This window comes from Anolis sagrei, chromosome X (assembly GCF_037176765.1).
Source record: "Anolis sagrei isolate rAnoSag1 chromosome X, rAnoSag1.mat, whole genome shotgun sequence".
Classification (NCBI taxonomy): Eukaryota; Metazoa; Chordata; class Lepidosauria; order Squamata; family Dactyloidae; genus Anolis; species Anolis sagrei.
The window spans coordinates 20680145-20822578 of record NC_090034.1 but is presented as its reverse complement, the minus strand read 5'-3'; the positions used below and the strand labels follow the sequence as shown (position 1 = coordinate 20822578).

Sequence of the window (142434 nt, the reverse complement as noted above, 5' to 3'; positions counted from 1 at the left end):
AGCGTCTTCTGATTTCCTGGCCACAGTCTGCATCTGCAGTAATCTTTGCGCCTAGAAATACAAAGTCTGTCACGGCCTCCACATTTTCTCCCTCTATTTCCCAGTTGTCAATCATTCTTGTTGCCATAATCTTGTTTTTTTTTGTGTTTAGCTGCAACCCGGCTTTTGCGCTTTCTTCTTTCACCTTGATTAGAAGGTTCCTCAGCTCCTCCTCGCTTTCGGCCATCAGAGTGGTGTCATCTGCATATCTGAGGTTGTTAATGTTTCTTCCAGCAATTTTCACTCCAGCCTTGCATTCATCAAGACCCGCACATCGCATGATGTGTTCTGCATACAAGTTAAAAAGGTTGGGTGAGAGGATGCAGCCTTGCCGTACGCCTTTCCCAATCTTAAACCAGTCTGTTGTTCCGTGGTCAGTTCTGACTGTTGCTACTTGGTCCTTGTACAGGTTCCTCAGGAGAGAGACAAGGTGGCTTGGGATGCCCATCCCACCAAGAACTTGCCACAATTTATTATGATCCACACAGTCAAAGGCTTTATTTAGAATAGTCAATGAAGCAGAAATAGATGTTTTTTCTGAAACTCCCTGCCTTTCTCCATTATCCAGCGGATATTGGCAATCTGGTCTCTCGTTCCTCTGCCTTTTCTAAACCCAGCTTGAACATCTGGCAACTCTCGCTCCATGTCTTGCTGGAGTCTTCCTTGCAGGATCTTGAGCATTACCTTACTGGCATGAGAAATAAGGGCCACTGTACGGAGGTTTGAGCAGTCTTTCGCATTTCCCTTTTTTGGTATGGGGATATAAGTTGATTATTTCCAGTCTGATGGCCATTCTTGTGTCTTCCATATTTGCTGGCAAATGGCATGCATCACCTTGACAGCATCATCTTTTAAGATTTTAAACAGTTCAGCTGGGATCCCGTCGTCTCCTGGTGCCTTGTTGTTAGCAATGCTTCTTAAGGCCCATTCCACCTCACTCCTCAGGATGTCTGGTTCTAATTCATTCACCACACCATCAAAACTCTCCTCGATATTATTATCCTTCCTATACAGATCTTCTGTATAGTCTCACCACCTTCTCTTGATCTCTTCAGCTTCTGTTAGGTCCCTGCCATCTTTGTTTCTTATCATACCAATTTTTGCCTGAAATTTACCTCCAATGTTTCTAATTTTCTGGAAGAGGTCTCTTGTCCTTCCTATTCTGTTGTCTTCTTCCACTTCCATGCATTGCTTATTTAAAAATAGTTCCTTATCTCTTCTGGCTAACCTCTGGAATTGCGCATTTAACTGGGCATATCTCCCCTTATCCCTGTTTCCTTTTGCTTTCCTCCTTTCTTGGGCTACTTCCAGTGTCTCAGCAGACAACCATTTTGCCTTCTTGGTTTTCTTTTTCTTTGGGACGTACTTTGTTGCCGCCTCCTGAACAATGTCTCGGACTTCTGTCCATAGTTCTTCTGGGACTCTGTTTACTAAATCTAGTCCTTCAAATCTGTTCTTCACTTCCACTGTATATTCACTAGGAATGTTAGTGAGATCATATCTAACTGGTCTGTGTATTTTCCCTGATCTCTTTAGTTTTATTCTAAATTGAGCAATAAGAAGTTCGTGAGCTGAGCTACAATCAGCCCCAGGTCTTGTTTTCACCGACTGGATGGATGTCCGCCACCTTTGGCTGCAAAGAATGTAGTCAATCTGATTTCGGTGCTGACCATCTGGTGAGGTCCATGTGTAAAGCCGTCTTTTAGGTTGTTGGAAGAGAGTGTTTGTTATACACAGCGAGTTTTCCTGGCAAAATTATATCAGCCTGTGTCCCGCTTCATTTTGTTCTCCCAGACCATGCTTGCCTGTGATCCCAGTTGTCATTTGACTTCCCACCTTGGCATTCCAGTCTCCTGTAATGAAAATAATGTCTCTTTTTGGTGTATTATCCAGTAGGCCCTGCAGATCCTCATAAAACAGATCTACTTCTGCTTCATCAGCTGTGGTTGGGGCGTATATTTGGATCACTGTAATGTTGAAAGGCTTTCCTTGCACTCAAATTGAGATCATTCTGTCATTTTTTTTGGATTGTATCCAAGCACTGCTTTAGCGCATTTCTTATTAATTATGAAGGCTACTCCATTTCTTCGATGTTCCTCTTGTCCATATATATAAATTAGTAATCAATACATGCAGCAATAATCAAATGAATATTATTATAAAATAAATTACTAATCAATACATATAAATTAGTAAAATATGGATACAACAATCATCAAATCAATATTATTATAAAATAAATTACTAACAAATACATATAAATTAGTAATAAATACATACAATAATAATCAAATCAATATTATAAAATAAATTACAAATCAATACATATAAATTAGTAATAAATACATACAACAATAATCAAATCAATATTTCTAATAAATACATATAAATTAGTAATAGATACATTCAGCAATAATCAAATCAATAATATTATAAAATAAATTACTAATCAATACATATAAATTAGTAATAAATGCATACAACAATAATAGAATTATTATTATTATTATTTCTACACCGCTTTTAATCTTTATCCTGTGCCTTTCAATATATGCATTTTAATAGCTTAATTTATGGATTTTAATTAACCTGAGCCTAGAGAAAAGGCAATTAACACATAAAATTATTTTATATTACATAATGATAATAACACACGATAAATAATACATATGCCTATGTAAGCCATCCTGAGTTCCCCTTTTGGGGTAGAGAAGAGACGGGATATAAATACCATAAATAAATAAATAAAGTAATTATATAAATAGTACTATTATTCTATGTGTTTATATCGTGCTTTTCCTCTCTTAAGAGAAACTTAAAACATATAAACATTATAATAGAACTAAGTCAAGAGCAATTAAAATACATATCAATAAAACTAAGAATTTTTTTTAAAGAAATATTAAATTTGTTATATATTAGTTGTATCAATTATGGGTTGCTGTGAGTTTTCCAGGCTTTCTGACCATATTCCAGCAGCATTCCCTCCTGACATTTTGCCCACATCTATGGCAGGCATCCTCAGAAGTTGTGAGGTCTGTTGGAAACTTGGCAAGTGGGGTTTATATATCTGTGGAATGTCCAGGGTGGGGGAAAGAACTGTAATAAGAACAGCAACAAGAAAGCCCACTATATGGTTCAGATATGTGGGTGACACCTTCACCATTTGGAGCCATGGAGAAGAAGAACTCAGCAAGTTCCTGGATCACCTCAACAGCATCCACCCTAATATCCAATTCACCATGGAAAAAGAAAATGAAGGGAAAGTGCAATGTTTAGATGTCCTAGTCATCCGCAAACCTAATCAACAATTAGGCCACACAGTTTACAGAAAGCCTACACACACTGATAGATACTTATATAAAAACTCCAACCATCACCCAAGTCAAAAAAGAAGCACAGACCATGCAAAAAGAATCTGCGGACCCCACCTCCTCCAAGGGGAGCTGTATCACCTAAACTGGGCTCTATAGACCAATGGAGACTCCACCACAGACATCAGAAGAGCTGCAAGACCGAGAACAAACCACAAGAGTAAAGACAAAGATCCACCCAGAGGAAAAGTGATCTCGCCATACATCAAGGGAACCACTGACCGCATAGGGAAGCTGACGAGGAAACACAGCATACAAACAATATACAGACCCACAAGAACAAGAGGGATCCTCTCACCTCTGCAAGAGTCTATCGTATCCCATGCAGCTGTGGACAAGTCTACATAGGGATCATCAAAAGCAGCAGCATTGCCCAGACACAGATCAAGGAACATGAAAGGCCGTGCAGACTAAGTCAAACCATAGCAGAGCACCTGGTGAACTAACCTGGACACAGCATATTATTTGAGAAAACAGAAATGCTGGACCACTATAACAACTGCCATGTCAGACTATACAGAGAAGGCATTGAAATCCACAAGCATTGGACAAATCAACAGAAAAGTGCATAAAAATTAACAACATCTAGCTACCAGTATTAAAAAATTCTAAAATAAAGAACAACACTCAAAAAGCAGGGGAATTCCAGATAGGAAACAATCAGGGCCAGCTAACACTTCCCAATAGAAGACTCCCTGAGGCAGGAAGCAGCCAGGCTTTGAAGCTGCAAGGCCATTCAATGCTAATCTAAGATCATCCAGGGAGGCCCTGCTCTCGCTCCCGTCAACAGCACATATGCACCTGGCGGGGATGAGAGACAGGGCCTTCTCGGCTGTGGCCCCCCACCTATGGAACACACTCCCAAATGAGATAAGATCCGCTCCCTCCCTCCTGGCTTTTAGAAAAAAATTAAAATCATGGTTTTGGGACCAGGCCTTCGGGCTGAAATGGGCGGAATAGAAATAATGTAAATACATAAATAGATAAATGTATGCAGCATTTCAGGAAGACAATGACTGGAATGGCGATTTGACAAAGGAGACTGTTTTATTGTTTTAATGATTGTTTTATTGCTTATGGATGTATGGTTTTAATTTGATTTATGTTTAATTGTAGTGTATAATTGTAATTGTTTGTACTGGCATTGAATTTTGCCATTACTTATGTGTAAACCGTTTTGAATCCCCCTTGGGGTGAAAAAAGCGGTATAGAAATACTGTAAATAAACAAATAAATAAACAAGGTGGCCAATTGCAACATTCACACTTGCCTCAAGCAGTCAAGAGTTTTTCTCCCGCATTGGACATCATTCCACAGATATATAAACCTCTCTTACCAAGTTTCCAACAGACCCCTCAACTTCAAAGGATGCCTGCCATTGATGTGGGTGAAAGGTCAGCAGAGAATGCTTCTGGAACATGGCCAAACAACTTGGAAAACTCACAGCAACCCAGTGATTCCGGTCATGAAAATCTTCAACAAAACATTGTATCAGTTATTTCAGTGGATCTAATCCTATTATTTATTATGCATATTATATCCTATTATTTATGATATACTATTATATATTCTATCCTATTATTATTATTTATATTATATGCTACAATTTATTATATAATATATTATCCTATATTATATCCTATTATTTATTAACCCTTCCTAACACCACTAACCCTTCCTCAGGTTGTTCCATCAAAACCTCTCCATCGCCTGCCTGGCGCTCCTTCTCCTCTCCCTCCCACTGTTTAAAAAGTTTGAGGACCCCTGAGATGAGGACAAGGTGCTGGCACTGTTACCTTCCTCTTCTTCTTGCGCTGCTTCCTCTTCTTCGGCTTCTGTCGGGGGCCCTCTCTGGATCAGCTCCACGATGGTGGAGGGGAAGGGGCACAGGGCCATATCTTCGGTGAGAGGCAGCCGGATCCTGGATCTTCTTCCTGTCTTTGTTCCATATTTCTGTCCTATCTTTAAAGTTGCAAAGGCCCCTTTAAAAGCCCAAAGCTTCATGGCTGGTCCCTTTGTCGCCACCTAGTAAGAATATTTTAAAATGTCCCCTTTGGTTTGCAAACTACAGATCATGGGGCGGATAGGACTCACCCGATCTCATTGTAGAGCATGTTTCTTAATGATTGGATGAAGGTTTAGAGCAGGCATGGGCAAACTTTGGCCCTCCAGGAGTTTTGGACTTATTATTATTTATTTATTTATTTGATGCATTTATTAACCGCCATTCTCAGCCCTTTAGGGCGACTCATGGCGGTGTACACACATATAAAAGACAATTTACAAAGAGGCAGTTACAACAACATATAAACTACATCACAATTACAAAACTACACTAAAAATCCGCTTCGTCTCATAGTGGAATCATAACCAATCTCATATTCCTTGTTCCATTCCAGTCATCTTTACCACATTGTTATAGCACTTAATTAAATGCCTTCTCGAACAGCCATGTCTTGAGGCTTTTTCGGAAGGACATGAGGGAGGGCGCCTGTCTGATGTCTGCAGGGAGAGTGTTCCACAGCTGGGGGGCCACCACCGAGAAGGCCCTCTCCCTTGTCCCCACCAGACGTGCCTGTGAGGCAGGCGGGATCAAGAGAAGGGCCTCCCCAGACGATCTCAAGGTCCTCGTGGGCTCGTAGGCCAAGATGCGGTCCGAAAGGTATTTTGGGCCGGAACCGTTTAGGGCTTTGTAGGCCAAAACCAGCACCTTAAATTGGGTCCGGTAGCAAATCGGCAGCCAATGGAGCTGGGACAGCAAGGGCGTTGTATGCTCCCTGCCACCCGCTCCAGTTAGTAACATGGCTGCCGCGCGCTGAACCAGCTGAAGCTTCCGGGCCGTCTTCAAGGGCAGCCCCACGTAGAGAGCGTTGCAGTAGTCAAGGCGGGATGTGACCAGAGCGTGTACCACCGTGGCCAAGTCAGACTTCCCGAGATACGGGCGCAGCTGGCGCACGAGCCTGAGTTGTGCAAATGCTCCCCTGGTCACCGCTGACACCTGGGGATCCAGGCTCAACGATGAGTCCAGGGTCACACCCAAGCTGCGAACCTGCGCCTTCAAGGGGAGTGCGACCCCATCCAGCACAGGCTGTAACCCTATACCCCGTTCGGCCTTGCGACTGACCAGGAGTACCTCTGTCTTGTCTGGATTTAATTTCAGTTTGTTCGCCCTCATCCAGACCGTCACAGCGGCCAGGCACCGGTTCAGGACCTCGACAGCCTCCTTAGTAGCAGGTGGGAAGGAGTGACAGAGTTGGACATCATCTGCGTACAGATGACACCGCACCCCGAAACTCCGGATGATCTCACCCAGCGGCTTCATGTAGATATTAAACAGCATGGGGGACAGTATAGAACCCTGTGGAACCCCACAAGTCAAAGGTTGTGGTGTAGAACAGGAGTCCCCCAATAACACCTTCTGGGTGCGGCCCTCCAGGAATGACTGGAGCCACTGCAAAGCAATGCCCCCAAGGCCCATTTCCGCAAGGCGCCCCAGAAGGATACCGTGGTCGACGGTATCGAAGGCCGCTGAGAGGTCCAGGAGCACCAACAGGGACACACTCCCCCTGTCTAGCTCCCGGCGCAGATCATCCACTAAGGCGACCAAGACCGTCTCGGTACCATGTCCCGGTCTGAAACCAGACTGTGCCGAATCCAGATAATCCGTGTCTCTCAAGAATACCTGGAGTTGTGAGGCCACCACGCTTTCCATGACTTTGCCCAAGAAGGGGAGATTGGAAACAGGCCGAAAGTTGTCCAATTTAGTGGGGTCCAGTGATGGTGTCTTCAACAGCGGCTTTATAATAGCCTGTTTTAGGCTCGCTGGAATCTTGCCTTCCCGAAGGGAGGCATTCACCACCACTGTTACCCACTCAGCCAATCCCCCTCTGGCCTCCCTTAGAAGCCAGGATGGGCAGGGGTCTAGGATGGACGTGGTGGGCCTCATTCCTCCAAGTATCTTGTCCACATCCTCGGGTTTCACAAACTGAAAAGAATCCATCAAAATAGGACAAGCAGGTGCTCTTGTTACATCCTATTCAACTCTCACAATTCCTAACAGCCTACCAGTTGGTAGGAATGGTGGGAGTTGGGAGTCCAAAACACCCAGAGGGCTGAAATTTGCCCAAGTCATTAATAAACATGCCCTCCAATAATCTTGGATGTCCATATCCCATCGCTGAGAAAATGGCCAGCAACTGGGATCAACTATGAAAGCAGCATTTAAGAGCTTACAGTGGGATACCTTATTGCTGGAGGCAACATTAGACCCCAAGCCTTAGAGCTTGTGCTTTAGAGAAGCAGAGCACTTGATGAACCAACCTGGTCACAACATATTATTTGAGAATACAGAAATGCTGCAACGTTAGTCTCCGAGCCTTGGACCTTCTGCTTTAGAGACCCCTGGACGCAGATGGAACTTGGGACTTTTTTCGTGACTTCAACATTGGATTGTGGACACTGTTTCATCATGTGAAAGTTCAGCAACTGGCTAGACCCACAACTGTTTTGTGACTCCTCTGTTGATTGTTTCCGTTGAAGTTTGCTGTTACTGAGAACTAACTAGCTGACCTGGGACTGTAAGACTACGCCATTGGTGATTTCAGGGCGAGGTGCCTGATGCCCCTTCCTCCCCTCTGTTTTTATGCTTGTATATGTTTATATTTTAATTTATATGCTAATGCTTTTATGTTAAGCTGCTTTGAGTACCCTTCAGGAGAGATAAAGTGGGGTATAAATATAATAATAATAATAATAATAATAATAATAATAATGCATTTCCTCCTGGCTCTCGCCTTCGTCAGCTCTCTGCTGCCAAGTACCTCACTAGGGTGTTTCCAATAACACAGTCGCCAGTCCACCAGTTGGTTCACAATAACAACTTTCCAGGAGTAAGCAGAAGAACACTCAAAATCACAGACCTTAGTCAATTCAATCACCACATCTGCAGCTGACAGAATTGTCCAAACTCCACATGGTGGTTGTGAGAGTGGTCCACCATGTTAGACTACACAGAGAAGCCATTAAAATCCACAAACATGTGGACAATTTCAACAGAAAGGAAGAAACCATGAAAATGAACAAAATCTGGCTACCAGTATTAAAAAATTCTAAAATTGCAACAGCAAAAACAGCAGAGAGAAAAACAGGCAGGGACATCTAATCACCTTTCAATAAGAGTTTGCTCCAGGCACAGTCAGCCCATTGTATGCTAATCAAGGTGGTCAGTTGAAAGATTCACACCTAGCCCAACTTACAAAAGTCCTTTGTCTCACCCTGGTCATTCCACAGATATATAAACCCCTTTTTCCCCAGCTCCAGCAGACCTCACCTCTGAGGATGCTTGCCATAGATGCAGGCGAAACGTCAGGAGAAATGCCTCTAGAACATGGCCATATAGCCTGAAAAACCCCACAAGAACTGAGTGATTCCAGCCATGAAAGCCTTCGACAAGTCAAACAATGCTCCTTCCTTAAGAAGAAAAACTAACATCTGTCTGGAACTGATGGAATCAGCAAGTTTTAGTTGGAAAACAATCTTTCAGTCATTTACAATTTTTTTAGAACAACATCGGCAAGAAATTGTTATATAAGAGACCTTTTTACTTTCCAAAAGCATGACAGACAGGAAGAGTTTGGTTTTAATCTTTTTTTTAAAAGATATTTTTATTATATTATACACACAGATCAGTAAGCCAAATTCCAAGTGTTACACATATAAAACCTAAATAATTCAACAAATATTAAAGATATTATACTAATTTACACTGGTGTATATTACCTTATCTCCACCCTCCCTCCCTCCCACCCTCCCTCCCTCCCACCCTCCCACCCTCCCTCCCACCCTCCCACCCTCCCTCCCTCTTCAACCACAGTGTATTTCTAGCTAATCTTGCAGATCCAGCCACTGGTAGAGTCTTTGTGTTTTTTCTTTGATGTGATCGTTGGCTCCTCCATTTTTCACCCAGTTGAAGTAGACCTTCCATCTATTTGTAATGATCTTTTCTTTGTCCATTCTTGGTGTTTGCTTGGTCATAATTCCCGTAATGTCTAACAGCACTTGGTCGTACATATAATCATTCCAATTAGTTAACGTCCATTTCGATTTGTCTTTCCATCCTCTGGCAATCACTGCATGGGCTGCTCTTATTGTTACCTTAAATAACTCCTGGCAATTAATTATTTTACTCGGATGATCCAACACTCCCCAAAGTAGCAAATCATTATTAATTTGAATTCTTATCTGGAATATCTCCTGAATTTTTACTTGTATGATTTGCCAGAATTTTTTTATTTCAGAACACTCCCACCACGTGTGTGAATAAGTACCTTTTTCTTTATTACAATGCCAACACTTCGAATTCTTTCCTTTTAACATATAAGCCAATTGTTCAGGAGTTCTATACCATCTTAATATAATCTTTTTTTTCTAATTCATTATATTTTTCTATTTTTATTTTATTCATGTTCCTAATTATTTCCTCTATTTCTCTTGTCTGTAATGATTTAACTACATTCCATTTATTACTTATTGCTCTAATCATAAACTCTTTATCTTCTACCATTAAATTATATATATTTGCCACTGTTCCTTTACTTGTCTTTTCTCTTGCATTTAGCAATTTATCTACCTTTAGTTCTTCAGTGGGTTTTGCACCCTCTTTTTTTTACTTTTTCCCAAATCCCTCTTAATTTTAACCAATTTTCTTTCCCCCCATTTTCCAAAAACTCTGGCCAATTAATTATCTCTCCATCTTGTTTCCACATATCTTGTACCCTCCTTAATCCCTTTTCTTCTAAGTTATTTGCTAACATTTCGGGGAGTCCCATGCTCTTAATAGGGGTCTTTCCTGATATTTTATATGCCCATAGTTTTTGCCATTTTTGCCAACAGTCATATGCTACCTTTCTCGGCCCTGTTAGATTTTCCTTTATTTTGTTAATATCTCTGGTGTATAGCCCGTATTTTCCCCATCCTAGATTTATTTCATTCTCTACTTTTATCCATTTATCTTCTCCCTTTAAACTTATTTCTAGTAGTGCTCTTAATTGGAAAGCCTCATAATAACATTGTAGATTTGGAAACCCCCATCCAAGAATTCTCTTTGGGGTATATTGAATCTTTTTCATTATTCTGTTTCTCTTTTTCCCATATATCCATTCTCTCAAAGTGTTGTCCCATTCTTTTAATTGTTTATATTCTATTTTTATTGATAAAGTTTGGAAAAGATAAATTAGTTTGGGAATTATGCACATTTTCAGAGCTTGTATTTTCCGTGGGATACTTAATTGCTTATCCCTCCAGACTTTTATTTTTTCCTGAATTTTTTTCCATATTGCCCCATAGTTGGCCACTTTTAACTTGGTTATTTCTTTTGTAATAGTAATGCCTAAATATTTTATTCTATTTCTTATTATTTTTATTTCTCCCATTTTTGCCTGCAGAGCCTTCTGCTCCTTTTTCCCCATATTGTATATAAGCATTTCTGATTTGCTCATGTTGACTTTAAATCCTGAGTATCTTTCAAAATCTTTTAGAATTATTTGTATTTCCCTTATTGCTTCTACTGGGTTTTCCATTATTAATAAAATGTCATCCGCATAAAGATTTATCTTCAGTTCTTCGTTCTTAATCTGATAACCCTTTATCCTGCCATTGTTTCGTATTCTGTCTGCCAGAGGTTCCATTGCTAATGCAAATAACAGCAGAGATAGAGGGCAGCCTTGTTTTACTCCTCTTTCTATTTTCAAGAATTTTGTTAGTCCTTCATTTACTCTTATTCTTGCTCTCATATTACTATATAACTCTTTTATTATTTTAGTAAATGAAATGTCAAATCCGTAGTTACCCATTAGTTGCAACAGATAATCATGGTTTAGTGAATCAAAAGCTTTGTATATGTCTAACTTTAAGAGTGCAAATTTTCTTTTTTTTTGTTATGATTAAGAATGTTTAATACATTTCTTATAGGATGTGCGATGTTTCTACCTTTTATAAATCCATATTGATCGTCCTTTACTATTTTACTTATAATCCCTTCTATTCTGTTGACTAATATTTTCGTGAATATTTTGTAATCCTGATTTAGGAGGCTAATGGGTCTATATGAATTAGGGTCTTCTGGATCTTTCCTGCTCTTTCTCACTGTTATTATCTCTGATTCTCTCCATGTGTCTGGGGGCTTTCCTCCTATCATTATACTATTAAATAAATCCTTCAATTCTGGGATTATTATTTCTTTCGTTTCTTTGTAAAACTCTGCAGTGTACCCATCGCATCCCGGGGATTTTGCATTTTTCAGTGTATCAATCACCTGCTCTATTTCTTGATATGTTATTTCTGCTCCTAGTTTCCTATTGTCCTCTCTATCTAATATCTTTGGTATATTTTCATTAAACCTTTCTCCATGTATTTGTTTTTTATATAAGCCTTGGTAGAAATCTTCAAATACTTCTCTTATTTCCTTATTTGAATTTACCTTTTTATTATATTTATTCTTTAACTGGGTGACTCTTCCTTTCTCTTTCGCATTTTTCAAATAGTTAGCCAATTTTTTCATTGTATTTGTATTTTGTCTTTGAAAATTATTTTAAAGAAATATCTCCTTTCTCCACAAATCCAAATTATCCATTTCTTCTAATTGTTTCTTTAATTTTTCCAACTTTACTTTCACCTGCACTTGGTATTTACTTTGCAATAGCTTTTGTGTTTCCTCTATTTCTTTAACCATTATTTTTCTTTCTTTATCTTGCCGTTTCTTTACTGCCACTTCTTTTGCTATGCAATAACCCCTAATAACTGCTTTTGCTGCATCCCAGACTACTTCTATACTTGCTGAGCCTCTATTTTCCTTGAAATAGTTTTTTATCTCTTCTAATAGTTCTTTTTTAAGTTTTTCTGTCTTGATTATCAAATGTTTATATCTCCAAGTTTTTATTACCTCTGTTTCATCTGGCTCATCTAGCTTTAACTCCACTATAATAGGCACATGGTCTGAAATCCAGATTGGTTGTGTTTCTGTATTTAGAATTCTAGACCTGTTAGTGTTTTTTATTAATATGTAGTCTATCCATGTGAAACATTTATGACTATTTGAGAAGTATGTTGGCTTTTGATTTATAGAATTTCCTTCAAATACATCCTCCAACTTCCATTCTTTTAAAAGTTTTTTATTATTTCTAAGGTCCATGTTAAAGTCTCCTCCAACTATTAGCTCCCCTTGATAGATTTCTTGTATTTTCTTGAACCACTTTCTAAAGTATTTCTTTTGTCCTTTATTTGGGCCATATACATTACCTATTGTATATTTACTGCCATTTATTTTACATATCAACACTATATATCTCCCTTCTTTATCTATTGTTGTTTCTAATATTTCCACATTTAATGAGTTTTTCATTGCTATTGCTACTCCTCTGGCTTTATTTGTACCCCTCGCTTCTGCTATCACCCTCCAACCTGGTATATTTATTAATTGTTTGCTATCTTTTTTATGTTTGTGGGTTTCCTGTAAACAGAGGACGTTGCAATGCAATTTCCTTACTAACTGTGCTATTCTTGACCGCTTCAAATCCGAAGCCATTCCGTTTGTATTAAAAAAACACATTTTCAGATTATCACCCATTATCTTTGTCTATTTGTGGCTTTTCATCTGCTATTATCCCTTGCCTTATAACTGTGGTTGCCCCTTCCCCCTTCTCAAATGTTGACAGGAAGAGTTTGGTCATCCGCTGTTTTCTCCAAGGGAGGGAGAAAGCTGGTGTATTCAGCAGAATGGCAGGTTGGCAGGGAAAAGCAATCTGGCCTATGCACGGATCTCTTCTCAAGGAGCAGGAAGAGGGGATGGTAATGTATGCATGGATGAAATGCAACATCTCCTTTTTTGTATACCCAATGTAGCTTTATGTAGTCTGTCTGTCTACCTTCTTTCTCTGTAAAGTGCCTGTGATATACTCTGTCTCACTGTAAACAAAATAAAAGAGCCTTTTTAGTGTTTAACAAGTATTCATGACATACCAGCCACCAGGCAACAGACTGGAAAGCCTTAAATCAGTGGTTCCCAACCTTTTTTTGACCAGGGACCACTTTGACCAGGGACTGCTTGACCTGGTACCCCTTGACCAGGGACCACTTGGCCAGGAACTACTTGATCAAGGACCACTTTGACCAGGGACCACTTGACCAGGGACCACTCTCCAACATTAGTATCAAAAGGGTTACGAACCAGTTTTTGGTCAACTTTAGATTCAGTTTGTATTGTTAGTATTTTAAAAACTCTAGAATCAGGATAGTAAATAAACCGCAACACTCACAAAACATGAAACAATCAGGGCCGTCTAAACGCCCCAACAAAGGATTCCTCCAGACAGGAAGCAGCCAGTCTTTGAAACTGCAAGGCCATTAAATGCTCATTGAGCTGGCCAGTTACAACATTCACACCCGCCTCAAACAGACAAGAGTTCTTTCTCCCACCCTGGGCATTCCATAGATATATGAACCCCACTTGCCTAGTTTCCAACAGACCTCACACCTCTGAGGATGCCTGGTGAAACATCAGAAGACAATACTTCTGGAACATGGCCATACAGCCCAGAAAACTCACAGCAACCCAATAAATACACAGGTACAAAATTGTACTGGGTTTAAAAACATATTGCACCACACTGGAGGCAAAACTACTGTAGTTAAAAACCAATAGATATTGACAAGGCTAAAAAACCACCCTCATAATGAAAAGTAGTCAACTGTTTTTGAAAGCTAGTTTCCACATCCAGGTTTCTATTTCTTTGCTAAAGTTAGCTAGAGAGGGCGCTGTCTGATTTCTTTAGGGAGAGCATTCCAAAGTCAGGGTTCCACCACTGAGAAGGCATTTTCTCTCGTTCCCACCAGCCATGCTTGTGACGGTGGTGGGACCGTGAGAAGAGCCTCCCTGGAGGACCTTAAGGCCCGAGTTGGTTCATGGGGGAGACACAGTCACGCAGATAGGCTGAACACGAACAGTAAAGGGCTTTATAGGCTTCATGGGCTACTGAGGAGGAGGAGGAGGAAGGAGGGAAGGAGAGAGGGAGGGACAAACATTGAAACTCTTTGCAAACTCCAAAGATGCCTGTCACAGATGCAGTCTGCAGGTGAAACTTTCAAGAGAGAATGCTTCTGCAACATGGCCAGACAGCTCGGAAAACTCACAGCAACCCGCTGTATAAGAACTGTTTTCCTCCACAAACAAAGCCTACCCCAAGGAAGAAGAAGAGGGCCCCCAAAGGGCATCTAGTCCAACTTCTTTGATAAGAAGACTGTTCCTCCAACAACAGAATTCCTCTTGAGGGAAAGCAGGGGAATGGAAGAATGCTTGGAATATTGACTCAGGAAGGAGAAGAAGGGGTTAAGAATTAGGGGTCGAAGACAAGGAATTAAGGAGGATGATAGTCAATGGGGGGCAGAGGCGGAGTTCAGGGGCAAAAAGAAGTGAAAATTAAAAGGGTTAGGAAGAGATTATCTGGCCTTAGAGATTGAGATCATTGCAGTCCACAGCCTCCTCTAGAGATTTAGATATTTCCTGAAGTCCAGCCTCCTATAGAGCTGGTCAGTTGTGCTCCTTAGTTAAGAAGAAAAGCTAACAACTGTCCGGAACTGATGGAGTCAGAAAGTTTTAGCAGGAGAACAAGCTGTCAGTCATTTACAACTTTTTCATAACAACATCAACAAGAAATGGCTGTATAAGAGACCATTTTATTTTCCAAAAGCATGGCAGACAGAAAGAGTCTGGTCATCTGCTGCTTTCTCCAAGGGAGGGAGAAAGCTGGTGTATTCAACAGAATGGCAGATTCACAGGGGAAAGCAATCTGGCCTTCTCGAGGAGCAGGAAGAAGGGATGATAATGTATGCATGGATGAAATGTAATATCCTCTTTGTTTCTGTAGTCAGTGTAGCTATATGTAGTCTGTCTATCTTCTTTCTCTGTAAAGTGTCCATGATATACTCTGTCTCACTGAAAACAAAACAAAATAACAATTTTAGTGTTGAAAAAGTATTAATGACACCATCAGCCATAGAATCATAGAGTTGGAAGAGACCTCATGGGCCATCCAGTCCAACCCCCTGCCAAAAATCACATTCAAAGCACCCCCGACAGATGGCCATCCAGCCTCTGTTTAAAAGCTTCCAAAGAAGGAGCCTCTACCACACTCTGGGGCAGAGAGTTCCACTGCTGAACAGCTCTCACAGTCAGGAAGTTCTTCCTAAAGTTTAGATGGAATCTCCTTTCTTGTAGTTTGAAGCCATCAGGCAACAGACTGGAAAGCCTTAAATGCTGCTTTCATGACTGATTCCTATTGCTGGCCAACTTCTCCATGATTCTGCTTGAACGTCTCAGCTAAGTGTTTACTCTGCTCCAGAAAAGAAGGCACCATTAACTCTTCCTCAGGATGCTCCATCAAAACCTCTCCATCACCTGGCTCTCCTTCCCCTCTCCCTCCCGCTGTTTAAAAAGTTTGAGGACAAGGTGCTGGCAGTGTTACCTTCCTCTTCCTCCATTGCTGCTTCCTCTTCTTCAGCTTCTGTCGGAGCCCTCTCTGGATCAGCTCTGCGCTGGTCGAGGTGGAGGGGAAGGGGCACAGGGCCATATCTTCGGTGAGGGGCAGCCGGATCCTGGATCTTCTTCCTGCCTTTGTTACATATTTCTGTTATATGTTTAAACTTGCAAAGGCCCCTTTAAAAGCCCAAGGCTTCATGGCTGGTCCCATTGTCGCCACCTAATATGAATATTTAAAAATGTCCCCTTTGGTTTGCAAACTACAGTTTGTGGTGCGGATATGACCCACCCAATCTCACTGTAGAGCATGTTTCTTAATGATTGGATGAAGGTTTAGAGCAGGCATGGGCAAATTTCGACCCTCCAGGAGTTTGGACTTCAACTCTCACAATTCCTAACAGCCTACCAGTTGTTAGGAATGGTGGGAGCTGGGAGTCCAAAACACCCAGAGGGCCGATATTTGCCCAAGTCATTAATAAACATGCCCTCCAATAATCTTGGAAGTCCATATCCCATCGCTGAGAGGATGGCCAGTAAGTAGGATCAACTGTGAAAGCTGCATTTAAGAGTGTACAGTGGAATACCTTATTGCTGGCGGCAACGTTAGACCCCAAGCCTTGGACCTTGTGCTTTAGAGAAGCAGAGCACTTGATGAACCAACCTGGTCACAACATATTATTTGAGAATACAGAAATGCTGCAACGTTAGTCTCCGAGCCTTGGACCTTCTGCTTTAGAGACCCCTGGACGCAGATGGAACTTGGGACTTTTTTCATGACTTCAACATTGGATTGTGGACACTGTTTCATCATGTGAAAGTTCAGCAACTGGCTAGACCCACAACTGTTTTGTGACTCCTCTGTTGATTGTTTCCGTTGAAGTTTGTTCTTACTGAGAACTAATTAGCTGACCTGGGACAAAATGGTTATGAATCAGTTTTTGGTCAACTTTAGATTCAGTTTGTGGCGCTGATTAAAAAATTGCATTGGATAGACCACATCAGCTCTAGTTTCTGATAGAGATCATATGCCATGGTCAGCGACAGGGAAGGTGTAGCAGGCAGCACGAAAGAAGCAGAAATAAACTAAAATAAATCAATAAAAGAGGAAGGAGGCTTGCAGACCAGATTTTCGTCCTTGCGGCCACTGGTGATCCGCGACCCACAGGTTAAGAACCACTGCCTTAAATGCTGCTTTCACGGATAATCCCTATAGTTGGCCGATTTCGCCATAATTCTGCTTGAACGTCTCAGCTAAGCATTTACTTTTCTCTGCTTCAAAAAAGAAGACACCATTAACCCTTCCTCAGCTTGCTGTACCAAAACTTCTCCATCACCTGGCTCTCAACCTCTCCCCCCCACTGTTTAAAAAGTTTGAGGGACTCCTAGATGAGGGCAGGGTGCCGGCACCATTACCTTCCTCTTCCTTTTCTTTTTATGCTGTTTCCTCTTTTTTGGCTTTTGTCGGGGCCCTTTTGTCTGGATCAGGTCCACCATGGTCGAGGTGGAGGGGAAAGGACACGAGGCCGTCTCTTCAGTGGGGGGTAGCGGGGTCGCGGGCCTTTGGGGGAATATCCTTGGATCACACTGTTTGCTGTGGGTGGAGTAAGGCGAGGTGTGGGGGGCCTTGCAGTCGGGTCCGGGGGCCTCGTTCTCCTCCTCGTTTGCCGCCTTCTTCTTCTTCATCCAGTAGAAGACCAGCATCATGTGCCGCTTCTTCTTCCTCCGGCGGGTGGTCTTTTTGGATGACATTGTGGACCCTGAGTCGAAATCATGGGATCCCTTCCCCAAAGGACGGGGAAGAAAGGCCTCCAAAGGGACCAGGAGCTGTCCTCACAATGGCAGCCCTTGGATTTCATCACTCAGGATGTCACAATAGGTTTCCCATGGATTTATAGATGGATAGACATAGCCCTGATTACACTGTGTGACACCATTTTTGTTCCTGGGTTACAAGTGTCATTTCCTAATTGGTTCTATCATAAAAACATGGGGAAAATTTATTAAACTGGCAACACTTTGTTTTTGTGGGACAGACATCCTCCAGCGCATTTAGCTCTAGTTTTTCAATGAAATCATAATCGAATCTCAACTGATTCAACCTTGTTTGTGGCAGCCACAAAAAAGGAGTTTCTGGAGTAGAATAACTACTTTCAAAGTAAGTACCACACGATTAAACAAGAAATAACACTTTCAAACCAGAAACATAATTTTGTTGCATAGTGTAATTGGATGTGAGTTATGGCAGCAGCTTTTCATTCGACTAGAAATAGAAATGGAAGACTGGAGCCCACTGAATCATCTCAATGGCTGAAACAAAATGCAGGCATTAGGAAACATCATCATCATCAGCATGCATGTTTTCATGGCTCTTAAAATCCTATTTTTGGCACAAAGAGTGAATCAGGACCCTCTAGTCCTCATTTTATAGAATAGTATCCAAAATGTTTAGGTTGAGTTCCTGCAATTGTTCTTTGGGTGCATCTACACTGTTGACTTAATCCAGTTTGGTACGATTTTAGTTGGCATGGAGTCCTGGGATTTATAGTTTGCAACAGTTTTCTTTTGGGTAAAAGTCCTTGCAAAATGACACCACCCTGGATTTTGAAGCAGTTCAAAGTGGTGTCAAACTGCATCAAGTCTCCAGTGTAGACACACTCATAGACTGCGCATTGGTCTAATAATTATAGATATTATAATTTCTGGTTGGAAGCCATTCTATATCCTTCTTTCCGTGATACAAATTTCTCCTCTTCCATTATCATGATTTCCAACTTTGGGGGTGCATCTACACTGCAGAATGGATGCAGCTTGATACCACTTTAACTGCTGCACCCCAAGGCAAACTTCAAATCCCAATCCTGCAAAATCTACAACTCCTAGCAATTTCAATAGAAATTAAAGTAGTGTCCAGCTGCACTTGTCCTGCAAATGTTTGTCATTTTTGCACATTGTCTGAAGCTGCAAATATGTGCTTTTGATGCTTTCCAGGCCACAGTAATGAAAGGGCTGATGAATGAAAGGGCAAATCCAAATGAAAGAGAACCATTGTGTCTTTGGACTCTTCTTCTGAAATAAAGACAGGTCTCATCCATCTGGAGTCTCTCTCAGCAAAGAGCAATGGGCCTTTTGTCTTATTTTCAGTCCAAATGTCACCAGAAAATGCACCTATCTTTCTACCTGAGTCTGGGAAAATTGCTCTCTATTTTGCAATTGAAAGCAATAATAATAATAATAATAATAATAATAATAAGCATTTAAATCCCACGTTTTATCTCCTAAAGGAAACTTTCTTAAGACTACTTTCAAGTCCAAAGAAAGTCTCCATTAGGAGAGAAAATACACATTTTCACTTTTATTATGTGTATAGATATATAATCTCTCTCTCTCTCTCTCTCTCTCGTGTGTGTGTGTGTGTGTGTGTGTATATAAAGGTAAAGGTAGTCCCCTGACATTAAAAATATATATAAGGCCCCCGTATTCATGAAGGGATATATTTCCAAATAGATTGTGGTTATATATATATATATATAACCACAATCTATTTGGAAATATATCCCTTCATGAATACGGGGCCTTATATATATATTTATATATGTGTGTGTATACACACACATATAATATATACATTCAATATTTTATACATACATAAGATTGCACATATAAAATAGAGTATGTATATTATATATTTTATATTATGTTACTAGCTGTGCCCTGCCACGCGTGGCCTATAGTAAAACTTATCAAAGTTGAGGTAGATATCTGGACTATTATGAAAGAGAGGTACCTACCTATTCCTTCCCCCTTTTCCTCCCCCTTTCTCTCCTTTCTTCCTTCTCTACCTCTTTCTTTCTTTCCTTCTTTCACTACTTGGTTTCATCCTTCTCTCTTTCCTTCATTCCCTCCCCCTTTTTTCCTTTGCCTTTCTTCCCTCCCTGTTTGATTCCTTCTTTCACTTTTTATTTCCTTTTATTTCACCACCATCATAACAATAACAATAATGCAATGCATTGCCTCTGGGACCTGACACCTCTCTCATTCCCCCAGGGTCTAATAGGAATAATAGCATCATAATAATAATCGAAATAACAACCTTTACCTGCCACGTGTTGCTGTGGCCAACCTTCCCTCTTTCTCTCCTTCTTTCCCTCCCTCCCTCCTTCCTTCCTTCCTTCCTTCCTTCCTTCCTTCCTTCCTTCCTTCCTTCCTTCCTTCCTTCCTTCCCATCTTTCCTTCTCTTCCTTCTCTATCTCTTTCCTTCCATCCCCCTTTTTCTTTCTCTTCTGGTCTCTTTTCTTCCTTCTCTCTTTCCTTCTTTCCTTCCCTCCCTCTTTCTCTACATCTTCCCCCTTCCTTCACTCCCTCTTTCCTTCCTTTATTCCCTTTTTTCTTTCCTTCTCTCCTTCCTTCCTTTCCCCTTTTTCTTTCTCTTCTGGTCTCTTTTCTTCCTTCTCTCTTTCCTTCTCCCCCTCTTTCTCTACATCTTCGCCCTTCCTTCACTCCCTCTTTCCTTCCTTCATTCCCTTTTTTCTTTCCTTCTCTCCTTCCTTCCTTCCCCCTTTTTCTTTCCCTCCCTCTGTCTCTCATTTCTTCCTTCTCTACCTCTTTCCTTCCTTCCCCTTTTTTCTTTCTCTTTTGCTGTCTCTCTTTTCTTTCCTTCCATCTTTCCTTTTCTTTCCTTTTCTTCTTCCTTCTTTCTCTAACTTTCCTTCCTTCCCCCTTTATCTTTACCTCCCTTTCTCTTTCTTCCTACTTTCCTTCCTTCCTGTCTTTCCTGGATTTTGACAGGGCGGGAAGGGGCGGGGTGGGGTTTGGAGGTGGCGTGAAGTAAAAGGAGGTAAGATTGGGGCAGAGGAGTGATGGAGCGTGGGGTTGCGTGTGTGTGTGCGGCGGTGGGGGGAGTGATGGAGTGTGGGGTTGTGTATGTGTGCGGCGGCGGGGGGAGTGATGGAGCGTGGGGTTGCGTGCGTGTGTGCGGTGGCGGGGGAGTGGGGTTGCGTGTGTGTGTGCGGCGGCGGGGGGAGTGATGGAGCGTGGGGTTGCGTGTGTGTGTGCGGCGGCGGCGGGAGTGATGGAGTGTGGGGTTGCGTGTGTGTGTGTGGCGGCGGGGGGAATGGGGTTGCGTGTCTGTGTGCGGCGGCGGGGGGAGTGATGGAGCGTGGGGTTGCGTGTGTGTGTGCGGCGGCGGGGAGAGTGATGGAGTGTGGGAATGAGTGTGTGTGTGCGGCGGCGGGGGGAGTGATGGAGCGTGGGGTTGTGCGTGTGCGTGCGGCAGGGGGTGTGTGTGTGCGGGAAGCGGCGCGGCGGGGCTTGGAGTGGGCATGGCTTCCGCAGAGGGAACGTTGGCTGGAAGGCTGTGTGCGCGCGCCAGGGAATTTGCGGCTGGGCGCCAATGCGCATGCTCAGTTGTTTTGCCATTTTGTGAGTGTGTTGTTGTGTTGTTTTTCATTTTGTGTAGATATGTTTGTACCTTGTGGGTTGTGTTATGGGCATGGGAATTTTGGTTAAGTTTTGTTGGAGGTTTTTTGAGTTTTGTTGTTTTGCTGTTTTGTGAGTGTGTTGTTGAGTTGTTTTTCATTTTGAGTAGATATGTTTGTACCTTGTGGGTTGTGTTATGTGCATGGGAATTTTGGTTAAGTTTCGTTGAGGTTTTTTTAGAGTTTTGCTGTCCCGTTGGACTCGCCTAACAGATTTATATATATAGATATATTATATTATATTGGTATTCTATTTGAACTGCAGCTCCCATCCATCCAAGAATGATTGGCCTTGCAATCTCAAACTCATTTGGGTCAAAGCAAAGGGGGAACCAGGTTCATCCTATATCCTTTATGGCCCAGAAGGCTTTGAGGTGGCCACTTCATCCCGGTAAAGTATTCAAGAACAAAGAAAAGGTGCAAAAGGCAGGTAGGAAAAAGGCCAAGCTCACCGTCTGCTCCTCCTCTTTGCTCTTGAATACTTTACTTGGATGAAGCAGCCACCTCAAAGCCTTCTGGACCATAAAGGAGAGAGGATGAACCCGCAGAGGTTCCCTTTGGAGGTGAAAGCCATGGCTTTGCTGAAACATGGCAAAGAGAAGGTATTTCCCATTTCCATCCTTCGTATTATAACCGTTGTAGGAAGGCAATTATTGAATTGCTTTGGGTCTCAGTATAAATAAAACAATGATAATGATGATGGTGATGATTAAAATGATAATGATTCTCAGTATAAATAAAATAATAATAATAATTAATAATTATAATAAATAGCTTGGGAGCAGCTTTGGGTTCAATAATAATAATAATAATAATAATAATAATAATAGGTCAGTATAAATAAAATAACTAATAATAATAATAATAATAATAATAATAATAATAATTCTATTCCATTCTCTCCCCCACCCACCAAGATCTGTATGTTTTCAGTGTCTTGGTCGGACCAGAATGTCATCCTAATCTACAGAGCATTTGAAGAATTTCGGAAACTCCATGTAAGTTTCCTTTTGTCCCAAATGGATCCAAAATCAAGATAATACTTTCCCTTTCCCCATTGAGAAGAGTGATATGACTAATTCCTCTTTTGCTTTAGGAAACCCTGAAAAGAAAATTCCCCATCGAAAGAGGGTTATTGAGGAATTCGGACCGGACTATCCCCAAGTTTCCAGGTAAAAGGGCTTTTGCAGGGTTTTTATGTCATTTAACGGGTTTTATTTATATATATTTTAATGGTCCTGTATTTAACTCCATTTTAATATTTGCATGTTTTAGTTTTTAATATACACATTGTTAGGATTTTTAGTTAGAGTTTCCATATATATGTGTGTGTGTGTATTGTATACATGTATATGTATATATGCATATGTGTATATGTATATGTGTATATATAGATGTGTGTATGTATATATGTCATCAGTTGGGGCCCCCTCCCCACAGCACCAACTGCTGCTCTGAGCCAGAGTGAAGAAAGAGGGGGCCAGGGGACAGTTCCACCTTGCCTCCTGTGCTATGCTAATAATATAATATAATATAATATAATATAATATAATATAATATAATATAATATAATATAACATATTGTATATACATATAATATTTATAATATTATAATGTAATACAATATAATAATATATTATAATTATATATTTTATATTACGTGTAATATTACTAATAATATTACAATATAATGGTATAGTACAATATAGTAATATATAATACTGCTATTGTTCTATGCTAATAATATAATATAATGTATGTATATATATCTTGTAAGTCGCTCTGAGTCCCCTATGGGGTGAGAAGGGCGGCATATAAATATCGTAAATAAATAAATATGTGTGTGTGTATGTGTATATGTATATGTGTGTATATGAATATATGTATATATACATATATATATGTATATATATACATATGTATATGTATATATACACCTACAGATCCACAAGAATACTGATCATGGAAGACTATCCTACTCGTCCAACGAGGGATCGCCTAAGTGAAGTGGATATATGTATATGGATGTGTATGTGTATGTGTATATGTAATGTGTATATTTTTGTTTATATGTGTATTTTTATGTGTATATGTATATAATTTGTGTACGTGTGTATGTGTATATTTGTGTGTGTGTGTATATGTATATATTTGTGTGTGTGTGTATATGTATATGTGGATGTGCATTTGTGTATATATATGTATACTAGCTGTACCCTGCCACGCGTTGCTGTGGCCTATAGTAAATCTTTTCAAAGTAGAGGTAGATATCTGGAGTATTATGAAAGAGAGGTACCTACCTATTCCTTCCCCCTTTTTCTCCCCCTTTCTCTCCTTTCTTCCTTCTCTACCTCTTTCTTTCTTTCTTTCTTTCTTTCCTTCTTTCGCTCCTTGGTTTCATCCTTCTCTCTTTCCTTCATTCCCTCCCCCTTGGGAGGGAGTGCATGGATGGGGCATTGGTGGGTGTGGGTGGGGCTTTGGCGTAGGGGGGTGGGAGGAGGAGGAGGAGTGTAGGGGCGGGGCGTCGGTGGGTGGTGGTGGGGCTTCGGCGGAGGGGGGATGGAGGTGCGGAGGGTGCGTTGGCCATTTGGCCATGTGCGCGCGCCGGGAACTTTGCGCCATTGCGCATGCTCAGTTGTTTTGTCCTTTTGTGAGTGTGTTGTTGTGTTGTTTTTTATTTTGATTCGATTTGTTTGTACCTTGTGGGTTGAGGTATGTGCATGGGAATTTTGGTTAATTTTCGTTGGGGGTTTTTTGGGTTTTGCTGTCCCATTGGACGCCCCTTACAGATTTATATATATAGATGTGTGGATGTGTGTGTGTGTGTGTGTGTGTATGTATATATATATATATATATATATATATATATATATATATATATATATATTTGTGTGTGTGTGTGTGTGTGTGTGTCTACTTTGTAAGGGATGCATATTAGGAAGAGGATGGCTAGCCTTCCTAGAAGGCTCTTTTCCTCATCTTCTTCTCTCTCTCAAAGGCATCCATGGGATCGTATGGAAGAAGCAGAAAGGGAGCCAATGCCTAAAGAACCTGAAACAGATGGAGGTTTATTGCCAGGAGATTCTGAAAACCAAGCCTCAGATCTCTCAAGGGGAAGATGTGGTCCGATTCTTTGAAGCCCGGAGCCAAGACCTAGACCCCGACTTCCCCCAAAACAGGTGTGTGGGTTAAACATTCAAATAGGAGGGCCAGCCTTTTCCTTTTCCCAAAATGGGGTTGGACTAGATCCCCTTTGGGGGACCCTTCCAGTTGAGACTTCTTCTCTGGAGGTTTTTGGCTACATAGGAAATAACTTAATTGAACAAGTTTCCAGTTTTAAATATCTAGGGGTTACCTTTCAAGCCTCAGGTTCCTGGAGATGCCACCTAAAAATGGCAGTTCAAAATGCCCTATCCAGTAGTAAAGCAATAATTCGCTTTTTTTACACCAAAGGTGGCCAGTATATACCAGCAGCAACAAAGGTCTTCCAAGCAAAGGTAACAGCCCAATTATTATATGCAATTCCGGTATGGATCACAGGCTTCACATCTAAAGTAGAACAAGTTCAATCAGGGTTTCTTAGAAAACTGTTTGCTGTCCCCAGCTGTGTTCCATCTGCTGTTTTAAGACTGGAATCAGGAACAGCCTCACTTGAATCACTGGCTTGGAGAAGGGCCCTAGGATACTGGATGGAGAGGGTGCACAAAGGGCCTGAAGCGGGATATACATATCTGATTCAAAAAGACCTCTTTAAATCCCACCGAATCAAAGTGCTAAATCAGAAACTCGGGCAGATAGGCCTCTCAGAGAATATATTGAGCAGTTTTGAGCATAAAAAGTTAATGCAGATCTTAGCGGAACGGATCAGTGACATAGACAAACAGGACTCAATGTCTCTGGCGCGCTCCACATGCTCTCCATTGAGTTCAGGCCTAACATTTAATTCTTTGGGAGGTGCCAAATACTTAGAAAATTTAAACATCCCAAAATTTCGCCTTGCTTTCAGTTGGGCCAGATTCAATGCCCTCAAATCAGCCATACTAGAGGGTAGATACAAAGGGACTGATTACGAACACAGAGTTTGCCCATGCGGGGAGGGTAAAATTGAAACTGTAATACATGTACTTTTTATTTGCACAATTTACAAGGATGATAGACTAAGGTTAATATCCCCTCTACTCACCAAGTGGCCAGGAAGATCCCTAAGTTGGTACTGCACTTATTTACTGTCTGATCTTGATAAAAGGGTAACGGAACAGGTGGCCAAATTTCTGTTTGCAGCGGCAAAAAGCCGCAAGTGCTTCATGAATAACCTGTAAAGGCTGAGTGTAACAAAGAGTACTCGGGAGACTTATTATTAACTTGCAATCAGTTCCTGTTTTAGATTATATAGACAGCCATTCATCCGATAGCGAATGGTGATACTTGTTTTTATTAAATATAAGCCAAATGTGATGTTATTAATTGTTTATTGTTGTATTTCATCATTCTACTCTCACTTGACTTAGCCGATGGTTTGTTGACCGAAATAAAGGCTACTGACTGACTGATATTTTTAGGGTTTTTAGGTCCTGTATTTACGGCTAATGTTATGTCTTTATTCTTAACAACAACAGCACAGCATTATTATATTGTGTCCTGCAAAGCTTTCGCAGGTGATACTGGAGTCCCTTGCAGATATCTCTCCATCCTTTTGCAGCAGCATCACTTTTCCTTCCGAAACGGGAGGTGGACAAAGAGGACCGCTTGCTCTCAGCATCACTGAACCCATCGTCTGCCCCACCTTTGCTTGTGTCGCCCCCTTTGAAACTATAGATCTTAAGGACAGACCCTTCAGAGCCCTGCGAGAAGAAGGCCTGGAAGTTCTGCTGAAGGACAGAACAGGTACGGAATCTGGACAACAGGTGCAGGGATTCCTCTTTGCAGAATGAGATTGTTATTATTAATGCTATTATTATAATATTTCTGGTGCTTTTTATTTTAGGCTGGTGGCTGGTAGAAAACAACTGCAAGCAACTGGCCTGGTTCCCAGCCTCCTTCCTGGAGGAGACTGAAGACGGAACCATGATGGAGGAGGACAGCGAAGAAGGCGAGCCCTATTTGTATTTTGGAGACCTATTATTATTATTATTATTATTATTAGTATTATTATTACTCCTGCATGGACTGGGTAGCTCTTGGGGTCTTCTCCAACTCTGGGATTCTATTACTGGATGGCCTCTTTCAATTCTGGGATTCCATTATAATTATTACTCCTGCATGGACTAGATGGCCCCAGGGGTCTCCTCCAACTCTGGGATTCTATTATTATTATTATTATTATTATTATTATTATTATTATTATTATTCCAGGGTTACTGTATTATCTCACAGAATCCTATGAGGCCCAGGAGGAGGATGAGCTGTCTGTGAAGTCAGGGGTCTTGGTGGAAGCACTGAAGAAGCCGGACAGGGGCTGGTGGCTGGTTTGGTAAGGCAATCTGGCTGCTCACTGATCTGTCTGGACAGACTCCATTGGACCACCAATTTTGGCAGCCCCTTGCAAAGGAAGTAGACTAGATGACCTCAAGTGCAGTCCCTCTTTCGCTGGGTATGGAATGCCAGAGCATTGTGGGATACTCTGAGCAGGTCATCACACTATTGGGGAATTGCAAGACTAATGACCCTAGAAAGTCATGAGTTTTGAATAGAACCGCAAAGGTCACCCAATCCAACCCCTTTCTGCCATAAAGGCTGCTGCATCACACTGTTGGCTCATGTTCAGTTTGTGCTTGCCTTCCTTCCTTCTCTCTTTGTATATGTGTGTGTGCGCGCGCGCGCGTGTGTGTGTAGTTAAGCCATAGCCAATATTACTTCCCTCAATCTACATATTCCTCTTGATGAAGCCTAGAGTCACACTGGCATTTTTGCTGCATCACACTGTTGGCTTATATCCAGGTTATGGATATAAGCCAACAGTGTGTGCACGTGCACACCCACACACACACACTACACACACACACACATATAAAGAGTGATAACCCATATTACCTCCCTCAATCTACATACACCTCTTTCATCATCATCATCATCATCATCATCATCATCATCATCATCATCATCATCATTCCTGTATGGACTGGATGGTTCCAACTCTGAGATTGCACCATTATTATCATAATTATTATTACTGGCCCTTTGAGCTGCTGCATTGTGACCCTTGTACTGATCAATAAGGGGGATGAGTTTTGATATTGGGGCTCCTTTGGCCTTCCAGGTACAACGGAGAGCGTGGATACGTCCCGTCGGCCTTCCTCCAACCGTACAGAAACCCACACCGCAAATTCCTGGCAATGGGGGAAAGCCAACAAGGAGAAGCCATAGGAAAACCCCAGAATTTCTCTGGGATGGAAAGCAGTCGCTTGAGTCTTGGCAAGGAAGCTCCGGACTCTGTGGATCCTCCGCGTGGCTCCCCTTTAATGCCTCCTCGCCCCTCCATCCACGAAATGCTCCAGAGGTGTTCAGCTGTCACCAAGAGAGCCTTGCAATTGCCTCTGCCTTCTGCTTGGAACTGAATGGGCTTCCAGAGCAAAAGGGAAAGCAAACCAGGCATCTGGGATGGAGAACTTCTGCATATTTTCAAATATGTATTTTGTAGAGATATGTTTTAATATGTATATTTTATATAACATTTATGTGTTTTTAGCTATGTTGTAATGCTGAGATTAATACACACACACATATATATCTATGAGAAAAACTGATTCCCAGATTTTCTAAACTGGCCAAGGAAGAGGGATGTCGGTAACTGAATTAATAGTGTCATAGAGGGAAGAGAATGATCCTTAATGGGTGTTGGGACTTATTATTTAACCGATGCCAATGCATGCCTTTTTAGGATCAAGGAGGTTGGACTAGATGGTCTGTAGGGGTCCCTTCTGACTCTAGAAGTCTTTGACTCTAGTCCTGTTTCTCCATAAAATCTGCTAATGTCTATGTGGCTGGATAGCCATTGGTCAGGAAGGCTTGTATTGTGTCTTCCTTTATGGCAGAAGGGGGTTGGACTGGATGGCCTTTGAGGGTCCCTTCCCACTCTAGGATGATGATGATGATTATTATTATTATTATTATTAAAGAGGCTGGGCTGGACGGCCATCTGTCAGGAGGTCTTTGATTGTGTCTCCCTTCATGGCAAATGGCAATTGGACGCAATGGCCTTTAGAAGCCCCTTCTGACTTTAGCTCAAAGTGGGGCTTAACTCATCTTGTGAACTCAAATTAAATAATTCTAATTCAATCAGGAGGGGAAAAAGGGACGAGAGAACATGCACAAAAAAAAAGAGAACAGGGGATGAAGACATTCCCCCTTTATATGTATATATATAAAAATAAAATAAAAACCTTATTGTACAAATATTATCATATCCAACATTGGCAAGAATACAAAAACAGTCCTTTGGCTGCATTTGCCACTTGCATCCCTTTGGGGGGGGGGGGGGGGTCAGGCCTCCATCTGATCTTCTTCAGACGCATCTGGAAGCTTCATGTTTTGCCACAAGAAGTCAACAAACATGGAGGCCTGCAGGAGCCGGTTCAGCCTCTGGAAGTGGCGCTCTGTGGAGAAAGAAAACCTTGAATGAGGCTGAGAACACAGCATCATGTTTTTGAAGCAGAGGCTGGGTAGCCATCTGTCAGGGGGGCTTTGATGGTGCTTTTCTTACCTGGTCAAAGGAGGTTGGACTGGATGGCCTTTGGGGGGGTCTCTTCCAACTCTAGGATTCTATCCTTCTCTTGAGGTTTTTAAGCATAGCGGAATGGGATTATGGCAGAATGGCCATCCTTTGGGAGGGCTTTGATTGTGCCTTCCTGCAGGGTGGGCTTTGATTGTACCTTTCCGCAGGGCAGAAAGGGGTTGGACTGGATGACCATAGGGGGTCTTTTCCAACTATATCGTTCTCTGATTCAATGTGTGTGTGTGTGTTAATAGAAGGGAAACCCAATTGAGCCCATGAAAGAGCCACTTGCCTGTGTAGGGCAGCAGGGACTCTACTGCTCCCTTGACCCCTTCATACTGCAGGAGCGACTCAGGCGCCTCGTTCTTGAGGAGGATCTCCAGCACTGTCTGAGCTGCAATGCAGTTCCGGGAATTGGTGTTCCACTCCGCAGAGAACTTCAGTACAGCCTCTGGAAGAAGAAACAGAGAGAGTAGTGGGTGGTGAAGGGGTAATTTCCAAAAAAGAGCATTCAAAAAATGGTAAAGCAACAACAACCGCAGCAATTTAGCAGATCAGAAGCTTCCAGCGCCAGCAGCAGAGCCACTGAACTTCAGTCATTCAGTAGAGTCAAGCTTTAAAAGTTACAAAAGAATTTACTGAAAGAACTACATAATTAGCTAAGAAAGTTAACATAAGGCCTAGCTATCTAACTAACTAACCCGCAGCAGACATCTTGCCTTTCTCCATGCTCACAGCAGAAGAGCCAAAAGTAGGACTCAGGGGCTTGGTATGCGCTCAGAAAAAGAGAAGTAGCAGTCTAACAAGCAAAGTGATAGGAGGAGGGAACAGAGAAACAGATAAAGAGGCCAATGGGCTGAAAGCTTTCCCCTGGCAACCTAACTCATCTGCCCATCTCAGTCCTTGATTTATTTTATTTATCGTGTCAGAAGTGAATTGAGAATATAGTTATAATGTATTAAAAAACCACAAACAAACAAAGTCCTCATTGAGGACTGCAAGCTTTTACAGGATGTGGTTGAGCTCCAACATGAAGACCAGAAAGAGGAGATGTGGCACATCATGAGAATCCAGGCTATCAATCACAATCACACTGACATTGGAAGCAGCATCCTAAAAGTGGCTAGTTGTGTCCGCTTTGGTTCACACACCATTCAAGGAACCTTCTTAGCATGAGAGCAACCCACCTTTCTGGTCCTTCCGCAGTTTGGTGATGTTTTCCACCAGGCTCTGGCGCCCGTTGGGCTCCTTGAGAATGGCTGATGGAGACAGGAAAGTAAAACAAGCCAGTTAAGAGTATGCTAATAGGGACAGGATTCTATGGAGCCACTTTTGAGGAAGGTGGAAGCCAAAAGCACGGTAAGGAAGAAGAAATCCTCCCAAGGTGGGATGGCTGGCTGTCAGGGCTTAGATTGTGCTTTTCCTGCCTGGCAGAAGGAGACTGGATGGCCCCTGGAGTCTCTTTCAACTCTGTGATTCCATAATAATAATAATAATTGTTGTTGTTATTATTATTATTATTATTATTATTATTATTATTATTATCAGTAGTAGTAGTAGCAGCAGTAGTAGTAGTATTCCTGCATGGACTGGATGGCCTTTGGAGTCTCTTCTAACTCTGGGATTCCATCATCATAATCATCATCATCATTCCTGCATGGACTGGATGGCCCTCGGGGTGTCTTCCAACTCTAGGATTCTATTATTATTATTATTATTATTTACAGTGAGAAAGGCGGGGTAGAAATGAAGTAAATAAATACATTCCTGCATGGATTGGATCTGCCCTCGGGGAGTCCTCTCGGGGAGACAGGGCAGAATATAAATAAAGTGTTATTATTTATTATTATTGCCCTTGGGATCTCCTCCAACTCTGGCATTGCATTGTTATTATTCTTGTATAGACTGGATGGCCCTCTCTTCCAAATCTGGGATTCTATGACTCTGGGGTATTGGCTGGTGAGTTTTGCCACTGTATTTGCCAACAGTAACTATAACGATAATAACAACAATAATAATAATATAAATTCTTATTTTTATTCTCATATATTGAATGTTCTAAAATAGCGATCGTATGGTCCATGTGCAGGCATGGGCAAACTTGGGTCCTTCTACAGCTGTAAGGAATTTTGGGAGTTGCAGTCCAAAACACCTGGAGGACAGAAGTTGGCTCATGCCTGGCTCCTCAGATGACCTCTCCTTACCCTTGATGACGCTGAGGACTGTATGGGGCCGCCCCATAGAGAGGGCCAGGGCTAGGGCCTGCGGGTGCCTCTTCTCATGCAGCAGGTTGGACAACTCTTGCTCCCTAGCAGAACAAGGAAGGAAAAAGGGTCAGGTCACATGGCCTTCAGAAAGATCTACGGACACTGACATCCCCCACCCCACATCATGAGAAACACTGTCCAGCAGTAGAACTAACTGCCTTGGAGTTTCCTTCTTTGGAGGCTTTTAAACAGAGGCTGGATGACCATCTGTTAGGGGGTGTGTGTCTGATTTGTCTGTGTTTTTCCTGTATGAAGACAGAAGGGGGTTGGACTGGATGGCTCTTCGAGTGTCTTCCAATTCCAGCATTCCATGATCTAGTCCTTTTATGCAGAGGCTTGATGGCTGTCTGTCAGGAGGGCTTTCACTATGTTTTCCTGCCTGGCTGAAAGGGGTTGGACTGGATGCCCTTTGGGGGCCTCTCCCAGTGGAGTCTCCTACTATGGAGGTTCTTGAACTGAGGCTGGATGGCTATCTGTCAGGAGGGCTTTGAATGGGGGGGGGGGAACCTATTTTCATGTGACACACCAATGAGCTCTGACACATAGTTTGGAAAGCTCTTGATTATGGGAAACCACATTCGCATGAAGGGGATGCATGCATCTCATGCGCTGCCAAAGGAAAAAACTCACTTCAGGATCTCTTCCTCCCGCTTCGTTTGCTCCTCTTCAAGCTCTGCTTGGGTGATATCCTTTCAAAGACAAAGAGACAAAATAAAAAGAAACAGAAACAGGCCAAATGGGTCAGATGATGCTTTGGGGAAAATGCAGATGGAACACCTGAACCCCCTGGAATCACACTGAAGTTTTGGGGGTTTGACACAGCAGCCAAACTTAGACCTCATTTTCAGTTTATCCCATACAGTATTACAAGTATCCATAGCAGCCTCCTGTCTCTGCCTAATGCAACCACTGCTCCCTATTTACGGTGCACTTATCTCTTCATGCATTAATTAACTCAGGCGCGGAGCCATTATTCACTCCCACAGACGAAAGGGGAAATGTCAACTTCTCTCCAAAATCAGAATCTCCTCAAAACAGCATGGGAAGAAACTCTGCTTGAAATGGCTTTTAACTATTTTTTAAACAATGGATTTTAGTATAATTTTAAAGAGTATTTCAAATATTTTTTAAAAAATTCCTTCTTTTGTATGGTGTTAATTGGCCTTTCTTCATCCCCTTGGGAAGCCCTTGTGGGACATGGGAAGTGACACAAAAAGCATGAAATAATAATACACTCAATAATAATAATAATAATAATAATAATAATAATTATTATTATTATTATTATTATTGAGGTCATTATTATTTCATGGGATATACATTAATTATTATAATAATAATAATATTGCAATTTGTCCCCACAGTACAGTATAATCATAATAATCATAATAATTGTTATTATTATTACTGAGGTCATTATTATTTCATGGGATATACATTAATTATTATTATCATCATTATTATACTGTACGTGGGGACAAATTGCAATATTATTGTTTTTATTTCATGGGATATAAATATAAAAATATGATTATTAATACTACTTATTACTACTAGTACTATACTGTGGAGAGCAAACTGCATTATTATTGTTGTTATTATTATTATTATTTCATAAGATAATAATAATAATAATAATAATAAATAAGTATTTATATCCTGTTTCTTCTCCCCCAAAGAAGAGACAAACCAGCTAACACTAAAAGTCATACAAGATGTACATTAAAGCCCATAAAGCATAAACAAGTTAAAATACAATTAAACCCAGGACGACAACAACAACCCAATTCCCAAAATATATTCTGAAAATGTGTATCAAAAAGAAGCACCAGTACCCAATTAAACCTCTTGAGGTGTTCCATCTAAATCAGTGGTTCTCAACCTGTGGGTCCCCAGGTGTTTTGGACTACAACTCCCAGAAATCCCAGCCAATTTACCAGCTGTTAGGGTTTCTGGGAGGCGAAGGCCAAAACATCTGGGGACCCACAGGTTCAGAACCACTGATCTAAATGAAGCAGGCTGAATCTATGAAAGCTCATGTTACAAACACCTTTCTTTTGGTTTGCTGCAATTTCAATAGGTTTGTATAGTCTTCCAGAGATGTAGTCCAATGCTCAAAACATTAATACTTCTGAAAACTGTGGATTAACCAACTTATTTTAAAGGGCTTTGTAAATCTGATCAGGCACTTATCTCAAACAGAACATGTTAACAATGCCATAAAGTTAGTGGTGGAGAACCAACTCAGTAGATTCTTTTTCTTCCTCCCCTTCTTATTTCTTTATAACTTCTGGCAAATATTCCTACAATATTTTCACTTACTCAAAAAGAAGTCTTAAAACATGCACGCACACATACACAAATATATATACATACAAAAGGTGTCTTAAAAACACACACACACACACATATATATACACAAATACATATATGGAATATCTATCTATCTATCTATCTATCTATCTATCTATCTATCTATCGAATGCTACACGCTGCTACAGAGGCCAAATATCCCTACAATATTTTAACTTACACAAAGGGTGCTTTTTTTTGTCATGTCAGGAGCGACCTGAAAAACTGCAAGTTGCTTCTGGTGTGAGAGAATTGGCCGTCTGCAAGGATGTTGCCCAGGGGACGCCCGGATGATTTGATGTTTTATCATCCTTGTGGGAGGCTTCTCTCATGTCCCCGCATGAGGAGCTGAAGCTGATAGAGGGAGCTCATCTGCATCTCCCCGGATTCGAACCTGTGACCTTCAGTCCTGCTGGCACAGGGGTTTAACCCACTGTGTCACCGGGGGCTCCCAGTGCCTTAAAGGGTGCCTTAAAACATACATATAAATATATAGCATTATTGGCTAGTCTGCATTCTGCAATGGAGGCCAAATATTCCTACAATATTTTAACTTACCCAAAAGGTTCCTTAAAACATAAATATGAATATATAGCATTGGCTATGGTGCACTCTGCTATTTTAAACTACTTTGAAAATAATAATAATAGAGGATAAATGGATGGATCTAGTTCCCTAAAGAAACGGACAAGGAGCATCGACTGGCCTCATTCAGAAACGGCACCTATTTATTACAATTTCTTGATCGGAAAGAAGGAAAGAAGGAGGGCAGGGAGGGAGGGAGGCTGTTCTAGCGAGGTCTGACGATGAGGACGATGAGGAGGATGAGGAAGAGGAGGATGAAGAAGAGCAGGCAACAGCACATCCAGCCTATGAGGGCTGCCTGGGGGCTGTTGAGGGGCGGAGGCTGTACCTTCCAGAGCAAGACCTTTGAGTCGCTGGAACCGCTGGCCACCGTATTGTCCTTCTTGTTGGCGTCGAGGCCCCACACCTTGTCCTTGTGGCCCTCCAGTGTCTTCACGCACTCGTTGCTCTTAACCGTCCACAGCTTCAGCAGGCCGTCTGAGCCGCTGGGGAGGAAAAGTACAGAGAGACGGTCAGCATGGCTGGACTCGGGGGACTGATCGGCTTCATGTGTCCAAATGCAGTGGCTTGCTGTAGGCGAAGGATGCCAACTTATGCGGCTCTTTCCCCTAACCACCACAGAAAATATATCTCAAAGTATATATCCCAAGATAATATATAATCTCACAATTGCTAAGGCAATAGAAGTCTGGAGCAGACTCTGTCTCTGGAGGTCTTTAAGCAGAGGTTGTATGGGCATCGGTCAGGAGGGCTTGGGTGGTGTTGTTTTGCCTAGCAGAAAGGGGTTGCACTAGATTGCCTTTGAGGTTCTCCTCCACTTCTAGGATCCAGAGTCTGGTAAGTCTACTTCCTTGGAGGCTTTTAAGCACAGGCTGGATAGCCATCTGTCAGGAGGGTTTGGATGGTGTTCCTGTGTAGCATAGAGAGGTTTGACTGGATGGCCTCTTCCAACTCTAGGATTTATCTGTGGCTAAATAGCCAATTTCTCCCAACTGTAGTCTATTATATATCTATCAGATCACTCTCTCTCAATCTCATTGACCTACGTATCTATTTCTATAACTATCAAAGCTATGGTCATCTATCTGTGGCTGGATGACCATCTGTTGGGAGGGATTGTATGGTGTCTTCTTGTCTGGTAGAAGGGGGTTGGACTGGATGGCCTGTGTGACCGCATTTCTGTGTACAAACCCACACGATCTCTTCGATCCTCTGGAGAGGCCCTGCTCAAGCTCCCACCTCCTTTGCAGGCGTGATTGGTGGGGACGAGGGAGAGGGCCTTTCCCAATGGTGGCCCCCCGACTCTGGAACTCACTTCCCAGGGACATTAGACATGCCCCAACGTTGGCAGTCTTTAGGAGGAGCCTGAAAACGTGGTTGTTCCAGTGTGTCTTCCCAGAATAAGGAGAACTCTCAGCAATATGTCCTCACAATGCACTTTAATACTGACTTAGGATGGACCATGCTCCCTCATTTCTCTCTGAAAAATCCTATCCTGGTTATATTTTACCTGTTCACGTCAGCATATTTTCAATTTTAATCTATTACATTTGGCCCGGCCATTTTTAAAATTGTTTATGTCACTATTGATTGTTTTTTGTTTATGTGATTTATATGATTTGTATTTTATTGATTTTTTATTGATGTTGTGTTTATTGATGTTTTGTTTGATGTATTTTGGGCTTGGCCTCATGTAAGCCGCACCGAGTCCCTTGGGGAGATGGTAGCGGGGTACAAATAAAGTTTATTATTATTATTATTATTACTCTAGGATTCTATGATATACCCATGAGCTCTCTCTCTCTCTCTTTCTCTTTCTCTCAATCATATCTATCTGTGTATTGTCAAAGGCTTTCATGGCCGAAATCAATGGGTTGTTGTAAGTTTTTTGGGCTGTATGGCCTTGTTCTAGAAGCATTCTCTCCTGACGTTTCACCTGCATCTATGGCAAGCATCCTCAGAGGTTGTCAGGATGTAGGCAAAACATAGATGTAGATGAAACATCAGGAGAGAATGCTTCTAGAACATGGCCATACAGCTCGAAAAACCTACAGCAACCCGTATCTATCTATCTTTCCAGTGCAAAGATATAACATTCTGCCCATTTTTAGAAAGAGCTAAACAGTTTTTCTGCTTTGGAATCTTTTGCCAGAAAAAGAACGATCTGTCTGAGCAAAGAAATGCCATGTTTCCAAGGGAGAGTTAATACCTGCTCAGCACCTGTCCCCCTCGGCTGATGAAGATGATCTTCAAGACAGAGGCGTCATGGCCTTCAAATGTCTGGAAGAAAGAAGGAGAAGAAGAAGAAAAAAGCATCACAAAGGGTCATCTTCCTTACCTGCCCCATTGAGGAACAACAAAAACAAAGATAATGATAAAAATGGACTTCCCACCTCAAAAACATACAGTGAAAAATATTATTATAAACTCGTCAATCTATCCTATTAGGCAGTTTCTCCATTCTACCTTATTCTCTTAATTTTTTTAATTCAATGTTCAAAACCCAATGATGTTTGGACTTTTCCCTTTTCCCCCTTTGTGAATGATATAAATGTTTCCCACCCCTCTGAAAAAAATAGTGAGTGACTTCTCCTTAATGAAGCAAGAGAACTTTGTCCGTTTCTGATCCAGTTTGTAGAATTTTTGTGATCCAATTTTTCTTTTAGGAGTAGTTCTTGTCAGAAATATTAAAATATTTTTAATTACAAAAATGTGAGTCAAGTACTGAAGGGGTTAGATGGATGCAATGACTCAGCAAAAGCTGCAGTTCTATATAAGCAGGTGTGCCTGTAGCTTAGTAGGCCTGTGTTAGTTTGCCTCAGTGGGAGAAAGGTCTGTGAGAAGGCGTCACAGTGTGATGTAGGCCTTAGTCTGTGAGAGAAGCCTCTGTGTGAGGAGTGACTTGAGAAACCGCAAGTCGCTTCTGGTGTGAGAATTGGCCATCTGCAAGGACATTGCTCAGGGGATGCCAGGATGTTTTGATTTTTTACCATCCTTATAGGAGGCTTCTCTCATGTCCCCACATGACAGAGGGAGCTCATCCACACTCGCCCCAGATTTGAACCTCTGACCTGTCGGTCTTCAGTCCTGCCGGCACAAGGGTTTAACCCATTGCGCCACTGGGAACTCCTTCTGTGTGAGGTAACCCTCAGTATGAGAGAGCCTCATGTATAAAACTGTATGTAAAGCTAATGTGTGAAGCTCCTCAGGAAGTTTGGTGTGAGATTCTGTGAGAGCAAAGCTGTTAATCTGCATGAGAAAAAAGCCCTGTGTGGGAGCAAAGAAGGGAGCATAAAGGACTTTATTTGTGTTATGGAATCCTTTGTTCTTGCAAATAGTGCAACCATATTATTTTTTTACTACAAAGAAAAGCCTCCTATAGAAGAGGTAACATTGGTCTGTGTGTTTTTTGTTCTCTTTATCACTTTGGGCTACTGGTGCTGGGTCCCGCTGCTGCTGATAAGCTACTCTGCTGTACATTTATGACGAGGGTCTTTGTTAATAAGCCCACTTGCCCAAGAGTTCTATAATTAGAGAGTAGTCTTGCTGCAATAATTTCTGTACCTGGGTTGAAAGGGTTATTTCCTGCTTAATTGTGCAGTCCTTACTTTAAAAGTAGTTGTTTGACTCCAGAAACTTCACTTTTGTGGCTCAAACTAGTTTGATTTGGTTGAGACCTTATGGGATATTCATTGAAAAACTAGAGAAAAATCTGCTGCAGGATGTCCTGCAAAAACAAAGTTTGTGCAGTTTAATAAACCTTTTTCCATTTTTTATGATAGAACCAATTAGGAAATGACATTTATAACCCAGGACCAAAAATTGTGTTACATAGTGTAATAGGAGCAGAGGACATGGAGATGAACCCAAGGGCTTTACCTTCAAGCAGCCAAACTCCTGGAGATCCCAAAGTTTTATGGTGCCGTCGGCAGAAGAAGTGGCCAAGACCTGGTCCACTGGGGAGAACTGGACGCACCAGACACCGCGCTTGTGGCCAGAAAAGACCCCCAAAAGTGTGCAGTCTTGGCAGGTCCACAGCTTTGCTGTTCTGTCCTGGGATCCAGTGGCAATGAGCTTGTCGTTGGGAGAAACTGCCACACTGTTGATGTCCTACAAGGAGAGGAAAGAGCTGTCAAGCAACCAGGGACACACTTTGAAGCTGCTGTCCACTTCTGGTTTCACAAAACAGGTCTCTAGAGACTCATTGATCCACAGGAGACTTAAATATGGTGGATACACACATCCATATACATACAGGCAGTGTCCAAGTTATAATCCAGTCAGTATTAGAAGGTTGTTCTTAAGTTGAGTTTGTATGTAAGGCAGAACAGGCATGTTTTCTTAAGTGTAACTCCAGCCAATACACACACATACCTACCTACCTACCTACCTATCTATCTATCTATCTATAGCATAGGAAAGGGATAATGCCCCTTTAGTGTTTTTGTTTTGCTGTCTTTGCCTCTTTTCAGAAAAAATCCACCCTGTAACCATTGGATTTTGGAAAATTTGACTTGTTATGAAAACAAGGATCAGAGATATAGCTTCAGTGGAGACCCCTTTCCCCCATGATAACTCTTCCAGGAGTAAATTTCCCTTCCAAGGGGGAGATTTCTCTCACTTCCTGTTGTCTTACCCGTTCTTAACTAGGAGCCGTTTATAAGTCAAATGTCTGTAACCCAGGGATTGCCTGTATATACATATATATTGAAAATAATTGTTCTCTTGGGACCCAAAAGTGGTGGAAAATGATGGGCGGAGGTGTTATTTCCAAAATTGCATTCAAAGATAATAAAGCAGCAGCAACAACATTAGCAGCAGTTTAGCAGCTCAGAAGTTTCTAGTGCCAGCAGTAGAGCCACTGGGCTTCAGCAATTAGAAGAGCAAAGTCAAGCTTTAAAAGTTATTGATTCAAAGAACTACATATATAGATAGGAAAGTTATCACAGGGCCAGGCTATCTAACCAACTCACAGCAGACATCTTGCCTCTCTCCATGCTCACAGGAAAAGAACAAAACTGAGGACTCAGGGGTTTAGCATGTGCACAGAAAAGGAGGCAGATCCTTGACAAGTATCACTCTAACTCTAATAGGAAGAGAGAGGGAAATTTATTTATTTATTTGCAGCATTTGTGTACTGCCCTTCTTAACCCTGAAGGGGATTCAGGGCGGTTCACAGTGTTGGCAACAATTCATAAAAACAATTCATAAAAATTTATAAAAAACAGTATAAAACATCGAAATTGACCCTTCCCCGATAAAACATTAAATATTGTTAAACACAGCACATAAAATCACATATCACACAAAGACATAGCCGTTGTCTGTTAACAGTCCTGGGTCATTGCACTTTCAATTTTCACTTTAAATATTCTTATGATGGGCTGAATAGAAGACAGGCAGAGAGACCAATAGGGAAAGGGCCAACTAACTCACCTGTCTATCTAAGTCCTCAATAAGGACTACAACCTTGTGAAGGATGTGGCTGAGATCCAATAGAAAAAAACCCCTCCATACCTGCTAGAGAACACTGAGGATACTTTATAACCATGTACCTATTACACTAAGTAACATTCTCTTTAAAAAAATCTGTTAATGGTTTGAAAGTGTTATTTCCTTTTTAATTGCACGGTGCTTACTTTGAAAGTAGTTGTTATACTCCAGAAATTTCATTTTTGTGACTGCCACAAACTGTGTTGAATTAGTTGAGACTCTATGAAACATTCATTGAAAAACTAGAGCAAAATGTTTTTCAGGGTGTCCCTCTCACAGAAACAAACGTTTTTGCAGCTTAATAAACTTTCCCCATGTTTTTTTTATGATAGAACCAATTAGGAGATGACATTTATAACCCAGGAACAAAAACCATGTTATGTATCGTTATTATTATTTTACTCCACATTTTCTCTCTACAAACGAGACTCAAAACAGTTTACAAAAGAATCAACTATCTATCTATTTATCTTTGTTATCTATTTATCTTTGTATCTATCTATCCATCCAGAGCTCTATGGGGTTGGCTGGAGGCCTTCCATTCACAAGGTCCTGCTTTCTAAATGCCAATTTACCTTGTCGTGTGCCTTCTCTGTCACATGGGCCTGAAGGATCACGAGGTCATCGTCCTCCTTGGCAGGAAGGGGGTCGGGGAGAGGCCACACTTTGATGGTATGGTCCTGGCTGGCGGTGACCACAAAGTTCTCTTTCACTCTGGAAGAAGAAGAGATTATCAAGATGGATAAAAGAGAGGTCAGGAACAATGGAGCCACTTGGGCAAATCATTAAACCCCCTTCGAACCCAGTATTATCATTATTAACAGGGAACTTTGCTGCAGAGTGCAGACCAGGTATGAGCAAACTTCACCCCCCCCCCCCCCACCAGGTGTTTTGGACTTCAACTTCCACAGTTCCCTGGCATGTGCTCCAAAACACAGGTATGAAGAGGGGGACCAAGAGGCCAGTGGGGGAAGAAGGGATTTCCCTTTCGACTCACTCATCTGCTTAGCTAAATCCTCCATGAGGACTATAAGCTTGTGCAGGATGGGTGCAGTAAAGGATACCCAAAGGTGGTTTTGCCAGTCCCTTCCTTGTTGTCAATGCCTTTCCTGGCATTTGTTCGTCATTTCCTATCCCAGTGTGTTTGCGTTGCAAGGAAAGATTTACGATACCTGGAACAAGCAAGAGCACCCACTCCGTGTGCGTGGCCCAGGCCCTGGGCGATGCAGTGGACCGTGCCATCTTTTGCCATCAGCCAAATGCGGACACTTTTATCCTGGAAACAGAAGACAGGTTGGGATTTACAAGATCACAGAACTGGAAGGGTCCCCAAGAAGCCATCTAGTCCAGCCCCTAGGAGCTGGGAGTTGTCAGGTCTCTGTCTGAAGGTCCAGAAGAGCAGATTTTGGGGGCCCAAGAATAAAGCTGTTATAGCAACATGGGGATCCAGAACAGAGGCCAACTACATCATGAAAGAGATAAGGTTTGGGACCATTTTTCTGAGAAAACATTGCCTCATAAATCACCCCATTAGAAATAGTGTCTAGGGATCCTAAAGACAGTATGCAGTCAGCTGGTTGGACTTTGCTGAGGTTCCTTTTGCTTCAAGGTTTTAATCTCTCCTTTTTCTGCTTTCCTCCTCAGTCATATACAGTAGAGTCCAACTTGTGTATACATCCCCCTCTCTCTATATATATACTAGCTTGGGTACCCGCCATTGCCTGCGTTATTTGAAAAAGTCAGTTTTTAATTGTGCAAAATGCATAAGGTTGTGGGTGAACTACAACTCACATTTTGCCAGGTTAGCCCCCAAAAACTCCATCAGTACTTAAAGTTTGTTATGTTGGGCAAGTTTGCTGTGGGTGCATCATGCGTGCAGTTCAGTGTGCTCTCTGGCTGCAGGGTAAACCTTCACTTGGGTGGGGGGCAGTACTGTGTTTGTGGAGGACATTGACCGGGCTCTTGTACACATTAATGGCGCTCATTATAACCCGCAATGTCATTGGAGTGAGGGCCACTGGTTTCCCAAGTAGTGGTAGCTATAGCTGTTTGTGGAGGCAGGAGCTTGTTTGTGTAAGTGGACAACCTAGCCACACACACACACATATTTTCACTTTTAGATAGATAGATATATGTGTGTGTGTATGTCTGGAATTACATTTCAAAAATGTACCTGTTCTAACTTACATACACATTCAACTGAAGAACAAACCTACAGATCCTATCTTGTTTGCACGCACTCACACATACACATACACACACATATACCTATGAGATCTCAACTGGGAAATAAATACCTTTCCACAGCTAGCAAACATCTTCCCCTTCCGGAAGACATCCAAACCCAGGACAGTATCTGCAAGAAAGATGCCAAAGCAGGTAAAAGCATTATAAAGTCTTTTATTCAAAGGTCTTCTGGGTAGTAACCATCACCTAGAGGACCTTTTTCATAGGTTCCAAGACTTTGGAATGAACTGCCGGTAGAGATCCCATTGCAACTAAATCAGCTGTTGGAATTTAAGTGACAACTGAAGACCTAAACAGACACCTTTTAGCTATGAATTACAAAATCATGTCTTATGTTTACGAAATGATTTTTGATAAGGCCAATTGGCTGATCAATAAAATCATTTCATAAGCACAAGACATGATTTCAAATTCATTGTCTGTTTTGATAACAGACAATATAAACACAACATACAGTATACACCTTGTGTTTACTGTATTTTAATCTTTGTTCTGTGTAATTTAATATATGTATTCCATAGAAATATATTTTAACATACGTCTTTTACATAATGTTTTATAATTATGTGTTTTTAACTTCAAGGAGAGGCAGGTAAGAAATATTAATCATCATCATCATCCTCAAATTTAAAAGATCGAACTGCAAAGACTCTGGCACAAGCCAGTAAAGGTGGTCCCAGTGGTGATCGGCACACTGGGTGCAGTGCCTAAAGACCTTGGCCTGCACTTAAACACAATCAGTGCTGACAAAATTACCATCTGTCAACTGCAAAAGGCCACCATACTTGGATCTGCACACATTATTCAACGATACATCACACAGTCGTAGACACTTGGGAAGTGACCGACGTGTGATCCAATACGACAGCCAGCATAGTGATCTTGTTTGCTGTGTACTAATCTTGTTGTGTTAATAATAATAATAATAATAATAATAATAATAATAATAATAAGTTTTAAGCTTGACTCTGTTCCTGAATTGCTTAATTGCTCAATGTCTGTTCTGTTGACGTTAGAAGCTTCTGATCTGCCAGACACCTTCCCTCTCATGCACTTTTTCTCTTTCGCTCAATCGCCTTGTAGAAGCCAAGATAGGGAGAGAATGGGTTCCCACCTGTGTGGCCTTGCAGAATCTGGCAGTGTGAGGAGGACAGCTCAAAGACCTTCAGTTGAGGGCTATTGGTGGCTACCACAATATAGGAGTCTTTGGGTCCCACGAACCGGACATCCAGCACTTCCCCATTGTAACCTGAAAACTGGAAAATGAAGAAGGAAAAGAGGAAAATGAGTGTGTTGGGAACTTGCCAAACGGAAAAGAATGGAAACATAGGACAGAGGGAAGGAAACTGTAATCTTTGAGGCAGATGGGCATTTTTGAGGAAACAGTGTTCCTTACAGCAGGCATGGGCAAACATTGGCCCTCCAGGTGTTTTGGACTCCCACAATTCCTAACAGTAGTAAAAGATGCACAACTGCAAACAGATTAATAAACTGACAAGACTAATTAAATGCAGGACCACGTGCAATGTAAGATACATATGAATGTGATGCTTAAAAATATATGATGTATGGTTTAAATGGAATTGTGTGAAAGCTGTATGAATGGGACCTAATTGGTCTGAAGGCACAATTCTAAAATATTGAGGCCTGGAAAACAACTACATTCAGGAACTGTAATTAAAAGTTGCTGATGAGAACGGTGACAATATTAACTGTTGAACTGTGTTTACATTATCAGAGACAACGGCTCTTTAAGTTAAGGAAATGTTTACAAGGTTCTTTACGTTAACAAGGAAGTCAACACAAGGCTGCTTATGTTTATCAACATCAATTAAGAAGAATCAACATCTGCCAGGAAGAGATGAAGCCATGATGTTTCAGACTGGGAAAACAACCTATAATTCATTTACAACTTTGGAACAACATCAGCAAGAAACATTGCTATATAAGAGACCTTCTAAAATTCCAAAAGTGTGACGACAGACAGCTGTGCTGTTCACCCACCATGCTCTATTGAGAGAGATGGTGTACTTTGGAAGTGTCAAGTCTGCTATGGGAAAGCAGGATTCTGGAAACTTGCCTGTTTTTCTCATGGGAAGAGAAAGGAGTATGATTTTAGAAATATTGTTATGATACATTTATTACATGGAGTAAGTTTCTGCTGTAGGGAAAACAGGGATCTGTTTGGCATTGTTCTTAGGGAAAGAGGAGGTGCTTTTGCCATTTTAGAAGTTTTGGAACTGTGCGTTGGCAGTCTGCAGGAGAAAGCAGGGCCTGGCTTAAGCAAATGCTTCTCCAAAGAGAGAGAAAGGAAATGGTAATATCTGGATGAATGAGGATGACTGAATGTGTATGGGTAATGTGAATGCTGAGGAAAAATCTAATTCCCCTTTGTTTGTTTGTTAGCCAATGTACGTTGTTTGTAGATTCAATGTCGTTACATAGAATCTGTATGTCTGTATGCCTAATGTCATTCTTAGCGTAAAAGTTCTGATACTTTTTCTCTTACTGGAAAATTGCAATATAAATAATCTATGCTTTAAAGTTACTGAAAAGTTATTCATAACATGAACAAGGATAAGAACGCTGCAAACAGATACAGGACAAGTTTCAGCCTCAGTCGAATACAAGAAGTTGTCTTATCCTCGTTATGTCAGAGAGAAACCTGGCAACAGCCAACTCTAGTATTCTATGACTTTATGATTTAGGGTGGCTGGAGGCTGGATGGCCATCTGTCGGGGTAGTTTCATGGTGCTTTTCCTGCATGACAAAAGGGGGTTCGGACTAGATGGCCCTTGGGGTCTCTTCCAACTCTATGATTCTAAGATGGGAGCCTACCTGTTTCCGGAGCTCAAGGGTCTCCGCATCGTACATGCAGATGTTGTGCTCAGTGTTCACAGCTAGGACCTCGCTCTTTGCAGGAACCAGGGTGCAATGCACCAGGCTGTGTTCTCCGGATGTCACCGCAGCCTCCTTTTCTTTGATCCTGGTGGGAAGGTTGGGCAGGGACTGGACACGGACGCAGGTGGCTGAGGTGGAGTCCCACACTCGGAGCAGACCTAGAGGCAGGAAACATGGGTTAGTCATCGGCAAAGGAGGCAAAAAGCTTTGGGTGAAATTTGGAGGAGCCTAGACCCCTGGTTCACAATCTGGGGGCCAATGTGATTTTTATTTCCTTATAACAAGATCATGGCAGGAGGTCAAGGAAACACAGCTCTGAAACATAAAGTGGTTACTCCAACACAGAAAATTTCAACTCTATGCAACACTCAATCTTTTACCTTGGAGAAACACTCAAAATAATTTTCAGGTTTTCAAGGATGAAAACCACATCTTTGACATACCGTATATACTCGAGGATAAGCTGACCTGAATATAAGCCAAGGAACTGAATTTTACCACAAAAAATTGTAAAAACATAGTGACTCGAGTATAAGCCGAGGATGGGAAATGCAACAGATAATGGTAAATTTCAAAATAAAAATAGATACCAATAAAATTACATTAACTGAGGCATCAGCAGGTGAAATGTTTTTGAATATTTACATAAAACTGCAATTTAAGATAAGACTGTCCAACTCTGATTAAACCATTATTCTATCCTTCTTCAATGTAAATGTGCTTACGTGTCCTTCCAATAAGAATAAAGAGAGTAAAATAATAAACATAATAAAAATAATAGAGTAAAATAATGGAAATGTAATAATAACAATAGAGAAAATTTTCTTTAGAACATTTGTATCCCGTCCTATTCTCGATCTCTGAAGAGGGACTCAGGGTGGCTTCCAACAATATAAAAACAGCAATAAATACACAGTTACATAAAATGATAATAAATATACATTTAAAACAGTTTGCCAGGCTTAAAACATCCTTTAAATCAGTCAAAAAATGCGGTCCATAAAATCTCATCTTCACCAATAAAAATGATCTATTCTGTGAATGCTTGATCCCACAGCCAAATTTTAAGTCTCTTGAGAAATGTCAGGAGGGAGGGGGCAGATCTAACCTCTTTAGGGAGGGAGTTTCACAGCAGAGGGGCCACCAAGGAGAAGGCCCTGTCTCTCATCCCCACCAAACGCGACTGCAATGGTGGTGGGACTGAGAGCAGGACCTCCCCAGAGGAAATAATAAATGTAATAATAACAATAGAGTAAAAAATAAATGTAATAAAATAATAGAGTAACATAATGTAATAATAATAATAATAATAATAATAAAAAATAGAGCAAAATAAGAAATGTAATAATAATAATAATAACAGAGGAAAATAATAAATAAATTTGACTCAAATATAAGTCAAGGGAGGCTTTTTCAGTCTAAAAAAGCGTTGAAAAACTCTGCTTATACTCGAGTATATACGGTACCTTTGCTGCCGGCAGTGAGAAAGAGGGAGCTGGATGTCTTCACCTCCAACTGGGAGGTGTCTCCTCCTTCTGGTAACATGACGACAGCTTCAACACTCTAAGAGAGATGAAGGCATTTGAAAGCAGGATATATAGATGGACCGACATGATATGCATTCATGTGTATATGATAAGTATATAATCTATATGCATACATATCAGTGTACATATACATGTAGTCATTCACATATATATGACATATGCGATCCATTAAAATGGTTCAAAAGTACTTACAAAACTGGGGGGCACTGGTGCTTCATTTCTAAAATGTTTTTAAAGTGTACTTAGTAAAAAGAACTTGTTACTATAACAAGACTAATGAAATTTACTATTTCTTTGTAGTAATTGTGCATGCACAATTTCACATATCCACAGATTTTTTGAATAATAAAGAAAATCAGTTCCTGCTTTAAAAATGTTATTTCCTGTTTCACTGTGTGATCTTTACTTTGAAAGGAGTTGTTCTACTCCAGAAACTTTGTTTTTGTGGCAGAAACTTTGTTAAATTGGTAGAGACACTACAAAGCAAAATGTGCTATTTTTGCAGTGTAATAAACTTTTGCCATGTTTTTATGACAGAACCAATTAAGAACTGCCATTTATAACCCAGGAACAGAAATCACAGTACAGACACCATAAAGGGACATCTAGACTGACCCTCTTCTTCCAGGCAGAAAGGCACCATCCAAACTTTTCTGACATCCAATTAGTATACTTCCCAAGGGCCATCCATTTAAGTCATTATTTTTCCAGCCCAGCACAGCAATTGGCTTACTTATTAGAAAGAGATGTATCAGTCAGTCCTCCCCTTTGCAGATTATGTTGTTGTTAGGGAGGGACAGACCTCGTGCTGCTATCCTGATTGGTGCCTTCTGATGCTGATGCAGTCTGGGAAATGTAGTTTAGGGCACGGCCTTTTGCATTTTCTGCCACTGGGGGTCTCACGTCTCTAAACTATATTTTTAAGCTTGCTGTTTTCTCAGTCTCCAGCCCTTTACCTGCACTCTTCCCTACAGCGATCGGTTTTCAAAGCCCCTTGTGTTCTCTTGTCTTTGCCAAAGTTGTTTAATGCTTATGCTTACTTTATTCCTCTTTGCAGATTCAATAATTTTATTATTATTAGACTGACTCTAATGGCAGCTGCTGCAGCCAGCTCTCATTGGGTCCTTCAGACACTGAGCAGCACTGTATTCTGGGAAATGTAGTTTACGTCAGGGGCTTTTGCATTCCCTGCCACTAGGAGCTTCACTTTCCCAAACTACATCTAAGATGGCTGTGTTCTCACTCTCTAGCCCATTAACTATAGTCTTGCCCACAGTCACAGGGAGAGGAAGATTAAAAAAACAAAAACAATAATAGAACGGCAAAGACTCTGGCACAAGCCAGTCAAGGTGGTCTCAGTGGTGATGGCACACTGGGTGCAGTGTCTAAAGACCTTGGCCTGCACTTAAAAACAACCAGCACAGACAAAATTACCATCTGTGAGCTGCAAAAGGCCATCCTACTTGGATCTGCACACATTATTCGCCAATATAACACATAGTTCTAGACACTTGGGAAGTGTCCGACGTGTGATCCAATACAGCCAGCATAGTGAACTTGTTTGCTGTGTAATAATCTTGTTGTGTATTAAATAATAATAATAATAATACTGAAAAGGCAGCAACTGCATCTTTCAGTGGAAATTTAAAACCAAGCCTAGCTGTGAAAGGCACAAGAATATGATAAGTCTCTGAACTGTTAGAATGAAAGTGGGCAGAAATTTAAGGGGGAAATAAAACTGTATCCAACTTCCCAATGATGACAAGGAAGGACCCTGTTTTTCTTGCACATCATGACTCAAAATGTTAAGCATTTCCAGGGAGCACATGTTTCTGCCAAACAGCATCAACCAATGGAGAGGAACTTTACCTCATAGACTGGGATGGTGACTTTTGATTCTTTCTTGTTCAGGTCCCACACGGTGCAGATTTTATCACGGCCGGCACTAAAAAAAAAACCCCAGAAGCATTGTCATTGACTTAGGAGTTTGGCAGAGAAGGCCTTGTGAAACGACAGCTCCCAGGATTCCATAGCACTAAGCTACAGCACTGGGAAATATTCCTTAGGAAAGATGAGGACCTCTCTGGGTTAAGAATTTGAAAAGCCCTGCTCTAAATGACATTTCCAATAATTTTGCTAGAGCAAACAGGGTGATGGGTTTCCTTACAGCAGGTACAGGCAAACGAAAGCCTCTGCTCTGTAACAGTAGTGTGATCTTTTTGTAATGGTTGTATTCACCTTGTTTAAAATTGATCAAAGTGTGTAGTTATCAGCCACCTTGAGTCCCTTTGGGGAGAAAGGCGGGGAGCAAAAGAAGTAAATAATAGTAATAATAAATAGGGAAGGACCAGGAGGCCCATTGGAGTTCCTCACCTGATGAGTGTCTCGTAGTCGGGAGAAAAGGCCAGGGAGGTAACTGGGCTGTAATGGTTCTCCAGCTGGGCAATGCATTGGCTGGAGGTCAGGTCCCAAATGCGGATGATGTTGTCCATGGAGGAGGAGAAGAGCTGGAGCTGCGAGATGTCTGGGTGGAATTCCACGAGGCTGGACAGGAAACATACAAAACATAGGCACTGCACCAATGACCCAACAACGTCCTTCGACATCATGATTGTTTAGCAAATGAAAAAGCATAGGACTCCACAGCTTTAGCTTGCCAGGTAAGGTTCACCTCAGTGGAGACAACCTATTCTGGGCCCTCAGTATATGATTCAAAGCAGAGGTGTTTAATCTTTGGGTCTCCTTTTTTCCATTTACTGCTGTTAGTTCCCTACTCCCCTACCCACCCCTGATAATAAGACATCCCCTGAAAATAAGCCCTAATGCGTCTTAATTAATATACCACCCAACTTATTGTCGGGGAAATGCAGGCATACAATTAGAAGAGAATAAGAAGTCTCCAGATAATGCAAAAAGACTATTTGAATCTGCTCTTGACCTTGTTCTTTTCATCAGTTCTTCCTTTTCTGCTGTATTTTAACAGAGGGCACTGAAGGCCCAATTGACCTGGTGTTTGGGATAGATCAGTGGTTCTCAACCTGTGAGTCCCCTGGTGTTTTGGCCCACAACTCCTAGAAAATTCAGCCAGTTTACCAGCTGTTAGGATTTTTGGGAGTTGAAGGCCAAAAAATCTGAGGACCCACAGACTGAGAACTACTGGGATAGATGGACCAAAAAGGTCTGGTGATCAAATAAGTGTCAAGGAAGTTGTTTTTGGAATTTTGGACTCTCTTACGGAAGTCTCTGAAGACTGTTTATTTATTTTAAAAACATTTATATTCCGCCCTTTTCACCCTGAAGGGGACTCAGGGCGGAGCATATCATATACACAGCAAACATTCAATGTCGGGACACAAATGCACATACAATACATAAACATTAAAAACCATTTATCAAAATATTAAAATACACCATTTAAAACCATCCTGGTCATCCGTATCAAATCTAATTGTTGGCAGATTCTACCCACGAGATTCACGAGGAAGGACTTACATCTTGCTTTGCAGAGAACAGGGAGGATTCTTAAGGTAGGCCAATATTGATCTCATGATATTGCAGAAAACCTTTAAGGTAGGTCAATATTATTATTGCAGCAAACAGAGATTCCATTTTGATTGCTGAGTATGGAACAGCAATGCCTGTAGCTGAATGACTAAATGATATGTGGACAACCTAAAGTAGTTTGCATTTCTGTAAAACGAGGGCATTTCCTTACTGGACGACGCCGGAGGAGCCCTTCAGGTTGTGGGTGCAGTACTGCCTGGGGACATCCCAGATCTTGATGGTGCTGTCGCAGCCACCTAGATAAAAAATAGAGAGGAAAAAAGGGCCTAAAACATATGTGTCAGGGTGAAGGCCTGTGGCCCAAATCCATCCTGCCATGTGATTTTATGTGGCTTTCCTCTACATGCTTGACTATTCTTCATTATTGGACATCATGCCAAGAGCTGATGTGATACAGTGACCTCTGGAAGGCTGTAGTTTGTTCTCTTTAGTCAGGAGAGTGGAGTTTGAACTGAACTCCAAGGTCTGTGGATATGATGATGATGCCTAGCTTTACAAGATCCTTTCACCTTTCTCCAACCTCAGAGCCACAAGGTCTGTTGTGCTGTTATTTCCATCATCCCCAGATAACAAAAAATGATGGGAGTTGTAATTCAATAACATATGGGGTCCCAAACTGGGTAAAAACTAAAGGGCACCGACCATTATGTAATAAAATTATAGCTGGTCTTCTCTCTGTTTCCATGGATTCTCCATCCACGGATTCAATGGCCTTTCAAAGGCAACCACAATAAGGCTGAGGTGGACCTCCATAAACATGGGTATCACTACATCTTGTATGGAGCCACGATGGTGCAATGGATTAAACTCTTTGGTCAGTTGAACTGCTGACCTGAAAGTTGGCAGTTCAAATCCGCGAGACAGGGTGAGTTCCCATCTCTCAGCTGCAACTTCCCTTACGGGGACATGAGAAAAACCTCCCACAGGATGGTAATACATACAGGCGTCACCTGGGCAACATTCTTGTTGACGGTCAATTCTCTCACACCAGAAGTGACTTGCAGTTTTTCGGGTCACTTCTAACACGATAGAAAAAACCTACATCTTGTGGTAGTCAGTTCTACTCTCTAGTTATTAGCATGTGGAAGTATGCAGTACTTCAAGCCGATTCAGAGATTTCTCCCATAATTTGACCCATCAGGCAAAATTCAATCCATACCTGTGGCTAACAAGGTGGAGGTCGAGTCAAACACCATGCTGGCCACCGGAGCTGTGTGTGTGGCTTTCCAGGTGCGGCTGCATTTGTTTGCCAGCCAGTCCCATTGCTTCAGCAGCAATGCCTGACTTGCAGTCACAAGGATCTAAAGACAAGAAGAAAGGGAACTCTTAGGAAAGAGCTCATAATAAAATCCCAGAGTTGGAAGGGACCTCCAAGAGACATCCAGTCCAACCCCCTCCTGCGAGGCAGGAAGATATAATTGCTATTATATAATTTATTATCACATTATCATTATTAATACTTGAAGACTCATAGAATTAGAAGGGGGCCCAAAGGCCATCTAGTCAAACCATCTTCTTCCAGGCAGGAAAACAGAATTATTATTGTTACCCATTATTATTATTATTATTATTATTATTATTATTCTCAGAGCCCTCCAGTCCAACTCTTTCCTGCCAAGCAGAAAGACATTAAGGTAAATGTTTCCCCCTGACATTAAGTCTAGTCATGTCCAACTCTGGGGGGTGATGCTCATCTCCATTTCTAACCCGAAGAGCCAGCCTTGTCCATAGACAAGGTCATGTGGCCGGCATGACTGAATGGAGCGCCGTTACCTTCCCGTCAGAGCAGTACTTATTGATCTACTCATATTTGCATGTTTTCAAACTGCTAGGTTGGCAGAAGCTGGGACTAACAGCGGGAGCTCACGCTGCTCCCCGGATTTGAACCGTTAATCTTTTGGTCAACAAGGTGAGCTGTTTAACCCACTGCGCCACTGAGGGTGCAGTATTATGATTATTATTCATTATTATCCATTATTATCAGACTCATAGAGATGAAAGGGACCTCCAAGGGCTATCCAGTCCAACCCCCTACTACAAGGCAGGAAGGCACCATCAAAACTCAATGGCTGGGACTACATAAGTGCTTTGTTCAATCCGTTATCCCTCTGTGTCCTCAGACTCAGGGATGGGGAAAGTGTGGCATTCCAAATAGTGTTGAACAATTATCAGCATTTCCAACTACTGATGAAGGCTGCTACAAGATGAGATAACACCGTATTTAGAGGGCTTCTCATTGTGAGATTCCTGTTTTGCAAACCGGCAATCACTTACTTCATCATCATTGCTGAGGGCAAACGTCGTGATGTCGGTTTCATCATCCTGAGAGAGAAAAGAGAGGAGGGAAGCAATGGCTTGGGTCTTCATGTTCTTGCTCTGAGCAAATTTTTCCAAATGTAAATTATTTGCAAAACTATTACAAGGAGGGAAAATCCTTTGATAACTTCATGATTTACAGTAATAAGTCTGAGAATACTTCCAACAAAACTTCCCAGTCACTTTATGCGGAGTATTTTGTTGCTCTTATTACCTGTTCGATACAGCGAACCACATCTCCCGTCGAGATCTCGACCACGTTGACCTTGCTTCCACAAGGGCAAAACATATAATCCCCATCTTGGCTGACCTGGGGTGGAGAAACACATAAGGAGAGCAGTTCTTTTGCAGCACATCCCATACAGCAGGGCTCCTCAGACCTTTTAAGCGGAGGGCTGCTTCTTGGTCCTTCAGACTGTTGGGAGTGCTTGACTATACTGTAGTTCAAAAAAAATCCTGAACAAATTCCTATACATACTGCACATATCTCATTTGAAGGGCAAAAAACCCAATACAATATTATTTCTTTCCTTCCCCCTTCTCCATCCCTCCCTTTTTCCTCCCTCCCTCCCTCCCTCTTTCTTTTCAAGTAACATCAAAAGCCTATGGGATGTGCTGCAAAAAGACAGAAAACCCTGCAGGTTTATTACCTGAATGCGTCCTCCTTTGTAGAAAGGCTCGATCTTCCGGAAGATGGAATAGCTGTGAAAGGGAATGAGGAGGAAAACCAGTAGAGAGTTAAGAGAATGAGAAAAATATGCCAGTGTTAACAACTCCTTCCTTGCCTTTTATCTAAAGACCTGAAATATTTAGTATCTCATGCTTACTATTGAAATGGAATCGGCTGAGTGAAATAAAAACCATCTGGTGCTTGGGGAGATCAAAGTGAGAGCCATGGGGGGACCTTTCCTCACCGGTGCTTGCTTTCTTTCATTTTCAAATAATATTTTTAATTTAAAATATAATTTTATTTTAAATTTTACTTTAAAATAAAATTTATTTTATTTTAAAATAGGGTGACCGAGGTGCTTGTTTATAAAGCTATTGTCCTCCCAACCCTGTTATATGCCAGTGAAACATGGAGTGTGTACAGACGTCACACTCAACTCCTGGAGCGATTCCATCAGTGTTGCCTCCAGAAAAAACCTCTTGGGAAGATAGGCAGACAAATGTCAGCAAGCTGGAAGAAGAAGCAAAGACCACTAGCACTGAAGCAATGCTCCTATGCCATCAACTCCACTGGACTGGCCATGTTGTCCAAATGCACAATCACAGTCTCCCTGGAAATTTGACAAGAGCTCCGAGCCTTGACAGCTGCCAGCATGCCTTCGCCTTGAGCCTTAACAGCTGAAGCGGCATCAAACCGCATTCATTCTGCAGTGTAGACGCAGCTCTAGAGCACCAAGCTCTCCTTAGGAGACAAAACTCTCATTCATTGTGTCGCCAGGAAACAAAGTCAATTGACAACAAAGAATATAAGCAGCACACCCTAGGATTTAATTGAAATGTTGCCATGGCAACTAAAGTGGAACAATAGCGCTATAACTGTCTGTCTAGAGTCTAGACCAGGCCTGGGCAAACTTCGGCCCTCCGGGTGTTTTGGACTTCAACTCCCACAATTCCTAACAGCCTACCGGCTGTTTGCCCAGGCCTGGCCTAGACGAAGCCACAGTCTCTCAAGAAACTAGAATACTAGAAAGGAGCCCCCCGCGCATGCGCAGAGGCACCCCGGTAGCTCCCGCCGGTGACGTCACGCGCCCCTTTTGCTCTCACAACAGATGGAGAGGCGCCCCATCGTCGTCGTCGTGGCAACAGCGTCTCCATGGCAACCCTAACCTCTCCCCCACTCTCTCCCTTTTTCTCCCCTTACTTAGTTTTAAAAGTCGTCGAGGAGCTCGAAGCCGACATCTCTCTTGCCCTGTTTCACCCTTTCTGGTGGTCTCTCACACACGTGCTTCCGGTATGAGAGGCTGGCTTTCGGCGCACGAGCCGCTGGTTTCCGGCGCGCAGCGGTAGCGCAGGCAGATATAGAGCTATAAAGTGTAAGAGGAAACCACCCCCGGAACAACTTCCGGGCCCGTTTCAAAGTTTTCCTCCGGCTTCCAAAATTGAGGTGAACATAGAAGCATGAAAAGATTTGGAAACTTCTGTGAAAGAAACACTCTTCACCTCGACTTCCGGGCTCTTTTGGATTTTTTTATTTTATTTATCGAGTCATCAGCAACCAGTCAATTATATTACATTTCTAACAGGACAAAGGAAACAAACAGACAAAATACAAAAATACAAATACAGAATACAAAATTTGTGAGTTTGGTAGTTGATTAGATGTCCTTTGACCAGTATCTGGCCACTTGGGAGTGCTTTTGGATTGAGACATGGAACAACAGATTGAAAAATAGTAACCAATTCAGGTGATGGGGTTAAAAACTGGAAGCTGTGATATATTAATGACACGAATAGTATTATTATTAGGATATTACTATTGGGATATCCAGCAAAGAATATCCTTTGCTGGATATTCTTGTTCTTATTTGGATGTTTATATATTCAATATTATTTTATGTTTGGGTTGTTGTAGGTTTTTTCGGGCTATATGGCCATGGTCTAGAAGCATTCTCTCCTGACGTTTTGCCTGCATGTATGGCAAGCATCCTCAGAGGTTGTGAGGTCTGTTGGAACTAGGAAAAAGGGTTTATATATCTGTGGAATGACCAGGGTGGGACAAAGAGCTCTTGTCTGTTGGAGTGAGGTGTGAAAGTTTATTTTATGTTTCTTTATATAGTGCTTTTCTCCCTTAAAATGCTTCAAAGTAGACTATAAGTATTAAAAGATCAATATATTCAGAAAATGCAGTTAAAAATAGGATGTTGTGATATATTGATAACATGCATAGTATTATTATTTGGATATTATCTGGATATTCTTATTTGAATATTATTGGGAAATTATTATTAGTATATTAGTTAGGATATTACGTTACTTTAATTTTTGTATTATTATATTTATTGTGTCTCACTCCCCCCCTCTAAAAATACTCCAAAGCACACTATAAGCATTAAGAGAATTAAACCTACAAGAGTCATTTATTTTATTTATTGTGTCAGAAGCGTATTGAGAATAGCTATAATGTATAGAAAAACCACAAAGATTAAAACCAATTTAAAAGACATGAAATATTTACTGACAAATGGTAGAAGACACAAGTTCAAACAAGAGATTTATTTTTTATTTCATTAATAATTATAAAACTTTATAAATTTATTACAAATCTTTATTACAAAATAGCACACAAAGATGTCATACATAAAATAAAATACATCAACATGAAAATAATAACATTATATAAACCAGGTGTATAAATTGGATAAAACAACCTCTATTAAAGTAGAATCAAGTTAAAAAATCCATAAAATCAATACAGCACCCTAGGTAAATGCACAGAGAATGTAAATATAAAGTGCTAAGTGATAGACAATACAGACATCTACAACATTTAAAAAATAATTCTGTGCATGAAACAAAATGCGAATCCACAAGTTCAAATCATGTGATTTTAGTATTTTTATTAGTTTTTTAAAATTTTTATACCTCATGTTTAAATGTTCTATTATCTTATGGTGAATTTGTCCTATTGTATTTCATGCTTAGTCATATGCTGTTTGATTAATGTTGTAGTTTATATATGTAAGGCATTGAATTTTGCGAGTGTTTTTTGTAAACTGTTTTGTGTCCCTCCCCAGGGATGAGAAAAGTGGTATATAAATATTGCAAATAAAATAAGCAATCAGGAAGCAAAGGTGTCATTATTGCAGCCTCCTGTATGGACAATTTGGAGCATTATAAGTGTATGTGAATATGAATATACATATATATATGTATGTTGTGTATATATGCGTATGAGTGCATGCAGTGGGTTGGACTAGATGGCCTATGTGTTCTCTTCCAGCTCTATTATTCTATGATTCTGTTCTGGATACAATAAATTGAATTCTTCTTCAGCCAGAAGCCTAGTCTATTTATTTCCATGGCGCTCTTCTTCTGCTCTCACTGCATTCAAGGTTCTCCAACTTTTTGAGCTGCAGTCCTCTCTTGGATCCTGAAGGGGGGAAATCATTATCATTAATTAGTACTAATAATAATTCATATTAAAACTTTACTTATATTCTGCCCTCTCTTCCAGAGGGGATTCTGAAGTTTGGTTTGAGATGCTTAATTTTTGAATGCTATACAAGGCTCTTCCCCCTCATGTAGCATATAGGAACATGGGTTTTATTGCACACTCCTCATGCTTGAGGGCAATAAGCTAAACGTTCCCTTTGCTGTGGGCACCGATATCTCACCCAAAGCCACTGAAGAGGCCAAAGGCGATTTTCAGACAGTGCCTCAAGAGGCAAAATCTACAGGTTGGACTTCTGCAAATTCGATTATTCAGGGATTTAATAATAAAAGTGTTTTAGGAACCTTTCGTTTTTTCCCCATGCAATTCTGTGCTCAACTCCCAATGAAAGTCCAGCATTATTATTTAGATATTATTATTAGAATATTCTAATCATAAAGATATAATAATTAGGATATTATTTATGATTCTTTGGATATTAGTATTATTTTTGGAAATATTATGATTCTTTGGATATTAATATTTGTATATTATTATGACTGTTTGGACATCAGGCACACAGAGAGAAGGATTAGTTGATTGCATCCAGCCAAAAGATTGCCGTCTGGAATTTGTTTTATGCTCTAGCTTGTTGGCTGGGTAGGTTTCCTGATATTCCAGGTAACTACAGTGAATTTTAACATCATTTAAAATTAACTTATTGATTCTTGTGAATTCTTTGTGAAGTCAGATTTATGTTTTTATATTAGATATAATTTAAATTAATTTTTAAGTGGGTTGCTTGGTTGTTTGATTTGTTATGTAGGTGTAAACTTGACTTATGTGCGTTTAAAGTGATATACAATCACTTTTTTGGGACTTGGGTGGTCGGTTAATGTACTTCTATTTCTTATTGTATAGGCATTGAATATTTGCTTTCTGTCGTTGGAATCCGTCCTGAGTCCCCCTGGGGAGATTGGACAGAAAACAAATAAAGTTATTATTATAATATTCCTATTATTAGGATAACATTAATTGTATTCTTCAGATATTATTATTTGGGTATTATGATGATGATATTAGTATTATTATGATTCTTTAGATAGGAATCAAGGTCAATCCAGTCACTTCAAGGATGCCATCCATCCATCTTGCCCTTGGTTGGCCCCTCTTCCTTTTTCCTTCCATTTTCCCCAGCATCATTGTCTTCTCTAGGCTTTCCTGTCTTCTCACGATGAGGCCAAAGTACTTCATCTTGGCCTCTACTATCCTTCCCTCCAATGAGCAGTCAGGCTTTATTATATATCAGTATTTGGATATTATAATTATTTAATTATAATAATAATTATAATATAGTATTTGGATATTATTGCAAGGGTTATTATTAGATTATCATTATTATTAGTAATACTGAGATAAAACCAGCACGTTTGGAAAGAGTTACTCTGAATGATGGATAGATAATGCACTCATCACAACATCATAATATTACAACTATAAGATATAATTATATTGTAATAGGAATAATTTAGAAGCCTGCCAAAGTCCAAAGTGTTTTAAAATGTGACCTTAATGGACTACAACTCCCAGCAGCCCAGTCAAGTAGGGGATTCTGGGAGCTGTAGTCCTCCCACTGTAACTTTTCTAAGATTTGGACCAAATACCTGGATTTTTAACCTGGATAAAGCCCTCCAACCCCCTAGGCATGGACACACATATCTTCGCCCTGCTATACATTGCTAGACTCCTCTCCTAAACACAACTTACCTCGTGGCCACGTGCAGACAGGAAGTGGGCCGCTTTCCAGAGGCCTTTTTATAGACCCATGCTCGGTATGGGGTTCCCAACACCAGCATCGCCATATAACAAACCTTCTGCGGCTGCGCGTCCGGTCCGCCGTGAGGAAAATCTCGCGAGAGTTTGCGGTGAATAAATACTTTCGGCCGCAGGCTTTCGGCCTTCTAATCGAGATCACGTAAGTGAGGGGTTTTGTCAAAGAGCCGGCGGAAAGGGGAATCCGCTGCCATCGCGCGTTTAAATCGACTCTCGCGGGTTGGGAATGGTTGTCAGTTTCCTAAGGAGTTCAAAATGAGGATGTTATCTGTATTTATTTCCCCGGGAGCTGTTAGACACGGGTTCAAGGCTGCATTCAGACGTGGATCCTTTGTTTTGGGCCTACTAAGGCCTTAATATATACAAGGCATGAATCATCTGGATTAGTAGGCCATGGGAGTGCTAAATTGATCAGGAAAAACTGGATTATTTCTTATTGGGTTGGTTTCTGGGCTCCTACACTGCCATATAAAATCCAGATTAGATTTGAACTGGATTATCTGCTTTGGTAATCTGGATTATACAGCAGTGTAGAAGGGACCTGGGAAGAATAATATTGAAGATCCTTTTTTATAGGATTTTAACTGATTTTTTTAACTGCTGTTTGTGTTTAGTTATGTTTTGATATTTGTATATTTTAAATCCTGGGCTAATGCTTTTACGTCAAGCCACTTTGAGTTCCCTTTGGGGAGATAAAGCGGAGTATAAATAAATATAATATAATCATTTACAGCAAGCTTAGAATGCTTTACTTTGATTATTTTAAAATACAAGTTGAATAGCTCGCATCTGGGAATCCAGACTGTGCAAAAATAGAGCCATATTTGTAGCCTTTGTTAGATGAATCAATATCAACAAAATTGGATGCATGGACAAAATTATTTGAAATATTGTTTCGATGAATAAGCAATGCTGAAGTTTTAATATTGAATTGACTAAAGACAATGTATAGTTTTCTGGATTTGACATGGAAATAGACTCTTAAAACCCCATATATAGGAGTAAAATGGGTTTTATTAAATATGTTATTAATAATACCCCAAAAGTAAGTGTGAAAACTAAAGAAAATTGCAAGGCTTAAAAGAAAAATCGGTTATTTTAATTTCAACAATGTTTTCCACAATAAAGTGAAATAAGGGATTAAAAATACATTATGAAGATCCTAGAAATGTGCTGATTTAAAGCAAAGAACCATTACCTTTACTCTTGAAGTGTATTGATCAGGTTTTAATTATATCTTTGTAAATATGTCCCATTTTATAATTGTATTTGGAAGTAAATCCCATGAAACGCACAAGGATGTTCTCTTAACAATATTGTTTTCTAAAATGGATCCCCAAAGTCTAATTTTTCTCATGTATTACCTACTAAGGGTAGCTTCGCCATTTTCTGTTTATTTGTAGCCATGCCATGGATTTCGCTTAATAATAATTGTATTTTGTACCTGCCTCTCCTCATGATTTGAGGCAGGTTACAGAATAATTAAAACACATAAAACATTGTAAAAATACTACAAATACACATACTAAAATGTATTTCTATAAATTGCGTATTAAAATACAGAAACAGATTAAACAAAGGACGCAAGTTTAGAATTTGCCTTTTGTGGCCTGGATCAGTTGATCCAGAATGCAAGTGTTTATTTATACTCCACTTTCTCTCTCTACAAAAGAGACTTGAAGCAGCTCACAGTACAACCAAATGAAATACAATTAAAAAATATAGAAGCAAAATTAAATATTAATGTTATTAAAAAGTAACCAGTTAAAATCCTTAAAGACTATTACAAATGTAATCCAATTGACCAAGAATCATCAGTTAAGAACTAAAGAGGACTGACTGCTATAGAAGGAAATTATAGTTGGCCCTTTGTATCAATGGCCATTATTATTATTATTATTATTATTATTATATTGTTATTACAGGCAGTCCCCAAATTACAAACCTCTGACTTACATACAGGGTTGAGACATCAGGAAGTGAGAGAAAACTGCCCCCTCTCCCCAAAAAATGAGACATTAACTTCTGGAAGAGTAATCATGGGAAAAAGGGGTCTCTGCTAAAGCTTTATCACTAATCCTTGTTTCCATAACAAGCCATATTTTCCAAAATCAAAATCTCACAGAGACAAAAAGTGAGGGGAAATCTTTAACAGAGGAACAGACAGCAAAACAAACACCACAGCTGTATATGTGATTGGTTGGGGTTACGCTTAAAAATGTACCCGTTTCGACTTAGGACCTATCTTTGTGACTTGAGGACTGCCTGTAGTATTACGCTTATTTATACCCCGCTTTTTCTCTTCATAAAGGAGAGACTAATCAACTCAATTAAAAGCATTTCAATGCAATTTACAATCTAAATATGTAGAAATATTGAAATAGACTTAAACATCAATGCAATTAATTAAAATTAACAGTTAACATCCTTACAACTGATTGGAAACCTATTCAAAACTAAAATCACAGCATCCCATGTCTTGATCTTAAAAACCTTTAAAAGCCTGCCTGAGTGAAAAGGTTTGAAGGCAACCTGATGTGGCCCTTGATGGGAATGAGTTGGACGCGGAGGCTTGTAATGAAATGATGATTCCTATGTCTTTTTTTCCTTTTGGCAGCAAATGGCGGACGACGCCGGTGCTGCGGGAGGAGCTGGAGGGGCTGGTGGTGGCGGAGGAGGAGGACCGGCGGCCCGAGGCGGCTTCCGGGGTGGCTTTGGCAGCGGAGGCAGAGGCCGGGGCCGCGGAAGGGGCAGAGGCCGGGGAAGAGGACGTGGGGCCCGTGGAGGCAAGGCAGAGGACAAAGAAGTGAGTTGGACTCCATCCTTTTTGTTCTTTCTGTACTTAAAAGTTCGAATTGCACTGTTAGGGGCAGTACACTGGGGTCTGAAAGCTATGCACCAGTGGAAACGTGGCCACAAAGCTGCTAGTGATGAAGCTGTTGAAAACTCTCCATTTTTTAACATCGTGGAAACCCTCTTGTTTCCTCTGGAAATAAGATCTAGCACGATGCCCATAATATAAGCTCTACTACCAAAACGTAAGCCATGGTTAATACTGTAACACAATTTTTGTTCCTGGCTTATCAATGTCATTTTCTAATTGGCCCTATCTTTAAAACATGGGAAAAGTTTATTAAACTGCAAAAACTTTTGTTTCTGCGAGAGGGACATCCTGCAGCACATTTTGCTCTAGTTTTTCAATGAATATCTCATAGAATCTCAAGAAATCCAACCTAGTTTGTGGCAGCCACAAAAATGTTTCTGGGGTATAACAACTACTTTCAAAGTAAGTGCCACACAATTACACAGGAATAAAACTTTCAAACCAGGAGCTCACCCCCCTCCCCAAATTTTGTTACATGTTGATATAAGCCCTACTACCACAAAAATAAGCCCTGGTTAAGATCATCTCATCAGCCAGGCAGATGCTTTGTCTGGTAGCAGCCAGTGATGGCTGTATTGAACTATAAAATAATAATATGAATACATAATTGAATATAAATACCATAAGTAATATTCTTGGCATAATATGACAGTGTTCCAGAAGAGGATGACATGGCTGCATTTGAATCAGTGCAGATTTTTATATGTGAATAAATGTAGATTGTTGAGCATGAATCAATGTAGTTATACATGAAAAAGTAAGGTGTCTCCTGAAAGTAAGTCCTAATACGTCTTTTGGAGCAAAAATTAATATAAGAGTCGGTCTTATTTTTGGGGAAATACGGCAGATGTGATCCAAAGCTGCCATTTATTACGTTTTAAATGTATTGATCATATCAATTGACACTTCATAGCTTGGCAATGAAGGCTCCGAAAGACTTGGATGCCTTTCCCATAAAGTCTTCTTTGGAGCTAATGAGATTAGTAACTTTTTTTCCTTTATTTTTGTTATTCCATCTTTCTCCCAATATAGGAGACTCAAGGTGGTTAACAACTAACATGGGGCATTGCAGTTAAAATAAAGCAAATGCATATAACATTTTACTGACGTATATTGGCAGGAGAGATATTTAGCAGTTGCCCATTAGAGCATTAAACAACATCCACATGCAGCTGTCTCAAGTGCTTGCGCTTTTTGTTTCGATTTTTGTACTAGATGTGTCTAATTTCCAGCCTGTCCTTGACCCAAAGTGAGATGTAAGGCCCCTACAAGTTGCATTTGGCATAAATGACTTGATAGAATGTTTTGGGTGGGCAGCTTAAAATGGTTCGTTTCTATCCCTGCAGTGGATTCCAGTCACCAAACTTGGTCGCTTGGTCAAAGACATGAAGATCAAGTCCCTGGAAGAGATCTACCTTTTCTCCCTTCCAATCAAGGTATTGCTCTGGGTGGCTTTGGGGCATCAGTATTCTTAAAAGTGCATTGCTTTCCCTGGGGCTTGTTGCAGTAATAGTGATTCTTTCTCAGCGGCTGATGAGTCAACAGTGTTGCTTTTGCAGGAGTCTGAAATCATTGACTTTTTCCTGGGCTCCTCTCTGAAAGACGAGGTTCTGAAGATCATGCCGGTGCAGAAACAGACCCGTGCCGGTCAACGAACCAGGTTCAAGGTGAGTCTTTGGGGTCCCTCCCCCTTCCACAAGCAGCATCTCTGCATTTTGCCTATTCGTTTTGTGTCTTATTTAATACTAAAGAAACTCTGCCAGGATTTCTTAGAACAGCATGGAGCTGCTAATTCTGTTCCCTTAAAGCCCCGAATGCTGAGTTTAGAGATGTTTAAATGGTCCCATTAGGAAATATATATGGGTGTGGGTCAGCTACAACTCCCAATATCTGTCATTGCTTCCATACCACACCAGTACTTAAAAGTTGACATGATGTCAAGTTTGGTCCAGATTAATTATCGGTGGCCATGATACAGCTCTCTGGATGTGGGTGCCATCCTGGAAAATAGAGACATGCGCAGGCACGCACATACGTATATACACACAAAGACACATTTGCTTTTACATCAATAATATAATAATTAATTGATTTTTATAACATTATTTACTATTATATTAATTAACATTATTATTATTGTATAACATCAGGCATGGGCAAACTTCGTCCCTTCTGCCTGTTAGGAATTGCGGGAATTAAGCCCCAAACACCTGGAGGGCCAAAGTTTGCCCATGCCTGAGATAAATACATATAGATTATTTGAGTCGCATGTGGGCTGAGAAAGGCGGTATACAAATACAGTAAATAAATAAATAATAGTTGCATTTCAGCTGCATGAGTGACTTGACTTGTGGTTTCCCCCCTTCAGGCGTTTGTTGCCATCGGCGACTACAACGGCCACGTGGGCCTTGGTGTCAAATGCTCCAAAGAAGTGGCCACTGCCATCCGGGGGGCCATCATCTTGGCCAAGCTGTCCATCGTGCCAGTCAGGCGGGGCTACTGGGGCAACAAGATCGGCAAACCCCACACCGTGCCTTGCAAGGTAGCCGGTCGCTGGAGTGGCTGTATCCACATGAAACCATTGGAGAAGTCTCTCCTTGTATGAAGCTGATCTTCATCTTTTGTTGTAGGTCACCGGTCGATGTGGCTCAGTTCTAGTGCGCCTCATCCCTGCACCACGTGGTACCGGGATCGTTTCTGCCCCAGTTCCCAAGAAGCTGCTGATGATGGCTGGCATCGACGACTGCTACACCTCGGCCAGGGGCTGCACAGCTACCTTGGGCAACTTTGGTAGGTTTGCTGGCCCCAATTAGTTAAGAGAGTAGAGTTAGAAGACATTGGCAGTGAATCAAGGGCAGTGTCTCCCCTCTCTTTGATACTTTTTGCCTGCAGTGTATTCAGTTCTCTAAGGGAGGGATTTACAGATACTACCTTCGTAGGGCCAACCCTTAATACTGTATCTAGCCTGGTAAAATTAGAAACACTTTTGTGTTCGAAAGGAGAACGAGAGCCTTGTGGGCTTGCAGTGTGTCTCATTCTCTTCAGCAATTTTTAGATTGCAATCTGAAGGGCTACAGTGTTCTCCGGTGACTATGAATCCATGTCATTATTCTTTAATTATTTATTAATTATTATATTTGTTGACATTGCTGCACCCTAATAGGAGACATCATGATGATAATAATAATAGTAATAACATAAGTAGCGTTTTGTATTAGTATATATTGCAGTCTCTATGACTATCATTTTTATATTTCAATTATTGTTCTTAATATTTTAATAATCTTAATTAAAATATCTGTAATGTAAATTATGGCCCCATACTATGACCCATACCTTTTAAGGGAGGAGAGCTAGGCCTGCATTAGCTTTTAAGGACCTATATTTCTGCTAGGAAAAAGATGGGGATGGAAGGGAGTCATGGCTGTCAGCTGATACAAAGGCAACCAGAGTCTTGTTATTTTAAATGAATTCATATGATATTTGATCAATTATGAGACGCCATTGGTGGTAAGATACACACTAATATCAGTACCATCAAAAGGAGAGAAAATGAAATTGTATGAAATGTTTTCCAATCTGATGTAAGTGCTACACTTTGGGGTATGCTTTCAAACCCTCCCAGCTCTGCTCAGTTGCGCATGATGCCAGTGGCGCTGCTGTCGTTTTCCGAGAGGGACAGCAACTGAGTCCCTAAATGCACGGCAGTGGGACCTGACCCTGTGGTCTCCCTGTTCCTTTCCGGACTCAACAGGTCAACATGCAGGGAACCTGCATGTGCTTAGCAATGGCGATGCAGTTGGAATCTCTTGGGGATTCACGAGTTGTCATTGACCTGTCATTCCTTTTTCCAGCCAAGGCCACTTTTGACGCCATCTCCAAGACGTACAGCTATCTGACCCCCGACCTCTGGAAGGAGACAGTCTTCACCAAATCTCCATATCAGGTAAGGAAAACGTGAGATTGGGAACGATGTCTTGGAATTACCTTTTATTCCTCCTCCAAGAGCTGGGGAGGAAGACCAAATCGCAAGCTATAAATATATTAGCTAGTGTGATACTGAATTGTTTATTTCCCTTACTGCAAATTGTGCAAGCATGGCTGTTTCTTTGGATAATGATCCTTTTTCCTTTTCTGCAGGAGTTTACTGACCACCTGGCGAAGACCCATGCCACTCGAGTCTCTGTGCAGAGAACCCAGGCAGCCGCTGTGGCCACTACTTAAGAGGAAACGCTTTTAAGACGAAAATGTTCAATAAAATATCAGAACCAAGCGATTTTTAAAACTAGTCTGTCAAATACTTCTTTGATTTGGTGGGTTCTTTCAATTGGCCAGCAGTCTTTATGGGGAAGAAAATGTTTACCGTATGGGCAGCAGTGTTTGTAATGAAGCCCATAAAGATAATAATAAAGAGCTTTCTTCTGTAAGAACACAAGTGTATTGCCTACTTGCACGAATGGCAGTCGCTACTGGTAGAAGCAGATGCACAAGAGTGGGAGATGGGCAGAAAGAACTCTGCACATGCTCGGAGACAGCACGCATTGAGTAGCCTTAGCATGGGAGGCTTTTTAGACTAATGCTGATTGGCTGTCATTGGCAGCACTTCTCAACATTGAGGACTTGGGCTGGCCATACATAGACTCAATAGAGTTGGAAGGGACCATTCAAACCAGTGTTTCACAACCTTCCTAATATCGCAACCCCTTAATACAATTCCTCATGTTGTCGTGACCCCCAACCATAACATTTTTATTGCTACTTCATAACTGTAATTTTGCTACTGTTATGAATTGTAATGTAAATATCTGATAGGCAGGATCTTTATTCACTGGACCAAATTTGGAACAAATACCCGATATGCCCAAATTTGAATACTGGTGGGCTTGGGAGGATATATGGGAGTTGTAGTTGGGATTTATAGTAATCTAAAAACAAAAACACTGAACTCCACCAACAATGGAATTGAACCAAACTTGACACACATAAGTCCCATTACCAACAGAAAATATTGGAAGGGTTTAGTGGGCATTGACCTTGAGGTTTGGAGTTGTAGTTCACCTACATCCAGAGAACATGACTCAAATGATGGATGTGGACCAAACTTGGCATGGATGCTCAATACGCCCAAATGTGAACACTAGTGGAGTTTGGGGGAAATAGAGCTTGGCAATTGGGAGTTGTAGTTGCTGGGATTTATAGTTCACCTTCAATCAAAGGGCACTCTGAACCCCACCAACAATAGAATTGGGCCAAACTCACCACCAGAACCCCATGCCTTGAAGGGAATTGCTGGCGTGAACCTCCCTCCAGTCTCACACGCTCTGCCTCGCCCCGCACAAGCCCACCTTCAGCCTTCTCTGCCAGAGGGGTTCCTAAGGCCATCAGAAATATGTTTTCTGATAGTCTTTGGCAACCCCTCTGAAACTCCCTCGTGACCCCCAGGTTGAGAAACGCTGATCCAAGCCCATCCAGCCTCAGCTTAATAATACAACCATAGAATTGGAAGGGACCCCTGGGCTATCTAGTCCAACCCTTCTATCAGGCAGGAAAACATCCAATCCCTCCCAACAGATGGCCATCCAGCAGGTTTCTAAACCTCACACTTTTTATTTCATAGAATCAAGAGTTGGAAGAGACCTCATGAGCCATCCAGTCCAACCCCCTGCCAAGAAGCAGGAATATTGCATTCAAATCACCCCTGACAGATGGCCATCCAGCCTCTGCTTAAAAGCTTCCAAAGAAGGAGCCTCCACCACACTCCGGGGCAGAGAGTTCCACTGCTGAACGGCTCTCACAGTCAGGAAGTTCTTCCTAATGTTCAGATGGAATCTCCTCTCTTGTAGTTTGAAGCCATTGTTCCGCGTCCTAGTCTCCAAGGAAGCAGAAAACAAGCTTGCTCCCTCCTCCCTGTGGCTTCCTCTCACATATTTATACATGGCTATCATATCTCCTCTCAGCCTTTTCTTCTTCAGGCTAAACATGCCCAGCTCCCCAAGCCGCTCCTCATAGGGCTTGTTCTCCAGACCCTTGATCATTTTAGTTGCCCTCCTCTGGACACATTCCAGCTTGTCAATATCTCTCTTGAATTGTGGTGCCCACAATTGGACACAATATTCCAGATGTGGTCTAACCAAAGCAGAATAGAGGGGTAGCATTACTTCCTTATATCTAGACACTATGCTCCTATTGATGCAGGCCAACATCCTATTGGCTTTTTTTGCCGCCACATCACATTGTTGGCTCATGTTTAACTTGTTGTCCACGAGGACTCCAAGATCTTTTTCACACGTACTGCTCTCGAGCCAGGCGTCCCCCATTCTGTATCTTTGCATTTCATTTTTTCTGCCAAAGTGGAGTATCTTGCATTTGTCACTGTTGAACTTCATTTTGTTAGTTTTGGCCCATCTCTCTAATCTGTCAAGATCGTTTTGAATTCTGCTCCTGTCCTCTGGACTATTGGCTATCCCTCCCAATTTGGTGTTGTCTGCAAACTTGATGATCATGCCTTCTAGCCCTTCATCTAAGTCATTAATAAAGATGTTGAACAGGACCGGGCCTTGACGGAACCCTGCGGCACTCCACTTGTCACTTCTTTCCAAGATGAAGAGGAAGCATTAGTGAGCACTCTCTGTGTTCGTCCACTTAACCAATTACAGATCCACCTCACCATAGTTTTGCCTAGCCCACATTGGACTAGTTTCCTTGCCAGAAGGTCATGGGGGACCTTGTCGAAGGCCTTACTGAAATCCAGGTACGCTACATCCACGGCATTCCCCGCATCTACCCAGCTTGTAGCTCTATCGAAGAAAGAGATCAGATTAGTCTGGCATGACTTGTTTTTGATAAATCCATGTTGACTATTAGCGATGACTGCATTTGTTTCTAAGTGTTTGCAGACCGCTTCCTTAACAATCTTTTCCAGAATCTTGCCCGGTATCGACGTGAGGCTGACCGGACGGTAGTTGTTTGGGTCATCCTTTTTTCCCTTCTTGAAGATTGGGACCACATTGGCCCTCCTCCAATCTGCTGGAACTTCTCCCGTTCTCCAAGAACTCTCAAAGATGGTTGCCAATGGTTCCGAAATGACTTCCGCTAGTTCCTTCAATACTCTGGGGTGTAGTTGATCTGGCCCTGGGGACTTGAACTCATTAAGAGCGGCCAGGTATTCCTGGATGACTTCTTTCCCAATTTGGGGTTGGATGTCCTCCAATCCCTCATCCACTCCATCTTGCTGAGGTTGAAGACTCTCTTTTTGTGAGAAGACCGAGGCAAAGAAGGCATTAAGTAGTTCTGCCTTTTCCCTATCCCCTGTCAGCATTGCCCCATCTTCTCCTCGAAGAGGTCCTATCGCCTCCTTGTTTTTCCTTTTTCTACTGACATAAGAATAGAAGCCCTTTTTATTGTTTTTAATGTCCCTGGCAAGTCTGAGCTCGTTTTTTGCTTTAGCCTTGCGGACCTTTTCCCTACAGGTGTTGGCTATTTGTTTGAATTCTTCTTTGGTGATTTCTCCCTTTTTCCACTTCTTGTGCATGTCTCTTTTGTGTCTTAGCACAGTTAGAAGTTCTTTGGACATCCATTCTGGCTTCTTTGCACTTGTCCTATTTTTTCTCTTTGTTGGCACGGTTTGCAATTGCGCCTTGAGTATTTCACTCTTGAGAAATTCCCATCCATCCGTAACTCCCTTGTCTTTTAGTATCTGTGTCCACGGAATGCTGCTCAGCATTTCCTTCATTTTTTGGAAATCAGCTCTCCTAAAGTCCAAAATGCGGGTTTGACTTGTCTTAGTTTCGGCCTTCCTTTGTACCTCAAATTGCAGGAGCACATGGTCACTTGCCCCTAAGGATCCTACCACTTCGACCGCATCGATCAGGTCCTCCGCATTTGTTAGGATGAGATCAAGAGTAGCCAATCCCCTTATTGCCTCTTCTACCTTCTGGACCATGAAATTGTCTGCAAGGCAAGCGAGGAATTTGTTGGACCTTGTACTCTTGGCCGAGTTTGTTTTCCAGCAAATATCGGGATAGTTGAAATCGCCCATGACTACATCTCTTCTCTGTGCCTGTTTGGTCAACTGTTGGCAGAAGACTTCATCAAGTTCTTCCTCCTGGCTTGGGGGTCTGTAGTAGACGCCTACAACGACATCTTTTTGAGTCCCAGTTCCCTTGATTCTTATCCAGATGATTTCAAGCTGGTTTCCCAGATTGCTGTCTTGAATCTCTTCTGCAGCATAAGAGTTTTTGACATATAAGGCTACTCCGCCTCCTCTCCCCTTTGTTCGGTTTCTGTGAAAGAGGTTATACCCCTCGATATCTACATTCCAGCGATAGGAGTCATCCCACCAGGTTTCAGTGATCCCTATGATATCATATTTGTGGTGTTGTGCTAAAAGTTGGAGTTCGTCTTGTTTATTTCCCATGCTCTGTGCATTAGTGTAAAGATATGTTAGCCCCTGAGATCTTCCCTTGAGCTGTTTAATTGGGATTATTGTGCTTTTGGTACTTGGTCCTTGTTACAAACTACAATCTATATTTTAGTATTTTTCTGATGTGCAGAAACAAGGAACACACAACCCTATTCTTCTGATCGGTTTACTGAAGTTTTAAGAATTAAAACATTTCTATGTAAGAGTGTACCATAACCTAAAACATTCTGAGAATGGAGCCATAAGATGATTCTTATAACTTTGCTTAACGCAAGCAGAATGCATTTGGATTCTGAAACACTATTTGAAAACCGTAATGGCAAATCCCATCGTCTCAAGGTAGCTTAATGGACATTCTGCATTCCTTCTACAAACATGGACAAAAAGTTTTTACCATCATAATTTTAATATTTTTTTCAGAACAGTTACATGTAAGTCTGCCTTCACTTTATTGAAAACATGCTGTGCGGTCTGTTTCAAACACAGCAATACCTGGTCATGTCATTCAGTTATCTCGACATTCAATGCCAAAGATCAGGAAAGGCCTCGGGGTTATGCCTCTGGTGCTGCTGCTGCTGCAGCCTTCCTTTCAGCGATCATCCGGTGCTTCTGCTTCATTAAACATGTGCGAGCATTTCCGTGGGCACCAAGCTCACCATCTGGGAGGAGAAGGGAAGGCGGTGCGTAAAAACAATAAATAAACGAATAAACCCCTTCAAGGCCAACATCATCTTTTCTGAGGAGGAACTGAGACTCCCTTCATGGAAGACCCCACATAGTATAACTCCTCCCAGCCTTAAGATAAATGCAAAGATAAACCCTCTTTTAAATGAGAAAGTCAAGAAAACTATGCCATAATTGCTGTTAAGTCAATTCACATAAGGGTACTGGACACCTAGGGGCCTTAGCTCTTATGAAGAGTTGTAGCTTTGAAATCGCCAAAAGGCTTTAGACTAGAATAGCAGGTTCACATCAATAGTTTTGTAGTGTATTTGAAACTCAAAGAACACCAGATACTGTCTGATATTAGAAGCTAAGTAGGTTATACCCTGGTTAGCATCTGGAAGGGAGACTGCTAATGAATATCAAGTGGCATAGCCTGTATTTCAAGGGAAGGAATTGCCAAAACCTGAAATAGTAGTAATACTAGTATCCTGCTTTTTCTCTAAAAAAAATAGACTCAAAGCAACTTATGGTAAAACCAAAATAATAAGGTTTTAAACCTAAAAATATACAAATATTAAAATAGAATGACATATGAGTAGTATCTAAAATCAACAGTTCAAACCCTTAAAACTAATGGCTGCCAATGAATACTGGGTTGCACAGGCTGTATTTCAGGGGAAGGAATTGCCTAAACCACCTATTATATTTATTTCAGGGGAAAGAAATTGGTGAAACCTATTATTATTATTATTATTATTATTATTATTATTATTATTTTCTGGGGAAGGAATGCCCTTTCTTCATGTCAGGAGCAACTTGAGAAATTGCAAGTCGCTTCTGGTGTGAGAGAATTGGTCGTCTGCAAGGACATTGCCCAGGGGAAGCCAGGATGTTTTGATGTTTTTACCATCCTTGTGGGAGGCGTCTCTCATGTCCCTGCATGAGGAGCCGGAGCTGACAGAGAGAGCTCATCTGCGCTCTCCCCAGATTTGAACCTACAACCTGTCAGTCTTCAGTCCTGCTGGCACAGGGGTTTAACCCACTGTGCCACCGGGGGCTCCTGAAGGAATGGCTAAAACCACATTACTGTTATTATTATTATTATTATTATTATTTCAGGAGAAGTTGCAGAAACCACCTATTGTTGCTGTTATTATTCATGGGGGTTGCATACACATTTCCCATCCTTGAGTACAGCATTTGATTTCTCTTCCCCATAAAAGCCAGAATGAAGGCTAGACTCACATCTGTCCCGATAGGCCTGGGCCACCTCTTTGAACTGCTGCAGCTCTGTGGCACAGTTCTCGAGGTGGCTAGTGCCTTCTCGCTGCTTACAAGCCCCCAGCCGCTCCTGGATGATTTTCACAATTTCTTGGTCAACCAAACTGCAAAACAAGATCAATGAGCATTAAGAATGTGCCACCTAATTTATCCTGGGTCTTTAATCAGACATTCTGGATAGCAGCTAGAGGGGCCAGGCTCTTCCTTTGAATCACAGACTTGGAAGAGACCACCAAGGGCCATCCAGTCCAACCCCATTCAACCACAATCCGATCCTTCCCAAATGACCATCCAGCCATAAATATAATAAATTAACAAATATGAGATATATAATATACACAATTGATATATCATAGAATCCTAGAGTTGGAAGAGACCCGCAAAGACTATCCAATCCAACCTCCTTCTGACCCTCCTAACTATAGCTGACAACAGCCTGCCTTGGAATCTGGTGGAGTCTCCTACTCTCTCTGGATGAAGCTGGATGGCCATCAGGCAGGAGTGCTTGGCAGGAGTGGGTTGGACTGGATGGCTGTTGGGGATCTCTTCTAAATATATGGATATAATAATAATAGATTGTGATGGTTAACTATATGGTGGTTCTATCTTGCTACCTGGCAGGAGGGGGTTGGATTGGAGGACTGGTGGGGATCCCTTCCAATTATATGAATATAATAATGATGATGATGATGTTAATGGATGATAATAATATGGTAATGCTCTCTTCCTGCCTGGCAGGAGGGGGTTGGACTGGATGGCCTTTGGGATCCCTTCCAACTCTAGGATTCTATTATTTCACTGAAATCCAGATGTATTTAACTGGAAATAATATCCCAATGCGTCTTCCCTTCCTGAACATTGAGGGCAGGATGAAAAGGGATAAGGAAGAACCCTACAAATCTCTCTTCCACTGCATCTCCGCTTCATAGAAACAGACGTAGTCGTCTTCCAAGCACTGTGTCAGGTCCGGGATGCGGGGGAACTTCTGGTGATAATAATAAATCCGATTCTTGGCGTGCTGGCGCTCAATCCATTCTGCAGAAGGGAGAAAAATCGGTCAAAAGGCAGCATTTGTAAAAGTTTCTGTTTGGCAATGGAACCACTGCATCCTGGAAGTCATGGGAAGCTCCCCTTTTTTGGAAGTTTTAAAGCAGAGGCTGGATGGCCATCTGTTGGGAGGGCTTTGATTGTGTCTTCCTGTCTGGCAGGAGGGGGTTGGACTGGGTGGCCTTTGAGGTCTTTAAACAGAGGCTGGGTGTATTGTAATGTTTACATCATCAACATCATCATCCAATGCACTGAGCCATGGTGATGAAAATGGGGTTAAGCTTATAATGATTAAAGTATGTATTATTATTATATCATATTATATTATGATTATCATTGTATTATATTATTATATTATCAGTAATATCATTACATTGTACTATTATGTTATTATATTTTATTAGTATTATTCATTTTACTATAATATTTTATTCTATTATTACATTGTATTATTAGTATTATGATTTATATTGTATAATACTGTATTTTATTATTAGTAGTGTTATGATTATATTATATATTGTTAGAATATATGTGTTATTATTATATTTTGTTTTATAAGTATTAGTATTATTATATTGTATTACATTATTATATTGTATTATTAGTGTTATTAGTATTATTATAATATTGTATTGTAATGCTATATTAGCATTATTATATTATATTATCATATATAATGTGTGTATGTATGTCTGTGTGTGTGTGTGTGTGTATATATATATATATATATATATATATATATATATATATATGTCTCTGTGTGTGTATAAATATAATATAATATAATATTATTGTATGCTAGCTGTACCCGCCACGCATTGCTATGGCCAACTTACCCTCCCTCTTTCTCTCCTCCTTTCCTTCCTTCCTTCCCTTTTTTTCTTTCATTCTCTCCTTCCTTCCTCCTCTTTTCTTTCCCTTCTCTTCTCCCTTCTTCCTTCTCTACCTATTCTTGGACTGCAACTCCCAGCAATTCTCCTGATCAATCTAACTACCTACCTGCTTCTATCTAATCTAATCTATCTATTTTATATATCTGGAGGACTGCTGGGAATTGCAATCCAGGAATAGGAAATTGGAAATATGCAGGGATGCCTTCAAAAATATCCAAGGAGAAGAAAGCTTGGTCCCCTAGACCAGGGCCTGGTCTAGGGGATGCTGGGAGCTATAGTCCGGAAGAGAGTGTGGATATACTATTGTGTATTTTGTTTGCCAGGGGGAGTCGTTTCTGCGCATGTGCTGTAGCTTCTTTTTGCTTTTTTGGCCACTTAAATCCCTTCTGTTGTGTTTTCAGTGTTTTTATGAGTGATGGTCACTCGTTGGCCTGATAGGTGTACTGTGTCCAAATTTCGTGTAAAATCGTCCAGTGGTTTTTGCGTTATGTTAATCCCACAAACAAACATTACATTTTTATTTATATATATTATTATCATTTTTGTTGCAGCTGATGTGTATGGCATGGGTCATGTTAGGTGTTAGTTGCCTGGAGTTATGTTAACCAGGTTGCCAGAGCAATGAAGGACTGGGGAGAGGGGAAAGGTGGAATCACTGCCCCTTTTCTCTTATTGCTTTGTTGCTTCAGCTGGTGTCATACACCAGGTCTGGCCTGAACGACACAATATTGCAGCCATTGGCCACTGCAATGAAGAGGATATGGTAAATGCCATACCATGTCCCCGGACCATATGAATCCAGGGAACATATAAACAGTAGCGACAAGTTCCATCTGGGAATTAGCCCAAGTCTTTACATGGGGCCAAAGTTGTGGGTTGCTCCTGATTCTGGGAAAGAATTTGGAACAACCAGTGACTTTAGTTATTGCAATTCTGGGTCACATTAAGTACTTTGATCTATATTTACCGGATCAGCACCATGTATCATTTAGATGCCACAGACCTGATGGTCTTCGCAATCATGTATTTGAGCCCTTGGGCATCCATTAATTTTGATAGCTACCGTATAAGGGATCATGGAACCAGTAGATACCTAACGTCCACTGTATAACAAAACACACACACACACACACACACAAACAAAACTATAATCCACAGGCAGTCCCCGCGTTATGAAAACTCGACTTACAAATGATATATTATTATATCGTATAAGAATCTTAGGAATGAAGAGAACTCTTTGTGCATATATTATTATTATTATTATTATTATTAATAATATATGCACTGAGAGTTCTCTCATTCCTAAGATTCTTGAAGATTAATAATAATAATAATAATAATAATAATAATAACAATAACAACAGAAGCTATTCTTCGCAAAAGGAATTCCACGTCTCTGGACTACTCCTACATGGTTTTGATTACTGTGAAGCTCAAGGCCCACCTGGACTACAGCCCCCACAACCTACCGCGCGACTCAGCTCAGAGGATAACACTCGGCGGTGCGCGCAAAGGACTCTGGGACTCGTGGTCCCAACGGCCCTTCTCGGCTTCTCACCTCTCCAGAGACTGACTGGACGGTCAACGGCGTAGTAAAAGACGGTCTCGATGAAGTCCAGGGGGTTGGGGGCAGTCGTCTGGGGGTTGGGAGCCGGGGTGCGGCTGGGGGGCTCCCGGTAGACGTCCTTGTCCGGCTCCGAGGGCATCGCGGCGGCGGCTCGGGGACAAAATGGCTGCTTCGCCGTGGATAGGGCAAACGGAGCAGTGCGCATGCGCGGGGAAGATGGCGGCGGGAGTGGAGAATGGCATCTAGGCAGCTCCATGGTTACGCGCTCAAAGCCCCCCCGCCCATCTCGGATAACTCAACGCATGCGCAGAGAGAAGCGCTCTTAGACAAGGGAATCATAGCTGCGCATGCGCAAGGCAGGATGATGCTGATGCTGGGCTATAATTATTACCATCATTCTTATCGTTGGTATTCATCCCTTCTTTTGTGTTTTCAGTGTTTTTATGAGTGATGGTCACTCGTTGGCCTGATAGGTGTACTGTGTCCAAATTTCGTGTCTTCGTTACTATTATTTTTTTTAATATTTCTATTACTTTTATTATTTGACTTACATTGTTGTTAACTTTTCGATGAGAATGGTAGTTTTCCAAGGTCTTCGACTTTCTCTGCCAAAGAGGGCAAGATACAACTCCCAGGATCCCATAGATTTGGGAACTGGGTTTTAATAGAACCCTAGAATTAAGGGACCCTCAAAGAACACCTAACCCTAATTTTCCATAAAGGAAGACACAAAAGAAGCCCTCCCGACAGATGGCCATCCAGCCTCACAGACATTAGAAGGTTCATAGGGAAATATGGCTATAGAGTAATACAGTATTGGAAGAGACACCAAGGTCCATCCAATCCAACCCCATTCTGTCCAGAAGCAGTCACAATCAAAGCTTTCCCAATAGATGGCCATCCAGCCTCTGCTTAATGGTGATGATGATTATAGAGTTCTCAAGCTGTAAAGGACCCCAAGAGCCATTCAGTCCAATCTCCTGCTGTCATAAAGGTAATACACAACCCAATCCCTCCTGACAGATGGCCATCCAGCACTTACTTAACAATAATGACGACATTGATAACAACAATAATAATAGAATCCTAGAGTTGGAAGGGAACCCCCAAGGGCTATCTAGTCCAAATCGTATTCTGTCATAAAGGAAGTCACAATCAAAGCCCTTTTGACAGATGGCCATCTAGCCCCCGCTTAAAAACAACAACAACAACAACAACAATAATAGAACTGGAAGGAACCCCAAGGGCCATTCAACCCAACTCCCTTCCTCCAATAAGGAAGGCACAATCAAAGCCCTCCCGACAGATGACCTTCCAGCCTCTACTTAAAGACCTCCAGAGAAAAAGGAAGGTGATTCTAAGGCAACATTGTTGAACAAAGTGGTACCAAACTGCTAATAAGTCCTGCAGCCTGGATACTTTTAAAAAGCCATTTCAAAGACAAGATGAAATGCTGGCTCAAGGTTCGAATCCCGACGGCTGGAGGGAAGGGCATTTTGAAGCCCTCTCCAATGGGGCCAGGAGGCCCAGCTGGTGGTAAACTGAGCCTCCCTCTTGCACGCTGACCTTTCCTCTCAGCCGGACCCCAGGCATGAAATGAATATGTCCTCTGCATGAGGCCAGCGGCTAAATTTATGTCTTGGGGGCCGAGAAGCATCTTTGGTATTGAGTCACTTGCTCCGTGCCTCTTTCTCTGCTGCAGGGTCTGCGGGAGACGCGCGCACATGGTAAGAGCCTCGCTTGCCTTTCTTTTTTGGGGAAATTAATGATGATGATGGTAATAATCATAATCATAAACATTATAGTGCATCTACACCAGGCATGGTCAAACTTTGGCCCTCCAGGTATTTAGGACTTCAACTCCCACTGATCTACAGTGGCAGTCTGACAGCGCTTTTCACTGCCATGACCCAATGCTATGGAACTCTGGGAGCTTTAGTTTTCCAAGGCCTTTAGCCTTTGCCAAAGATTTCCATTCTTCACCAAACTGCAAGGGTCCTGTAGCATTGAGCCACAGCACTCAGAGTGATGTCAAACTGCATTCATTCTACAGTGGAGGTGTTCCCTTGAACATCCATGTATAAGAAGGAAGGCATGAACTAATTTATTTTCTTTCTTTCCCTTTCCTCCCTCCCTCCCTTTCTTCCTCCTTCCTTTTACATTTCTCCCTTTCCCCCTCTTCCTTCCCTTTCTTCTTTCACCTTCCTTCCTTCCTCCTTTCCTTCTGTCCGCCCTCCCTTCTTCCTTCCTTCTCTTTCTTTCCATTCTTTCTCCTTCCTTTATTCTTTCCTTTCATCTTTATTTCCTTTCTTCTTTCTCTCCTTCACCCCCTCTACTTTTTTCATTCTTTCCTCTCCTCCCTTCTTATCTCCCTCCTCCTCAATTCCTTCCTTCCTTCCTCCTTTCCTTCCTCCCTTCCTCCATGCCTACTTTCATTCTCCATCCTGCCCCTACCTTCATTACTTCTTTCATTATTCTTCCTTCTTTCCTTCTTCCTTTCTTTCTTCCTCCCTTACTTCTCCCCCTTCCCTGACTCCCTTCTTTCATTCTCCTCCCTCATTCCTCCCTCCCTCCCTTCCATCTTTCATTCTCCTTCCTTCTCCTCTCTCCCCTCTTCATTTCCCTTCCTCTTTCCTCCCTTCCCCTTCCTCCCTTGTTCCTTCCTTCCTTCCTCCTTCCTTCCTCCTGCCTTCCCCCTTCCTCCTGCCTTCCACCTTCCTTCCTTCCCTTACTCTCCCTCCCTTCCTCTATTCCAGTCGCACCGCAAGTTCCAAGCTCCCCGCCATGGGCACATGGGCTTCCTTCCTCACAAACGGAGCCGCCGGCACCGAGGCAAAGTCAAGACCTGGCCAAAGGACAACCCCAGCAAACCGGTCCACCTGACCGCCTTCCTGGGCTACAAGGCCGGCATGACCCACATCCTGCGGGAGCTGCACCGGACCGGGCTCAGTATGTCATCCTGAATATTTTGGGGTTCACTCTCCATTTCTGCTCTGATAGGGAACGAGAAGCTTCAGGATGGGCCTTGATTCCATGGCAATCCATTTGGAGAAGAGCAGGTTCCCTTCCATAGCAAAGTGCCTTCTTCCTCTGAGAAGCAAATCTGGGACTCATGTGCCCCCCTTCTCCAGATCTGGTTGAACTAGAACTCCCAAAATGCCTTACCATTTAATTGGTGTGCTGGCTATCGATGTGTAGAGTGAATGCAACATGACACAAAGTGCCATGGCACAGTGCTATGGCATACTAGAAGCTATAGTTTTGTAAGGGCCTCTAGAACTCCATAGCATTAAGTCAAGAGAGTTAAAGTGGGATCAAACTGTTTGTGGGGGTAGAAAAGAAGAAGAGTAAAACACACAGAACACCCCTACTAAGTGGGCACGTGAATTCCTTCTCTCACAGCCTTATCCAGCTGCACAGTGGGACGGACTGCCTCCAAGGCAAGCAGTTCCGATCTGCACAAATACTTCAGAGTCTTGGTCACAGTTAGCAGAGATTTTATATCCCAGCATCTGACCTTGTATAGTAACTCACCAGTTAGAATGAGCACCCTTGAGCTTTGACTTTCATCCAAACTCCTTTGGGGGTTTATTCTTTGGTCATTTCTATGTACAACTATTTACAGGTCTGCTATCAGTATACAGAGACACTCACAAACATAGCAAGATACTCAGACGACATGGATTACAGATGCAGAGAGATCATGGCAAGGTATCAAAGATGCCATTTCGCAAGCACATGGCAAAGAGGAAGTTCATATACAAGCCACTCCCATTCTTAACCCTTTCAGTGGGCTGTGCTGTGAACACATGTCTGTAAGAACTGTATTTTTCCACACACTGGAGATACATGCAATGCATCCTTATCTAATAGAGCAATTTTCTATCTGACGCAGACTTTACTACACTCACTCTGCAGTGTAGATGTACTCAATGTGCTCAGTATTAAGCTTATTTTCCCCATGTTTCTTCCTCTTCCAGAGGTGTCCAAAAGGGAGGAGGTGGAGGCGGTGACCATCATTGAGACACCCCCTTTAGTGGTGGTTGGAGTCGTGGGATACATAGAGACCCCAAGGGGCCTGCGAAGTTTCAGAACCATCTTCGCTGAACACATCAGCGACGAATGCCGGCGGCGCTTCTACAAGAACTGGTGAGGGCGGCATGGCAGAGGAATCCCAAAACTTTGAATGTTTGAAATAAGTTTGATTGTTTGGTACAAATCCCTCTTATCTTTCTCAGGCACAAGAGCAAGAAGAAGGCCTTCACCAAGTTCTGCAAAAAATGGCAGGACGAGGCAGGGAAGAAGCAGCTGGAGAAGGACTTTGCGGCCATGAAGAAGTACTGCAAAGTTATTCGTGTCATTGTGCACACCCAGGTAAATGCCTTGTGTTTCGACCGGATGCGATGGAATCCTGGGAGTTGTAGTTCAGCAAGGCCCCGGCCTTCTCGGGCAGAGGAAGGCTCAAGACCTGGTGAAACTACAATGCCCGGTGTTATCAAAAAATCCTTCTCCTTTAACAACAATAATAACATTTATACATTTATAACATAATTTTGGAGCATGGCTTGGTCTCAAGCCCAGCCCCCAACATCCCTGGGAGGATTAATCTAATAATTTACCAAAGCCTAAGAGACAAAATGAAGCAAGACTTATTCAGAGATGTAATCAAGGCATTTTCCTACTCTATAATAAATATTCCCCTTTTGTTTTAACGTCCTCTGTTACTTGAGTCTCTAACAACAACAACAACAACAACACCTCAAGTGGCATCAGCCCTAGAGACATTGCTGCACCTTCCTTTCTCCTGCCCTATATTAAATATAATGCTTCTGTTTTCATATCCTCTGTTACTTGGCCTCCTTCCTGGACATTGCCAGATGAAGCTGCTCCCGATGCGCCAGAAGAAAGCACACATCATGGAGATCCAACTGAACGGGGGAACAGTGGCCGAGAAGGTAGACTGGGCCCACGAAAAGATGGAGAAGCATATCTCCGTACAGTCGGTCTTCAGCCAGAATGAGATGATTGATGTAATCGGCGTCACCAAGGGCCACGGCATGAAAGGTGGGAAAGGGGGCTGGTGATGGGTGCATCTACACCAGGGAATGAACACAGTTTGGCTCGGTGCTATGGAATCCAGGGAGTTATAGTTTGGCACTCTTTGGCAGAGAAGGCTAAAGACCTGTTAGGTAAACGTGTGAAAAAGATCTTGGAGTCCTCGTGGACAACAAGTTAAACATGAGCCAACAATGTGATGTGGCGGCAAAAAAAGCCAATGGGATTTTGGCCTGCATCAATAAGAGCATAGTGTCTAGATCTAAGGAAGTAATGCTACCCCTCTATTCTGCTTTGGTTAGACCACATCTGGAATATTGTGTCCAATTCTGGGCACCACAATTCAAGAGAGATATTGACAAGCTGGAATGTGTCCAGAGGAGGGCGACTAAAATGATCAAGGGTCTGGAGAACAAGCCCTATGAGGAGCGGCTTAGGGAACTGGGCATGTTTAGCCTGAAGAAGAAAAGGCTGAGAGGAGATATGATAGCCATGTATAAATATGTGAGAGGAAGCCACAGGGAGGAGGGAGCAAGCTTGTTTTCTGCTTCCCTGGAGACTAGGACGCGGAACAATGGCTTCAAACTACAAGAAAGGAGATTCCATCTGAACATTAGGAAGAACTTCCTGACTGTGAAAGCCGTTCAGCAGTGGAACTCTCTGCCCCGGAGTGTGGTGGAGGCTCCTTCTTTGGAAGCTTTTAAGCAGAGGCTGGATGGCCATTTGTCAGGGGTGATTTGAATGCAATATTCCTGCTTCTTGGCAGGGAGTTGGACTGGATGGCCCATGAGGTCTCTTCCAACTCTTTGATTCTATGATTCTAATGCACTGTTAGATGGGAATGCATTGTCTGTAACCCCATTGTGCATTACTAGTTGGAAAATATAGTTCCAATGGACATGTGGTCAGACATCCACTGAAGGGTTAAGTAGGTGGTGATATTGAACTTGATGGACAGGTTACAGAAGCTGAGTCATGATCATGTGACAGGCACGATGAGAACTGAATAATTTCCTTTTCTCCCTGTTTGATGGTGAGGAGCAATGGGTATAAAAGTAGGTAGCAAGCATGTGCACTCTTTCTTGCCACGATGCTCTGCAACGATTCTTGCTTCTCGTACATCTGTTGCTGATATCTGTCATGAGTTAGGAAATCAAGGGATCCTGATGCGTACATTAAGCAGCATGGCAAGATTAAAGCCTCCACTGTGAGTTTGGAGGAAAACCAGAGTCAAAGTGTTTTCTTAAAACAGTAAGCGGCACACTGTCAGAGGCTGTGCAGGAAAACTCTGCTGGCTTCTGATAAAAGACTCTGCAATGTTTGGGTTGATTTATAGCTTGCCCTGAGAAATTGGTCTAGTGTGCAGTGAAGGGAGGGCAAGATAAAGGAAGGAGAAAATTATAAATCATGCACCTGCCTGTCAGGCTACCACTGTATTGAGCCATGGCAATTAAATCGGTGCCAGAGTGCCTTCATTCGACAGTGAAGATAACCCGCAGTCTCCTTAATGGGTGCCCGTTCCTTCTTTCCTTCCTTTGCAGGAGTGACGAGTCGCTGGCACACCAAGAAGCTCCCCAGGAAGACCCACAAAGGGCTGCGCAAAGTGGCCTGCATCGGGGCCTGGCACCCGGCCCGCGTGGGCTACTCCATTGCCCGGGCTGGACAGAAGGGCTACCACCATCGGACCGAACTCAACAAGAAGGCAAGGCAGATTGTGTAGGATCATATACAGACTAGAATAGACTAGAATAGCTTTATTGTCATTGTACCATTGCACAACAAAATCAAATGCATTCCCTAGCACACACCACAAAACAACACACCCACCCCTCCACACTCCCACCACCGCTGCGCAACCCCAATGCCACATCACAGCGAAACCATAGAGTTCAGTATAGTTACAGCTCTAGAATAAAAGCTATCTCTCGGTTTGTTTGTCCTTGTCTTTGTCACCCTGTACCATCTGCCAGATGGTAATAATAAATTTATTGTCAAAGGTTTTCATGACCGGAATCACTGGGATGTTGTAGGTTTTTCCAATTGTATGGCCATGTTCTAGAAGCATTCTCTCCTGATGTTTTGCCTCTAGAAGCATTCTCTCCTGAGGTTTCGCCTGCATCTATGGCAGGCACCTTCATATGCCTCAGATGCTTGCCATAGATGCAGGCGTAATGTCAGGAGAGAATGCACCTAGAACATGGCCATACAGCCCGAAAAACCTATGACAACCTGGGTGAGATGGGTCCTTAAGAATGTTATGACCTTTCTTAAGGATACAGGACTTATAAAGGTCTTCCAAAAAGGGGAGAAAGAAGGCAACCAATGATTCTCTGTGCAGAAGTGGTGACCCTTTGGAGCACCTTCCTATCTGCCAGTGTGCAGTTACTAAGCTATGCGCAGATGCAGTAGGTTAGGACACTCTCCGTAGCACAGTGGTAGAAAGTAAGTCACCTGGAAGGAGGGAGAGAAGGAGAGGCCATTGCTTTGGCTCCATCTTGCAGCATCCTATTTTTTGCAGCTTGCAACATTCTCTAAGGATTCATCTATGCTGCAGAATGAATGCAGTTTGCAAAACTACAAACTCCCAGCATGAGCCACAGAGCACAAAGGAGTGTCAAACTGTATTGGTTCTTTCAAGTGTAGATGCACCCATTGCCATCCAAAACAAATCTGTTCCCCCTAGATTTACCGCATCGGCCGCGGGGTCCATGTCGAAGACGGCAAGATGGTGAGGAACAATGGCTCCACCAATTACGACACAACCGAGAAGACCATCACTCCCCTGGTAAGGCATTCAGGATTTGGGTTTTTGAGGCTGAGAGAGTGTGACCCTTACCTTTAAAAAAAACCCTAGGAAATGAGATGGAATTTTTGGGATCGTAAAATGCACCAACTATAGAATTGATGCACATTGGACCCCCACTTGAATCCTGGGAGTTGTAGTTTTCCAAAGCTTTAGCCAATTGACAGTCAGACTGGTCCAAATGGACCATTCACGGACTATGGTCTTGGAAAATGGAAGTCCAAATGGAAGTGGCTGAGGCTGGATCTACACTGACATATAATCCAAAGCAGATAATCTTAAACTAGATTCCATAAATCTACACCGCCATATAATCAAAGCAGTTAATCTGCATTTAGAAACTGGATTATATAGTCAGTGTATATGGGGAAGGCCTGAGAAAGATCAGTGTGGCCTATGAAGGCAAAGCGCCACTAGAGGGCACCCTTGCATTGTACTTTTATCTTTGAAAACCTCTCATATTCCTGCACTTCTCATTGATATGTTATTATGGTACAACCTCCATGTGTTCTTGGACTTTTGGTGCAAATGCAAAACTGTGGACAATAAGAAACATTACTGAAATGAACTATTTATAGTTTGAGCTATACTTGAAATTAAACGCCATGGCTACATCATATAGAATGATGAGATTTGTAATTTGCTTTAAACCTGAAATTCAGTGCCACGGATCCATCATATAAAATGATGGGATTTGTAATTTGGACTGTACTTGAAGTTAAACCCCATGGTTCCATCATATAGAATGATGGGATTTGTAGTTTGGGCTGTACTTTAAATTAAACCCCATACTTTCATCATATGGAATGATGGGATCGATAGTTTGAGCTGTACTTAAAATTAAACGCCATTGCACCATCATATAGAATGATGGTATTTGTAGTTTGGGTTGAACTTGAAATTAAATGCCACCATTCCATTATATAGAAAGATGGGACTTGTAGTTTGTGCTGTGCTCAAAATTACACGCCATGGTTCCATCATATAGAATGATGGGATTTGTAGTTTGGGCTGTATTTGAAATTAAACGCCATAGTTCTATCATAGAGAATGATGGGATTGGTAGTTTGAGCTGTACTTGAAATTAAATGTTATGGCTCCATCATATAAGATGATGGGATTTGTAGTTTGGCTTGTAGTTCAAATTCAGCCCTACTGCTCCATCATATAGAATGATGGGATTTGTAGTTTGGGCTGTATTTGAAATTAAATGCCAGGGCTCCATCATATAGAATTATGGGATTTGTAATTTGGGCTGTACTTGAAACGTAAAACGTTATTCCCTGAACTGCAGCTCTGGAGCTCTCTAGCAGAGTAGACTGCAAATCCCAGGAATCAAGAGTGGAGCTGTGATGGCTTGAAACGGGTATCAAAACATTATCATTATATGGTTTAGGATTACATTGCAAGTCCTGCTCTGGGTGGTTCAATGGTGCTGTAGCTTTCTTGAAGTCATAGATTTGGAAAGGACCACAAGGGTCATCTAGTCCAACCTCCTTTCTTCCCACAGGGGGGATTCCCACATTACGGCGAGGTCAACAACGATTTTGTCATGGTGAAGGGCTGCGTGGTGGGCACCAAGAAGCGGGTGCTGACCCTACGGAAGGTGAGTCCGCTTCCAAAAGCATTGTTTGGACAATGCAAGGTTGAAGGGATCCCCAAAGGCCATCTAGTCCAACCGTGGCCATCTGTCAGGAACCCAAAGTCTTCCTGACAGATGGCCACCTAGCCTCTTCTTGGAAACCTCCAGAGTAGAAAACTTCATTACATCCTCAAGCAACATATTTACCCTTCTCCAGTCTTCTCCTGTTCTCCACGAATTCTCAAAAGTGGTTGCCAATGGTTCTGTAATTCCTTCTGCCAGCTCTTTTAATATTCTTGAATGTCGTTCATCTGGCCCTGGAGACTTGAATCCATTTAGAGTAGCCAAGTATTCCTGTGCTGCCACTTTACCTGTTTCATGTTGCCTTTCCCCACTGCATCCTTTGCTCCATTGTTACCCGGTTGAACAATATAATTCGCCCACATGTATGCTTCCTTTTGCTTCATTTTCTTCTAATCTAAATGGTTCTTCTAACCATTTTATTTTTATTTTATTTTTCCTCTAGTCTCTTCTGGTGCACACAAGCCGGAAGGCTTTGGAGCCCATCGAGCTGAAATTCATCGATACCACTTCCAAATTTGGCTACGGTCACTTCCAAACGGCCCAAGAGAAGCGGGCATTCATGGTCAGTTTGCAGAAGACTCTTTCCAGTTAATAGCCTTAGCAGAGCACATCTACACCATGGAATGAATGCAGTTTGACACCACTTTGTGGCTCAATACGTTGGAATCATGAGTTGCTCTTTTGAGCCAGCTGTGCCAAGGATTACAGGTTCCTATAGCATTGAGTTCCGAGTTAAAGTGGTACCAATGTGCATTAATTCAGTAGTGTAGATGCACCACAAGAGGTTGGAAATTCCTTTGCTGATGCCTTTCTTCTTCTCTTTTTTCAGGGCCCACAAAAGAAGCACCTGCTTAAAGGGAAAGTGGAGACCACAGAAGAAGCATGAAGACTTTTCCTTGAAGAAAAAAATTAATTATTTTCCTTTCTCCAAATTGTCCCTGCTTTGGTCTGCGTCCCAACATGAATACATTGAGGAAAACATGGTGTTTGGTGCTCTGTTCTTTTTATTTGTCTTGCAGGATATAATAATAATAATAATAATAATAATAATAATAGCTGACACAATACAAGAATTTAAAGATAGAACTGCAAAGACTCTGGCACAAGCCAGTCAAGGTAGTCCTAGTGGGTGCAGTGCCTAAAGACCTTGGCCTGCACTTAAACACAATCGGCGCTGACAAAATTACCACCTGTCACCTGAAAAAGGCCATCTTACTGGGATCTGTGTGCATTATTCGCCAATACATCACACAGTCCTAGACGCTTAGGAGGTGTCCGACATGTGATCCAATTCAACAGCCAGCAGAGTGTCTGTTGTGGACTCATCTTGTTGTGTTTCAAATAATAATAATAATAATAATTATTATTATTATTATTATTATTATTAATCTGCTTCTGTCTGAGGCTCAAAGTTGGGTATTATTTTTATAATAGTAATTATTATTATTATTATTATTATTATTGGTAATAGTAATGCTAATTAATACTTAATAATAATAATATATTATCTGACTCATCTGCACACATTATTCAATGATACACCACACAGTCCTAAACACTAATCTTGTGTTTCTATTTCTATTATTATTATTATTATTATTATTATTATTCCCAGTGCAGTGCATAGGGATACATGTGACAAAATAGCCCTCTAAATTTGCTGTTCAAGTCACAGCAACTTATGGATCTCTTTTAAAGTTCAGACTAAAACCCGGAATGGATTCATAATGCAGAACCCTACATTACATTATGGCCCCCTTATCCTTGTCTGACTGCATCTACACTGTAGAACTAATTCCGTTTGATACCACTTTTCCTGCAATTGAACCCTGGGAGTTGTAGTTTGGTGAGGCACCAGCTCTTTTTGGCAGAGAAGGTGAAAGACCTTGCTAAACTACAACTGCCAGGATTCCATGATAGTTAAAGTGGTGCTAAACTGCATTAAATCTACAATGCCAGTATTACACCCCAGAAAAACGTTGCAAGCTTGCAAGAATTTCATAGATCTTCCAGCATTTAGTATCTTAAATAGAGATATAATGGGGGATTTAATGTATAGGATGCAAGAGAGGATACACACACACATATATCTCCCCTATCTTGTCTGTTTTTTTTTTCTGGTCAGAAAATATAGGTGGAGATGTTAGTTTTGGCTTTATCCAGTTTGTTCTGCTTTCACGTCTTCACTCCCTTAGATTTGCCCTTTCTTTTCGACAGATGTATAATGTGTTTTTGACTCAACCAGGAAGGAATCCCATTTAGATCCAACAAGCTTTCCTAAAAGGAAATGTTGTCAAGGGTGTGTTGTTTTGAAGCTTTTAAAGCAAGGCTGGGTTTGGCTCACGTTGCTATTGATGTCACAATGCAATTAATCAGGCCAAGAAAAATAAGAAACGTGGCTTATAACATATTCTCTGAGTGCACCACTTGGGCAAGTAATCCTCTGTTATCCCATTTTATCAGTTGCTTTTAATATCCACCTGCAGGTTATTTCAGTTGCTGCAAACTAAGTATACATCTACACTGTAGAATTAATGCAATTTGATGCCACTTGAGCTGCCAATGGCTCAATCCTGTGGAATTGTGGGAGTTGCTAGAGGTGTGTTAAGCAACTGAAATCTGATTAGTAATTTGTTTCATAATTATTAATTCAATATTAATAATAATAAATCAAGTTATTGTTATTAATTATTAATTACCATCAATTGTTTATTATTTATATTTATTATTATTAATTAATAATTTGGATGACCCCTGCTTAATTTTGTAAAGATTCAGAGGGGTTCCATTTCGTTTTCTAATCTTTGTAATTGTTTTGTTAAGATTTATTCTGTTAGTGGCAATGGAGAAAATGCAGTTGATTAATAATAATAATAATAATAATAATAATAATAATTATTATTATTATTATTTGAAACACAACGAGATGAGTCCACAGCAAAGAAGATCACTCTGCTGGCTGTTGTATTGGATCACACGTCGGACACTTCCCAAGTGTCTAGGACTGTGTGATGTATCGGCGAATAATGCGTGCAGATCCCAGTAAGGTGGCCTTTTGCAGCTGGCAGATGATAATCTTGTCAGCGCCGATTGTGTTTAAGTGCAGGCCAAGGTCTTTAGGCACTGCACCCAGTGTGACGATCACCACTGGGACCACCTTTACTGGCTTGTGCCATTATTATTATTATTATTATTATTATTATTATTATTATTGACACAAAAGCACAGTATGTCACAGCAAATGAGATCTATATGTTGCGATGATGATGATGATGATTATTATGTTTATTTATACCCTGCTTTTTCTCTCTACAAAGAGACTCAAAGTGGCTCACATTAAAAGTATTTCAGTATAATTCAAAATCTGCAACTATATAAACAGAATTAAATATAATGGGTATGAATTGCATATCCTTCACATCACCTGATTAAAGATAATCTTTCAGAGGCAGATCTTTATATTCTTTATTGACTCTTTTAGGTATAGATGAAATTACTAGCAAGATGGTAAGAAATAATGGAGACAAACATATCATGTTATAATCTACCATGTGCTAACAGATGCATAATACATGTGCAGCACAGGAACACATTTCAGTGTTGCGTTTGAGACATTGTCTCCACAACATTTACCTTGTAAGCTAGAGCCATTGCATTCTCCATAGAAGTGTATGGGATTGGAGTGTCAAGAGTATATATTATTAGTAGGAGGATATATTATTATATATACTATACTATATTATATTATTTATATTGTATCATAAAAGTATATATTATTATAATTAGTAGAATATATCATTATATATACTATAATTATAATAATTATATTATTATTAGTAGTATATTATATATATAGTATATATACGAGGGGTATTTTTTAAGTAAGGTCCGTTTGAACATAAGTACACAACGAAAGTTTATTTCAAAAAAGTAAATTTATTTTCAGAAAGTACATACTTTACTCTATTTTTCGACATAGTTGCCAAGTTTGTTCAAACACTTATCATACCTCTGAACCAATTTCAAAATACCCTCTTCATAAAAACTTGCCGCCTGCTCAGATAACCAAGAGTTCACTGTAATCAAAGAAGGGCGACCGGAGCGGTCCTCATCATGGACGTTGTCATGGCCATCTTTGAATTGTCGTACCCACTTACGCACTTTGCTTTCACTCATAACAGAATCACCGTACACTTCACAAATCTGTCGATGAATTTCTGCAGCAGGCAGGTTCCTTGCTGACAAAAACCGAATCACTGAGCGAATCTCACATGCGGAGGGTGAGTTCATAGTCTTAAACATTTTTAAAGCACAGAACAGAACCGTACAGGTTAGCTACAGAGCGGAAACTGAGCACAGTTGTTCCCGAGGCATGCCGGTACACGACGCACGCGCTCGTTGCGGTATGCGCGCGAACTACTAGTGTCTACAACAAAACGGACCTTACTTAAAAAATACCCCTCGTATATAAATGGGAGCCTCCGGTGGCGCAGTGGGTTAAAGTGCTGAGCTGCTGAGCTTGTTGACCAAAAGGTTGCAGGTTCGAATCCGGGGAGTGGCGTGAGCTTCCGTGGTCAGCCCCAGCTATATATACATACTATATTATTTTATATCTATATATATATAAATGCTCTGTGTACAATGAGTTCCTTAAAAACAAAAGAACTAATGAACGAAATCACACCAAATTTGGCAACAAAACGTCTCACTACACAAGGAGTGACCATCACTCAAAAAATTATGAATTTGTCATTTGGGAGTTGTAGTTGCTGGGATTTATAGTTCAAAGAGCATTCTGAACTCCACCAATGATGGAATTTAACCAAACTTGGCACACAGGACTCCCCTGACCAACAGAAAATACTAGAAGGGTTTGGTGGGCATTGACCCTGGGTTTTGGAGTTGTAGTTCACTTACATCTAGAGAGCACTGTGGACTCAAACAATGATGGATCTGGACCAAACTTGGCATGAATACTCAATATGCCCAAACATAAACACAGACAGAGCTTGATATTTGGGAGTTGTAGTTCACCTACAATCAAAGAGCATTCTGAACCCCACCAACGTTGGAATTTAACCAAACTTGGCGCACAGTTCTCCCATGACCAACAGAAAATACTGGAAGGGTTTGGTGGGCAGTGTCCTTTGGTTTTGGAGTTGTAGTTCACCAACATCCAGAGATCACTGTGGACTCAAACAATTATGGATCTGGACCAAACTTTACATGAATACTCAATATGCCCAAATGTGAACACTGGTGGAGTTTGGGGAAAATAGAATCTTGACATTTGGGAGTGGTAGTTGCTGGGATTTATAGTTCACCTACAATCACAGAGCATTCTGAACCCCACCAACGATAGAATTGGGCCAAACCTCCCACACAGAACCCCCATGTGGGCCACAGCAACGCATGGCAGGGGACAGCTAGTATACTATATTATATGAGGATATAATACAAGAGGATATATTAGTAAGGTAAAGGTAAAGGTTGTCCCCTTTAACCTATATATATATATAAATACTATATTATATTATTTTATATATATTATATGAGGATATATTATTAGTAGTATATTATTATATATACCATAATTATAATAATTATATATATATACACTATATTCTATTATTTTATATATACTATATTATATGAGGATATAATATTAGAGGATATATTAGTAAGGTAAAGGTAAAGGTAAAGGTTGTCCCCTGATATTAAGTCCAGTCGTGTCCGATTCTGGGGGTTGGTGCTCATCTCCATTTCTAAACCGAAGAGCCGGCACTGTCCTTAGACACCTCCAAGGTCATGTGGCCAGCATGACTGCATACAGCGCCGTAGTAGTATATATATTATTATGTATACTATATTATCTTATATCAGTATATATTATTATTAGTACATATTATAATATATACTATAATTGTAATAATTATATACTCATATATCTTATATGAGTATATATTATCATTAGAGTATATATTATTAAGAAAATTATTAAATATACTATATTAAGTATATCATTATTATAATAATTGTTAAGAAAACAGATCACTTCCACCCCTTTGGAACCAGATGAGCAAATGGCTTTGAAAACCCTGTCATGTGTAGATGGGACCACAGCCGCTTGATGTCTTAGCATAGTGGGGGTTTGTTAGAATGGTCTGTGGATGAGAAATCCTTTGCATTTTGGAGACAGAAAATTACATTTGAGGAACAGGCGTCTTCCATGGGGCTGAGCCCTGGCAGGGACCAAGACAACATCCCATTGTGTGACCACTGAATCCCGCAAACCACAAGGTGTGGCTGACAGATTGACAATTTGTCCTGTCACTCGAAAGGTCATTCTCAGACTCCAAAAGGTGACACCCTAATTTCTTTAGTGAAAAGGGTTTTGCATAGCCCTCCTAGCCTTAAACACAAGAAGAAGGAGAAGGAGAAGAAGGTGGTAGGTACTGTCTCCAGTCTCTATGCCTGGCCCCATCTAAGACTTGATCTACAAGTGGCATGTATCCCATGATCCCAGATTATCTTCTTATTCCAGATTATCTGGCAGTGTAGTCTCATATAATGCAATTCAAAGCAGATAATCTGGCATCAGATCCTGAGTTATTGGGCAGTGCAGATCCAGCCCCCAACTCCATCTCCACCTGTCTCTGTCTCTATCTCTTCCTCTTCTCTATCGCTATCACTTCCTCTTCTCTATCTCACTCTATCTCTTTTTCTTCTTCCCCCTCTCTCTCTTCTCTATCTCTATATCTCTATCTCTTCCTCTTCTCTCTCTCTTCCTCCTCTCTATCTCTGTCTCTATCTCTATCTCTATCTCTTCTTTGTCTCTAGATCTGTCTGTCTCTTCTTCCTCTATCTCTCTTCTCTATCTTTATCTCTGTCTCTGTCTCTGTCTCCCTCTCCTCTTCCTCTCTCTCTCTCTATCTCTGTCTCTATCTCTTCCTCCTCTCTCTCTATCTCTTTCTCTTCTTTATCTCTATCTCTATCAATCTCTTCCTCTTCTCTATCTCTGTCTCTCTCTCTTCCTCTTCTCTCTCTTCCTCTTCTCTATCTCTGTTTCTTCCTCTTCTCTGTCCTATCACTATCTTTATCTCTATCTCTAGTTCTTCTCTCTCTATTACTTCCTCTTCTTTACCTCTACCCCTATCTATCTCTTTTTCTTTTCTACCTCTACCTCTACCTCTGCCTCTGCCTCTACCTCTATATCTCTTCCTCTTCTCTATCTTTATCTTTATCATCTCGATCTATCATCTGTCTATCTATTTAGCTAGCTAGCTTTGCTTCTCTGTTGTGCTTTTTGAGGCAGAGGGTGGACTTCTGGAGAGACAGACCAGCCACTTTAATTGCCTGCAACAGCCTCTTTTCTTCACCATTTACTCTTGCAAATTATTTTTCTTCTTCCCCATCTCCATCATTTCAATATTAAAAATTAATAGGACAAGCGAAGACTATTTCGGTGCTCCATTAGGTTACCTCTCTCCCAGCTGAAGTCCCCTTCTCCCATGAAACTCCATTGTGGGTGCATCTGCACTGTCAAATTAATGCAGTTTGACACCACTTTAACTTCAACGGCTCAGTGCTATGGACTCTCCATAGCACTGAGCAATAGAACAGCTTTAATTTCTTTGTTTTGTCTTTCTAGGACAAATAGGTTCTGTCATGCGGAGGGAAGCCTTTGCAATAATGCTGCATCTGCTCAGCTTCTTTCTTATAACCGGTGAGTATAGTTTTGAATCGCCAGATCATTGGGTGGGTCTACACTGTGGAACGAATGCAATTTGGCACCACTTTAACTGCTGTGGCTCAATGCTATGGAATCCTGAGATTTGGTAACCCTTTGGCAGAGAAGGCCAAGGACCTTGCAAAACTACAACTCCCAGGATTATATAGCATTGAACCACGATTATTAAAGTGGAGCCAAACTGCATTAATTTGACAATGTAGATGCACCCTAGGACTTGTGATAGGGATCCTGCTTTAAACTCTTCTTTCTTTTCTGACATGGTGTCCTTTTGCCTTGCAGGCTGGACAACGGCCACCTTTTCTAGTCCTGAGCTGGAATTCCCAGTAAGAATTGTATATTTATTGTGTGTGTGTGTGTGTGTGTGTATAATTATGAGAGTCACCCTGTGATTATTATGATTTCAATGGAAGAAAAGGAATAATACATGAACTGCTTTTCTTTCATCTTCTAGGCTGCCATGTTTCCCAATGAAGTCAAGGAAACCTCTGATTTTGACAGGTACAGCCTATTATTATTATTATTATTATTATTATTATTATTATTATTATGGCCCACTTCAGGTGGATCTGGATTCAGTTTAGCGCCACTTGAATGGCCAAGGTTCAGTGCTATGGAATCCTGGGAGTTGTTTTGTAATGTGGCCAAAAAAAGGCCCAAGGCCTTGCAAAACTACAACTCCCAGGGCTTCATAGCATTAAGCCGTCGCAGTCAAAGCTGTGTCAAACTGGAAGAAGAGAGCTCTTACACTGCAGAATGATTGTTTGATGTCTATAGTTCAATGCTATGGGATCATAGGCGTTGTAGTTGAGGCACCAGCACTCTTTGGAAGGCTCGAAAACCTTGCAAAACTACAAATCCCAGGATCCCATAGCAGTTAAAGTGGAGTCAAACTAAAGTCATTCTATATAGTATCAATTCATCTTTCAAGCAGAGTTTTCCAAAGCCGTTCATAGGTGTGTTAGATTAAAAGGGACCCCCAAAGAGCATATAATCCAACCTCCTTCGTCCAAACAGGAAGACACAGTCAAAACCCTCACAACAGATAGTCATCCCACCATCATCCTATGAGAGTTTTAGTCTCCTTCTCTGGAGTTTTGAAGTAAATGCTGGATTGCCATCTGTCAAGAGGGCTTTGATGGTGTCTTCCTTTATGGCAGAAGGGGGTCGGACTGTCTATCTATCTATCTATCTATCTATCTGTTATCTATTTATCATCTACATATCTATCTACATATCTATCTGCCTATCTGTCTATCTATCTATCTATCTATCTATCTATCTATCTACCATCTATCCATCTATCATCTATCTTTCTATCATCTATCTATCTATCTTCTATCTATCTACACTTTCTCTTTCTCTCAATCATATCATCTGTTGACGATGATGTTTGTGAGGAACCCCAAGAAGCAGCTATAGAGTGAACTGTTCAAGAATAAGCTGTAGCACGTAAGAGAAATTTCCAACACTGGTTTAAACAGTAAATGTTATATGAAACTATATAATCGGATTTATTATAGGCAAGGATCCAGTTTAGCTTCCTCCTCTTCATTCTTGCAAAGCCCTTCCCTCTTTTTTCCTTGTTTTCCTAAATTTGGTTGTCTATCTTTGGCTTTTCAGCCTGTCTCCTTCCATCCTCCGTGGCTTTCCTTGTGCAACACTGGCCCAGTTGGATGACATAAGAGTCCAGCAATTTGCCCGGGCTTTGAAGCGGAAGGACGTTCGGCTGAGAAGAGACCAGGTGCCTTTACCTTTCTTTTGGCTCTTAAGCAGAAGCTGGATGGCCATTTGTCGGGAGGGATCGGATTGTGTCTTCCTGCCTAGCAGAATGGGGTTGGAGTGGATAGCCCTTGGGGATCTCATTCAACTCTAAGATTCTATGATTCCATCATTGGAAGGTTTCTGAAAAGAGGTTGATGGCCATTTGTTGGGAGGGATCCGATTGTGTATTCCTTCCTGGCTGAAACAGGTTGGACTGGATGACATGTGGATATCTCTTTGAACTCTGTGATTCTATGGTGATCACAGGCAGATAATCCAATACTACAAATCCCAGGGGAAGCAAAGGGTCCTGGGAGTTGTAGTTCATCTCTGCTTGAACCGCCATGACTCAATGCAATGGGGTCCTGGAAGTTGTCGTTTAGTTCCACTTGAACTGCTTTGACTCAATGCAATGGGGACCTGGGAGTTGTAGTTTGGCCCCATTTGGACTTCCATGACTCATCAATGTAATGGGGTCCTGGGAGTTGTAATTTAGCCCCACTTGAACTGCTTTGACTCAATGCAATGGGGACCTGGGAGTTGTAGTTTGGCCCCATTTGGACTTCCATGACTCATCAATGTAATGGGGTCCTGGGAGTTGTAGTTTGGCCACATTTGAACTGCCATGACTCAATGCAGTGGGGTCCTGGGAATTGTAGTTTGCCCTCATTTGAACTGCCATGACTCAATGCGATGGGATCCTGGAAGTTGTAGTTTGTCCCTGCTTGAACTGCTGTGACCCAATGCAGTGAGGACCTGGGAGTTGTAGTTTGGCCCCGTTTGAACTGCCATGACTCAATACAATGGGGTCCTGGGAATTGTAGTTTGGTCCAGCTTGAACTTCCATGACTTAATGCTATAGAATTCTGGGACTTGTAGTTTTACAAGGTCTTCAGCCTTCTCTGCCAAAGAGGGCTGCTTGCCTCACTGAACTACAACTCCCAGGATTTCCTTCTTTGCTTTTCCAGCTGAGCTGCCTTGCCGAGAGGTTGACGCTTTATGGGATCCTCAAGGATTTCGACGAATTCCCAAAGGACTTGATTCTTTTTGTAAGGTAAATGTGGGCTTTATTTAAGTGGCTCCAAGGAACCGTTCTGCGACCTTATGAACTACAACTTCCAGCTTGTACCAAGGAATCCTTCTTTCTGGTATATGGCTTTTAACGTTGTAATTTATGGCAGTCTCAAAGGAAGCCATTTTTCAATGGGGACAGAGCAATGGTGGGAAAAATGTTTTTCAGACTTTGCAATGGAGACCACAAGTGAACTTAATGCAGGGAGGATGCCTGGGAACCTGTTCATTGTTATTATTATTAGTATTATTTCCTTGTTGTGTGACTTCTGTCATTCCCACTGTTATAATGTCCCTTTTTCTTGGCAGCTGCAAAGAGCTGAAAAAATAAACATAGTACAAAACAACAAAGGCATACAATGAAGCACTTCAGAACGAGAGAAAACACAGGGATTGAAATATATGCCCTGAGTTCAAAAAGTCTACATCGTTCCCATGTATCTTTTTAAAATTTTTGGTGATTCTTGTTCATCAGTGAGATCTATCAGGCACTAATAATAATATAATAACAACAACAACAACAACAGTAATAATAACAACAAATAACAACAATAATAATGGTCCCAGTGGTGATCGGCACACTGGGTGCAGTGCCTAAAGACTTTGGCCTGCACTTAAATACAATCAGTACTGACAAAATTACCATCTGTCAGCTGCAAAAGGCCACCCTACTGGGATCTGCGCGCATTATTCGCAGATACATCACACATTCCTCGACACTTGGGAAGTGTCCGATGTGTGATCCAATACAACAGCCAGCAGAATGATCTTGTTTGCTGTGGATGCATCTTGTTGTGTTTCAAATAACAACAACAACAACAACAATACATTGTATTGGTTATTACCTGGCTCTTCTTGTGACTTGAGGCAGGACACAACATAACTATAATATATATGATATAGCAGCAGCAGCAATAACAACAACAACAATAACAACAACAGGTTAGCTGCCGCTTCTCATGACTCAGGGCACAACATAGTTAAAACAGAATATTATAATAAGAATAGTAGTGTAAGATGTATTGTTGAAGGCTTTCATGGCCAGAATCACTGGTTGTTGTGAGTTTTCTGTGCCATGTTCCAGAAGCATTCTCTCCTGACATTTCACCTGCATCTATGGCAGCAATCCATTTCAACAGGAAAGGAAGAAACCATGAAAATGAACAAAATCTGGCTACCAGTATTTAAAAATTATAAAATCACAACAGTAAATAAAGAACAACACTCAAAACAGGGGAATTCCAGGCAAGAAACAATCAGGGCCAGCTAATCATCTCCCAACAAAAGATTCCTCCATGCAGTAAGAAGCCACACCTTGAAACTTCTATGCCATTAAATGCTAATCAAGGTGGCCAATTGCAGCATTCACACCTACCTCAAACAGACAAGAGTTCTTTCTACCATCCTGGACATTATTCCACAGATATATAAATCCCGTTTTACTAGTTTCCCTCAGGCCTCACAACCTCTGAGGATGCTTGCCATAGATGCAGATGAAACGTCAGGAAAGAATGCTTCTGGAACATGGCCATACAGCCCAGAAAACTCACAACAACTCAATAGTGTAAGAATTCAGGTGAATTCTAATGGCAGTCTTAGGAATGAGAGAACTCCAAGGTTGCCTTGAAAATGCAAAATAAATGCAATTTCACCCCATTTTAAGCACCGTGGAGAATGTATGGAATAACAACAACAACAACAACAAAACAACAACATGTAAGAATTGAAATGCATTCCTTTTTCAACTTTGTCTAATGACAATCTTAGGAATGAGAGACCTCTAATATGTAGAATAAATACATATTGACTCCATTTCAATCACCGTGATTCAATGTATAAATTGTTGTTGTTGTTGAATGCACTTGAATTCTTGCATCATCATCATGATAATCATATAACAATAATGATAATAGATTAGCTGCCTCATCTCATGACTCAGGGCACAACATAGTAGTAGTAGTAGTAGTAGTAATAATAATATGGTAAGAATTCAGGTGTATTCCTTATTTGCTCTTCCTAACTTTGTCTAATCATTTTAAGAATGAGAATTCCAAGGCTGCCTTGAAAATGTAGAATAAATGTAGTTTGATCCTATTTTCATCACTGTGGATCAATGCAAAATAATAATAATAATAATAATAATAATAATAATAATAATAGACAAAGAGTGAATACCACAAAACACAATCCAGAGCAGAAGAGAAACTGGCAAAAGAAGGTACTCCATAGACAGTTTCTGGCAAAAATTGAGAGCCAAATTGACAAAGAAAAAACATGGCTGTGGCTCACAAATGGAACTGTGAAAAAGGAGATGGAGGGCCTGATTCTGGCAGCCCAAGAACAAGTCATTCGAACCAATGCCATCAAAGCCACAACTGAAAAGTCAACGACAGTTCCCAAATTTAGACTCTGCAAGGAAGCAGATGAAACAATAGATCACAAAAGCATTCCTTGTTTGTTCTTCCCAACAACTCCAAGGCTGCCTTGAAAATACAGAATAAATGCATTTCGATCCTATTTTCATCACTGCGGATCAATGCATAGAATAAACAACAACAACAACAATGTAGAAATTCAAGAGCATTCCTTGTTTGTTCTTCTTAACTTTGCCTGATGACAGTCTCAGGAATGAGATGGCTCTAAGTCTGGTTCCGAAATGCAGAATAAATGCAGTTTGACCCCTGTTTTACTGCAATGGCTCAATGCTAGAAAATTATGGGGGTTGTAGTTTGGCAAGGCCTTCTCTTTGGCCTCTTGCAGAACTACAACTCCCACTTGCAGTTTTTCTCTTGTCCTTATCCAAAATGCTCAGGACCAGAAGCATTTTGAGATTTATTTTGGACAATCCTTTCATCTTCCAGCAAAAGGAGGAGCAGCCAGTTGGAGGCTGGGAGGTTGGAGAATAATTTTTTTTCCTGCTTTTAGTCCTTTAGATTACACTGGAAGCTGTGAAGAGCACATCAGCCGCATTGGGAAAGCCAACCTGGAATTGCTGGAGAAAGGTTCTCCGGAAAGAACACGGCTGCTTTCTGAGGGTTTGTCTTGCCTGGTGAGTAAAGACAGATTCCGTTGCTCCTGAAATTTGCAGTGAAATGTGGTGAAAACCAATTGGTTATTCCATTGACTTGCTACATTCAGATGCTCGCATCCATTGACAAGCACAATCTTTTCTTCCATATAATGCAATCTGTTTTTGAAAAATATTCCTTTAGAAGATCAGCGGTGTCCAAGTAACCAAGGAAGAGGCTGAAGTTTTGGGAGGCCTTGTTTGTGACCTCGGTGCGGATTATATTGTGGCCTCTGGCATAAATTTGCTAAAAGAGTTGAATCGATGCCCCTCCTTTACTCTGGATCAAATCAAAGCCATCCGAGACGTCCTTCAAAAAGGAGACGCCCCATTGGGGTAAGTGTTTCCCTCCTGGTTTTGGAGTTTGAAATGCATCCCGAGATTTCCTAGTTCTGTGGGCTTTCTTATTCTTATTATTGATAGATTTGATTTAACCATGGGTTCCCTCTTTTCCTCTCAGGCCTCCTTCCGAGTGGTCCCCTTCCACCTTAAATGAGCTGACGGGCTTGATCCGTACATTTAATCCCAGCATCCTGCAAATGATCCCAAAGGTAAGTTATCTACCTATATTTACTATAATATTTATATACATCAGTGGTTCCCAACCTTGTTTTGGCCAGGGACCACTTGACCAAGGACCACTCTCCAACATTAACACCGAAAGGGTCACGAAATAGTTTTTGGTCAACTTTAGATTCGGTTTGGTTATTTGTGGTGTTGATTCAGAAAATTGTATTGGATAGACCACATCAGCTCTAGTTTCTGATACAGAACACCTGTCATCCAGTAGGCGCCATCTGCTCACCCACAGAAAACCATATTTAATAAGCATTAACACTGTAAGCAAAGGATCACCAGCAAAGCATTAACACTGTAAGCATAGGACTCCAGCAAAGGATCACCGCCTTGTTGTGGCGCTGGAGCTTGAGCACCTCAATGATGTCATGAGCGAAACCGTGAAGGGCCACCCAAGACGGGACGGTCGTGGCAGAGAGGTCAGACCAAGCGTGATCCCTGGGGAAGGCAATGGCAAACCACTCCAGTATCCTTGCCAAGAAAACTAAATGGACCAGTACAACCAGAGATATGTCGGTATGCCATTGGAAGATGGGACTCCCAGGTCGGAAGATGGCCAAAATGCTACTGGGGAGGAGCAGAGGATAAGTTCAACTAGCCCCAGATGTGATGACGCAGCCAGCTCAAAGCCGAAAGGAAGGCTAGCGGCCGACGGTACTGGAGGTGAACGACGAATCCGATGCTCTAAAGATCAACACACCATAGGAACCTGGAATGTAAGATCTATGAGCCAGGGCAAACTGGATGTTGTTATTGGTGAGATGTCAAGACTAAAGATAGACATTCTGGGGGTCAGCGAACTGAAATGGACTGGAATGGGCCACTTCACATCAGATGACCACCAGATCTACTACTGCGGACAAGAGGAACATCGAAGAAATGGAGTAGCCTTCATAATTAATAAGAAATTCGCTAAAGCAGTGCTTGGATACAACCCAAAAAATGACAGAATGATCTCAATTCGAGTGCAAGGAAAGCCTTTCAACATCACAGTGATCCAAATATACACCCCAACCACAGCTGCTGAAGAAGCAGAAGTAGATCTGTTCTATGAGGATCTGCAGGACCTACTGGATAATACACCAAAAAGAGACATTATTTTCATTACAGGAGACTGGAATGCCAAGGTGGGAAGTCAAATGACAACTGGGATCACAGGCAAGCATGGTCTGGGAGAACAAAATGAAGCGGGACGCAGGCTGATAGAATTTTGCCAGGAAAACTCGCTGTGTATAACAAACACTCTCTTCCAACAACCTAAAAGACGGCTTTATACATGGACATCACCAGATGGTCAGCACCGAAATCAGATTGACTACATCCTTTGCAGCCAAAGGTGGCGGACATCCATCCAGTCGGTGAAAACAAGACCTGGGGCTGACTGTAGCTCAACTCACGAACTTCTTATTGCTCAGTTTAGAATAAAGCTAAAGAGATCAGGGAAAATACACAGACCAGTTAGATATGATCTCACTAAAATTCCTAGCGAATATACAGTGGAAGTGAAGAACAGATTTGAAGGACTAAATTTAGTAAACAGAGTTCCAGAAGAACTATGGACAGAAGTCCGCGACATTGTTCAGGAGGCGGCAACAAAGTACGTCCCAAAGAAAAAGAAAACCAAGAAGGCAAAACGGTTGTCTGCTGAGACACTGGAAGTAGCCCAAGAAAGGAGGAAAGCAAAAGGAAACAGGGATAAGGGGAGATATGCCCAGTTAAATGCGCAATTCCAGAGGTTAGCCAGAAGAGATAAGGAACTATTTTTAAATAAGCAATGCATGGAAGTGGAAGAAGACAACAGAATAGGAAGGACAAGAGACCTCTTCCAGAAAATTAGAAACATTGGAGGTAAATTTCAGGCAAAAATTGGTATGATAAGAAACAAAGATGGCAGGGACCTAACAGAAGCTGAAGAGATCAAGAGAAGGTGGCGAGACTATACAGAAGATCTGTATAGGAAGGATAATAATATCGAGGAGAGTTTTGACGGTGTGGTGAATGAATTAGAACCAGACATCCTGAGGAGTGAGGTGGAATGGGCCTGTTGTAATCCAGAGCAGAGAACGAGGCCTAAGATAACTATCCACCACACTTGTCTGTGAAAAACAATCCTTTTTTATTGAAGAAAAATAGTTACAAAATAAAGGAAAAATGCAAGTCAAAAGCCACAGCAAAATCAGCAAACATGAATTTAAATGGACAAGGCAAAACCACAAGCCTCTCTGAGAAATACTTGAAGCTGTTAGCAATCTACTAACCGTACTTGATATCCTAGAAATCTTTCCATACTATGGCCAGGGAACCGGGAGAACTGCCAAGGTCTTCATCAATTCTGAAACGATGCCTGAACTGAGGGAATCAGCCTGGCGTATTGCAATTAAAACTCAAGAATCGGTTCTGTGAACCGGCCCACTGTTTTGAGGCCAATGTTTTTAATTCTTGAATTCGGGAGGAACGACGCAAACTGAGTGTTTTATTTCTGTCTTCCCAGATTTGACTCCTTCTGTTGTCATTACAGTTAACAGGTGCAGAAGGGAGGGAAAGTTCAAGGTCTCCCTCTGCAACATTCTCATTAACACTGGTACTTTCATTTTCCAAATCTACAGAAGTTCCTTCCTCACTAATTTCAGGAACATTGGCATTTTCCAAACCTACAGCAGATTCTTCCTCACTAATTTCAGGAGCATTGACATCAGAAGGTACATTTCCACTAGCATCAGTAAATATACTTTCATTAGCATCAGGAGGAACAAACAGAGAATCAGGTTCAAGTTCAAACTCAGGCTGAACCCCAACAGGGCCTTAAGAAGCATTGCTAACAACAAGGCAGCAGGAGACGACAGGATCCCAGCTGAACTGTTTAAAATCTCAAAAGATGATGCTGTCAAGGTGATGCATGCCATATGCCAGCAAATATGGAAAACACAAGAATGGCCATCAGACTGGAAATAATCAACTTATATCCCCATACCAAAAAAGGGAAATGCAAAAGACTGCTCAAACTTCCGTACAGTGGCCCTTATTTCTCATGCCAGTAAGGTAATGCTCAAGATCCTGCAAGGAAGACTCCAGCACCACATGGAGCGAGAGTTGCCAGATGTTCAAGCTGGGTTTAGAAAAGGCAGAGGAACAAGAGACCAGATTGCAAATATCCGCTGGATAATGGAGAAAGGCAGGGAGTTTCAGAAAAACATCTATTTTTGCTTCATTGACTACTCTAAAGCCTTTGACTGTGTGGATCATAATAAATTGTGGCAAGTTCTTGGTGGGATGGGCATCCCAAGCCACCTTGTCTCTCTCCTGAGGAATCTGTACAAGGACCAAGTAGCAACAGTCAGAACTGACCACGGAACAACAGACTGGTTCAAGATTGGGAAAGGCGTACGGCAAGGCTGCATCCTCTCACCCAACCTTTTTAACATGTATGCAGAACACATCATGCGATGTGCGGGGCTTGAGGAATGCAAGGCTGGGGTGAAAATTGCTGGAAGAAACATTAACAACCTCAGATATGCAGATGACACCACTCTGATGGCCGAAAGCGAGGAGGAGCTGAGGAGCCTTCTAATCAAGGTGAAAGAAGAAAGCGCAAAAGCCGGGTTGCAGCTAAACATCAAAAAAACCAAGATTGTGGCAACAAGAATGATTGACAACTGGGAAATAGAGGGAGAAAACGTGGAGGCCGTGACAGACTTTGTATTTTTAGGCGCAAAGATTACTGCAGATGCAGACTGTGGCCAGGAAATGAGAAGACGCTTACTTCTTGGGAGGAGATCAATGTCCAGTCTCGATAAAATAGTAAAGAGTAGAGACATCAGACTGGCAACAAAGATCCACCTAGTCAAAGCCATGGTATTCCCTGTAGTAACCTACAGATGTGAGAGCTGGACCTTAGGGAAGGCCGAGCGAAGGAAGATAGATGCTTTTGAACTGTGGTGTTGGAGGAAAGTTCTGAGAGTGCCTTGGACTGCGAGAAGATCCAACCAGTCCATCCTCCAGGAAATAAAGCCTGACTGCTCATTGGAGGGAAGGATACTAGAGACAAAGTTGAAGTACTTTGGCCACATCATGAGGAGACAGGAAAGCCTAGAGAAGACAATTATGCTGGGGAAAGTGGAAGGAAAAAGGAAGAGGGCAAGATGGATAGATGGCATCCTTGAAGTGACTGGACTGACCTTGAAGTAGCTGGGGGTGGTGATGGCCGACAGGGAGCTCTGGCGTGGGCTGGTCCATGAGGTCACGAAGAGTCGGAGACGAATGAACAACAACAACACTGTAAGAGAGTTTTGTGAGACCAGTCGCACTCGTTTTAATAGTGTAGTAGTGAGGCCACAGACCATATTTTAGTTCTTGCAGACCACTGGTAGTTCACAGACCATAGGTTGAAAAGCACTAATATACACTGAACTGTCAGAAAGAAAAGATGTCTCTGTCTCAGCAGTCCATGAGGACAATTTGGGAGCATTTTTGCAAAGGAGCAGAGAAAGGGGAAGACAAAGAAGAAGAGGATGGTGAAAAAGAGAAAGAGGAGGCAGCAGAAGAGGAAGAGGAAGAAGAGGAAGGGGAAGAAGAGGAAGAAGAATAGGAGGAGAAAAAGAGGAGGGGGAGAAAGAAGATGAAGAAGAGGAAGAGAAGGAGGAGAAAAGTATAGAGGAAGAGGAGGAGGAGAAAGAGGAAGAAGATAAAGAAGATGGAAAGGAAGAAGAAGAGAAGGAGGAAGAAGATGAAAAGGAAGAAAAGAAGGAAGATGAAGAAGAAGCGGTGAAGGAGGAAGAGGAAGAAGAGGAAAAGGAAAAGGAAGAGAGGAAGAGAAAGAGGAAAAGGAAGAACACTAGGAGGAGAAAGAAGATGAAGAAGATGAGAGGAAGAAGTGGAAGAAGGCGGCAGGACTCCGGTCTCTTTTTAGTCCGAATGATGGAGAATTTATTTTTGCTATTTGGCATTTGTACCTAAGGCCCCTTCTACATTGCCATATAATCCAGATTATCAAAGAAGATAATCTGGATTTTATATGGCAGTATAGATGGGGTCCAAAACTACAGTTTTCAGCCATCCAAATCATTGAGCCATGGCAGTCAAAGTGGTGTCAAACTGCATTAACCGTACAGGGAAGATGCACCCCTAGACTAAAGAAAGTCTTGGGTACATTGAGTTCAGTCTGTTGAGAATTGCAGAGAGTTTATTCATCCTTAAACCTTTCATTATATGGATTTTTTCTGCCTTTTGTAGGACGTTTTAATCCCATGGCTGAAACAGTATGCAGAGCGTTTTCACATGCCACGAAAACAGCTTCAGTCTTTGGTCCAGGTGTTTTGGTCCAAGCTCCAATCATCCAGGCAGAAACGTGACACAGGTGCGTTAACAATACAATAAAGTGGTTTGAACAGTGATGCCGTTATTCAAAAGTCCTCCCAATAACCAGATCTCAGGGAAAGGATTTCTAGACTATCCCAAATCCCTTCCAATAATCAGATCTCAGTGGAAAGAATTTGATGCTATCCCCAAAGCTCCTCCAATAATTATATCTGAGTGGAAGAAATTCTATATTATCCAAAATCCCTCCCAATAATATCCCAGTGGAAGAAGTTCTAGACTATCCAAAATGCATTCCAATTAGATCTCAATAGAAATTCAGGACTATTCAAAAATCCCTTTCAATAATTAAATCTAGACTATGCAAAATCATTTCCTATAATCAGATCTCAGTGGAAAAAGTGGAAGGAGTTCCAATCTATCCAAAAAGCCGTTCCAATAATCATTATTTCCGTGGAAGGAGTTATAAACTATACACAAATCCTTTCCAATAATCATATCTCATTGAAAGGAGTACTAGACAATCCCCAAAGCCCCTCCAATAATTATATCTCGGTGGAAAAAGTTTTAGACAATCCCAAAACCCCTTACAATAACCAGCTCTCAATGGAAGGAGTTCTAGACTATCTGAATGCCTTCCAATAATTGGATCTAGACTATCCATATCCCTTCCAATAATTGGATATCAATAGAAGAAGTTAAAGACTATCCCAAACTCCCCTTAATAATTATATATCAGTGGAAGGGGTTCTAGGCTATCCAAGAAAGCTCAATAATTAGATCTCAATGAAAAGGGGTTCTAGACTACCCCAAAGGCCCTTCTAATAATTAAATTTCAGTGGGAGGAGTTCTAGACTATCTGAAAGGCCCTTCCAATGGTTATATTTTAGTGGAAAGAGTTATAGGCTATCCAACAGGCACTTCCAATAATTATATATCAGTTGAAAGGGTTCTAGACTATCCAAAAAAGCCCTTCTAAAATTATATCTCAGTGGAAGTGTTTCTAGACTATCCAAAACACCCCTCCAATAATTATATCTCAGTGGAAGGAGTTCTAGACACAATCCAAAAGGCCCTTCCAATAATTATAAATCAATGGAAGGAGTTCTAGACTATCCCAAACACATCTCCAATCACTATATCTTAGTGGAAGGAGTCCCATACTATCCAAAAGGCCCTTCCAATAATCATATCTCAATGGAAGGATTTCTAGGCTACTAGTTTGCATAGACAGGCCTGCAGGGACCAAACAGATGGGTTTTGGAGTTCTCCTTAGCATTGGGACCAAGCATGAACAGATACACAATGACATGTAAAGGTTAATGTGTATCTGTGACCATCTTTTGGACCTGACAGTGCTTCAATCGGATCCAAGGCCAAGGTTGCTCCCTGTCTTATTTGTTCCTAATAGTGGGTTGGATTTGAAAGGTCTCAAGTTGGTTTTTCTTTCAGGAGAATGCTCACCAGACCAAACTATAACTGATGAGATGCTGAAGGACGAGTTACTGCCGATTTGGTATTCGCCAGAGGATTTAAAAGCATGTCTGAAAGGCCAAAGGCTGGTGGAAAGTCTCCCAACAATCTCGTCCTATGCTTTCACTTATGACCAACTGCTGGCATTGAAACAGAATCTGGACCAGGTAATAATTACTTCCTTGGCTCAGAAGGACAGGGTTTCATTGGTGTCGTTCTGTGCTTTTTAGTTGTTTCTAACTTGGTTAAAAACTGGGTGAATAAGATACCAGTGATCATTTTGTGCCATGTTCCTTTAAGATGAATTGTCATGCATGCACAGAATAAATGCAGACGTGTTGAGCTGAGAATGGCAAATGTGTGCATAGCAGTGGTCGGCTGCACTCTGGAGTGGTATATGAAACAATGGCAACACAACGTTGATGTTAGTGTAACACCACAAGCAGATATTTACACAACAGGAGGGTAAATATCTGTGGTGTCGTAGAGTTGGAAAGGACCCCCAAAGGGCACCCAGTCCAACCTCTTTCTGCCATAAAGGAAGACATAACGTTCATCTAGTCCAACCTCCTGCCATGCAGGAAAAGCACAATCAAAGCACCCCTGACAGATGGCCATCCAGCCATAACAAATGCTTGCTTGCTTTTGTGGTTTCTTTCTGCAGGAGTTTCCAAATGGATATCCCTCCAGCCTTCTCCCCAACATGGGATTCTTGATGCCTGTCACAAATGAAGAAGATATTAAAAAATGGAACTACACTTCACCCGAAACACTCAATTCTTTGTTGAGCGTCTTGCCTGAAGATGACATGGTAATTTAGAACTGGTTTGTTTGGTTTTTTCCCCCCCTCCCCAATCTGGCTATCTCCTTGGGTGCATCTATACTGTGGAATTAATGCAGTTTGAGGCCACTTTGCACACTATGACTCAATGCTAATTGTAGCTGTAATTTGGCAAGATAGCAAGCACGCTTGGGTAGGGAAGGTTTGTAAAAACTACAACTGCCAATGCTGCCATAGCATTGAGCCATTGCAGTTCAAGTGGAGTCAAACTACATTAATTCTATAGTGTAGTCATTCTTTGTTTTATAGGATGTCTATATCGTCGTGACAATATAAAGATCTCTACAGTAGTAACCAGAGAGATAAAGCAGGGAAATAATAATAATAATAATAATAATAATAATAATATGGAGAATTTGCTCCTGGTTTTAGTGAGAACTTTAAGAGAATGGCCCTGTGGGGTCTAGTTGGGAGAGAAGAAGATCTCACATTTAAATATTGATCCGTTTGGGGTTTCAAATGCTTTTCTTTCAGGCCAAGTTGCTCATTGAGCGGTACGTCGATTCCGGAGGTCCAATGAACGGCACGGCTTTGGATGCCATAGGAACAAGATATGCGTGCCTCCTGACTCAGGAACAGCTCAATCAGATAGACGAAAACGCCCTCAAGTGAGTATCAATTAGGTCAAAATGGGCTTGCAAAAAAAGGATTTAGCAAATCTGGGTTCCAAACGCATACTCGCAGTAGGCTTTTGGGACCCCAAATTCAAAGAAACGTTGGCTACCCTTGATTCATACATAACCATTGCGTGAGGAAAGCCATAATCCCAAGAGTTATTTATTGTTACAGAGTTTATTTCATTCCTCATGGTTGCTATGAAGCCAGGAACCAAACTTGCAAATTTTGGGATCTATATGCACTATAGGTGTGCCGTCACACCCAGACACGATATAGTTAAAACTAAGATGTGCTTCTCTCTTTATCTGGGTGAACCGCGGGTGCCTTTCTTAGAAGCTCAAGATTCTCAGCAACTGAGGCCAATCCAGATTTGAACATCAACAGAACATTTATTTTTCAAAGTTCTTGACAGACTTGGCACAGCTTGATGAAGTTACAAACAGAAACAGTCAATTTGGGAAACCATATAGATCTTCTTTCTTTCCTTTTTCCTTCAGTTACCAAGTTAACTTTTCCCCAATGGTAGAAAAATCCTGGGATCTTTTACCCTAACCCTGAGCTGTTATCTTTCGGAAAGAGCAGGTCTTCCCCTATCTAAGCTCAAGATTAGTTTTGGAGATGAAGCAATGGAGCCTCTCTCAATGGCAGAGAAATCCTGAGATATTCCCTGCCCCAGCACTGAGCTACTGTCCTTTGGAAAGAGCAGGTCTTTCTCTATCTGAGCTCAGCACCAGTTTCAAAGGCGAGAGGGTAACCTTAACCGTACTCACAATGGCTTGTCCAAGCTGCCTAGCTTGGCCACCAGCACATCTGAGGCTTTTTCTATACTAAAGAAGGCAGGAGAGCTTTTCCAAAATGGAGATCTCATCCCCAGGAAAAAGGGCGGTCTCTAGACCAAAAGGATACTTTTTAAACCAATAGCTGCAAAAGGCTTGCAGGCTGGCTTCCAGACTCTGTTAATGTTTGATTATTAGGGTGCTGCTAAGACTGTAGCAACCCTGGGGGAAATACAAAGGGATGCTATTTCAAGCAAGTAAGGGTCAATGCAAACCAAGCTCCTGGAAGACGGAACAATAGGGCTATTATGTGTATAGAAATCCTGGGAGTTGAATCTTTGCAAAGTACTTAGACTTTTATGTCAACGTATGCTGGGGCCTCAGCAAACTACAAGTCCCAGGATTCCATTGCATTGTGCCATGACAGCTAAAATGCTGCATTCATTCTGTAATGAGTAGATGCATCATTGATTCAACTACTTCATGGAAAATAAATACAAGTGATTCAATAGATTTAACTCTAGTCATAACCAATAGCTGGGGGAGTTGGACTCTGATCACATTTCTTTTTGCTTGCTGTTTTTAAGTTTTGTATTGTGTTTCCTTTTGGCAGGACGGCTACTCAATTTAACCCTTCCAAATGTTCCCAACCCATTTTGGACAACCTCTATCCGAAAGCCAAGCGAGCCTTTTCCGACCGACACAATGAATTTCCCGCTTATTATACATTCATTCAGCCGTACCTAGGTGAGGCCAAGCTAAAATAAAACAAAACAATAATATAATATAATTATATAATAATATAAAATAATAAAATAGAACAGAATAATAAAATAAATAATATAATAATTATTATATTATTTATAATATAAATAATATAATAAAATATAATGAATAAAATAAAATAATAAAGTAATAGAACAGAATAAAATAGTAGAATAATAAAATAATAAAGCAATAAAACATTAAAATAAATTAATAAATTAATAAATAATAATAATAATAAATGAAATCTAAAGTAAATGGAAAAGCACAGCTGGAATTCAGCTGATGTGTGATACTTTCCAGAAAAGCAATTTGAAATCTAGCCTCCTTGCCTCGCAAAGCATAACAAGGACACTCATTTGGAAATCACTCAGTGTTTAGTCTTTACAGTAAATAAATTACAATAAACACAATATATTTCCAAAGTTTTACTCTCGTTTAGAATAATATTTGGCTGTATCTAGCTAATTTGCTTGTGTTGCAATCTTGTAGCTTAATCAGGATGCGAGCCATTGTATCCCAGTCTTGGGAGAAAGGAGGGATGGAATGAAAAAGAAGAAGAGCCTTTTCATTCATCTCTTTCACTACAGGAGGAGCACCCGCTGAAGACCTCAGGGCACTGAGCAAAAATAATGTCAACATGGACATCGAAACATTCGAGAGACTGAAAAAAGAATCTGTTTTGGTAAGTGAAGGCCACTCTGATGGCAACTGAGGGTGAATGGGAGACAGCGTGGGCAACTAAGGTTCAGTGATGGAGAGAGACAGCAAAATAGGGCCAGTCAGAGCAAGTGAGGGCCATTGAAGTTGAGTGGGGGCCACTGATGGTGAGTGAAGGCCATTGATGGTGAGTAGGGACCATTGAAGTTGAATGAAGGCCACTGATAATGAGTGAAGGCCTATGAAGTTGAGTGAGGGGTATTGATGGTGAGTGAAGGCCACTGATAGTGAGTGGGGGCAACTGAAGTCGAGTGAAGGCTACTGATGATGAGTGAGGGCGTGCAAAGTAGAGTGAGGGGCATTGATAGAGAGTGAAGGCCACCGATAATGAGTGGGGGCCACTGATGGTGATTGAAGGCCACTAATGGTGAGTGGGGGCCATTGAAGTTGAGTGAAGGCCTCTGATAATGAGTGAAGGCCTATGAAGTTGAGTGACGGGTATTGATGATGAGTGAAGGACACTGATAGTGAGTGGAGGCAACTGAAGTAGAGTGAAGGCCACTGATGATGAGTGAGGGCCTGCAAAGTAGAGTGAGGAGCATTGATGAAGAGTGAAGGCCACTGATAATGAGTGGGGGCCACTGATGGTGATTGAAGGCCTGGAAGGTTGAGTGAGGGACACTGAAGTTGAATAAAGGCCACTGATAATGAGTGGGAGCATTGAAGGTGAATGAAGGTCACTTATAGTGAGTGAAGGCCTGTGAAGTTGAGTGAGGACCATTGATGGTGAGTAAAGACCAGTGAGAGCAAATGAGGGCCAGAGATGTTGAGTGAGAGCAATTGCTGGTGAGTGAGGGCTGTTGATGGTGAGTGAAGGCTAGTGAGAGCAACTGAGGGCCACTGATGTTGAGTAAGAGCAATTGCTGTTGGTGAGAACTAGTGAGAGCAAATGAGTGCCATTGATGGTGAGTGAGGTTCCTTGAGGGTGAGTAAGGGCACCTGGGGGGAAATGCTGGCTCCTCCAATGCAATCCTAGGAAATGCCTCCCCCAGACATTGACCCTACAGTCATCCCGGAGGACCTAGAAAATCCCTAGAGTGAGAACACTTAATCCAGCCTGGTCCATGCCAACATGCCAGAGAGGTTTACACCCACAGGGTGGAGACGACCCACATGTTTCACTCTTTCCCAACAGCCTTTAACTGTCAAAGATGTCAGAGCCTTGCTAGGAACCAACCTGAAACAACTCCCAGATCACAAAGACAACCCGACCATCAGGGCCTGGATCCACAATCAGAAGCAGTCTGACCTGGACAGCCTTGCGATTGCACTCTCAGGCGGCCTTCCCAATGGGTACATTAATATTCCCCGTCTCTCTCGGCGCAAGAAGCGGGAGATTTAAAACCCAAGGCAGAAGAGACCAGAAGGCAAAGAAAACTCCAGAACAAAGGTCCAACACCCTGTAAGGATGGCCCCAATTAATCTTCTCTTGTCCCCATTTCTCTCCTCCTTTCTTTCATTGCTGCAAATCAGTTAAAAGTGCAAAAAATAGTTTAACTTTGCAAGAGGGAAAGATCAGAGGGCAGAATTTCTCCCTTCCCAGTTGGCTCAGGCAAAAGCAAAACACTGCAGGCCTCTCCTTGCTTGCTTCCTTCCTTTTCCTATCTTAACGACACTCTGATGTCACTTGGCCACATGGGCCCCACAGTGTGTCTACATTATAGAATTAATGCAGTTTGACTCCACTTTAACCTGCCTAGCTCAATGGAATGCATCCCCATTCAATAATCCACTATTTAAAAAGAACCAGGGGCTGACTGTGCTCCGGAAGGGGATGATAGACCTCATCAACCAGAAATTGGGACGTTTCCCTGCTGCATTGTTATCCAGCAATAAAAGCTTCTGATACAGCCTTAATGTTGTCTCATTTTCTGCACCCAAAGAGCCCTTGGAGATAGTTTTGGCAGAAGACGCAGGCAGTCATATATTTTGTTGTCTGTTTGTTTATTGAATCTATATCTTGCCTATTTGGAGTGAAAATTCAATGCATCAAAACAATACGAATCATAGAATCATAGAGTTGGAAGATACCTTTATGGGCCATCCAGTTCAACCCCAGCAAGGCTTTGATGAATTATGTAACACTATTCTTGTTCCTGGGCCATAAATGTTTTTGTGCCACGAAAGCCAAGTTTCTGAAGTATCACACCTACTTTCAAAGTAAACACTGCACAATTAAACAGGAAAAAACACTTTCGTATCAGGAACAGACCATTTTTCAAATTTTGTTACATAGTGTTATGAAAGTAAAGCAGCACAGAACACATATATCCATAGACCTCTTTGCACATCATTGTACAACAGCACAGTATTTTCTGTTGGTCATGGGGGTTCTGTATGGGAATTTTGGCCCAATTCTATCGTTGGTGGGTTTCAGAATGCTCTTTGATTGTAGGTGAACTATAAATCCTAGCAACTACAACTCCCAAATGTCAAGGTCTATTTCCCCCCAAACTCCACCAGTGTTCACATTTGGGAATATTGAGTATTTGTGCCAAGTTTGGTCCAGATCCATCATTGTTTGAGTCCACAAGTGCTCTCTGGATGTAGATGAACTACAACTTCAAAAGTCAAGGTCAATGCCCACCAAACCCTTCCAATATTTTCTGTTGGTCATGGGAGTTCTGTATGCCAAGTTTGGTTCGATTTCATCATTGGTGGAGTTCAGAATGCTTTTTGATTGTAGGTGTACTATAAATCCCATTAACTACAACTCCCACATGACAAAATCAATCCCCCCTAACCCCACCAGTATTCAAATTTGGGCGTATGGGATATTTGTGCCAAATATGGTCCAGTGAATGAAAATACATCCTATCAGATATTTACATTATTATTCATAACAGTAGAAAAGGTTAGGGAGTAGCAATTAAAATAATTGTATGGTTGGGGGTCACCACAACATGAGGAACTGTGTTAAGGGGCCGCAGCATTAGGAAGGTTGAGAACCACTGTTGTACAATGTTCCTGTTCTCAAAAGGGGAGCGGAGATGTAACTACACCATTGGCATCATTGGCTGAAGTGTGACTCTTGCACAACAGTTCCATGTGCTAAAGGTCCCATTGTGCTATGTATCCCATACCTTAATTAGGACAATGCCTGCTATAGGGGATCATTATAGCCTAATGGGACACTGAGCATCGTGGCCAATGTCCATCGTTGTAGCTCAGTAGGAGGACTAAATATCATGAAACATAACTATATAATCACAGAATGATGCAGTCTCCCTCCTTCACATTCTTCTGAATATTGCTAGATATTGCAGGTGTAAAGGTGAGATAACAGCGCTCCATGCAGTCATGCCGGCCACATGACCTTGGAGGTGTCTATGAACAACGCTGGCTCTTCGGCTTAGAAATGGAGATGAGTCAGAGTCAGACATGACTGGACTTAATGTCAGGGGACTACCTTTACCTTAACCTTTAAAGGTGAGATGTTCAGGCCGCAGGTAACTAACAAAACAAAGGTATGCATCCACTTATCACAAAGCAAACAGAGTTGAGAACATCTTGTCAAAACATGTATAAGCCCTGCCCAGTGTTGTCCATTCTGTCTCTGGGAAATGTTGCGAAGTGCTAATACAGATCCAAGGACACACCTGTTTCAGGTGGTTTGGTAGCTCATCTTCTGGCTCGCGTTCATTGGGAGGGCAGTTCCACTCAGATCTCACCTGCCACCAAAACTGATTGAAGGTATGAAAAGGTAAACAAACGCATTGCCGTGTCAAGGCTAGATGTGCATAGAAGACGTGCGTTAAGAAATTAGAAGCAACCCAGAGTCCAAAGAGACATCAATCCATAGAATCTGCATGGTTTTGATCCTTGCAAAGGCCATCAGAGAAACCTCTTCTGTATTGAGAATCCAATAGCAAGGGACAACGTCAGGAGAACCCAGCTGAGAGATGCATTGGACGCCAAGGCTAAATGGGAAGAGGAAAGGGGAATCAAGTCAAGAACCTACAAGAAGTTCGGACATTGGACGCATTAGTCATGATTAGATATGAACAGTTCCAGCGCTGGGATTGGACCTTTTGGGTTCAAACTTTGGCTGTTTTAACTGCGATTAGATACCATTAAATAGGGATCAAGATGAGAAGCTACAAGAATTTTGAATTGGAGCCTGTTCATGAATCCTGTTTGTACACCAGTTTCAAATTCAAAGATCTTGACCATGATCTGACATACAACTAATGGGTTGTCCCCAAATGTGTTATGGAGACCCTTTAGGATCTAGGGTAAGCATGGGCAAACTTGGGCCCTCCAGGTGTTTTGGACTTCAACTCCCACAATTCCTAACAGCCTACTGGCTTTTAGGAATTATGGGAGTCAGGAAGCCAAAACACCTGGAGGGCCCAAGAGTGTCCATGTCTGATCTAGGAGGAATGGAGCCACTTTCGACCTTGGCCTAAGATGGTCTGTCTGGCTTCAGGAGCAACTGGATCACTCAGCCCCTTCTACACTATCCTTATATCCCAGGATCTGATCCCAGATTATCTGCTTTGAACTGGATTATATGAGTCTGCACTACCATATAATCTAGGATAAGCAGATAATCTGGCATCAGATCCTGGGATATAGGGACAGGGTAGACGGGACCTTAGACACACTCAGAACACAGGACAAGGAGCATTTCGTAAGGAAACATGGATACCTCTTTATGCTTTCAAAAGTATCTACATTGGAGTTATTTATATGAAGGGGATTCTAATATTTGAGAAAAGGGCAGTGAGACAAGACTGAAATGAAAGCACCCATAAACCACAGCTACTTACAATGGGCTGGTTCCACGTTGATGAGGCCGTTGGGCGTTGGGCGCCATGGAGGTCTTGTTCTCAGAGGCACTCTGCTGGTGGCTCTTTGTGTGGTCCTTGCAGCCTTCGCCGTGGTTGGAGAAACCGTGGTGGTGCTCCTTGTCGTGCCGCTTGATGACAGGATGGTAGCATTGGGCACAGGTCCTACAACTACTGGCGGCCTTTGAGAAGAGATCTCCGTTACACTGAACTTGGGAGATGTTACATTGTCAGAGCTAGCAGTAGTTGCATCGACACTCAATGTGTAGTTGAGGTTGTCTGAAGGTGTGGAGGAAATGGTTGTGTTGGTGTCAGTGATGCCTACAAATCCTGGGGGTCTTGGAGAAGAAGGAATGGTCATGTTTCGCATGGCAGATGTTACATTGTCAGCATCAGTGGGGGTTATGTCAGCACCAGATGTGTGATTTAAATAGACTGAAGGTGTGGGCATAACAGTTGCGTTGGTGTCAGTGGTCACATTGGAGTCTCCAACAACGGGAGGAAAACTCGTTCGGTCGATCACGTCAGTAATGTTGGCAAAGCCTGTGTTTTCAACTGTTGTAGGGAACGGGACAGGGATTCCTACCATGGTGTCATTTGAGCTCATTGTGGCATTCGCCTCAACCGTGAAGGATGGAAGGGCTGTGCCATTGGCCACGGAGGTGTTGAAACCTGTTCCGCTTTCTTCCAGTGTTGTCACTTCAATATCTATGCCCGTAACAGGGCTTGGCGTTTCTCCAATGGTGTCACTCAAAGCCTCAGTGGCACTGAAGGACGTTGCTGGGATTTCAGTTGGAAACTCATCAGTGGCATTCATTGTAATGGCAAGATCAGTGGTGCTGTTGGTATCTGCTTCTGGCTGCTCCGTCACAGTTGCGTCTGTAACATCACCTAAATCAGTGACGGTCTCATTGGACATAAGTGGGACATCTGAGGAAGTCACTGAGATATCAGTTGGTAAATCAACCTTAGGGACAGCATCGATGGCAGGAACTGTAGGAGCAACAGAGGGAGATGCTGCTGCAGTGGTGATCTCAAAGAGAGGAGTACCATCAGTAGGGACCACTGGTATCAACTCTGTTGCATTATTGGTGAAGGTATCAGAAACAGTGCCATCAAACGGTGATGCAGCAGAGGCGTCAACTCTGTCGCTGCCAGATCTTGTAGGTGATGGAGAGGGCATCCCTCCAGTCAGACCAATCCTGAGAGTGTCCAGGTCAGACTGATACTGCCTCCGGATCCAACCAGCCACCGAAGGATTGCTCTCGGCTCCTTTCAGATCCGGCAAATTCACCCCAAGCAAACCTTGCACATCCTGGACACTCAGTGCCTGCAACACATTTGGAACACTTTTGGCTTAGTCAGGATCCCTGGATGTGAATCAAGATTTCTCCCTGCTCCCAAAAGACAACATTTGGCAACACCCAAGTCTTAACTCAGTCCAGAAACCAATTTAGAAACATTATCTTTGATGTGCTGTATAGGAGGCATGTGCAAACTTTGGCCCTTTGGGTGTTTTGGACTTCAACTCTCACAATTCCTAACAGCCAGTAGACTGTTAGGAATTGTGGGAGTTGAAGTCCAAAACACCCGGAGGGCCAAAGTTTGCACATGCCTGCTGCATAGGTACCCACTACTTTTTGGCAACTTGTTTTCGAAATTTGCTGCTTCAGTATAGCCATTTGCTGCACTTTCAACCCTCGGTCCACACTTTCTTTGGGCCTCACCTACGTTGCCCTATGATACAGTTCCAGAAGGCAGTTTAACTGCACTGAACTGCATTATATGGCAGTGTGGACTCATATAATTAATTTCAATGCAGTTAAACCACATTATATAGCTTGTAGATGGGGCCTCAGAGTTGGCACCATCTAGTGTTCAATCTTGTGTGTGAAAGCTAAAAAAAAACATTGGGTTTGCTTTTCAAACTGCAAAGAGAAGCAAGTAATAACGTTGTTGTTGTTGTTGTTGATGTTGTTGTTGTTGTTGTTACTGTTATTATTTTCAACCACTTCCAATTTCTGTCAAATAAGCAGTAAAACATTATGTCCGTTTTGTAATGCTTATTTGCATTATAGTTATGTTTACTTCATAACATTCTGTATTTCACTCCTATCGCTTCCTCTCTGGATGTAATCTATTGACAATTCCTTGTCAGCAACCCATATTTTTGCTATCTTTCCCAAAATATGGAAATGACTATGGAAATAGTTGGGAACTACAGTGGATACACACAAAAAACATGTTGCTTCCATGTCAGTGGGATGTTGAATCCATTTCAGGTTTTAATCCAAACCGGACTAGAAGTATCTAAGGAATTTGGAGGATAAAGCTTAGAACCTCTGCTATTTTCTTCCAAATTATCATTAAAACCCAAATTAATTACCCCAGGTGATATTGTCCACGTATTTACAGGTTTTAGATGGACTATTTTTATGTCATGAACCAACCAAAGAAACAAACCTGAATCTCTTCTGGATTTAAATTGAGAAACGTAGTGATATCCATATCAACCTGAGACCTGGCCAAGTTTTTCAGGTCTTCGGCAGATGCTCCTCCTTAAAAAAGGGAAAAAGAGAGATGACAAAAACTATGAAGGTGATAAATATCATCTAAACATAGCTTTGAAACCCAGGATGCAAACCAATGGATTTAAATGACTAGAAAAGATATGTAAACATGGCTCTTGTTTTTCCTTCTTTCAGCCTTCTTTTCTCCCTAAAGCCACTCCTCATAGGGATTCATTGGAGCTCGATGACTTTGCCATTGCTCACATTATTGATCTATATTCTCAGAGATCAACAATATGTTTAATGATGTTAATGCAATAGTTACTGTTATTACCTTTGATAGAAGGGAGAAATCATATTTTTAAATGGCTCACCTAAATATGGCTGGATTAAGGAATAGTAAGGACTGGTTCCATTTTCAGGAGCAAATGCAGTTGAAGCTTTTCCATATAGGAGGTCCTTCTTGCTTTGGGAACAGGTGGAAATGTCTAATTTCTCAGCATTCCTAAGAGAAATGAAATGCAAGAGTTGAAACTTTCTGTCTGAGTCATGTTCATATGCTCCGGAAAGCAACAATATCACATGACGTTGGGCAATATCCACCTTACCGAATGGCTTCAGGGTTAATTTGTTGTAGTTGATCTTCACCCAAATAGCAGAGATAAACACCTCCCAACAGGTCAAGAATGGGACTGGTGAGTGTGCCTCCTGACTCCAAGTATCTTGCAACCAGTTCCCTGAGCTGCAAGGAAAAGAGTATTTATTTATCCTGTCAGAAGCAAATTGAGGGTACAGTTATAATGTATTGAAGAACACAAACAAAGTTAAAATTTGGCATTGTACTAGATTTCCTTTGATCAGAAGCTGGACACTTGGAGCGCCTCTGATGTCATTGTGGCAGGGCTCAGGTCGCATTGTAGTAAATGGTCTGTGGTTTGCTCTTCTCCAGACTCATATGTTGTAGACTCCACTTTGTAGCACCATTTCTTAAGGTTAGCTCTGCATCTTGTGGTGCAGAGCTTGAGAAGGAAAAGAGTCTGTTCAGCGCCTTCCAAGTCACCCAGTCTTCTATATGGCCAGAAGGAAGTTTCTCATCTGGTATCAATCACTGATTGAGGTTCCGGGTTTTTAGCCTGCCACTTTTGGACACTCACTTGCTGAGGTGTTCCTGTGTGAATCTCTGTAGATCTTAGAAAGTTATTTCTCAATTTAAGGCATTGGCATGCTGGCTGATATCCAAACAGAGGATAGGCCAGAGATGTCAATGCCTTGGTCCTTTTATTACTGGCTGCTACTTCCTGACAGATGTCAGGTGGTGCAATATTAGCTAAACAGTATAATTTCTCCAGTGGTGTTGGGTGTAGACATCCTGTGATAATGCAACATGTCTCATTAAGAGCCACATCCACTGTTTTAATTTGGTGAGATGTATTCCAACACTGGGCATGTGTATTCAGCAGCAGAGTAGAAAAGTGCAAGGGCAGATGTCTTCACTGTATCTGGTTGTGATCACCAGTTTGTGCCAGTCAGCTTTTCTATGATATTATTTCTAGCACCCACTTTTTGCCTGATAGTCAAGCAGTGCTTCTTGTAAGTCAGAGCACGGTGCAGGGAAACTCCCAGGTATTTTGGTGTGCTGCAGTGCTCCAGAGGGATTCCTTCCCAGGTAATCCTCAGAGCTTGAGAAGGAAAAGAGTGGAAAAGCACCGGACCGTTTTGATGTTAGGTCAAACAATCAGCTTCTTTGCACCAGATTTTTTGCAAAGAGCAACATTGATCTTGCAATTACAACAGTGTTCTTGCAAAGTGCAACATTGTTCTTGCAATAAGTAACATTCTTGCAATGAGCAACGTTCTTGCAACAAGCAACATCATTCTTGCACCAACCAATATTCTTCCAATGAGCAGCATTATTCTTTTAAAGAGCAACACCATTCTTGCAATGAGAAACATTGTTCTTTTAATGAGCAACAACATTGTTCTTGCAATGAGAAATGTCATTCTTGCAACGTGCAACATAGTTTCTGCAATGAACCACACTGTAAGAATGATGTGCATTGCAAGAACACTGCGCAACCTCATCCTTGCAATGAACATCATTCTAGAGGGAGTCCTTTACCGGCGCTGCGTCCCAAGCCCCATTGTCTGGGTTCAGGAGAGCCGCAAGAGTGTCGCTGGACGTCACATTCCATCTTCTGATCTCCTCTGCATTATACTGATGCGCAAGGAAGCCGAGCAGCCTCAGCTGATCCTCTGGAACACCATTGGGGTAGATCTAAGAAAGTAGTCCAAAGAAATATAAGTAAATGTACAACAGAATCAAATGGATAAACACCTTAGAAACTCCCTTTTTTGGAAGTTTTCAAACAAAGGTTGGATAGCCATCTGTCTGGGGTGCTTTGATGGTGTATACTTGCACCAAAGAAGGGGTAGGACTGGATGGCCTTGGGATCTCTTCCAACTCTATGATTCTCTATCAAGCCCCTCTTTTGGAATCATAGCACATTGATTCCAGCTTGGCTCCTTCCTGTAGAATCCTGTGATTTGAAGTTTAGGCAACCCTTGTCCAGGGAGCTCTAGGGTCGCACCAAACTACAAATCCCAGGGCTCAATAGGATGCTTTGTGGGTCCACTCAATTACCTCATCCAGCTTCCTTTTCGTCACGGTCAAGTAGTCATTGGGCAGCGGCTGCTCCAGCAAAGTGGCCAAGCTGCCTCTCAGGACCTCATTGTCAAGACAGGCATCAAACTGCCCAGCCGAATCATAGAGGATGATGAAGAGTGGGTCTTCCAAGGTGCTGGCCGTGATGGGACCCGATTGGCATTCTGGGGGCAGAAACCAGAGTTAAGGAGTCACCCATCAACGGGCCATTTATGAGAAACCACCAGTGCAAATCACACAACAATGCATTGTCCGACTCTTCAAGAACCTTTTCCAGCCATCACTATTACAAGAACATTATGGTCATTGGCCTCACAAAGAAAAAAGGAGGAAGGAAGGAAGGAAGGAAGGAAGGAAGGAAAAAGAGGGAGAGACAGAGGAAGGGAGAAAAAGAAAGTGCGAAGGTGGGAGAGGAAAGAAGGAAAGAAGGATGGAAAAAGAGAAGGAAGGGAGAAAGGAAGGAGGGAAGGAAAAAGAGAGGGAGAGAGGAAGGAAGGAAGGAAGGAAGGAAGGAAGGAAGAAAAAGAAAGGGAGGAAGAAAAGAGGGGAAAAGGGAGAGAGGAAGGAAGGGACGGAGGAAGGAAGGAAGGAAGCAAGGAAGGAAGAAGAGAGGAAAGGAAAAAGAGAGGAAAGAAGGAAGTGAGAAAGGAAGGAAAGAAGGAAAAGAGAGTGAGAGGGAGAGAGAGAGGAAAGAAAGAAGGAAGGAAGGATGGATGGAAGGAAGGAAAAGAATGGAAAGAGGGAGAGAGGAAAGGGAGGAAGGAAGGAATTAAAAAGAGGGATGGAGGGATGGAGGAAGGGAGAAAAAGAAAGAAATGGAGGGAGGGAGGAAGAAAGAAAGGGAGAAAGGTCGAAGAGAAGGAAGGAGGGAGAGAGGAAAGAAGAAAGTAAAAAGAGAGGGAATGAGGGAGGGAGAAAAAGAAGAAAGAAAGGTAGCTAGAAAACAGAGGGAAGGAAGAAAAGAAAGAAACAGAAAAGAGGGAAGGAATTCAGAATCCAGAAAGCATGGTGTAGTGGTTTGAGCCTTGGACTGTGGCTCGGAACCCACTGGGTGCCTTTAGGGAAGTCCCACTCTCTCAGCCTCAGAGAAAGACATCAACAACAACAACAACAACAACAACGCTATAGTCCACCCCCACCCCCTCAATAGACTGAGGGACCCTGAACTGGCCTCCTGCTTATAAAGTTTGAGGACCCTTGACTACATTGAACCGATATGCCTGTATCATAAACCATATTCCCCTTACCTTCTGTTGCCCGTTTTGACCTGGCTGCAGCTGCTGGATTGGGGCCAACAGTCCTCAAAAAGAGCCTGGTTTTCTCCTTCTGGGCCGCGCTTTGCCCATCAAACGCATCAGAGACGCTCCTGAAGAAGGCGACTCTCTCTTGCTGAGGAAGACGATATGCATTGAAATCATATACAAACCCAGCATATATGGGCACAATACAGAACATGGGTCAACTTACTGCATTAATGCGATTCCAAATGGAGCGGTTTATGTAGAAAGCCAGAGGCCCGAGGTCTTCTAGGGTGCCATCATTCCAGGACTCAGGAGCCCTATAGAGGCAGAAGAAATATCATCATCATCATCATCATCATCATTGCACACAGGAAAGTGAGACATTTTGCAAAAAAAAAAACATTAAAAAGAGAGGTTAGCTCAGGCATGGGCAAAGTTTGTCCCTCCAGCTGTTTTGGACTTCAACTCCCACAATTCCTAACAGCCTGCTGGCTGTTAGGAATTGTGGGAGTTGAAGTCCAAAACACCTAAAGGGCCAAATTTGCCCATGCCTGCGTTAGCTCTTTTGGAGCCATCACTCACTTGTACGGAGACATTCCATTGCTCAGGTGCGCATTGAGGGCCATGATTTGGGCTTCGCTGAGTTCAGGGCACAGTTTCAGGTTCTGCAAAACCTCCGGGTCAGAGTCGTTGATGACAGAAGCATCCATGTCGCACACAAAGGCCCCGAGGAGCTGGAGATGCGCTTTGCTTAAAGTAGTGCTTCCCACTCCCTTGAAAAAGAGGCAATGAGTTTAATGTTTAGAGCAGAGCTTCCCAGACTTCCTATCTTGCTGAGTAGATAAATAGGTACCACTTCGGTGGAGAGGTAAAAGGCACCCCTGAAAAACATGGCATCCAAGGACAACAGCCTCCTAGTGTGGAATTCAGAACAACAGCACCCCCCCCCCTCCCATGACCAAGTTGAGCACAGCGTCCAGATGTCGGAAATGGAGGGAAAAGAGGGAAGTTTTGCCTCTTACTGTCTATCTTTGTTATTAATTGTGTAACGGCATTGAATGTTTGCCATGTATGTTTCTGTAATCTGCTCTGAGTCCTCCCAGGGAGATAGAGCGGAATATAAATAAAGTATATTATTATCACAAAAATAATGGTCAACAGATTGTCTTTCCTTAATTAGAAACTGATCCATTTTAGTGATAATGACTGCAACTCAATCAACAAAATATAAAAGTTATAAGTACCTACATTTGAACAACAGCAACGCTGCACTTCTGTAGGGATTAAACCTCTCAGGAGGTTTCGAAAGGGAGGCTGGATGGCCATCTGTTGGGAGGGCTTTGACTGTGTCTCCCTGCCTGGCTGAAGGAGGTGGAATAGAGGGAACCTCTTCCAGTGGAGTCTCCTTCTCTGGAGGCTTTTGAACTGAGGCTGGATGGCTATCTGTTGCGAGGGCTTTGACTGTGTCTCCCTGCCTGGTTGAAGGGGGTGGACTAGTTGCCCTTTGGGGAACTCTTCCAGTGGAGTCTCCTTCTCTGGAGGCTTTTGAACTGAGGCTGGATGCAGGCCCGTAGCCAGGATTTCAATTCGGGGGGGGGGGGTGAGTTTGTTTCAGGAGGGGCTGAGTTTGAGTGAAAGAGGGTCTACCATAGCAAACCTTTTGTATTGTTACCCCAATACCCCCATGCATATGGGATATATTGAGCATGGTGATCAGATATTCATGATATGAATAAACATAACAGTTTAAATAATGCACCAGTAAGGCCTTTTCGCAAACCACCATGAGAATTTCGGGGGGGGGGGGGCTGAAGCCCCCCAAGCCCCCACCCCCTGGCTACATGCCTGGCTGGATGGCTATCTGTTGGAAGGGCTTTGATTGTGTCTCCCTGCTTGGCTGAAGGAGGTGGAATAGAGGGAACCTCTTCCAGTGGAGTCTCCTTCTCTGGAGGCTTTTGAACTGAGGCTGGGTGACTATCCATGGGGGGGGGGGGGGTTGACTATGTTATCCTGCCTGATTGAAGAGGGCAGACTACATGCCCTCTGGGAGTCCCTTCTTCCCTCTCCTTGGCTCTGCCTTTGCTTGTAGAGGGAGCATTTTTCAGGTGACACACCTGTGGACTACAGGTGGCACACTAGTCTGTCCCGACTTTCCCAGTTTGGAAAGCTCTGATTGAGAGCACAGCAATGGCAGAAGGAAGCAGCAACAGATGTGACTTACAAAGCATCTCAAGGCACTCTCCAAGAGCCTGGTCCTCTGAGCTGATCCATTGGCCAAAAGGTTGAGGTCTCCTTGGGAAGCCAAAGAGTAAAACCCTTCACAGTTTGTGCTGTCAACTTGGTCAAGGCTGAAAGATAAACAGCAAGGATTAGTGATAATACATCAGCTGGGAATTATTATTGCTAACAGCTATAATGCTGATACTGGGTCTGAGTTTCCTGCAGAAGACTCTTTTTTTCCAGCTGATGTATTTTCCTCTCTCTTGGGTATCAAGCTAGGTAACTATCCATAGTATACTCTCAACTAATTGGCCAAAATGTGAAGAAATAATACTTTAAGTTTAGTTTGTCTTCATTTGCTTTGAATGCCTGTATTTCGAAATTAATATCTAGTCAATACAGAGTGCATTTTATGATATAGTATATAATAGTACCCCTCAAGCAACCAGAAAGTACATTCCCCATGAGTGCCAGTTAACTACTGCATTTGCATCCTTATTTTTGTCTCTCCATTACTAGATTTCATACTAAGGACAATCCTTAAATTAAAAGTGTACTAAAGGTGCATCTGCACTGTGGATTTAATGCAGTTTTGACACCACTTGTACTGCAAGGGTTCGATGCTATGGAAGGCTCCAACTACAACTTCGAGCATTCCGCAGTCATTGAAAATGGTGCCAAACTGCATTATTTCCGCAGTGCGGATGCACCTTTATGTAAGTGGGGAGGACAATAGATCTCAGGTATACAAGAGCTGGATCCTTCTTCCATCCTGATCTGTTGTTTGTTGTTCTTTCCAAAAGGAAAACGTAGTGCAACTCACGGGAAGAAAAGCAGCACATCTGGAGGGTAATCGGTGAAGTTGGCATTCAGGTTGTTCTTCGCCAGAAGCCGGGCCACGCAGGAGAGCTATTGCAGGGAGAAGAGCAAATGCATATGAGAACAAGGCTATAGCTTTGTCCACTATATATGGCCACTTGGTGAGTTTTTCCTTCCCATCAAAGATTATTTTAGATCTTTCCAAACTTTCTCAGCTATGAAGGACACAATCTGATCTCTCTGAACAGATGACCATCCAGCCTCGGTTCAAAAACCTCCATAGAAAGAGAGACCCCCCAAAGGGCATCTAATCCACCCTCTTCATCTATGAAGGAGGACACAATCCGATTCCTCCTGACAGATAGCCATACAGCCTTAACTCAATAACTTCCAGAGAAGGAGACCCCATTAAAAGAGACCCCCAAAGGGCATCTAGCCCAATTTCTTTTGCAATTAAGGAAGGCACAGTCAAAGCCCTCCTGACAGATGGCCATCCAGCCTTAGTTCAAAAACCCTCATTGAAAGATACTAATTCCCTACTGGAAGAGACCCTTAGAGGGCATCTAATCCAACCCCCTTCAGCCATGAGGGAGAACACAATCTGCTTCCTCTCAACAGAGAGTAAGCCAGCCTTAATTCAATAACTTTGAGAGAAGGAGACCCCATTGAAAGAACCCCCCACCAAAGGCATCTAGTCCAACCCCTCTAGCAATTAAGTTAGACACAGTCAAATTCCTCCTGACAGATGGCCATCCAGCCTTAATTCAAACCCCCTCATTGAAAGATATGATTTCCCACTGGAAGAGACCCCCAGAGGGAATCTAGTCCACCCTCTTCAGCCATGAAGGAGAACACAATCTGCTTCTTCCCAACAAAGAACAATCCAGCCATAGTTCAATAACTTGGAGAGAAGACCCCATTGAAAGAGACCCCCAAAGGGCATCTAGTCAAACACCTTTAGCAATTAAGGTAGACACAGTCAAATTCCTCCTGACAGATGGTCATCCAGCCTTAGTTCAAAGCCCCTCATTGAAAGATACTAATTCCCCACTGGAAGAGACACCCAGAGGGAATCTGGTCCAACTCCCTTCAGCGATGAAGGAGGACACAATCCGATTCGCCCTGAAAGAGAGCCACCCACCCTCTGTTTATTAAACCTCCAAAACTACAGTAAAGATTGCTATTGTCCCTGCAGCAATAACAAGAGTATCCCTGTGGGCAACTAAACCAGGAAATCCTATTTGGATGGACCCCCATGAGGGTCTGACTCCAGAGGCAAACCAAGAATGGGCAACTTGGTAGTCCCTGAACAGACTCAAAAGTGGAGTTGGCAGATCAAAAGACAACCTGGCAAAATGGCATTGTCTAAAAGAAATCTCCACCTTGTGCGACTGTGGAGCAGAACAAACAACTCTGCATCTGTATGCTTGCCCACAACGCCCTGCCTCACGCACAGAGGAAGAACTGTTTAAAATACCGACAATGTGGTCGTTGTTGCTCCGTTTCAGTCTAAAATTATTTAGCCGCTTGTGCTCACTCTATTTTATCAGTTTTATACTAATTTATTAATGCAATGCTTTTGACACGAAATAAATAAAACCTGAAAACACGTGGGTCTTAAAGGGACAGGACCCAACCACCTGCTCTATATGGCTTTCCGAAAACAATGTCTCACCTGTCCATTACTCAGATTGGCGTTTTTAATTTTCACTTCTTGAACCAGTGACGAAAATTGCTCGGCTGACAATTTGCCAGCCGCGTTGCATTGGAAGCCTTGGAGGATGAAAGCTGAAATCCTAGGAAAAAGAGCCGGTTAATATTTTGTATCTAGGAGGAGGATGGACTCATGGCTTAATTCAGCATTGCCATTAGCCCAACTCAATACTTGCAAAAGGAGTGGCATTAATAATAATAATAATAATAATAATAATAATAATAATAAGGTTGTTGTAGGTTTTTTTGAGCTATACGGCCATGTTCTAGAGGCATTATCTCCTGACGTTTCGCCTGCATCTATGGCAAGCATCCTCAGAGGTAGTGAGGTCTGTTGGAACTAGGAAAAAGGGTTTATATATCTGTGGAATGATATAAATGAATAAACGAATAAACAAAATGAAATTAAATAAAATAACACTAATAAATAAATGCAATGAATTAATAAATACATACAGAATAAATAAAAATGAATTAAATAAAATGAATGAATAAAGAAATGGAATGAATACAATGAATAAAATAAAGAAAACAAATAAATCATATAAAATGTGTAAAATAAACCAACAAATAATACAAATAATGTCAAACTCACTCGGTGTAATTGTCCGTCCTGGAAAGCACATTTTCAAAAAGGATCGCTGCCTAGGAATTAAAGAGAAGGGGGGGAAAGACTTTGAAGATGTCGAGCAGGAACAAAATTAAAGCTATGTTTAGGTTGTTTGGGGCAGGAATATATCTCTTAGGGTGCATCTATACAGCAGAATGAATGCAGTTTGGTACCACTTTGATCACAAGGCTTAAAGGCTATAGAGTCTTAGGAGCTGTAATTCTGCAAGGTCTTGAGCCCTCTCTGCCAAAGAAGGCTTGGCGTCTTGTCAAATTACAACTCATCGTGTTGAATTGAGTGAAGTGGGATGGAACTGTGTTTAAGTCTACAGTAGAGATGCACCCTTAGCTGGACCCGAGAAGGCGAAGTTGTTACCTGCTGGGAAGACCACTGCTTTTTGTTGATTTCACGCAGGTCTGGGTTCTCCCCCTGAGACAGCAGCAGCGAGATCGGGACTTGGTCCACCAGCTCATTCGGGATGTTGTTCAGGATGTCATTGAAGGAGGAGGAGTTGGATAAGATCTGCGAGGAAGCCATAAAGGGACCAATCAGAGATCCCGAATAATGTTCCTCAAAGGCATGGGTCCCCACACTACAGCCCATAGGCTGGATCTGGTCCACCAAGGTCACTTCCACAGCCCACACCGGAAGAGTTGCTACCACCACGACCCTTTCCTTTCCTCTCTCTATCTCCCTCCAAAATGCAAGGGATCCTCTCCAACTTCTTCTTGCTTCTTAAATCACCTTTCCTTTATTTTCCTCTCTCTATTTATCCCCAGAATGGGGGGAAGGGAGAAAGAAAGAAAAAGTAAGAAAGAAAAGGAGGTAGGAAAAACATAGGGAAGGAGAAAAGGAAGAAAGAAAGGCAGGTAGGGAAGAGAAGAAAAGAAGGAAGAGAAGAAAGGGAGGGAGGGAGGGAGGGAGGGAGGGAGGGAGGGAGGGAGGGAGGAAGGAAGGAAGGAAGGAAGAAAAAAGAAAGGAAACAGAGGGAAAGAAGAGAACAAAGCAAGATAGGAAAGCAATAAACAAAGAAGGAAGGAAGAGAAGAAAGGGGGATAGGGAAGAAGGAAGGAAGGGAGGGAGGGAGGGGAAGGGAAGGGAAGAAGGGAGGGAGGGAGGGAGGGAGAGAGGGAAGGGAAGGAAGCAACCATAGATGGAAGGAAGAGATGAAAGGGAGGAAGGACAGATGGAAGGAAAGATGGAAGAGAAAAAAGAGAGAAAGAAAAGGAGATAGGAAAAGAGAGGAAGGAGAAGAAAAGGAGGAAGGAAGGAAGGAAGGAAGGAGAGAGAGAGAGAGAGAAGGAACAGAAGAAAGGAAGGAAGGAAGGAAGGAAGGAAACAGAGAGGGAAGGAAGAAAAGGAAGGAAGGAAGGAAGGATGGTAGGAAACAGAGAGGGAAAGACTTCATAAAGCGTGACATAGTTTGAACCTAGGACTCTGTCTCTGAACCTACTGAGTGCCTGTAGGCAAGTCCCTCTTTTAGTCTTAGAGAAAGAAATCTTGATAAGAACACTCTGTGAGAGGTTTGCCTTTGGGTCACCCTGACTTTGAAATTATTTGAAAGCACACAACAACAACAACAGCAGCAGCAGCACTATAGTCCACCCCAACAGTCTGAGGGTCCCTGAACTGGATCTCTGCTTAAAAAGTTTGAGGACTCCTGCTGTAAGGTGCCAAATCTTATCTGCTTTTGGATGCTAAGCAGGGTCAGCTCTGGACAGGATTTGGAGGGGAGACCACCAACAAATCCCAGGTGCTATCGGCAATATAGTAGAGGAAGGAATTTCACCACAGTCTTGAGATTTGCCCTAGGTGCTCCTCCTAAACCCAGGTATTTTACCTTGCTCACAAAGGCTTTCTCCAGGTGCTCCGGGCCTCGTCTGAGCATGCTCACAAAGTGGGCGTCTTTGGCCAGCTCAATGGCCGATCCAGCTGAAATGCGGTCAAAGCTTGTGCTGGGCAAACCCTGTGCCAAGGTGCCCAGGCTCTGGAACTTCTCTGCTGTATCCAGCTGAAAAAACGCAGAAAAATAAGTCTTGCAGCATCATGCAGCATCACTTGCCATGGCTCAATGCAACGGGATTGCAAGAAAGACCAAACTACCTCTTCCATGATTCCATAGCATTGAGCCATGGCAGTCCAAATAGGACCAAACTGCATTAAGTTCTACAGTGTGGATGCACCTGGCTGGCTATTGCTGGAACGGAGATGTTGGTCCAAAGCTGAGCTTTGTCCTTCTGAGATGTTTATATTTGTTTGCAAATGTTGCAGCAAGTTTTTGGATTTTAAAAAACCCTCCAAATATAGGAAATCGATCAGTCTTTAATTTGGCAGAATGGAGAGAGAAGAAAACCTCATGGAATATAAGTTTCCTTAGGAGCTTTTTTATAACCTTCTGTGTTTACATAAAAATGCTGTTAATCGGCTATGGAACAACAGCATTGCATCATTATAGAACAACCCCTACTATACTTATTCATCTGGGAAAAACCTAGATAACACAAAATTAATGTAAAATTATTTGCAAATATTTATATATAACAAAGCCAATTTTTATTTTATTTTATTCCAACTGCTTTTCTACCTGGCACAAGAAGGAATGACTTACCCAAAGTTCTTTGCTCGTATATCTCTGTGCTTAACAGCCTTGACAGTTGACGAAAATAGTTTGAATTCTCCCTATACCTTTTTATTGGCCTCTTTCTGGGGGGTTTCCCCCTCCAAATGGGGCCCCATGAGGTCATCTAGTCTTGCCCTCTTTGTATCAAACATTGTGGAGACTTACTGTGAAGCCATTGCGGAGGATCCTGCTGACCAGCACCTGGGACTGGCCCCTGTTCCAACCCTTGACCTGTCCCAGAGATGCCAAGACCTTGGGGTCCTTTAGGATGTCTGCGGTGAGGTTGGAGATCTGGCCGGTGGTCAGTCCCACAGCCTGCTGCCCCAAAGCCACCAGGGTCTGGCTGTCAAAGGCCTTGATCTGGGTCACAAGCATCGTAGCAAGCTGTGGAAGGGAGAGGAAGGGAAAGATGTGAAATAAGAAGGAATGGCACAGGTAGGATGCAAAGATACATTTGGGACATCATCACACGCAGTATACTCCACGTTTCTGCACTTCAGAAATGGCTACTGATGGAGCTCATCACACGACATATGCCCATTCAATGGGTTTCTAGTCATTTGTTTCGTTTCCAAATGGGCCGTGGCTAATCTAAAGGACAAAACTATGGTCCTCAGCACTTTACTAATTGCATGGGATAAAGTCCTTGGAGAGACGTTCATTAAAACAGAGTTTTCCAAAACGTGTGTTAGGATACATGACTGTGTTGCTTGTTGTCCACAGGAGCATTGCATGAAAAAGGCTCCTCCCTTCGATGCAGGAAGACACAGTCAAAGCCCTCCCAGCAGACAGCCATCCAGCCTCAGTTCAAAAACTTCCAGAGAAGGAGACTCCACTGAAAGAGACCTCCAAAGGACATCTGTTCCACCCCCTTCAGCCAGGCAGGAAGTCACAGTCAAAGCTCTCATGACAGATTGCCTTCCAGCCTTGGTTCAATAACTTCCAGAGAAGAAGACTCCACTAGAAGAAACCTCAAAGGGCATCTATGCTATTTATGCTATTAAGTACACAATCAAAGCTCTTCCAACAGATGGCCATCCAGCCTCTGTTTAAAAACCTCCAGAGAGGTTTAATCCCTACAGAAGTGGAGTGCAGGTACTGTTCAAGCATATATCCTATTAGAAAATTTATAATTCTCATGATTTATTGATTGAGTTGCAGTTATGACCACCAAAATGGATAAATTTCTAATTAAGTAAAGAAAATCCGTTGACAACGATGTTTGTGATGAGCCCCATGAAATGACTCTAGAGGAAACGATGCAAGAACTAACTGTAAGACATAAGAAACATAAAGGGAAAATGTCCAAACCTCATTTAAACAGTAAATATTATATGAAACTATGTATAGTATGTATATTATATGTTATATATATTGTATAAAACTCTTATGAGGGGTTGGCTTAACCTCTGGTTTGCTAGTAAAACTGAATGACTGTCGCGAAAGGATGCAGGTCTCAAAAGCGTGGCAGCAACATGGAAAGTTTGGAAAGCTCTGCATTAGAGCGTTGTTTGCATTGGGTAGTAAATGAAGGCAAACCCTCTGCAAATCCTCTAGAGCTCACCTTATGATCAAATGGATTCACCCTTCCATGGATATGGCAATTTCCAACTACCTATTGACTTCTACTAACTCTTCCAAACCCTAGAATATCCAGAAGGTGCGCTATATGTCTTTCTATCTCAAGTGCTTGTTATGCCGCCACAAAACTCACCTGATGGTCAGCGGAAGATGGTTGGGAAGAGTTGCAATGGAGATTGACCCGAGCGATGAGGTCCAAGGCCTCCTCGGGGCTGAGACTGGAGATCATGGTGGACCGCCGCGCAAAGCAGAGGAGCTGGTTTGGAAGGCTGGGAAGGAAGTCAACATTGGGGTAGACTGCACTGTTTTATCCCCCTTTATCCTTCCCTTTTTGTGGTATGCTTTTTGATATTCAGATTGGTAAATACAGAACAGGTCCACCTTTATCCACGGATTCGATATCCACGATGGCACTTACCCGGCATACCTCTACACCAGGTTTGGGCAAACTTTGGCCCTCCAGGTGTTTTGGACTTCAACTCCTACAATTCTTAGCAGCCATTAAGGTCCAAAACACCTGGAGGACTGAAGTTGGCCCATGCCTACTCTTCACTGCAGAATGAATGTAGTATGATACCACTTTTACTGCCATGGCTCCATGTGATGGAATAATTGGAGCTGTAGTCTGTCGAGGCAAGAAAGGCCTTGTAAAACTACTACTCTATGAGTTCACAGCATTGAGCCATGGCCATGAAAGCGAAATAGAGTGGACTAGATACCCTTTGTGGGGGGGGGGGGGTCTCTTCCAGTGGAGTCTCCTTCTCAGGAAGTATAAACCACTTTAAATTCCAAACTGGGGGAAAAGTGGTGGTGGTTATGATGATGATGATAATAATAATAACAATTTATTATTATTATTATTATTATTATTATTATTATTATTATTATTATTATACAAAATAAAATCTGTTTTGATTTTTTCATGTTCTCTAAGGCTAAACTAAGACCCGGAGGACCAGGGTTCAAATCATCCATCAATCAGAAGAATTGCCTACAGCCTTTCTTGAAGGTTTGCTGTAAGGATACAGTAGATGGAGAAAATTATATGTATATGTATATATCTCCTTGGAAGGAAAGAGAAACATATCCTTTCTCTGTATTCACTGGTTAGGGAACAGTGTGCTTCATCTCTACAAAATGTATGACTCCCATTCTCCTAAATATTCATAAGGGATGGGAGTGAACGTAAACTGTTTTCACCTTCATTCTTTCCTTAGTATAAGGATTTTCCACTCACCTGTTGAGATTGAAATCCGACGCAACTGTCAGAATCGCATCGGCATACATCTCTGCCAAATCGTCACGAATTGCATAGCGATAGATGAGCTCCAGGTTGTCTCGGTTAAATGCAAGACCTTGGAACTAAGGAAAGACAAAAAAAAAAAAAAAGGTTTTCCAATATCTGTCCTCAAAAATGTGGGGCAAAAGGGTTTTTCAGAACAGTCTCCATTGTTTGCATGATACAAATTTGGCCGCTATTGCAATTTTAACTTCTATAGCTGCCTTGAATCCTGGAGGAGGAGGAGGAGGAGGAGGAGGAGGAGGAGGAGGAGGAGGAGGAGGAGGAGGAGAATAATAATAATAATAATAATAATAATAATAATAATAATAATAATGGCTAGAATTTCATGTGGGAGTTCTGTCTTCATAAATGGGCAAAAATTGGTCAGTTTCATAATCTTCATATCTGGCAGACATACTGCACAGCAGAACCATAATAATAATAATAATAATAATAATAATAATAATAATAATATCATCAAATCGGCAAAAGTGGAGGATCGTATGTGTACTATTTGAAGACCTACAAAATATAAATATTAAAATAAAATTAAATGCTACAGCTATTAAAACAATTCAGTTAAAATCTGGTACGGATGTACATTGGATACTCTTGTGGCCTATTTCTTAGTATCCCATTGGGAACAATTCCAATGGGGACTTTCATTGGGTACTATTAGCCCCAATTACTACTACTACTACTACTATTATTATTATCATTATTGTTGTTATACATATGATTATTACTACAGTAGAGTTTTGCTTTTCCAACATAAACGGGCCGGCAGAACATTGGATAAGAAAAAATGTTGGATAATACAGAGGGATTAAGGAAAAGCCTATTAAACATCAAATTATGTAATGAGTATGTTATGATTTTACTAATTAAGCACCAAAACATCATGTTTTACAACAAATTGACAGAAAAAGCAGTTCAATACACTGTAGCGTTATGTAGTAATTACTGTATTTATGAATTTAACAGCAAAACAGGCAAGGGTTCTTCCTTTCTCCTACACTGGACTGCGTTGGATAATACAGAATGTTGGATGAACAAAGGTTGGATAAGTGAGACTATACTGTATTTATATCTCACAGTTGCTAACACTAAAATCCATTCAATATGTTAATTTAAACCCAGAGCATACAAACATTAAAATATAGTTAAAAACAGGTTTTGTTTAAAATGCATAGTTAAAACCAACACAACTATTTAACTAGTTCAGATCTACTGAGAGATTGGCCAGAAATAGAGATGATATGTGAAAGGAGCATTTTAAAGCTTTGCAGTGTGCTACCTAATTGCTGGTGGCAACGTTTGAATTCACCCCTTGGATCCTGTGCTTTGGAGAGCTGTGGACACTGTTTGGAGTTTTGGACAAATTTATTGGTTGTATGTTTTGTGATTGAATTGAATCAGGACTGGATTTGGTCTACTCTTCTGCTTGTTCCTTGAAAGCTTGTTACTGAGAACTGGATGACTTGGACTGGATGACTACACTGCTGGAGATACCAGGGCCAGACATTTGAGAAGGAGATTGCATTGAGAATACTGTACATCTGTCGAGAGATACGTACGATGCTTGTGCTGTGGTTCGTGAGCAGCCGCATGTCTCTTGCACTGCTAAAGCGGATGTAACTTCGAAAATACATGACCAGCCAGTTGGACATCCCTCGGTCGCTGATGTTGTAGCAGCGAGGTTTGTCATCTGTGGCTGCAACAGAAACAAATGGGGGTTCTGTTGATGGAGGTGAAATCTCAAGCATCTCTCGTGTGGTGGAGAAATTCAATAAAGAGCTTCTCTCTCTCTCTTTTGCTTTTGCAACTTCCACCTGAAGGCTCACCTGTCAGGTAAGCCTTGATGGAGAAGTAGATCTCCTCCTCCCGGCCTTCAAATAGGGCAATGTTTTCGTTCAGTTTGTTCACGCTGGAAACAGAAACAATGGGATCAGAGAAAGAATTCATGCATGCTCTGCTGAGGATATTGACCTAAAATAGGACTTTGAGTTGGGGATAAAGGGGTCAGAGTATTGGGGACAACTCTTAACATAAATAGATATGATAGATACAAGAGAGAGAGAGAGAGAGAGGTCAGGGATGAATATAAATAGATATGACAGATACTATAGATATGATAGATATGATGGATAGAGATCAGTGACAGACAGAAATAGATAATTATAAATATGATACATAGACAGATAGATTTGAGATGGTCATAAATAGATATGATAGATTAAATAGATAGGGATGGGCATAAATAGATATGATTAAGAGGTACGATAGATATGATAGAGGCAATAGATAGATAGATAGATAGATAGATAGATAGATAGATAGAGATCAGGGATGGGTATAGATACAGATAGATCAATAGAATAGGTAAATATCAGAGATGGACATAGACACAATAGACAGAGCGATGAGATAAGACAAGGATTGGCATAAATAGATAAGATAGATACAAGAGTTATGTGAGAGAGGGAGATTAGAGATTGACATAAATAGGTATGATAGATAAGGCAGATATGACAGATAGAGCTCAGGGATGGGGACAGATATACATTAGATAGATAAAGATCAGATATTGGCACAACTAGATATGATAGATAAGATAGAATGATAGTTGGACATAGATAAATAGATACAATACATAGAGATCTGGGATGGGCATAGATAGATAGTTGGACATAGATATACAATAGATGATAGAAAGTTGGACATAGACAAATAGAGATCAGGAATGGGGGTAGCTAGAATAGAATAGAATAGAATAGAGATCAGGAATGAGGATAGATAAGTAGGTAGATAGAATAAATAGAGATCAGAGATGGGGATAGATAGATAGATAGATAGATAGATAGATAGATAGATAGGATAGATTGAGATCAGGGATGACAATAGATAGATAGTTAGATAGATTAGATAGAAATCAGGGATGGGGGAGATTGATGGATGGCTGGATAGATAGATAGATAGATAGATAGATAGATAGATAGAAAGAAATCAGAGATGGGGATGGACAGATAGATAGATAGATAGATAGATAGATAGATAGGATAGAATAGATTGAGATCAGGGATGACAATAGATAGATAGATAGATAGATAGATAGATAGATAGATTAGACAGCAATCAGAGATGGCAGTAGATAGATAGATAGATAGATAGATAGATTAGATAGAATAAATTGATAGAACAGATAGAGATCAAGCATGAGAACAGATATAGATAGATACATTTATAGATAAGTTAGATAGAATAGATAGAAATCAGAGATGGGGAGATGGATGGATGGATAGATAGATAGATAGATGGAAAGTTGGACATAGATAAATAGATACAATAGATGGAGATCAGGGATGGCATAGATAGGATAGATAGATAGTTGGACATAAAAAGATACAACAGATGGAGATCAGGGATGGGCATAGATAGGATATAGACAGGCAGACAGACAGATGCCCTGCTCTCCCTATGATGGCAGCCTGTCATCTTCCAATGGTGTATGGATCATGCTTACATTTTATTATAGGTCTCGCAGCTGGCATTCAGGGTTTCACTCGCGTTGAGCACATCTCCATTGAGGAACATGAAATAACTGTCCAGTCGGCCCTCGAGCCACCGTTCCACTTCAGTCTCATTGTCATTGGACACCAGAGAGGGCCAAACGCCCGCCAAGAGGGCCGCCTTGGTGCCATCTGAAAGCAGGTCCTGCCGAAGGGAGGCCAAAGAGAGGTCGGACAGAGGGATGGGACACATGGCAGCTCCTCATTCCCACTTTGTTGGGGCCAATTCCCACATCGGTTTTCTCCTTTATTCCTTACCGTAACATTTTTCTTGTTAAAGTGGTCGATAAACAAGCCGCTCCTTTCATAGTGTTGTAACCAAATGGTCAAGAATGGGTCATCATTCAGGAATCCATTTTGAGCAAATAAGTTGGATGCCACATCCGGAGGGATTGTGTTCACAATCTGGAAAAATAAGTGAGCATTAAAATGCTGGAGATTAAGATATTAAAATATATCCCCCATATCCATGGGACCAGTATCCACAGTTTCATTGATCTACACTTGACAAAAAATGTCCTCTCTAGGCATTTTCAAGGCCCTCCAGAATGTCACTACGAAAATATTTATGGATATATGGCATATTATTGGTTTTGCAAAACTATCTCCATTGGTAAATTCAGCACAAGACTCCCCATTATGTTGTCGGTTACCTAGAATGGAAACATTGGATGATATTAATGTTACCTTCTGAAGGTCAGATGCAGGGATTAAAGTGCCCAGGTCTCTCAAAGTCAGAAAGTTTGCAAACCCCTGAAACATCTCTTCTAAGAAGATGGAAAAGCTGGCATTTGTAGCGTAGCATCTGAGTGAAGAGTCTACATAATTTGAAGAGAAGAAAGAATCAGATGGATGGATGGAAAAAAGAAAAGGAGGAGTAAACAATTAGATTAGTCCAAATGTCTGGATTTCAGGTTTGGAAAACCATCCAGTGTTTCGGGATCTCAAACATTTGGTTATTAGACCCTCCTTAATAACACCCCATTCTCAAAATGTAATCAATATACATCCATCGGGTGTTCTCGTATTCCTTTATGGAAACCTCCGTTGGAAAACAGAGGGATAGTTGCGTGATTTATAGTTTTCTCCTGCATCAATCACACCCTCCCTATGCTGTGCACTGGACTGATTGTCTCAGAGTCAAGATATTAAAATCAACCCAAACATTGCAGAGTCCTTATCAGTTGACAGCAGAGTTTTATTGCACAGCCTGATCTTGTGCCACTCACTGTTTTAAGAAAACTCTTTTACTCTGGTTTTCATCCAAAACTCACAGTGGAGGCTTTTAATCTTGACATGTCACTTTATGTACAGTTATATACACACACATCAAGATCCTCGATCTCCTATCAGTGTATACAGAGATATACTCAAGACAAATACAGATATCAGCAACAGATGTACAGCAAGAAGCGAGAGAATCATGCTGAGAGAGAGAGAGTACATGCTTCCTGTCCACTTTTATACCAGTTGCTTCTGATCATCAAACGGGAATGACAGTGAATGATGCCACACTTGTCATGCCTGTCACATGGTCATGACTCAGTATCTTTGCCTGTCCCTCAAGTTACACATCATCACCCATTTAACCCTTCAGTAGGAATGTGACCACATGTCCATTAGAACTGTATTTTCCAACAAGTTTTGCACAATGGGGTTACAATCAATGCATTCCTATCTAATAGTCTCAGTCTTTCCAGTGATGCCATTTAAAGTACAATAATAATAATAATAATAATAATAATAATAATACTAACACTTTATTTATACCCCACTACCATCTCCCCAAGAAAACTCGGTGTGGCTTACATGAGGCCGAGCCCAAAATACAATAATACAAGCAATAACAATGCAAGCAATTTAAAAACAACAAAACAATAAAGCAATAACACAAGCATTATCAATAGGACAACACACTTTAAAATCTATGGGTAGGCCAAATGTAATTAAAATTAAAAGATTAAAAAATAATGCTGGACATGGGCAAAAAAGTGATGGGGCGGTTTGTGGGAACATACGAGCAGACCTAAAACAATATAAAGTGCTTTGGAGGACAAAGTGCTATGCAGCGGATAATTGCTTACTTGAGTTGAAAGTCAAGATCGCTTTGCAAATGCTTTGCCTGGTGACATTGCTGATATCCCCAATGGAAGCGTTAAGCAAAGTGACCCTAAAAGAAAGCAAAAGCATTAAGTGTTCCAAATTCACCAGGCCCCTACGAAAGTGGAGTATTTGTGACTAATGGAAAATAAATAGTTGGGAGATCACCTCTTTAGGAATCTCTAGGTCCTCTAACATAACCTTATGGTCAATGTCCATAAGGTTGCCCATCGAATCAAATGAGAGAACCTACACGTCCCTCTGAAAGGGTTCTCTTGGAGAATTGACCTGGGGTCATTTCATATGAACCATTTTTCAACCTTGTGCACACGCGTTTGGGTACATCCAAATGGGGATGAGCACCACTCCCCAGAGTCAGACACAACTAGACATAATGTCAACGGGAAACCTTTACCTTTACCATGGGTACATCCTTTGAAAAATTATAATGGGTGAAATAACTCTTACATGGCATTAACAATGGGACAGTTTCTGTCCTCCAAATGGTCAAACAAGAGCTGGACATCCGAAGCGTTCATTCCTGGCATCAAACCCGGGAGGCGTTGCTCCACCCAGATGAGGAATTCAGCATCATCTGCTTCCTGGAATATCGGCTGTGCTAAAGTCAGAACCCGGCTCAGGAGGCTGGCTTGGATCTCGTTGGCCAGGCTCAGGTTGCTCTAGAAACCAAGAAAAGAAATGAGGGATTAATAAACTAACTGCTACATCTTATACTTAATGCAGTTTGACATAGTTTTAACTTCCATTGAATTGTGGGAGTTGTAGTTTTTGCAAGGACTTTCACCTTCTTAGCCACACAATGCTGCAGAAGCTACAACTCCCAGGACTCCATAGCATTGTGTCGGGACAGTTTAAAGTGATATCTAAATGCATTCACTTTACAGTGTAGACGCACCCTTAGTAAAATTACAAATCCCAGGGTCTATAACATGGCGCCAGAGAAGGTTAAATGGTGCAGAACAGCATTCATTCTATGAAAGAGGGTGCACCCAACATCATGCTTTCAGTTGGCCTCTTTGCAAACACTGATATTCCAGACGAACTGAGCCATGTCTTTGAACTGAGATGTTATCACAAACAGTCTTTCCAAAGAACAACAGGCTTCCTGATATACCTGTCTGTTGAATTCATCCATGAACTCTGTCAATGTGGAGGTTTCTATGAGGCTCATCACGGTTTCCGCATCTCTCGGAGTCCTCAAGGTGCCTGCGGAGGCTGACAGTTGTGCAAGTTGCTTCACGGTGAGGTTCCCAAGGACATCCCACTGGAGACAAGAAGGCAAGGATCAGTGCAAGTCTCGGGATGCTCTGAACTTGCAGCCAAGGTGACACTCTCTCAGCCTCAGAGGAAGGCAATAGCAGAGGATGCATTTCCATCTATCCCTGAGCAAACTATTTACCACATTGAATCTGGAGTTCAGGGAAAGGAAGTCTTGATATTTCGCAAAGCGGCTGAATCTTCCGAAATTGGCCGCCAGCCATGTGGCACTGTTGAGGTCTCCAGTACAAGCCGACCCTAAAATATAATAGCAATAATAATAATAATAATAATAATAATAATAATAATAAACGGTATTTCTTTATTTCCTGCCTCTCCTCACTGCTTGAATGAAGTGAAAGGATCAATTATGCTTTGGCATAGGCTGCAAAGAGCTGTCTATGGTGCTGAACTTTGGAAAATAATATTGAAAAATCGCTTCTCTGGAGGATGTCTGGGCATCTGTCTGGAGATCAGAAGTCTGGGTCCAACTTTTGAAAGCATTGAACCCATTTGGGGTTCATGGATAATCTGCCTTGTAATTTGGATTGAAACCCAGTTTGGATTCACTATTGACATGGAATCCACTGAAGTCAGGCTAGGATCTTGGACCCAGCTTGATGGACCAAAACAGAAGCTTCTGTTCTCTTCTCCATTATAATATATGAAAGGCATATACTATCTTGCCAAATTGCAGAGCCTTGCAAAATGTTTACTCCCGACTTTGCCATTTGCAAAGCAGAGCATTACAACAGAGGTGGAGGAAGTAACTTATTTGGGATAAGGCCAAGAGATTGCAGTATTCCTCAATAGTAACTATCGGATCCTTGATAGTTTGGAGACCTTACTTACCATTGGAATCCAATGCTTGCAAATAGGGAAGCTGGAAAGAATGGAAGACGTCCTCCTGAATGGAGTGGTTCATCTTCACAAACTCCGCGTCTAGACCTTTAACACTGTAGAAAAAGAAGAATTGGTTCTGTTTTTCTTTGGAAGAGCATCCTCTGAGATATGATCCTGGAGGAGAGTTCTACAGAGAGTGGCTTTTAAAAAAAAGACCAATAAGTGGGTCCTAATGCAAAGTAAGTATGAAGCCAAGACAACGAGATTGATTCTGTAATATTTTGGAAACATTATGAAAAGTCTGGACTTGTTAGAAAACATATTAATGTGTGGTCAAAGGCTTTCATGGCCATGTTCCAGTAGCATTCTCTCCTGACGTTTCACCTGTGCCATCTTCAGAGGTTCTATTGCTAGTGAAGGAATGGAGTGTCTATATATCTGTGGAATAATGTCCAGGGTGGGAGAAAGACCCCTCGTCTGTTTAAAGCAAGTGTTCATGTTGCAATTAGCAAGTTTGAATAGCATTGAGTAGCCATGAAGTTTGCAAAGTCAATAAATGAGGGTATCTGCATGAAGGTAGCCTGGCCTTTGTTTCCTGGAGGCACCCTCTCTTTGGGAGGTGTTAACTGGCACTTCATTGTTTGCTGTCTGGAGTTCTCCATTATGTCACACTACAACCATTGCCACAACCATTATGCCAGAAGCCTTTGAAATCCACATTTTTTTTCGTGTCAGGAACAACTTGAGAAACTGCAAGTTACTTCTAGCGTGAGAGAATTGGCCGTCTGCAAGGACATTGCCCAGGGGATGCCCGGATAGTTTTGATGTTTTACCATCCTTGTGGGAGGCTTCTCTCATGTCTCCACATGGGGAGCCAGAGCTGACAGAGGGAGCTCATCCGTGCTCTCCCCATATTTAAACCTGCGACCTGTTGGTCTTCAGTCCTGCCGGCACAAGGGTTTAACCTGTTGCACCACAGTAATGGGTTAAAACCTTGTCCCCATGAAGCACGTAGACAATTTGAAAGAAAGGAGGATACAATGAAAATGAATAAAATCTGGTTACCAATATTAAAAAAAAACAAAAACACCAGAATCAAGACAGTAAATAATGAACACCACTCTGAAATGGAGCCCCGGTGGTGCAGTGGGTTAAACCCATGTGCCGGCAGGACTGAAGACCGACAGGTCACAGGTTCGAATCCAGAGAGAGCGCGGATGAGCTCCCTCTATCAGCTCCAGCTCCTCATGTGGGGGCATGAGAGTAGCCTCCCATAAGGATGGTAAAACATCAAACCATCTTGGCGTCCTCTGGACAATGTCTTTGCAGATGGCCAATTCTCTCACACCAGAAGCAACTTGCAATTTCTCAAGTCGCTCCTGACACGACAAACAAAACAAAACAAAACTCTGAAACAGGAGAAATCCAGATAGCAAACAATCAATTGATAGATAATACCTCCAAAACAGAGGATGCCTTCAGGCAACAACAGCCAGATACCTTCACTGATTGACTTTGCAAACTTCATGGTTACTCAAATGCTATTCAAGCTTGCTAATTGCAACATTCACACTTTTTTTTAAACAGACAAGGGTTCTTTCTCCCACCTTAGACATTATTCCACTGGTATATATACACCTCACTTGCTTCATTGCCAACAGGCTTCTGCACATGCCAAACACAGACACAGGCGAAACATCCGTAGAGAATGCTGCTGGAAGATGGCCATACAACCTGAAAAACTCACAGCAACCCAGTGATTCTGGCCATGAAAGCATGAGCAAAGGTCTTGCAAAGCTGACTTGGAGGTCTCCAAAGTCAAAGTCAACTTGATGATGATGATGAAGAAGACCAATAAACACTGCATACATTGCCTGGTATTGTCCACACTGCAAGCTTTCATTCTGGAGGCATTGCAGGAGGTCGGTAGGGATGGCCGATATAAAAGGCCGGAGTCTCCGCTGGAACCAGGCGGACACAAACTCAGTCTCGTTGAAGCGGTCCTCCTTTTGCAGCCTCTCCTCCCATAAAGCTCTCAAGATGACCACTTTCCAGTTGGAGGCAATGAGCGAAGAGTTCACAATCTACAAGGAGGAGAGATGACTCTTTATGAAGATACTGAACATCGCTATCGGCCAAATGTGGTAGGCAAATGAAAAGGAAAGTCTGGAATCAAGCAAAAGCATCCAATGTCCATAGATGCAGCCAGAGTTAGGAGAGTAATTACTGTCCCGAAAAGAGATTCCCAGCAAATTAAAATACAACTCTGGCTCCCTTGATAATGTTTTCATCTGAATATAAATTAATATATTAAAATGTCTTGGATATAGAAATATGCTTATGGATATATATGTGTTTGTGTGTGTATTTAAACACATACACACATATATACACACTCCATACCCTTGTTGCTGCAAGAAGAGGTTGATAATTAATCTATTATTATTATTATTATTATTATTATTATTATTACACTTCAGACTGGACTTATAAATATGTAGCTCAAGTATGGGCAAACATGGGCCCTCCAGGTGTTTTGGACTTCAACTCCCACAATTGGCTGTTAGGAATTGTGGGAGTTGAAGTCCAAAACACCTGGAGGGCCGAAATTGGCCCATGCCTGGTGTAGATGCACCCATGCTCTTCTAGACCTGCTCCCTCCAAACAGTTTTGCTTCTACCTTGGTATTGAAGCTCTCCAGCGCTGCCTCCAGCTCCTCCGCATCCACTTCGCTGACCAGGACCCGAACCACGTCGAGTGGGATGTCCGCCTTCCTCCGCAGCGAAAAGTCCAAGGCACTCCCAATGAAAGTCCGGTTCACCTGGCTCAGGTTTTGGAACTATATACACACAAAGAGTCAGCAAGTTCAGCAGCTTGGCGGTTTAACCCGCTGCGCTACAGAGGGCTCATAAAAGATCAAATATTATATGGCAGCGTAGATTCAGCCTATGTAATTCTGTGGTCATCTTCCACTGGAATTCAATGACAGAGCAATGCTAGAAGACCTGGAAATGTGTAAAGAGAAGTGCTCCCTCCAGTTTTTAAAAACCCAGCCATTTATTTATTTGTGTTTTCTCACTTTCACAGGGGTCCTTATTCCCTTAACTCCAGCAAATGTGGACGGTTGAAATAGTCCAAATCCTGAGGACTGTCATAGGTCACTATGCCTTATTTATGGAGTGTCTTTTCTATTATTTCCGCCATTGCGATAACACAAATTAGGCAATAAGAGTCCAATCTT

General features: G+C 41.8%; 7 protein-coding genes, 1 long non-coding RNA gene and 2 other non-coding genes across 11 annotated transcripts; 5 read left to right on the top strand and 5 right to left on the bottom strand.

Annotated features, from left to right (window-relative positions):
• The first annotated feature begins 21952 nt into the window (after positions 1-21952).
• Positions 21953-28810, top strand: NOXO1 (NADPH oxidase organizer 1). Its single transcript, XM_067473678.1, has 8 exons — positions 21953-22018; positions 22334-22414; positions 22513-22588; positions 24415-24595; positions 26116-26300; positions 26401-26505; positions 26769-26886; positions 27673-28810. Exons 1-8 carry the CDS (start codon positions 21953-21955, stop codon positions 27968-27970), a joined length of 1110 nt encoding a protein of 369 aa, XP_067329779.1. The 3' UTR covers positions 27971-28810.
• TBL3 (transducin beta like 3) lies at positions 28747-54384 on the bottom strand. Its single transcript, XM_060786523.2, has 22 exons — positions 54270-54384; positions 53050-53101; positions 52614-52709; positions 52358-52405; positions 51243-51384; positions 50235-50319; positions 48893-49063; positions 48389-48464; positions 46439-46535; positions 44910-45130; positions 43186-43327; positions 42122-42180; positions 40997-41100; positions 40400-40538; positions 38211-38441; positions 36541-36611; positions 34660-34816; positions 32025-32083; positions 31332-31435; positions 30315-30386; positions 29420-29578; positions 28747-29008 (listed from the first exon to the last, which is right to left on the bottom strand). Exons 1-22 carry the CDS (start codon positions 54305-54307, stop codon positions 28896-28898), a joined length of 2436 nt encoding a protein of 811 aa, XP_060642506.2. The 5' UTR covers positions 54308-54384; the 3' UTR covers positions 28747-28895.
• Positions 54385-55606: 1222 nt separating this feature from the next.
• LOC132781942 (uncharacterized) lies at positions 55607-58418 on the bottom strand. The gene is made up of 2 exons (XR_009632019.2): positions 58266-58418; positions 55607-56498 (listed from the first exon to the last, which is right to left on the bottom strand). It is a non-coding gene; the product is annotated as an uncharacterized lncRNA (long non-coding RNA).
• Positions 56653-56782, bottom strand: LOC132782234 (small nucleolar RNA ACA64). Its single transcript, XR_009632067.1, has one exon. It is a non-coding gene; the product is annotated as a small nucleolar RNA ACA64 (small nucleolar RNA).
• Positions 58419-60948: 2530 nt separating the features above from the next.
• Positions 60949-65500, top strand: RPS2 (ribosomal protein S2). The gene is made up of 7 exons (XM_060786524.2): positions 60949-61137; positions 62562-62651; positions 62775-62882; positions 63584-63757; positions 63846-64005; positions 65070-65161; positions 65356-65500. Exons 1-7 carry the CDS (start codon positions 60952-60954, stop codon positions 65437-65439), a joined length of 894 nt encoding a protein of 297 aa, XP_060642507.1. The 5' UTR covers positions 60949-60951; the 3' UTR covers positions 65440-65500.
• On the top strand, positions 64831-64971 carry LOC132782222 (small nucleolar RNA SNORA64/SNORA10 family). The gene has a single exon (XR_009632056.2). It is a non-coding gene; the product is annotated as a small nucleolar RNA SNORA64/SNORA10 family (small nucleolar RNA).
• A 4524-nt stretch (positions 65501-70024) lies between the features above and the next one.
• On the bottom strand, positions 70025-75297 carry NDUFB10 (NADH:ubiquinone oxidoreductase subunit B10). Its single transcript, XM_060786525.2, has 4 exons — positions 75089-75297; positions 72481-72619; positions 71549-71688; positions 70025-70296 (listed from the first exon to the last, which is right to left on the bottom strand). Exons 1-4 carry the CDS (start codon positions 75234-75236, stop codon positions 70190-70192), a joined length of 534 nt encoding a protein of 177 aa, XP_060642508.2. The 5' UTR covers positions 75237-75297; the 3' UTR covers positions 70025-70189.
• A 1398-nt stretch (positions 75298-76695) lies between these two features.
• RPL3L (ribosomal protein L3 like) lies at positions 76696-85605 on the top strand. The gene is made up of 10 exons (XM_060786526.2): positions 76696-76824; positions 77854-78046; positions 79078-79246; positions 79336-79471; positions 79975-80161; positions 81694-81854; positions 82836-82937; positions 84466-84561; positions 85064-85183; positions 85451-85605. Exons 1-10 carry the CDS (start codon positions 76711-76713, stop codon positions 85505-85507), a joined length of 1335 nt encoding a protein of 444 aa, XP_060642509.2. The 5' UTR covers positions 76696-76710; the 3' UTR covers positions 85508-85605.
• A 5375-nt stretch (positions 85606-90980) lies between these two features.
• Positions 90981-111202, top strand: MSLN (mesothelin). 2 transcript variants are annotated; one of them, XM_060786527.2, is made up of 16 exons: positions 90981-91069; positions 92273-92347; positions 92654-92697; positions 92826-92872; positions 93995-94115; positions 95104-95189; positions 98132-98255; positions 98419-98609; positions 98734-98824; positions 104079-104202; positions 105615-105802; positions 106300-106446; positions 106951-107084; positions 108484-108617; positions 109226-109320; positions 110491-111202. In XM_060786527.2, exons 2-16 carry the CDS (start codon positions 92290-92292, stop codon positions 110695-110697), a joined length of 1791 nt encoding a protein of 596 aa, XP_060642510.2. In that variant the 5' UTR covers positions 90981-91069; positions 92273-92289; the 3' UTR covers positions 110698-111202. The 2 variants fall into 2 exon arrangements, with proteins under 2 accessions (XP_060642510.2, XP_067329777.1); XM_067473676.1 differs by having other exon boundaries at positions 91051-91073.
• Positions 111203-111299: 97 nt separating this feature from the next.
• LOC132781548 (uncharacterized) lies at positions 111300-141594 on the bottom strand. The gene is made up of 31 exons (XM_067473475.1): positions 141586-141594; positions 141063-141277; positions 139203-139306; positions 138493-138608; positions 138208-138357; positions 137541-137752; positions 137057-137142; positions 135660-135790; positions 135231-135377; positions 134927-135117; positions 133248-133330; positions 132981-133117; positions 131359-131483; positions 130255-130390; positions 128706-128924; positions 127761-127931; positions 126296-126442; positions 125906-125955; positions 125273-125393; positions 123602-123687; positions 122780-122906; positions 121141-121331; positions 120785-120875; positions 120565-120706; positions 119297-119481; positions 118775-118930; positions 117264-117397; positions 117030-117160; positions 116609-116703; positions 114128-115475; positions 111300-113275 (listed from the first exon to the last, which is right to left on the bottom strand). Exons 1-31 carry the CDS (start codon positions 141592-141594, stop codon positions 113190-113192), a joined length of 5322 nt encoding a protein of 1773 aa, XP_067329576.1. The 3' UTR covers positions 111300-113189.
• Between the last annotated feature and the right edge of the window lie 840 nt (positions 141595-142434).

What these genes read in the sequence shown, in the direction of transcription:
- NOXO1 (XM_067473678.1), top strand. Translation starts at nt 21,953, where the DNA reads ATGAACCCGCAGAGGTTCCCTTTGGAGGTGAAAGCCATGGCTTTGCTG. An exon ending in TGAAACATGGCAAAGAGAAG is followed by an intron (nt 22,019 to 22,333) that starts GTATTTCCCATT and finishes CCACCCACCAAG; the next exon opens with ATCTGTATGTTTTCAGTGTC. An exon ending in GGAGGAGGACAGCGAAGAAG is followed by an intron (nt 26,506 to 26,768) that starts GCGAGCCCTATT and finishes TTATTATTCCAG; the next exon opens with GGTTACTGTATTATCTCACA.
- TBL3 (XM_060786523.2), bottom strand. Translation starts at nt 54,307, where the DNA reads ATGTCGGCTTCGAGCTCCTCGACGACTTTTAAAACTAA. An exon ending in TGTTTGCTAGCTGTGGAAAG is followed by an intron (nt 41,101 to 42,121) that starts GTATTTATTTCC and finishes TTCTGTTTCCAG; the next exon opens with GATAAAAGTGTCCGCATTTG. An exon ending in GGTGCTCTTGCTTGTTCCAG is followed by an intron (nt 40,539 to 40,996) that starts GTATCGTAAATC and finishes TTCTTCTTCCAG; the next exon opens with AGTGAAAGAGAACTTTGTGG.
- RPS2 (XM_060786524.2), top strand. Translation starts at nt 60,952, where the DNA reads ATGGCGGACGACGCCGGTGCTGCGGGAGGAGCTGGAGGGGCTGGTGGT. An exon ending in GTCAACGAACCAGGTTCAAG is followed by an intron (nt 62,883 to 63,583) that starts GTGAGTCTTTGG and finishes TCCCCCCTTCAG; the next exon opens with GCGTTTGTTGCCATCGGCGA. An exon ending in CCCACACCGTGCCTTGCAAG is followed by an intron (nt 63,758 to 63,845) that starts GTAGCCGGTCGC and finishes CTTTTGTTGTAG; the next exon opens with GTCACCGGTCGATGTGGCTC.
- NDUFB10 (XM_060786525.2), bottom strand. Translation starts at nt 75,236, where the DNA reads ATGCCCTCGGAGCCGGACAAGGACGTCTACCGGGAGCCCCCCAGCCGC. An exon ending in TCCAGTCAGTCTCTGGAGAG is followed by an intron (nt 72,620 to 75,088) that starts GTGAGAAGCCGA and finishes TCCCTTCTGCAG; the next exon opens with AATGGATTGAGCGCCAGCAC. An exon ending in ATGCAGTGGAAGAGAGATTT is followed by an intron (nt 71,689 to 72,480) that starts GTAGGGTTCTTC and finishes CTTGTTTTGCAG; the next exon opens with TTTGGTTGACCAAGAAATTG.
- RPL3L (XM_060786526.2), top strand. Translation starts at nt 76,711, where the DNA reads ATGAGGCCAGCGGCTAAATTTATGTCTTGGGGGCCGAGAAGCATCTTT. An exon ending in GCTGCACCGGACCGGGCTCA is followed by an intron (nt 78,047 to 79,077) that starts GTATGTCATCCT and finishes TTCCTCTTCCAG; the next exon opens with AGGTGTCCAAAAGGGAGGAG. An exon ending in CGGCGCTTCTACAAGAACTG is followed by an intron (nt 79,247 to 79,335) that starts GTGAGGGCGGCA and finishes TATCTTTCTCAG; the next exon opens with GCACAAGAGCAAGAAGAAGG.
- MSLN (XM_060786527.2), top strand. Translation starts at nt 92,290, where the DNA reads ATGCGGAGGGAAGCCTTTGCAATAATGCTGCATCTGCTCAGCTTCTTT. An exon ending in TTCGGCTGAGAAGAGACCAG is followed by an intron (nt 94,116 to 95,103) that starts GTGCCTTTACCT and finishes TTGCTTTTCCAG; the next exon opens with CTGAGCTGCCTTGCCGAGAG. An exon ending in ATTCATTCAGCCGTACCTAG is followed by an intron (nt 108,618 to 109,225) that starts GTGAGGCCAAGC and finishes CTTTCACTACAG; the next exon opens with GAGGAGCACCCGCTGAAGAC.
- LOC132781548 (XM_067473475.1), bottom strand. An exon ending in TTTGGAATCGCATTAATGCA is followed by an intron (nt 120,707 to 120,784) that starts GTAAGTTGACCC and finishes CGTCTTCCTCAG; the next exon opens with CAAGAGAGAGTCGCCTTCTT. An exon ending in CAACGTGGAACCAGCCCATT is followed by an intron (nt 113,276 to 114,127) that starts GTAAGTAGCTGT and finishes CTTCCCATTTAG; the next exon opens with CCTTGGCGTCCAATGCATCT.